Source organism: Callospermophilus lateralis, chromosome 13, assembly GCF_048772815.1.
Source record: "Callospermophilus lateralis isolate mCalLat2 chromosome 13, mCalLat2.hap1, whole genome shotgun sequence".
NCBI lineage: Eukaryota > Metazoa > Chordata > Mammalia > Rodentia > Sciuridae > Callospermophilus > Callospermophilus lateralis.
The window spans coordinates 81016863-81161041 of record NC_135317.1 but is presented as its reverse complement, the minus strand read 5'-3'; the positions used below and the strand labels follow the sequence as shown (position 1 = coordinate 81161041).

At 39.3% G+C, this 144179-nt stretch overlaps 1 protein-coding gene across 1 annotated transcript; it reads right to left on the bottom strand.

Annotated features, from left to right (window-relative positions):
• Positions 1-71731: 71731 nt before the first annotated feature.
• On the bottom strand, positions 71732-139996 carry Kif14 (kinesin family member 14). The gene is made up of 29 exons (XM_076831941.1): positions 138918-139996; positions 136480-136734; positions 134990-135077; positions 132681-132779; positions 131177-131229; positions 130100-130130; positions 129604-129711; positions 128473-128589; positions 127881-127996; positions 126303-126475; positions 124785-124932; positions 124379-124442; positions 120849-121033; positions 117113-117215; positions 116063-116223; positions 113649-113796; positions 113032-113184; positions 110257-110383; positions 106938-107031; positions 105596-105725; positions 103664-103764; positions 100364-100458; positions 99530-99754; positions 99170-99354; positions 94998-95156; positions 93724-93846; positions 73797-73871; positions 72701-72836; positions 71732-72096 (listed from the first exon to the last, which is right to left on the bottom strand). The coding sequence occupies exons 1-29, from the start codon at positions 139994-139996 to the stop codon at positions 71732-71734; spliced, it is 4896 nt and encodes a 1631-aa protein (XP_076688056.1).
• Positions 139997-144179: the final 4183 nt, after the last annotated feature.

The window sequence follows — 144179 nt, the reverse complement described above, 5'->3', positions numbered from 1 at the left end:
TTTTGTCCAATTTTCAGCAATTTCTTTAAAATAAGAAGATGTCAAAATGATAACAACTATTAAGGGAATTTCGGGATGTTTGATTTATCTACCAAGTTTTACTAAAACATTTCAGTTAAATCACCCAGGCTGAAACTCAAGTCTCACAATAATTGAAAATCGTGTTTTAAAAATTACCCAGATGAAACTTAAATGGTTCATGGAATTATTTGATGCAATAATGTACCACTTTGGCAAAATGTCTTTAAGACAGTCCTATTTCCATTAAGTCACTTCTGGGTACCACGCGTGGACTTTACGTTGACAGAGGTGGGATCCCATGCAGACAGAGACTGGAACTCAAGCTTGACAAAACCACTCAATGAGATCTGAGTGAGAGCAGTCTTGTGAGCCACAGCAATATGTCCCATACATTAGGAAACATTGTCCTTTCCATTAACACCATTCTGGTTTTCTGTAATGGGCTTTATGAGAGGAGAGAGACCATCTCCCTGGGTTGATCTTTCTCAAGGAAAAAAAAATCAATACTCTCAATGGTTTTTAAGTAGATCTAATGCAGAACAGCAATATGCCCATGAGAAAATAAACACATGGGAAGGATTTAGAAGTGCAAATTAACGTATGCCACCTTGAAACCAGGTCAGATCCCACGCTCACATGTTGTCACATGCTCCTAAAGTAAAGAAGGGCCACATGGCATTTCCTCTGGTAACTCTTCAATTTTTTAAATAATATATTTTTAGTTGTTGATAGACCTTCATTTTATTGATTGATTTTTATGTGGTGCTGAGAATTGAACCCAGTGCCTCACACACACTAGACAAGTGCTCTGCCACTGAGCCACATCTCCTACCTCTAACTCTTTGATCTTTATTGGCAGGTTTTAATCCACTACTTTTCTGGGGTCCCTGCATTCTGATTTGCTTCAGGATGTCTGATTATGTCATTCTGCAAAGGGGGAAAGAGTTGGAGCCTGGGTTCCGTGAGGGAGTTCACGGGAGGTATTTATGAGGAGGGCCATCTGAAGGAGTATGAACTTTTAAAATTCAACAACAGCAGCAAAAATAAATTAATCAGGAATCCATCACTAATTTATACATGAGTCACTTACCAGGAAGATAAAATGGTTCACTTAATTATAGATTTACAAATAAATTTGATTCTAGGGCCTTGGAAATAACTTTGATTAGAATATAGATCCATTTTTTTCCTCAAAACAGTTTTCACTCCAATTTCAGAGAGAAGGAACATAAACCAAAACCCCCTCTGTGGAAATCCAAGGGGCCCCTTCCCTGGTAATGAAAGGAGCTGGTGGGGGGGGGGGTTCCCAGGATTCATCTGCTCTCCACAAACTCGGAGTAGGACCGCCCATTCTTCTCCTAACTCATTCTCATGAATTCCAGATTGTCCACACCTAAGGTTAATGATACCTGTCTTTCTGCTGTCACAAACAGTTAGGGCAGTTCCGCCAGAGATGGATCATCCTCAGCAGAGGGTCGTGCTATTGTTCTCAGCAAACAAAGGACACAGCTTATTTCTATATAAATTTTAAACACTGTGATAAAAAATGGGCTTTTTCTTTTCTATGCAACGAAATTAGTAGTCTACAGCACATTTCTTTCTTGATTTTCAAACATCTATTCTTCAAAAGTTTGTGGAGAAATAATGGAGAGCTTCTACACATGACAGACCCCTCTAATCTCAAATTAGGCACTATTTTTAAGGAATGTGCAGTCGGAAAAATCAGGCATCCTTTTGTTTATTAGGTAAGTACTGACTTAAGAAAAAGATAACTAGTGTTTTGATCTGAAACACACTTCATTCAACTAAGGAGGATGCTCAACAGATGCACGGTGTCGAAATAGAGAGGAAAGTACAGAATAAGAACGTTATCAAAGAACAGCCAACATGCTCATTTTACAGTAACTACATATAAACAAACATTTATTGTGAACAAATATTCTATTAAAGAAAATAAAACTACTTTCTCCACCCATCCAAATCTTAAATAATTTGTTTCTTTTCTGAAAATATGTCTTACACAATTTAGCAAGCATGCTACTCATTTGAGAACAGGTCATTAACGCTGTAACATAAACATGGAATCAACTTTCTTTCTATCTTTTTTGAGTACTTGGAATTGAACCCAGGGGCACTAGGCTACATTCCCAACCTTTTTTATTTTATTTGGAGACAGAGTCTTGCTAAATTGCGTAGAGCTTCACTAAATTGCTGAGTCTGGCTTTGAACTTGGGATCCTCCTGACTCAGTCTCCTGAGTTGCTGGGATTACAGGGGTGCGCTACCTCATCCAGCAAGATGGAATATTTGTTCTTGTATGCTTTAATATATTAACACTAGGTACACATTAAATACAATATCTGTATAGTAAAGAGATTAAGTATTTCATTAGATTCATGTAAACTGATCCAAGACTAAGAGCTTAGCCACAACTTGACATATGTACTTAACATTTTTAGTTTAATGTATTCTTTCTTGCCAGACATTGTGACATTTTTTTTTTTTTTTCTGCCTACTAAGTCATCTGCTGGGGTGGCTGCCTGAGACTGTTTTGCTGGCTTCATGAGTTTTCATGTTTTAGGTAAATATGAATCAAAGGCTATTTGAGACAACCCCACTGACTCTTTTGCAGACAGGCGAGTAGAGGCCCTGTGTAGTGACCTAGGCCTAGTGGCGCAGCCAGTTGGTGGCAGGGCTGGATTGGAACCTAGGGCTTTGTGCCGGTTACCCCTGGTCTCGAGGAGTTTTTCTGCAAGAGAAAGTGGCAGATACAAAGTTATAATAGATTTTCTCCCTACAACCAGTGTATACTTAGTGGTGCAGTTTTACAAAGGAAGTTGGCAAATCCAGGGTGGGAGCATGTCTCAAGCAGCTGGAATCTTCTGAGTTTTATTTTTTTCTGCTCTAAGTTCTGGTTTTGCTATATAAAAAGAAAAACCAGTGACTATCGCATTATTTTCCCCAATGACTCTGTAGCAACATTCACTCATTCAGCCATCAGCAGAGCCAGGGACTGTGCTGCTGGAATAAGATACAGAACCAGTCCTGGACACCAGCTTAGCCAGAGAAGTAAACTGACCACCAACCAATCCATCTCCTATGGATGGAGCTCATAGCGGGGACACCCAACCCAGGTTGGGGGGCGCAGGGAGGCTCCTGGAAGGAGTACTACAACTAACAGAGATCAAGGGTGCATAGAACCAGCCACAGAATAGAAGTAATAGTATCATTCTTTCCTGTTTACCACCTCGTTCGGTTTCCATGATAATTCTTCTAAGAGGTGGGCGGAGCAGGCATTGATTTTACATTTCCCTTCTTTTTAAGCTTTGTTTTCTTTAAAATGGGATACACAAACAGTCATGCATCTCTTGGCAACTGGGACAAGTTCTGAGAACTGCTTCATTCTAAGAATTGCTTCTGTAGATGATTTCATCATTTTGCAAATATCAAAGAGTTTGCTCATGCAAACTAAGATGACTACAATGTCACTAGGCAATATAATCTGAGCAGACCATTTTTGTATATGTGGTCTATCAATGATAAAAAATGTCACCATGTGGTACATGACTGTACTGGGCTTCTGGCCAGCCGGTCTTCGAGCTGGACTGGAGCCTTGATATCCTATGGGGTCCCAGTAGTCTTTTCCAAGACCACACTCTCCTAAAGCACCTGGAAAGCAGGGACCACTTCTCAATCAATGTCATGGCCATGACCAGCTCATCCGAACCCCCAGCTTCCAGGAGTTCACTATCCCTTTGTCTTGTTCAATTTGGGTAGATAGGGTGCTAGCTGATGCAAAGAGACCAAGATAGTCTTGTCATCTCACAGAGAAGGCCACTTTGCACTTGAGGGTTCCCAAACCAAATCCAGGAGCCTCATGAAGCAGCCATGAGAGCTGCCTGCAACCTGCAATGTCCCACCAGCCGCGCCTCCAGCACCAGGCTGCAGCCTGCACTGCTGTCCTGTCCCTGCTCTTCTCCCCTTGGCCTTCTGCACTCTGGATGCCTGTGCAAGTGTGTCCACACTCCTTCCTGTCCCCTCTGCCCCAGCTCCCGGCCTGCACTTCTTCCCACTTCTTGTGGTGGATTCTGATTTGCACCATGGGTTTCCCAGTCCAGAGTTATCCCAGCATTTCCAGAAACAAGTAAATCTAGCCAATGCCACAAGGCTGCAAACATTGCTCATTTCAGGCTCCAGGGAAGAGGTTTTTGTTTTTTAATATTCTTTAGTTGTCAATGGATTTTTATTTCATTTATAGGAGGTGCTGAGTATCGAACCCAGTTCCTCACACATGGTAGGCAAGTGCTTCCCACTGTACAATCCCAGCCCATCATCCAGGGAACTTTATTTTTTTGGTACTGGGGATTGAACTTGGGTACTTGACCCACATCCCCAGCCCTATTTTGTATTTTATTTAGAGACAGAATCTCGCTGAGTTGCTTAGCACCTCACAGTTGCTGAGGCTGGATCTGAACTCACGATCCTCCTGTCTCAGCCTCTGGAGCCTCTGGGATTACAGGCTAACACTGCACCACCGCACCCAGCCCAGGGGACATGTTTATATTGTTTTTTTTTTTTTTTTTTTTAAACTTGGGAGTTGTTAAGCAGTAAGCCTGAGGCTTTTGATTTTTATGTGTGTCATAGTGAAACAGTGATTATCAAAAAGTCATTCTACGTTATGAGCTATTTTTCTTTCTGTTTCTTGACACTTTTCTACATTTCCTAAAACTTCTACAATGAAGAGGTATCACTTTTATACTCATGAAAAAAAAAGTGTTAAAGTATTTCCACCTAGAGCAATAGAAATTATTATCACGACTTTTCTCTAGTGGCAGAACCATAGCTGACTATTTCTTCCTTAGTCTATGTTTCCAAATTATCTAGAATGAACATATATTGCTTTTAGAGTTTCCTTATTTTTAAAGGAAAAGCACACTGAAGGCAATCAACAATTACTATTACTATCAACAATTACTCCTGTGTTGAAGAACACCGACTCTAAGGTTGTAGGGTGATTGCTTTTCAGAAAATAAAGCAAAGAGAGAGGAAATAGAGTGAACTGGTGGCTACTTTCCCACTGGTCTCCACTTTCTGTACACCCACAGTATCACCTGCACTATTTTACAAATGCAAAGCCTCCTATTATGTAAATGGAGAAGAAATATACAAAACAAAGGCTGCATTATGTCAAAATCTATCTGTCTTTACTCCTGTGGCTTTACTTCATGCCCTGTGGACCTGCCACTAAGCATTTTCCATAGCTGAGGGAGCCAGAGACCGAGAGAGAAAGAAATGATGGCCAAATCATGCCACCATACCACTAATGCACAGGAGATGGGGGCTGCCAGCGTATGATGACTGCTTTTCATATGATTTTCACTTTTCATCTTCTTGTAAAAAATACTGTGAATTTACTGCCGAGCCTGTGTACTGCTCCTCTCCTAAAGAGAAAATTACTTCTTTTAGAGGATCTGCTTGCACAAGCGTAAAATCTTTGCAGCTCTCTGAGCAGCCAGAGAACCACATCAGACTTGATATGCTGATTTGGCTGTTTTGAGTTACCTGTTCCAGGGAACTTGGGGCAGGGATTTTTCCAGCATGTCATGTTCTTTATATTTTTGTCCATTTGAACCATCAAGCATCTCACTGAGTGGCTCCTAAATGCAATTGTCCTTGCTAGTTGTTTCAAGGGACACAGAGATTACTGGTGTGTGGTATCTGCTTTAGAGAGGTTCATAATCTCAAAGGGGATAGGGCAGAGAAAAGCACCATCTGAATCTAGGGGAAGCACATTTGGGGAGAACCAGTGCAAAGGCCCTGAGGAAGAAATGAGCAAGAAGATTGATAAGGCTGGAAAGAATAGAGTAGTTGAGTAGAGAATGGCCGGGCAGTAGGGACAAGGTCTTGCAAGGCTTTAGGATCTCGAATTGTATTCTGAGTCATCTTTGAGCAAAGAAATGGAGGCATTGTTTTTTGTTTTTTTTTTCTTCATTGTTTTTGTTCTCAGATCAGAGGTGCATGGAGACCGGAAGTCACAGGGCCCAGAGACCTTGTCTCCCAGCCCCACCATAGTACCCCACCTGATCGATACACACTGTACAGGTGGATTCAGAGCACTTATCCCTAGGATCACTCCCATGTTGGAGACCAGGAACTCGTCCTAGGCTCAAGGGTCTCTGAGAGGCCATATTTGTTTTAGACTTACCTGGTTTATTCAGCTGCACCAGATATGCTTCCCCTCCATCTAGAGCTTTCCATGGGTCCCAACAGATGACCTCCATGATCCAAGACACAGTGAGCTCTGGCTAGGAAAGCACACCAAGGGGCAAAGTAAGACCCAAGTCGATCCCTCATCACTGGCCCTCTATAGAAGCAGCCACTATCTTGACTCAAGTGCTTCTGAAAAAATACTGTGATGTACCCAAAGACCGTCACAATAGTTGTCTTTAGAACGTTTGTAAAGTGCTGGGTGTGGCAGCGCACAGCTGAAATCCCAGAGGTTTGGGAGGCTGAGGCGGGAGGATCACAAGTCCCACCCAGCCTCAGCAACCTAGCAAGACATTCAGCAACTCAGCAAGACCCTGTATCTAAATAAAATATAAAAAAGGGGCTGGGAAGGTACCCAAAAATAAATAAATAAAAAGAATGTTTGTTAGAATATAAAAACCACATGTCTATATAAGTGGTTTTTAACCCTGGCTATGTATTGAAAGTTTCCCTAAAGACACTTTAAAATTTAGCAGCCCTTATGCCCTACAGCAGAACAATTTGATCAGACTCTCTGGCCGGAGGCCTGACATAGATGGTTTTGAAAAGCTCCCAGGTGGTTAGGGATGTAGCTCAGTGATGGAGGGCTTGCCTGGCATGCAGAAGGCCCTGGGTTCCATCTGCAGAACCTCACACACACACACACACACACACACACACACATACACACAGTAAAACTCCCAGGTGATGCTCATGTGCATCAGTGTGGAGAAGCTCTGCTGCATGTGTGTGAAATGAGTTGTAAAAACACTCTGCAGGGGTGGGAGGTGGGGAGAAGGCAGGGAGTTAGCAATGATGGTGGAATGTGAAGGACATCATTATCCAAAGTACATGTACGAAGACATGAATTGTTGAATATACTTTATATATAACCAGAGATATTAAAAATGTGTTCTATATGTGTAATAAGAATTGTGATTCATTCCACTGTCATGTATTTAAAAAATAAAAGCAATTAAAAAACAAAACAGACTGCAGATGATGACACATGTTCCACCCTGAATCCCTCTACATGGGATCAGACACCACACCCCTTGCCTTTTTTTTTTTTTTTTCAGTACCAAAGATTAAACCCAAGGGTGCTTAACCACCGAGTCACATCCTCAGCCCTTTTTATGTTTAATTTTTTAAACAATATTTTATTTATTTATTTCTATGTGGTGCTGAGGAGTGAACCCAGGGCCTCACACATGTTAGGCAAGTGCTCTGCTGCTGAGCCCCAGCCCCAGCCCCTCATGTTTAATTTTGAGACCAGGTCTTGCTAAGTTGCCTAGGGCCTTGCTACGTTGCTAAGACTGGCCTTGAACTTGTGTTCCTCCTGCCTCAGCCTCCTGAGCCACTGATATTACAGGCATGTACCACTGTGCCTGACCCACCCCCTTGCCTTTTAAGCATTTGAGAGAAGCACTCAGAAAACTTGTACAACAAACATATTAATAAAAGGCCTAGAAATGGGCAGCCCGGAAGGCAGCTGAGCCCTCTAGTCTCCCTAGTATAGTGGCCCATTTCCACTTTCTTTCTCTCTCTCCGTTGCTTCTCTTCTCCCTACCCAGGTTGTCCCCTTCACTCTCTTCCCTCAGGCCTTGTGACACCTACCCTAGGTGCATAGGCAGGCTGTCCACCCTGGAGGCTCTGGGCTGCAGAGATCCTCTCTTAGGAGAAGTCTGGATAAAAAGTGGAACTTGTCAAAAGGCCATAGCATTTCTGCTTTTAAATTTCTGTAAAAACCTGTGTTTCATTGCTGTGGTAAACAGAAGGCAGTTCCCAAAAGGTGAGACATAGGGCCATCAGTAGCGTCTCTGATACATACTCACCTAAGAGAAGTTATACACACACACACACACACACACACACACGTGCACACAAAAGAACACTAAAATGCACAGTAGCATTATTTATAATACCAAAAAGTAGAAATGATCCAAATGTCCATCAACCGATGAACGGATAAACAAAATGTGGTATATCTATACAATGGAGTATTACTCATCCATGAAAAGAAATGAAGTGCTGCTACATGTTACAACTTGGAGGAATATTATCAATTTTATGCCCCATGAAAGGAATCAGTCATGAAAGCTGACATATTGTATGATTCCATTTATAAAAAATGTCCAGAATAGGCAAATCTATAGAAACAGAAAGGAGATTAATGGTTGCCAGGGACTGTGGTGAGGAAGGACAAATAGAGTGACTTCAAAGGGGTACAATTCTTTGGGGGCAAAAAAAAAAAGTCTTTTTTAAATTGTGGTATTGGGTACACAATTGAAATACATTAGAAACTACTGAATTGCCCTTTGGTGAATTTTACAGTATGTGCACTGCGTCTCAATAAAGCTGTTAAAAATAAAATGTGTATTTCAATAGCAGAAGACTTCGGCTGCTGAAATGATGGTATTAAAAAGAGTCATGCAGACGTTAATACCATGTGCTGGCTGGAATGTGACAGTGACAGCAGTCAGCAGGTAACACAAACAGCAATGACCTATCATCTCCAAAAGTGTGCAATTCATTAGGAAGTGTGCAATGACCCCTGTGTGCACTGTTTGGGGATCTTCTAAACTCTTTTCCATCTTCCTCCTTCTCCCATTTAATAATGACTCTTCTCAATAACTCATCGTTGTCCATACTTGTCTCTCTAATAGTTACAGCCCACCCTCCCAGCATCTGTGGAACTTTTAGTCCCTCTTATAGAGATCAGGGTTTTGTATTTTAAAGACCCTGCTCTGAGATAGAGGCCAACACCAGTCCAGGGATTGAACCCAGGGGCACTTAATCACTGAGCCACATCTTCAGTGCTTTTTTGTATTTAGAGACAGGGTTTTGCTGAATTGCTTAGCCTCACTAGGTTGCTGAGGTTGACCTTGAACTCACGATCCTCCTGCTTCAGCCTCCTGAGCTGCTGGGATTACAGGCATGTGCCACTGTGCCCAGCCCTAAATGACATCCTAACTCAAAGATCCAGCCCTATGTACCTGTCCCCACACCAGGGCTGCAGGGGACTCTGTGGAACCTCCCCAAAACCCCCACCCCAACTTCCCTGCTTTCAAATCAATTTCCAAAGCTTTTCAGGATCTCTCCTTCTAAAAACCCCACTGTCACCCTACCCTCTGGGGACCTCTCTTCCAGGTCAGCTCCCCAGAGTCAAGTTTTCTCAACTGTTCCAGAAGCTCCATGATCAGTTGCTGCTCCTAGACTAACCCCTGGAACTGAGAGTTTGGGGGGAAGCCCTCAGTTTCTTCACAAGTTTCTCCTTTGTCAGACTCTCTGCTGGCCTCCCCCAACCCCCTCTGAGAGGTTTCGGGGGGCCAGCATCTCTTCTGAGGGCCTCCTATATGATGACGTCAGAGAAGCTTCGCCATAGCCCTTCCAGGCCCCGCGTGTTACCATGTCTTCACTTTATGGAGTGAGAACACCTGGAGATTAGGTAATTTCCCAAGGTCACTCACCTGGGAAAGACGGAGCAGGGACTCCAGTGGGCCGAGCACGCACATGCTAACCGCACCTCCTGCACGGTCTTGCCAGAGGACCTGGCTCTGGGCACCATTCTTAGTCCTTTACAGGTATTTACTCACAATTGCTCACTCAGATGTTTCCAGCAGAGACAGCAAGCTTCAAATGATGGACTTTTTTATACAAAAAAAAAAAAAACCCCAACCTTATTGTGCTTGGTCACAGAGACTCATAAGTATTTTGAAGAAATACTCATATATTCAAAATACATGTCACATAGACAAAATGTTCTCCACATTGCTTTAGGGACTGGGGATACATCGGTCAATAAAACAAAAACCCTTGCCCTCGTCGACCTTACCTCCTCGTGAGGTGAGAGAGACAGTAAATAAGCAGAAGAGAACGCTAGAAAGTCCAAAGCACTGTTTAAAAAGTGGGGAGGTGGCTGAGGCCAGGGCTTGCAGCAGGTGGGGTCCCTTAGAGCAGGTGACATTTGACAAAGAGTCAAAGGAGACGACCTGGGAGGCTCTAGACACAAGGAATGGCCACTGTAAAGGTCGGGGGCCTGAGAGATGGGCTGAGGGGCAGGAACTAAGGGAGCAAGAGGGCAAATCAGGCAACTGGGTCTCCTCTTGCACTTTGGGTGCCAGGAAACTGCTGGAAGGTTTTGGGGTGACGGAATGATAGTCCACAAAGATCCTTCTGGCTCCTGTGCTGAAGGTAAGCTGCAAAACTAAAGCCAACAGATCATCCAGCCCTGGGAGGGAGGCAGTTGCTGAGGAAGGAGTCGCCTTCATCTTTTCTTTCTATCCCCTAACACCCCCTGGTGGAGGTACAGGACCTCAAGCAGGAAGCAGGAAAGGGACTTGCATAATGCCCAGCCTGGAAAGGCCAGGCCAGGACACTGCAATGTGGCAAATTCTGCAGCTTTCCTCCTCTGTCTTTTCCTAGATCCTCTTTGACCATTGTATCAGTTTCGTCAAATTCCCCCGCAGAGCTGGGCACACTGCAGTTTCTCCATAAATGTCTGTTGGATGAATGAATGAAAAACGCAAGGTGGCATCCGAGACACCAGGGGAGAGAAGGGTACCTGTCTGTGATGGTCACCGAAGGGCACCATGCGTAAGGCTTCTTTATAGTTCAGGACACTTTTGTGGAGTGTTCTTTACTTTGGCTGTGGTTTCCTGCCCAGATGAGTCTGGTGCAATCTAGAAAGTTCTGATACCACAGTGAGTGTGTATAATATGTGTAGAGCAACACAGCAAATGTGGTCTCAAATTTATATCTCTAATAAGCAGTGGCAGTTAAAATTCATGTGAATAGATACTTGGCAGAAATTCAGGGAAGAGTGTTCTTTATTTTAAAAATACATATTCACACTGGTGCATAAATATGCTATTTATTAAACTTTGTCAATATCATTCTCTGGAATTGTATACTTTATTTATATTTAATGGTATCAAATGTAGGCTAGGGATGTAGCTCAGTGGATGAGTACTTGCCTAGCATGTGAGAGGTCTTGGGTTCCATCCCCAGCACTATTTTTTTTTTTTAATTTGGTATCAGGGATTGAACCCAGGGGTACTTAACCACCGAGCTACATCCCCAGCCCTTTTTGTTTTTTATTTTGAGACAGGGTCTCACTAGTTGCTTAGGGTCTTGCTCATTCGCTGAGGCTAGTTCTGAATTTTCGATTCTCCTGCCTCAGCCTCCCAAGTTGCTGGGATTACAGGAGCACACCACCATGTCCAGCTCCCAGCATTGCTTTTTTTTTTTTTTAAAAAAAAAGATCAAATGCAGCCAGATTCAGAGGCACACACCTGTAATTCCAGCAACTTGGGAGGATGAGGCAAGATTTGAGGCCAGCCTCAGCAATTTAGCCAGGCCCTCAGAAACTCATGAGAACTTGTCTCAAAGTAAAATACAAAAAGAACTAGGAATATAGCTCAGGGTGAAAGGTCCCTGGGTTCAATCCCCAACCCCTGCACACCCCGCCACCCCCCCCCCAAAAAAAAAGATCAAATGAAAACCATGGGGAAATTACATATTCAGAAAATTACAGAAACACCTTTCAAATACAATGTGTATATCTACATATACATCCATCTTCAAGCACACATGTGCCTGTAGGAAATAGAAGTGCATTTTTCTCGCAAATTACTGGTACATTTAAAGTTCAGAGCTGATTGACACATGCTTTCACTTAATGAAGGTAATTACAAAGAATAACAACTCCAAACAGACCTGTTCAGTGTAACAATCTCGTCCTGCCACGTAGATTACATCGAGAGCTGTCAGATACACAGTTTTGCCACCAATCATGTGTAAGTACCTTCTGTAAGACAAGAAACAGATTAATAAGCATCAACACTTTCCTCCCCACACTTGTTGAAAAGAATAAAAATCTACTGGCACTGAAGGAAATGATCCCACAGTTGAAGCTTTCCCTATCTAGACTCCAAAAAAATAACCCTGCAGGACTCTCAGAAAGGACAAAAGTGCATATCGGAGCTCTTAGGATGGCCACCCTCTGCCAAGAAGACAAAGTTAGATGGGTCTCTTCTAGTGCTACTTTGCCTGATATATTGGGCATATGTCATTTCTCTGACTAAAAACCATAAGAACCCTTTAGATAACAAACCAAAGAGAAGGTTGGTTTCTCCTCCAGGGAGTTAGTGCTTGTCGATAACCTGTATCTGATAAAGACTAGTCCAGCTCAAAAAGTCATGTGGTATTGGGGTGACTAACCATGTGTTTAGATTTAGGTTGTTTCCCGGACCACATTTGGGAAACATGAATCCATATGGAAAAGATCTGTGATTACAATTACATTGCAGGTGGGTTTAGTCCTAACTTCAAACACCAGGATTATAAGGGAGGTTTCCTCCATATTGAGTTTTATCCTGCTGAACATGTTGGGTAAATGGAGATTATGACTCAAGTACCCAGGAGTGGATTTTCCGTTTGGCTTTTTACGATCACGTATAAACAGCAGGTAAGATGGAAATGGATGGGCGAAGAGCATTGAAACAATCAAATTGTATATAACATGAACTTTGTTACCATATCATAATTGTGGGGCCTTTTATTCCAAAGCTGGTTAGGATTTAGGGTCATGTTTTTTATAGCAAGGGGGCATTGAATTATAGCCAGTCAGATATATGATCTCAGCTCAGTCATTAATGTAACATGACTGTGTTTGCTTTTGTGTGACACAAGGCATTACAAGACACTGCTGACATGTCAGATAATGGCAAAATAAATAAATAGCAGGGGTTTAAGACAAAAGCTCTTCGGTCACGTGGCTTTCAGTGCAAGGCAGTTTATGTTTTAAAAAATGAAGAAAAAAATTACGGCTTGTTCAGAAGTAGGGAAAAAATGTAAATTTAAAAATTAACGTTCTCCCACGGAACATACTCTTCTATAATCTTGTTTTCATGAAGGAGTTGGTTTACGGGTCCCCCAGGGTCACTCAGAAAAAATACCTGTTGGTTTCCTACGGAGGAGCCTCAGGAGTGAGGGAAGCTTGTCCCATTTACTAACATGCACCTGAACTGAACAAGAGTTTCTTTTAAAATGTTCGGATTTTAAACTTTGTTCATCTCTCTGAAACTGTTACAGTCTCTGAAACATACTTTAAAGTTACTCAAATGTCTTTTGCACTATTCCCATTACTAACTTGGATAATACTTATTAAGACCTATTTAGATGCAGTGGAAAATAATGCTGACTAGTCAGATGTGGTAGTGCTCACCTGTGACCCCTGCCACCTGGGAGACCACAGCAAGAAGATCACAAGTTTCAGGCCAGCTTCGGCAATCTAGAGATACTCTGCTTCAAAGTAAAATAAAAAGGACTGAGGACACAAATAACCCAATCAATAAATGGGCTAAGGAACTGAACAGGCACTTCACAGAAGAAGAAATATGTAAAACAAATTTATGACAAAATGTTCAACATCTCTAGCAATTAGAAAAGCAAATCAAAACTACACTGAGATTTCATCTCACTCCAGTCAAAATGGCAATTATCAAGAACACAAGCAACAATAAATGTTGGCGAGGCTGTGGGTGAAAGGCACACTTACACATTGCTGATTGTGCAACGACTATGGAAAGCAGTAAAGCGATTCCCCAGAAAACTTGGACTGGAACCACCATTTGACCCAGCTATCCCACTCCTTGGTTTATACCCAAAGGACTTAAAATCAGCATACTACAGAATGCAGCCATATCCATGTTTATAGCAGCTCAATTCACAATAACTATACTATGGAAACAACATAGGTGCCCTTCAACAGATGAATGAATAAGGAAAACGTGAGATATATATATATATATATATATATATATACACACACACACACACACACACACACACACACACAAATGGAATATTACTCAGCCAAAAAGAAGAATGAAATTATGGCATCTACAGGTAAATGGATAGAACTGGAGAATATCATGCTAAGCGAAATAAGCCAATCCCAAAGAACAAAGGCCAGATGCTTTCTCTGATATGTGGATGCTAATCACAATAAGATGGGGGCAAATTGGGTAGAGGTACTTTGAATTAGACAGAGAGGAATGAAAGGAAAGGAAGGGGTAGTAGGGAAGAAAGGACAGTAGAATGAATGAGACTGTATTACCCTATGTGCATATATGATTACACGACTGGTGTGATTCTACATCACTTACAAGCAGAAGAATGAAAAATTATACTCCATTTAGGTCTGATGTGTCAAAATGCGTTCTACTGTCATGAATAACTAATTTGAACAAAAATAAGTAAATAAAAGAACTGGGGATATAGCTCAGTGGTAGAGCATCCCTGGGCTCAATCCCCAGTACCAAAGTAACAAACAACAACAATGATAATAAATCTCATTCTGCTTCTGACTTCAGACATATGACTTACTTCTCAGAATAAAACTTTTCAGGATACGGCCTTTGAAATTATGCTAACCGAAATGTCAGCTGATCTGAAAGGCCAGTGTTTATATTTCAGGATTATAGATTCATAGAGCACAAGAGCTAGAGGAGACCTTACAGGTTATGAGCTGTCACCTGTCCCCTCCATAGAAAAAAAAAAAAAAAAAAAGAACAGTGTGTTGACCTGATGCCATAGGGAGATCTCAGCATGAGGACTCAAAAGAGTTGGGCCCAAGTTTTGTTTCTTGCTTGTCATTTATCAACGTCTGTGAGTGTCAGTTTGCTCACATAGAAAATGGTAACAGCCCTGTTTGCTCAGCCAACATGATAGACATACCATGAATTGCTGGTGTCTTCAGTGACGCTGAAACCCCACCCACACATGACATCTTGGGATTTTTGAACCTCCCCGCGGGGACTTGCCTCAGATGTCCCCTCTGTCAGTCAAGGTCATTATTCACAAGGGAATGGAAGATCCTTCTGAAACTACTGGAAAAGGACATGAGCCACTGAAGGCCTGTGCTTGCCTGTGCTGAAGGTGATCTGGGTGCATACCGTGGTGTAATAGGTCACCTTGTCTCGTGTGGTAATGATGCAACATTGCTGCAATGGATGAGTCAATTCAAAGTCACACTTGCTCCCACGCTCTATGTGGGAGCCTCCAAAATGCATGCATGGCTCATCTGTCAATCACCTTATAAAGCATTTTATAAAAAGAAACAAGGAGCCGGGCAGGGTGGCACACACCTGTAATCCCAGCATCTCAGGAGGCTGAAGCAGGAGGATCACAAGTTCAAAGCCAGCCTCAGCAACTTAGTGAGGCCCTAAGCAACTTAGGGAGATCCTGTCTCAAAACGTAAAAGGGCTGGGGATGTGGCTCAGTGGTTAACTGCCCTTGGGTTCCTATCCCTGGTACCATAAAAAAAAAAGAAAGAAAAGAAAGAAATGAAACAAGGAATGAGATTCCCTACTGAGGATGCACTTGGCTTTGCAACGTGGCTAGCTTGCTCACTCTCCACAGTCACAGCACAAGTGCCCCTCCCTCTTCACTCCCAGCGAAGGCAGGCTGGAGGACTGCTGAAGTGACCCTTAGAACCACAACACATATGTGCATCTGACCGGATCCTCTGAGCCAGTTGCTTCTATGGCATCTCAGCATCTGAGCAGATAATTCATAGAAATTCCACAAGAAAGGAGGTGCTTCAAAGGCTGTCTGGGAGCATGATGGGGCTCCCAGAGTGAAAAGGCACAGCTGTGACAGCTGGGAGCAGGAGCTGCCACTGATCTGCTTCCCTGCTTATCACAACACCATTCATCAGCCCCAATCCCAGAAGGGCCCAACCAACCTCACTCCACTTCTCAGAACCTGCCTGTCAGCCGGGACGCTCCTTAAAACCCTGTCCCAAGAAGGACATTTCCTCGGTGTATTAAAGAATTTGTTTTATTAAAGACATTAATGAATATTTTATTAATATAGAGATAATAATTACATTTACTATTGATTTGAGGAAAGAAGAATACCAGATGAGCAGACCGTCCCTAAATCTCCTTCACAATAAAATCTGAATGAGGACTTGGCACTTGAAACTTCCTGTTACTCAGTGAGACTTACTACTAGTTGCCCCTTATTTTTGGCAAGTTGACCTTGACCACAGTGAGGAAATACGTATATTTTCCAGGTGAAAAAAGTACTCAGCCAGGCACAGTGGTGCATGCCTGGAACTCCAGCAACTCAGGAGGCCACGGCAGGAGGATTGCAATTTCCAGGCCAGCCTGGGCAACTTAGCAAGACCCCACTTCAAAATAAAATTTAAAAAGGGCTGGGAAGGTATTTCAATGGTAGAGTGCTTGCCTAGCATGTATGAGGCCATGGGTTTAATCCCTAGTACTAAAAAAAAAAAAAGAGAGAGAATTTCAATAGCTAAAATCTGTAGCTATTGAAGTTCATTGCCTACAACAACATCACACCACAGTTATTCAGCTGGGGAAGGAAATGTGCTGATAGAAGATCCACTAAGCTATAGCCCATGCAGTATTAGTGATAATAGTTACCATTTATGGAGTGTGAACTGTATCCCAGACATTAAAAAAAAAGAAAGAAAGAAAAAGAAATCAGCTTATTTGATCCTTGCAATCACCCAAAGAAGTATTATTATTATGACTATTATTATTTCTATAAAAGATGACATTTTGTAGCATATTTGTTATAAAATGTAAATTCAAGTTCCTGAAATTATACTTTTTTTTTGGGGGGGGGATACCAGGGATTGAACTCAGGGGCACTTGACCACTGAGCCACATCCCCAGCCCTAGTTTGTATTTTATTTAGAGACAGGGTCTCACTGAGTTGCTTAGCACCTCGATGTTCTGAGGCTGCCTTTGAATTCACGATCCTCCTGTCTCAGCCTCCTGAGCCACTGGGATTACACGCGTGCACCACTGTGCCCATCTTGAAATTACACAATTTGACTGAAGGCTTGAGCTCACAAATGCATAAGTATCTGAGGGTAGAAACAAAAGTGATTTTATCTGACTTTCATTTATGTGTAAGTGAATTAATCCGTCCTTTTTTCCCAGCAGGGAAACAGGAAAGGGAGACAGTGCTGACTAGAAGGAAAGGAAAAGTGTGCTACAAGGGCAGCATTTCATCCCACAGCCCTTAGCGCTCCCGTTCACAAGCCTGGGCTGAGGCAAGGTGACAGTGACTCACACGTGGATTCATCTCCAGAGGAAGGACACCTTCCCAAATTTTAGAATGTTGCAAACCATTTAATGTTTTGCTCAGATACCTCCAAAGCTAATGTTAACCATGAAATAATTGCCACAAATAAGTGAGCACATTGTCTAAAGAAAAAAAATCAATAGCTATTTTGACAAAATCCACATCTTCTCTAAAGGAAGAAGTGACTTATTTGCATTTTGTATGTCATGGAGCTTCTTCTGGGGCAATAGGTGAAAAATCAGGCATTATACAAACCTGCACTATTTTGAGGAGTTACAAGAAGAAAAAGAAATTTCTAGAAAAAAAAGTCTTAGTCTATGCTGCCTCTGCCAGGGCTGGGACTCAGTGGTAGAACACTTACCTAGCATGCGTGAGGCACTGGGTTTGATTCTCAGTACCACATAAAAATAAAAAATAAAGGTGATTGTGTCTACCTATGCTGTCTCCATATTTTACAGAGACAATGAGAACCATCGTTTTTTTTTTTTTTTTTAAACACAGGATCAAAAATCACCTTAATGGACAGAGCGGCAGAGCCACCCCCCGAGCCTGCAAGGTAGGCAGACTTGAGACCCACCGGCAGGTCAGGCTCAACAACCTGCGGAGGGGCACAGCTGCCCCACGAGCCTGCTAGGTAGGCAGAACCGTGACCACCGACAGAACAGGCCCAGCATCCGGCCAGACACATCGCCCCGCCCCGGTTGGCGGAGGGGCAGAGCTGCCGGGCGCCTGCAAGGTAGGCAGACCTGCGACTCACCAGCAGATCAGGCCCAGCGACCCGCGGAGCGGCAGAGCCACCCCCGCGCCTGCAAGGTAGGTGTACTTGCCACCCACCGGCAGGTCAGGCCCAGCAACTCTCAGAGGGACACAGCTGCTCCACGCGCGTGCAAGGTAGGCGGAACCGTGACCACCGACAGAACAGGCCCAGCATCCGGCCAGACACATCACCCCGCCCTGGTTGGGGGAGGGGCAGAGCCGCCGGGCGCCTGCAAGGTAGGCGGACCCGCGACCCACCAGCAGAACAGGCACAGCAATCCACAGAGCGGCAGAGCCACCCCCCGAGCCTGCAAGGTAGGCAGACCTGCGACCCACCGGCAGGTCAGGCCCAACAAACTGCGGAGGGACACAGTTGCCCCACGAGCCTGCTAGGTAGGCAGAACCGTGACCACCAACAGAACAGGCCCAGCGGCCGGCCAGACACATCGCCCCGCCCCAGTTGGGGTAGGGGCAGAGCCGCCGGGCGCCTGCAAGGTAGGCAGACATGGGACTCACCAGCAGATCAGGCCCAGCGACCCGCGGAGTGGCAGAGCCACCCCCTCGCCTGCAAGGTAGGAGCAATTGCCACCCACCGGCAGGTCAGGCCCAGAAACTCTCGGAGGGACACAGCTGCTCCACGCGCGTGCAAGGTAGGCGGAACCGTGACCACCGACAAAACAGGCCCAGTGGCCCGCCAGACACATTGCCCCGGTTGGGGGAGGGGCAGAGCCGCCGGGCGCCTGCAAGGTAGGTGGACCTGCGACCCACCAGCAGAACAGGCACAGCAATCCACAGAGCGGCAGAGCCACCCCCCGAGCCTGCAAGGTAAGCAGACCTGCGACACACCGGCAGGTCAGGCCCAGCAACCTGCGGAGGGGCACAGCTGCCCCACGCGCCTGCAAGGTAGGCGGAACTGTGACCACTGACAAAACAGGCCCAGTGGCCTGCCAGACACATCGCCCCGGTTGGGGGAGGGGCAGAGCCGCCACCAGCGCCTGTTAGGTAGACAGACCTGCAACCAACAGATAGAACAGGCCTAGCGGCCAGTGGAGGGGTAGAGCCGCTGCTCACGCCTGCAAGGTAGGCGGACCTGCGACCACCAAAAGTACAGGCACAGCGGCCTGCCGGCGTGGTAGGCACATTGCCCCAATTGGAGGAGGGGCAGAACCACCACCAAAGCCTGCGAGGGAGACTTTGCAACTATACAAGAGCAATATAAACATATAGGGGGAAAAATCAATAACACAACAGTTTCACCAAGCAGAAAGAAACGCGAACAGTATGAAAAGACAAGGAAAGAAAGGACCACAAGTAATGCAGGTCAACTCAACTTTAGAAGAGGTAATATCTGCAGCAGATGGAATGTCAGATAAAGAATTCAGGATATACATGCTTCAGATGATCTGGAGTCTCAAGGAAGACATTAGACAGCAAAATCAGACAATGAAAGACCACTTTGACCACTTCGACAATGAATTACATAAACAAATCCAAGAAGCAAAAGATCAATTATACAGGGAGATAGAGGTTATAAAAAACAAACAAACAGAAATCCTGGAAATGCAGGAAACAATAAACCAACTTAAAAACTCAATTGAGAATACTACCAGCAGAGTAGAACACTTAGAAGATAGAACATCAGACAATGAAGACAAAGTATTTCAACTGGAGAAGAACATAGACAGCTCAGCAAAGCTGTTAAGAAACCATGAGCAGAACATTCAAGAAATATGGGATAACATAAAGAGACCAAACTTAAGAGTCATGGGGATACAGGAAGGTATAGAGGTCCAAACCAAAGGAATGAGCAATCTATTCAACGAAATAATACAAGAAAACTTCCCAGACTTGAAGAATGAGACAGAATCCCAAATCCTAGAAGCTTACAGGACGCCGAATGTGCAAAATCATAAGAGATCCACACCTAGACACATTATAATGAAGATGCCCAACATACAGAATAAGGAGAGAATTTTAAAAGCTACAAGAGAAAGGAAGCAGATTACATTTAGGGATAAACCAATCAGGATAACAGCTGATCTTTCAACACAGACTCTGAAAGCTAGAAGATCCTGGAATAACATATTTCAAATACTGAAAGAAAATGGGTTCCAACCAAGAATTGTGTATCCAGCAAAATTAAGCTTCAGGATGGAAGATGAAATTAAAACCTTCCATGATAAACAAAAGTTAAAAGAATTTGCAGCTAGAAAACCATCTCTTCAAAACATCCTCGGCAAAATATTACAGGAAGAGGAAATGGAAAATATCAATGAAAACCAACAGCGGGAGGTAGTACAGTAAAGGGGGGGGAATAATCAAAGAGGGAAACAAACTATGTTTAGTAACATAAATAAACAAATATGGCTGGAAGAACAACCCATATCTCAATAATAACCCTAAATGTTAATGGCTTAAACTCACCAATTAAGAGACACAGGCTAGTAGAATGGATCACAAAACAAGACCCAACAATATGCTGCCTTCAGGAGACGCATTTGATAGGAAAAGACATACATAGACTGAAGGTGAAAGGTTGGGAAAAATCATATCACTCAGATGGACTTCGGAAACAAGCAGGAGTGTCCATACTCATATCAAATAAAATAGATTTCAAGCCAAAGTTAATCAAAAGGGATGAAGAGGGACACTACATACTGCTCAAGGGAACCATACACCAACAAGACATAACAATCATAAATATATATGCCCCAAACAATGGTGCAGCTATGTTCATCAAACAAACTCTTCTCAAGTTCAAGAGTCTAATAGACCACCATACAATAATCATGGGAGACTTCAACACACCTCTCTCACCACTGGACAGATCTTCCAAACAAAAGTTGAATAAGGAAACTATAGAACTAAATAACATAATTAATAACCTAGACTTAATTGACATATATAGAATATACCACCCAAGATCAAGCAGTTACACTTTTTTCTCAGCAGCACATGGATCCTTCTCAAAAATAGATCATATATTATGTCACAGGGCAACTCTTAGACAATATAAAGGAGTAGAGATAATACCATGCATCTTATCTGATCATAATGGAATGAAACTGAAAATCAACGATAAAAGAAATAAGGAAAAATCATGCATCACTTGGAGAATGAACAATAGGTTACTGAATGATCAATGGGTTATAGAAGACATCAAGGAGGAAATTAAAAAATTCTTAGAGATAAATGAAAACACAGACACAACATATCGGAATCTATGGGACACATTGAAAGCAGTTCTAAGAGGAAAATTCATTGCTTGGAGTTCATTCCTTAAAAAAAGAAAAAACCAACAAATAAATGATCTAATACTTCAACTCAAAATCCTAGAAAAAGAAGAGCAAAACAACAGCAAAAGAAGTAGAAGACAAGAAATAATTAAAATCAGAGCTGAAATTAATGAAATCGAAACAAAAGAAACAATTGAAAAAATTGACAAAACTAAAAGTTGGTTCTTTGAAAAAATAAATAAAATCGACAGACCCTTAGCCACGCTAACGAAGAGAAGAAGAGAGAGAACTCAAATTACTAGCATACGGGATGAAAAAGGCAATATCACAACAGACACTTCAGAAATACAGAAGATAATCAGAAATTATTTTGAATCCTTATACTCCAATAAAATAGAAGATAGTGAAGGCATCGATAAATTTCTTAAGTCATATGATCTGCCCAGATTGAGTCAGGAGGATATTGACAACCTAAACAGACCAATATCAATTGAGGAAATAGAAGAAACCATCAAAAGACTACCAACTAAGAAAAGCCCAGGACCGGATGGGTAAACAGCAGAGTTTTACAAAACCTTTAAAGAGGAACTAATACCAATACTTTTCAAGCCATTTCAGGAAATAGAAAAAGAGGGAGAACTTCCAAATTCATTCTACAAGGCCAACATCACCCTGATTCCTAAACCAGACAAAGACACTTCAAAGAAAGAAAACTACAGACCAATATCTCTAATGAACCTAGATGCAAAAATCCTCAATAAAATTCTGGCGAATCGGATACAAAAACATATCAAAAAAATTGTGCACCATGATCAGGTAGGATTTATCCCTGGGATGCAAGGCTGGTTCAATATACAGAAATCAATAAATGTTATTCACCACATCAATAGGCTTAAAAATAAAAACCATATGATCATCTCGATAGATGCAGAAAAAGCATTCGACAAAGTACACCATCCCTTTATGTTCAAAACTCTAGAAAAACTAGGGATAACAGGAACATACCTCAATATTGTAAAAGCAATCTATGCTAAGCCTCAGGCTAGCATCATTCTGAATGGAGAAAAACTGAAGGCATTCCCTCTAAAATCTGGAACAAGACAGGGATGCCCTCTCTCACCACTTCTGTTCAACATAGTTCTCGAATCACTGGCCAGAGCAATTAGACGAAAGAAATTAAAGGCATAAAAATAGGAAACGAAGAACTCAAATTATCACTGTTTGCAGATGACATGATTCTATACCTAGCAGACCCAAAAGGGTCTACAAAGAAACTATTAGAGCTAATAAATGAATTCAGCAAAGTGGCAGGATATAAAATCAACACACATAAATCAAAGGCATTCCTGTATATCAGCGACAAATCCTCTGAAATGGAAATGAGGACAACCACAACATTCACAATATCCTCAAAAAAAATAAAATACTTGGGAATCAACCTAACAAAAGAGGTGAAAGACTTATACAATGAAAACTACAGAACCCTAAAGAGAGAAATAGAAGAAGATCTTAGAAGATGGAAAAATATACCCTGTTCATGGATAGGTAGAACTAACATCATCAAAATGGCGATATTACCAAAAGTTCTCTATAGGTTTAATGCAATGCCAATCAAAATCCCAACGGCATTTCTTGTAGAAATAGAGAAAGCAATCATGAAATTCATATGGAAAAATAAAAGACCCAGAATAGCAAAAACAATGCTAAGCAGGAAGTGTGAATCAGGTGGTATAGCTATACCAGACTTCAAACTATACTACAGAGCAATAGTAACAAAAACAGCATGGTACTGGTACCAAAACAGGCGGGTGGACCAATGGTACAGAATAGAGGACACAGAAACCAATCCACAAAACTACAACTATCTTATATTCGATAAAGGGGCTAAAAGCATGCAATGGAAGAAGGATAGCATCTTCAACAAATGGTGTTGGGAAAACTGGAAATCCATATGCAACAAAATGAAACTGAATTCCTTTCTCTCACCATGCACAAAAGTTAACTCAAAGTGGATCAAGGAACTTGATATCAAATCAGAGACATGGCATCTGATAGATGAAAAAGTTGGCTATGATCTACATACTGTGGGGTCGGGCTCCAAATTCCTCAATAGGACACCCATAGCACAACAGTTAATAACTAGAATCAACAAATGGGACTTACTCAAACTAAAAAGTTTTTTCTCAGCAAAAGAAACCATAAGAGAGGTAAATAGGGAGCCTACGTCCTGGGAACAAATCTTTACTCCTCACACTTCAGACAGAGCCCTAATATTCAGAATATACAAAGAACTAAAAAAATTAGACAATGAGATAACAAATCACCCAATCAACAAATGGGCCAAGGACCTGAACAGACATTTCTCAGAGGAGGACATACAATCAATCAACAAGTATATGAAAAAATGCTCACCATCTCTAGCAGTCAGAGAAATGCAAATCAAAACCAACCTAAGATACCATCTCACTCCAGTAAGATTGGCAGCCATTAGGAAGTCAAACAACAACAAGTGCTGGCGAGGATGTGGAGAAAAGGGTACTCTTGTACATTGCTGGTGGGACTGCAAAGTGGTGGGACCAATTTGGAAAGCAGTATGGAGATTTCTTGGAAATCTCGGAATGGAACCTCCATTTGATCCAGCTATTCCCCTACTCGGTCTATTCCCTAAAGACCTAAAAAGAGCACACTATAGGGACACTGCTACATCCATGTTCATAGCAGCACAATTCACAATAGCAAGACTGTGGAACCAACCTAGATGCCCTTCAATAGACGAATGGATAAAAAAAATGTGGCATTTATACACAACGGAGTATTACTCTGCATTAAGAAATGACAAAATCATCGAATTTGCAGGGAAATGGATGGCATTAGAGCAGATTATGCTAAGTGAAGCTAGCCAATCCCTTAAAAACAAATGCCAAATGTCTGCTTTGATATAAGGAGAGTAAATAAGAACAGAGTAGGGACGAAAAGCATGAGAAGAAGATTAACATTAAACAGGATTGAGAGGTGGGAGGGAAAGGGAGAGAGAAGGGAAATTGCATGGAAATGGAAGGAGACCCTCAGGGGTATACAAAATTACATACAAGAGGAAGTGAGGGGAAAGGAGGAAAAATATAATGGGGAGAAATGAATTACAGTAGAGGGGGTAGAGAGAGAAGAGGGGAGGGGAGGGGGGAGGGGGGATAGTAGAGGATAGGAAAGGCAGCAGAATACAACAGACACCAGAAAGGCAATATGTAAATCAATGGTTGTGCAACTGATGTGATTCTGCAACTGTATACGGGGTAAAAATGGGAGTTCATATCCCACTTGAATCAAAGTGTGAAATATAATATATCAAGAACTATGTAATGTTTTGAATAACCTACAATAAAAATTAATTAAAAAAAATCACCATAATGAACTAAAAAAGTCCCTAACCTCGTCTTGCACCTTGGGGTAGCTTTTAGTGCCATCCTGATGGTCCTGAAGAGAGAGATTAGCTAGTAATTTTTAATTAAAACCTCACAAAATAACATAGTTCAAGAAGCCTAAAATGCTAAAGTAAGACACCTCATAATTTTGTTTATCACTTAGAGCAAAACCTGACCCTTCCACTGGATCGTAGCCTCATTCAATTGATCCATTCTGACTCCCAGGTATGTAAAAATGTAAAAACACACACATCTGAGAACCAATAAAATACAGTCTGTAAACTTATAACTCAAAGAATGATGAGTCTTCTGTCTTAATTTGAAATTTGAAATTCTGAAATGCAAAAGCCTCACTTGCCTGACCATTTTCTTTCAGACCCGGCCATCCTTGATTCTGGAATGGGTCTGTCTTCTGCCTTTCTAGTCCTTGGATGACAGACCCATGTGACTTCTCACTTGTCAACAACTTTCTAGTTGTCTCCACGTCCCCTCCCCACCCCCCAACCCCCCAACCCGGGGTTTACTTCCTCTGCATATAACCCAGCCATGCGAGCACACTATGCTGACCTTTTAAAAGAAACTCTGTTGGGCGGGATTGTGTCTCAGCGGTAGAACCCTGGCCTAGCGAGGGCGGGACCCAGGATCCATCCTCAGCAACACATAAAATAAAGGCATTGTGTTATGTCCATCTACACCTTAAAAAAAAAAAAAAAATCTCTGCTGCAGCCCAGCCTCTCTTTGTCTACAACTATCCTCGTCCAACCATGGGAAGAGGCCACCAGGAGTGTGTGGGGACGTCCGCAAAACCACAGGATGAATACAGCACGTTTTCCTGAGGCATTAGTTTTGTGCAATGGTAAGCAATTTGTAACATCTGTTGTTTTTACTAAAACAAACATTACAAAACAAAATGATAAATTGCATAATTTTTATGATAAAACCATTCAAAGAAATAGCATAGTTCTAGTTTTCACTCCATCTCCCGTGCAATAGTTCCAGAATGTGCTGGCCTTCAGGATTTTTCACCTGTTATCTAAAAGGCCCCACCGAGTTTTCTATTTTGCTTCTTTCTCTATTCCCGAATGCAAATTCTTTTCCTGCTAAGATGTCTTCTCGCCATTTTCCCCAACTACCCAGCTTTGCTCTGTTGCTTATGATGGCCATCTGACTTCAACATCTGCTTTTCCTTCTTTCTGCTTTCCAAACCTGATCACACCCTCAAGGCCAGTTCAAGTCCTACCTAAGTGCTCTACCTGACCACGGGAGCCCAGCTGTTTTTGAGTTCTCTGAATGGACTTGGTGAAATGCCACTGGCAGAGAATGGAACAGGACACTGCCTCCTGCCTGCTGGTGGCTCCCCAAGTGGAATAGCTACCTCCAAGACCAAGTGGCCTGCAAAACCTAACTTATTCTATCTGGCTCTTTACAGAAAAAGCTGGCCAATACCAGGTCTAGCACTAATTTCTAGCACTAAGATTCTATTATCCTTTTTTATGTGGCCTTGTTAATTATATATACATATATATATTTTCTCAAACGAGAACACAAGCTTTTCTTAGGCAGGGACTTTCCTATTTATCCAGTCTCCTTCAGAACAACTAGGACAATTCTATCCTTGACCATGTGCTCCAATGCTTCAGCTGGTACATTACAAAATGGCACATCACCCAGGTACGACTTTAATGAAATATTAAATAAACATGATTTTCTAATGATTCTGTGCCAATCCGTCAATGGTAAGATGCTTACTTCCTATCTATCCTGCACTGGATCCCAGACAATGAGAGAAAAAGCACGTAAGAGGAAACCTGAGCTCTCTCTGCTCTCATGGACTTGGCCATGAGACTGAGATGTGAAAGAGAAGCCAACAGAAAATATACAGGGGTGAGCCAGTGTTGTGAGGCCTAATGCTCCAGAGAAAGGAGAAGCTGGTGCAGACTAAGGGCTGAGAGGGAGCCTGTGCTACGAATTCATGAAAGGAAGACTAAAGCAATACCATCTGATGAGTGGCCTCTGAGAATTCTATGACGCGGTTTCTACACTGCCAGAGCCCTGTGATTGCCATGATTGGAGCACTGAGCTAAATTCTTGGGCATGTGGGCTGGGGTGGTGGCTCAGTGGGAGAGTGCTTGCCTGGGATGTGTGAGGCCCTGGGTTCGATCCTCAGCACCACATATAAATAATATCACATATAAAGGTATTATGTCCAATCACTAAAAAAATAAATGAATGAGTATTAAGAAAAAATTCTTGGATGTGTACTCCACTGGTGAATGGGGGAAATGCTCCCTAGTTCACAATTACATTTTATATTCATATTAATTCAAATATCTATAACATATGTCTCTGTAGAAGCAAAAAGAATTTGAAGCAGCCTAAAACAAACGTATGCATTAACCATCAAACAAATACTTATGCTGTAGTGAACCCCCAAGTTCATGGGCTGAAATACACAGGTGATGGTACCGAGAAATGGGAACATCAGGAGGTCACTAGGTCATGGGGGTGCAACTCTCACAAATGGGATTCATATCCTTATGAAAGAGAACCCAGAGAGCTAGCTCGCCCCTTTTACCATGTAAAACCACATCAGGAAGGTATCATCTTTGAAAGAAGAAACAGGTCTTCACCAGACACCAAATCTGCCAGCTCCTTAATCTTGCATTCCCCACACTGCAGAGCTATGAGAAATAGATGCTTGTTGTCCAAGCCACTTAGTCTATGCTATTCTGTTACAGCAGCCCCAATAGACTGAGACCTCCTACCTCATGCCTTGTCCAGGCCCCTGGTAACATAAGAGGTAAGACTGACCAAGTCCTGGACTCTTGCAATGAGGAGAAACAATCAGGAAGTAAACATGTTCAATACAGGCAGCCAACAAGTGCTCTGAAGGAGGAGTTGGGGATATAGCTCAGTTGGTAGAGTGTTGCCTTGCAGGCACAAGGCCCTGGGTTCAATCCCTAGCACTGCAAAAATGTTAAAAAGGAAATAAACATGGCAACCCTGGTGAGGGTAGTGCTGGGTGGGAAGAGGTCAGGGAAAGCCTCTGAGAATTTCTGCCTAGGCTGAGGGGGGCAGGGAAGCCAAGCAAAACCTGAAAGGAAAGTCCAGGAGCAGGTGCCCTGCAGAGGCCTGAAGCAGTCCTCGACTGGGGAGGGTTTGTCCCATGCTGGTCACTGAATGGAGTGAATAATGAGACATGAAGCTAGTGGTCACAGGCCAGACCATGGAAATCCCTGCAGGACACTGTGAGAGCTTCATCTGTGATTCTATGCACAAAAGACGTGGCAGTGACACTGAAGCAAATTTAGACAATCTGGGGAGAGAATATCCAGAGTTGACAGATCTGCTACCTCTAAGGGCCAACGGACATAATCATCGAGTTTGGGGTTTGCTCTGGGACTTCCTAACCAAGGGAGTCACAAAGGGTTATATAGGTTACGAGGGTCTGGATATTTGAAAGGACAGTGCAGCAGTTACCTGGGGCAACCAACTTTGTCCTGGTGCTTGATTCCACAAGAAATGTTACCTGTGGGACCTTGAGAAGTATGACAGTCCATCTTCTAGAAGGAAGTTTTTCCGAAATCAGGATTGATTGTACATGAAAACAAGCACAGGAACGTTTTCCCATTTCAGTGGCTCAGTGGCTGAATGTAACTGGGTAAATGCTGGCCTCTTTCATTAGCGTGTGTACCTGGGCAGAGATTTCTACAGCCTTATCTTCATTTTTAATTGCACATAAATTGGTTGTTGGAAAACTGTAAAAAAGATGACATTTTCCCCTATGTCTCTGCCTCCAACAGTGTTCCTGAGTGATTGAGAGTGCCCCAATGGAACCTTCAGGTCCTCATTTCTGCCTGGTGGTCAAAGTGCTAAGAACTTGACCTCCTCTGTGGCCACTGGTCAGCAACCAGAGAGCTCCAATAGTCTTTGAAACCAGACAGGTTTGTGACATGCAGCTGTGTGACTTGTTCTAGAAACTTCCATTTCCCCATCGAGCAAGACACATGTCATGTGCCTGGCACTGGGAAGACGCTTCCCCTTTCTTCTAGTTAGGAAGTGACTGCTAAGGTGGAAGGCAGTGCTCCAACAGTTAAAATGCTGTATTTCAAAAAGGCCTCTTAAAAAATGCAGTCAATCCTTTTAATTTTTAAAACTTACCTAAGTAGTATGTCACAATTGAAAACATTTCTATCAGTGTTGAAACATGAAATTAAAAGCAAGATGGGTGTGGTGGCACACACCTGGTAATCCCAGCAGCTTGGGAGGCTGAGGCAGGAGGATCGCAAGTTCAAAGCCAGCCTCAGTAAAAGTGAGGTGCTAAGCAACTCAGTGAGACCCTGTCTCTAAATAAAATACAAAATAGGGCTGGGGATGTGACTCAGTGGTCAAGTACCCCTGACTTCAATCACTAATACCCCCAAAACCCCAATAAAATAAAATGAAAAGCAAAACTCTTCCCTCACTTTATTCTTGGTCTTTCATTCTGCAATGTACAAAAAAAAAAAAAAACCTATAATGAAATTTCTTTGCTGTTAAAACAGTAAGACTCATGCAGGCTAATTAGCAGCTTTCCAAACCTTTCCTATACATGTGAGTATACTTTATGCTGTCTATATTAATAGTGTTCTCTCATGCTCTTTCTGATTGGCTAACAGTCATGGTTTCTTCTTTGTGCATACAGACCCACCTCATTTATAATTGCCTGCATGTATTCATTTACCCATGCATTCTTTTGACAAATGTTTTTCAAGTGCCTGTGCACTTGATTCTCTATATCCCCTTTTAATTATTTTAATAATAAGTAACTAATACATGCATGTTCCTTCATAATTGGGTGTGATTATTCCTAGAGAAGGGATTCCTAAAAATGGAATTTGTGGGTTTAAATTTTCTTGCAGTTTATATTTTGATGGATACTGACAAACTGCCCTCCAAAAAGCAGAGATCAGTTCATCCTCAGTACCAGTTCATGACAGTGCCAGGTGCCCAGTCCAGAAGGTAGAAAACGTTGTCTATTCTAATTTGTCTTTCTCTGGTCACAAGTAGAGGTGAGCTTTTTCTATATGCTCATAAGCCAATTCTGTGAATTCTATGACTTCTTTGGTCCTTGAACTATTCTCTATAGGGAGCTTTAAAGGGTCCCTAATCAAATTTATTGCACATTGGTTCGGAGGTATTTAGCATCTCTACAGGACACAGGTAGGAAACTGCCTATATTTAAGGCACCTGGCCTAAGGTATACCATTGAGTGTCCAAAAATGCAGGGAGTCATTTCTCGTGATTCTCTTGGGTCATGGGTCATCTGAAAATATTTCAAAGTTCCACCCTTCAAATTAGTGGCTCTATAATTTTGGAGTAAAAAGAGGGAAACAGATGGATTCAGTCATTGCCTGTTCTAGCATCTTCCTGGGAATCCTATCATGCACCATCTATATTCTAAAGACGACTCCTTGTTCTGGGTCTTCTCAGTCTTCTCTGACCTCTCTATTTGAAACAATGCCCCCAGCCTCACTCTCCCAGGCACTCTGGATCCCTGCACTGCTTTCTTTTTCTTTATGACACTTTCCACCATGAGCAGCCATTCATTTTACTTCTTTCCTTGTTTATTTGTGTCTTCCACTAACCCCAATGAAAATGTGTCATTTCAAAGAATAGAACTCTACAGTCATAAGACAGCGTCAATGTTTGTCAACTCATTCGGTCTTTCCAAAAACCTTGTGATGTCAATATTATTTCTACACAAGTGACAAATGAGTCTAAAAGGGTCTTCTCAGGGTGGTTAGCTATGGAGGGGATGAGGCTCTATGCTGGGATGGTGATACTTCTGAAGGTAACACCGAAGGCTCCTTCTGACCCAGCTTCAAGTTAATAGAAATGCAGCCATTTCCAAAATAGCCGTGAGATGGATCTAAAGCTAGTGCTGTGTTTATTAATGTTGTGGGGCTCCACGTACCAACATACCTAATTGTGCACATTTAACTAGTTCCCTGCAAATGAGGACTAAGATTCTAGTCTGGACAGGAAAAGTTGGGGACATTCAATCCATTTGTTTTCTTGATCTGCCTTGCTAAATTAGAGGCTAGAGAGCTGTTTCTTTTTGAGATTTGGTTTCCACAGCAATTTGTATTTTGTAGGCATTCAACAAATATGTGTACAAATAATTGAATTTCCAGTGGAACAGACTGCTGAAATTAAAAATCTTAATTTCTAAACAGCAGAGGAGCCCCCTGCATAAGCTGAAATTTCACAGCAGTAGTCAACCTTGACCACACATTGGAATCACCCGAGGAACTTGAGAGACTATTGATTCCTGGACCACACCCCAGAAATTCTGACTTAATGGGTGTGGGGTGAGGCCTGGACTTGGGGAGTTTTAAAATCTCCCCTGGATAAAGTACAACTTGGAGTGAGAAACATTGGCTTAGTTTCCTCATAAGAGTTGAAATAACAGGTACCCCCTAAAAAAAGGCTTCCTGAATAGCATCCTTTAAAGGGACAAGCACCTGGCTGAAGAACCCCTTGGAATAAAATGAGATAGGACCTCACCAGAGGGAACCATTAGGAATGGCAGTCCCCGAAAATGAAAGAATTGCATATCTGGGGACTTGAATTCCGAGTAGTCATTTCTTAACAAAGAGACACCATTTGGGGGGTTTTGGAATAAGATCTACAAGCTTTCTCCATGAAGCTCCAGGTGGTAAGGATTTCAGGTTGGCAAGCTCTGTGTTCCCCAGGGCCACCACTCAGCTCTGCAATTGTGGCATAAAAGCAGTCATAGACACCATGTAAGTGAATAAGGGTAGCTGTGTTCCAATAAAACTTTATTTGTGGACATTAACATTTGAATGTCACATCATGACATATTGTTCTGACAATGTTTTTCAGCCATTTAAAAATGTAAAAACAAAAACATTCTTAGCTTTTGATCCATGCAAAATAAACAGTGGGCCAGATTTGTTCTGCAGGCCATTGTTCACTACCGCCTGATACAGAAGAATATATTAAGAAACAATTATAGGAACCAAGAGCTATTAATAAATACACTGATAGAGCAAAAGGCAAATTTGAGTAGAAGAGATTTAATTCATCCCACTCTGGATACTTCCCACTTTTGCTCTCACAGGAAGCTCAAAACGAAATAACTTCCCAAACCACCACTTTACTTATGATTCCAGGCTGTTCCCAGGTGAAGCTGGCTTGTCTTTTAGCTCCTTTCCTACTAGAGAAATTACAAGCTACAGGAGATGGGCAGTAGGTCAGGCCTGGGATGGATCTAACAAGAACTTAATAACTCAATCACAAAACTTGTGGCTTCCCTATGTGGAGGCTGCTTTTACTGTCCCCTGAGTCATAAAAAATACCAGCTCCCTGTTCTCAAGTGAGCGGTTTATAGGCATTGATTTACACAAACACAGGTCTATTAAATATGAGTCCAAAAGATTTGGGGAATTCAGAGACATGAAAACTGGAGGTGGGAGGTAAAGTGGATCTCCCTGTGAGAGGCAGGAGGGCCTCTTGTCTGGGCAAATGAAGCTGCCCAGGTCTTTGACAATCAAGGGGCTCTTTTTCCTAAAAAGCAGGAATGTGAAAGAGGGGCAAGATGCTGATATAAATTGAAATGCTTCCCTGCTTCCTAAGCATATCTTTCCTAGTTATCGAGTGTATCAGTGCATGTCACCATGCTTATATATCATGCACAATATTCCACAATAAGAAAAACACTAAAATGCAAAATAAAATTCAGCTCAGTTCTCCCCCAAATTGCTGACAGTCATGGACAAGAGAGATTTGGTTTAGGTGGACAAAAAAGAGAAAGAGCAAGTACACTCGACTATGGTTATTTCTCATCTTTGGAGAAGAGAAGATAAATGAGAGCAGGACGGATAAATGAGAAAGAGATGCAGAAGGAGAAAGGCTTGCAAATTGGCCTTTGGACAGAAGGAGATCTCTTTAACAACACCAATAGCCCTTTGGGAACCTGCAGCGGTAGCCCTCAGATATAGCACAAAACTACTTCTGTTCCCAGATCCCTCAAGCAGCAGCAAGGTCTGCCACCGTAGGTGTCGTAAATGTGTTTTATGGGTCATGCTACTTGCTGCAGCCTCATCGTGCCCAGGCCGTTACCCTCTCCTAATAGTACAGAACAAAGACCAATGTCCGACCAGCGCGACGGGTGAAATTACCCACCTGACCCTCACCTCTCTGATGGGCTTCGCTTTCAAAAGCTTGCCCGATCCTATAGGTTGGACTGAGAGCCCATCTCCGTAGCGACATTAATGCTTTTCCCCAGTCTCACAGGGGAATTTTCCAATTCCACACACAAAAATAAAACCCACAAACCTGACAACCGTCCGGGGAGGCTCCAGAACTATTGCTGAAACACCGAAAGCTGCTTCTCATTAAAGCTGAGATTTAGTGGCAAAAGTTGGAATTGGGAAACTTGCAAGAGAAGGCAGTGTTGAAAACTCTAGAGCTTATTTGTACCTGAGACAAAGCAGAAGATCGGCCCTCTGGGGGCGGGAGGGCCAGGGGAGGCCAGGCACCCTCCTTGCTGACTTAGCAAACAGCACCCATTCGTCACCACCCACATGCATCTGTCCTCCTGCCTCGACCCAAGTCGGTCTTGACATTCACCCCCAAGGCCCACTCTCAGAGCTCTTAGAGCAGGTTTTTGGTGTCATGTTACTTGCTGTGGCTTCAGAGTGCCCAGGTCATTAACCTCTCCTGATAGCACAGAACACAGCCCAATGTCCTTGTGTCACCGTGTACTGACTGTCCAGGGAACAGCGGCTTTGTCAGGGTAGTAGCCCTGTCTTGCCTATAGTCCTGATTTCAATCATTTAAATGTTCTTAATAGTGTTGATTTCTTTCATTTTCTTTTTCTTTCCTTTTCTTGTGGTATGGGGGACGGAACACAGGGTTTTACCACACATGCTAGGTAAGGGTTCTACCGCTGAGCCACATCCCCTGCTCTTTTTATTTTTATTTATTTATTTATTTATTTATTTATTTATTTATTTATTTATTTTGAGACAGGGCCTTGCAAAGTTTCTTAGGGCCTCAGTAAGTTGTTGAGGCTGGCCTCAAACTTGGGGTCCTTCTGTCTCCGCCTGCCCACTTGCTGGGATTACAGACCTGTGCCACCAAGCCCCCAATGATTAAGTGTCTTTCTCAAGTAAGCATTTTACTTTTACATGATTTTATATAAATAAGTGAATAAATCAGGAAAACATCCCTGTCTAGATCATGTGATCTGGATCATTCTTCGTCTGACATCATTCTCTAGTGCCCACTGAGTATCAGACACTTCTGGAAGTGATGAATAAAAAAGACACCACCGTCACTGCCCTAATGAAGGTTACAGTCTGGGCAGGGAGACAACCAACCAGCAACGCAAATACATCACTACAAACCCCACCACTTTTCACATAGGTCAGAAGGGCACAGAGTATTTCAGAATCTGAGAGGGTAAAGGAGGACAGTGGCTGGCCCAGAGGGAGACAGAGAAGAGAAGGGGACACCACATCACTGAAGCAACCTGTCCCTGCCCTTGTTAAGTCTCAGTTTCTTAGGAGCAACGGGAGGCCATGGATAGACGCTAAGCTTGAACACTGTCATTGGGAGAGTTTGATCACAGGCCCCGGGAGCTGTCTGCCACACAGTCCCTGGGAAAAGCAAGTACCCTGCCACCCAACAGTGGAAAGTCTTCAATTCCATCAATCTTCTCTGCCTTTAGTCTGTGGGTCAAGGTTTTTAAAGATTCTTTGGTGAATATGGAAATTAATTGTACTTGGGGGAGGACTGGGATAGTATTAAATAAGAACTTAATGAAGATTGTCCCCTAAAAGTAAGTACCTGTTAAGGAAAACATGATTATATGGACAAATCTTACAATTTAAAAGAAAAATACCATATAACATATTTTTTAAAAGATATTTTTAAAAATTGGATTTGGGGTTGGATAAAATTAACTTCAAATCCTAAAGGTACTATTTACTAGCTGTATGACCTGGGATAGTTACGTAGCCTCTCTGCCTCTGTGCCCTCACCTGTAAAGTTACAATGATAACAATATCTTTTATACCTGGCTGGAGGGAGGACTAGATGAAATGATACATGGAAAGCCCTTAGGACAGCACCCAATGCATAGTGATGCCTTCTGCAATCATCATCATTATTATTAATGAAGTTGTTTTTAAGGCATTGTCATAATCCTTGTCTATTGAATTGATACTCAATATTTGGTTCTCTGAAAAAAAAAAAATATAGATACAAGTTCAATCTAAACAACCAGTCAGGTATGGTGGTGCACCCCTGTTTTCCCAGTGACTCTAGAGGCTGAGGCAAGAGGATTGTGAGTTCAAACCAGCCTCAGCAACTTTGTGAAACCCTGCCTCAAAATAAAAAGTAAAAAGAGTTTGGGATGTGCCTCAGTGGTTAAGCTCCACAGAGTTCAATCCCTGTACAATTAAAAAAAAAAAAAAAAAAAAAAAAGAACAAAACAACCAACTTAACATTGTCTGGCGTGGGTTCTAGAATGGACAGTTTCATGACCAGGTCAGGATAAAAACTGCCTGAAATGTGCCATTAGTTTTCAGTGTCTCTGAATGACTGTCTCATTGCCTCATTTCTTTTTCAACTAGGAAAAAATGAGAATTCATATCAGCAGCCTCCACCAAGTCCAGCCCCCAAATGCGATGGAAAACCAGGAATAGAAACCAAGCTCAAAGGACACTTGGAAAATGACTCAGAAAACTCTACTAATGTGTACAGTGTTCATAAAATATAATAACTGCATTATTTCTCTTGGCCTCTAGTTATAAGAAATGGATATAAAATGTCACAGGAGAACATTTTGAGAGTGTTTAGAGATATTTCTTTTTGCAGTATTAAGAACAACAAAAAAATGATATTTTTATACTGCTCTTTCCATCTCTCTTTAGTTCTGTAGCTAGGACCTGAAGTTGAAGAACAAATAGACCCATTAAGGGACAGAGTGCGTCACCATATCCCTGTGAGGCACTGCCATCTAGTGGCCAACATGAGCATTATAATGATGACTATATTTCCCTTTGTCCTTCAAATTTTGAGTTCATTTAGCAAACCTATGAGCTTCCTTTCATCAATACTGACAATAGTTTGTAGGCCCACAAATGAGTGTTTTTGTTTTTACAGTATGAAAAATACAAATAGGCCAAAATGGAGACCATAAACCTGTTGGAGTATTTTTAATATTTAGATAAGTGATATTTAGGTAGAAAATCTAGTCATTTATTTTGTAAACAATGGTGGTAGAAGCACAAATTCATTATTTTTATATTTGAGGGGGAAACACATATTGTGTGAATTCTATGTCTCAACAGTAACGGCAGTCAACAATGAAGACGTGAGAGGGGACCCACACATAATTAACCATCTACTACATGTTTATAAAGCACCATGGGGCTTCACACATTGTCCAACACAGTCGTCACACGGCACTGAAAGCTATACTCATCTCAGCTAATGCAGCTGAGACACACATGCATCAGTGAAGATTCTAAACCAAGACTACATCCTCCTGCAGGAAGACATCCCTGCTGCCTTCTTAGCTATGGCTAGTGTCCGGCACTTAATAGCTCTCCAATAAGTATTCATGAATGAATAAACACATGGATAGATGAATGGATAGATGATTAGATGAATAAGCAAAGCTGCTAACACTAACCAGTACCTGTGTTCCTCTCTTCTTAGGCATACTCCTTGCAAGGATGCATTTTGCAGTTTCCTTTGCAGTTAGGTGTGGCCATGGGACTGAATTCTAGCTTTTAGAAGCATTGTGTCTTTGTCTGGCCTAGTATAAGTCCTTCATGTGATCCTCCTTTCTTTTTCCTATTTTCCAGCTGGAAGGAGAAGACTCCAACAACCCTCTAAAGGAGGGTAGAGCCATAGGTTGAAGGAGTTTGGATCCCTGAATGACTGCATGGAGCAGAGTTGTCCTGCCCCACTGTCCTGTGTTAGACTGTGATACAAGTGAGAGATAAATTTTAATTGTGCTAAGCCTCTCATTGTGGGTATTATTTATTATAGCAGCCAGTCCATTCTTACTAATAAAACTCTATGACATTCCTTTTGACATTATAAATATTGCCTTTTTGTACAGGAAAGACATCTTGTGTTACTACCACCTTAACTTAAAGCCCTGAAGAAGTGAATCAAGAGCTTTAGATTTACAATAAGTTCACACCATCATTGCACAGTTTTTTATTTTAACAAAATAGAACTTTAAAGGGAGTTTATTCTCTCCTTCCCCTCCTTCACTGAAACTGAGTTAGCATGAAGAAGAAAGAAGCAGCCAAAGTTTCCATCAGTGTATAGTTTTGCCTTAAGATATCACGTTTCATAAAATCACGTTTAATCTACTTTCCAACACATCTATTTTTAAGATCCCCAGCATCTGATCCTGACTCAGCTAAGTGAATCAGGTTTGACTTCATTGGCAACAGTGACACACCGACCCACAGACTGGAGGGCATAGAGCACAATGGCAGCCAAGTCTTTACTGATGTGAGCTTTCCACTGCCCCACGCAGAGAACACACCAGGTACTAAGCATTTATATTTAATTATAAATATATTGCATATACCTAAGAGGATTGGCAATCCTCTTAGGTATATGCAATCCTTGGCAATCCTCTTAGGTATATGCAATATATTTATAAGTAAAGCCACTTTGACTCCTTTTAACATACATGTGCACGTAACTTCTACTTCTGAAATTGCCCACTTAACTCACCAGTAGGTTTTAAGGCATCTTCTGATTTTCCTTGTTCTGACAAGGAAATACGTAATACTCAGTGCTGGTCACCCAAGAGAGCTATTGTCTGTTTCTAATTTTTTTCTCTGTCATCTGGCAAGAACTTTCAGGGACCTTTTCATGTTGGATCAGAATTAGCAATACACCTGAGAAAAGGGGCAGGACAATTCATGGAAGACTACTTCACCTCCATTCACATATAGGCTTATGAAATTCCAATGTCATACCCTTTTTAAAAATTCAACATTATTTTAACACTTATCTGAAATAATAGAGAGTGGAGAATAGTTTTAAAATGTTGACAAAGAAGAATAGAGGAGGATTTGCCATACTAGATTATTAAAACCAATCTACAGACACATCAATTAAAATAATGTGGCAATGATACGAGAATAAATAAGTGGATCAGTGAAATATAAAAGATGTTTCTAAAACAGACACTAAAATATTTTTAAAAATTAAGAAATTATATTTGCTTTTAAAATCCCAAGTCAATGAAAGAAGAGATGAAATGTGAAACAAATTTTATTATTTTTTATGTTTTGAAACTGGTTCTTGCTATGTTACCTAGGTTGACCTCAAATTCATGATCTTTCTGCCTCAGCTTCCTGAGTAGCTGGGATTACAGGCATCTGCCCTGATGTCTAGCTCATAGACAAATACTATTTTTAAAGATGGTTAACTATTTGGGGAAAACTCCTCCTTTCTTCAATCATACATCAAAATAAGTCCCAAATGCATAAAAGAATTTAAGGAAAAAAAGCACAAAAAATGTAGAAAATGCTCTGGGATTTAGCTCAGTGGAAGAACATTTTGTCTAGCTGGTTCAAGGCCCTAAGTTTGATCCCCAGCATCACACACACACACACACACACACACACACACACACACACACAGAGATTAATTTTGATCTCATAAATTTTTTAAGTAATGAATTTAATAAATCAATAAACAATTCTAGGCCATAGTAGCTCATGCCTGTAATCCCAGTGACTTGGGAGGCTGGGGCAGGAGGAACACAAGTTCAAAGTCAACCTCAGCAACTTAATAAGACCCTGTCTCAAAATAAAAACAAAAAGGGCTGCAGATGTAGCTCATTGGTAAAGCACCTCTGAGTTCAATCCTTAGTACTGAAAATAAAAAATAAAAATAAATGACATTAAAAGGCAAGTTAGAAAATGAAAAAAAATATGTCACAAATGATAATGTTACAAGTTTAATATCCTTATGAATATATAAAAACAAACTAAAAGCAAACAAAAGTGCAATAACACCTTAAAAGAAAAACGTGCAAGAAACATAAACAATTTCTTTACAAAATAAAAATATAAATGGTAAACTAACACATGGAAAATATATGATTTCACTTATAACTGAAATACTAAGTTAAGATAAAAGTTAGGTGTCAATTTTCATCTATCGAATGGCCTAAATTATTTTAAAATAACAGTCAATGTTAGTAAAGATGTGTTGAGATGAATGTTTTTATATTTTGCTGGTGCAGTATAAATTAGTTAATACATATCAGACTTCTTTACAAACCCCATATCCTTGGATATTGTAATCCCGCTTCTGAGTGTATCTTAAAAGAATAATCAGAGATGCAAATATTTATGTACTTTTTATGCAATGAGTTTTCTATTTGAGATGATTCTTTTTCAAAAATATCTAAATGGTATTTTCAGAAAACTCCTTTCCATTGTTGATGGTATGGTATCCACAACACACAAGGGGTAGTTTTTTTTTTAATATTTATTTTTCAGTTTTCAGTAGACACAACATCTTTATTTTATTTTTATGTGGTGCTAAGAATCGAACCCAGCACTCTGCACATGCCAGGTGAGCACATTACTGCTTGAGCTACATCCCCAGCCCCATAAAGGATAGTTTTGAAAGAGATGTTTTTTTAGGGCTGCGGTTGTAGCTCAGTGGTAGAGCACTTGTCTAACACGTGTGAGGCACTGGATTGGATCCTCAGCACCACATTAAATAAATAAATAAATAAACAAACAAATAAATAAATAAATGAAGGTGTTGTGTCCATCTACCACTAAAAAAATTTAAAGAGAGAGAGATTTCTTTTAGTGGCCAAACTCTATTAAGCCAAACGTTTTGAACACTGGAGGTAGGTAGCAATTTCAAAAATAAATTTCATCATTTTGGAAGAATTAGGCACAACAATTAAGAATCTGCCGACCTAATGGGACTTGATAAGGTAACTAGAAAGAAAGCCCGAGGGAAGTCTTGCCTCTTCTCCCTCCATCTCTAAGGAGCCTCTCACCACCAGCTCCTCGGGCTCTTGTGAGGATCAAACAGTGGGCAGAAATAAATGGCTTTCTCAGGGAGAAAATAAATGTTAAATAGTCATGATTTTATAAATACAAAAAGTGCTAACAGTTTAAGAAAACAAATCATTAGAGGAGATGCAAGATGGCAGCGAATGGAGTGCACCACTCCCGTGTACCACGTCACTGTGCGGGTGAATGATGAGTTAGAACAGCCAAAAGCTATCTTGATAGGAATTTCTAGCAAAATTGGGGTGCACCAAAACCTAGAGGAAGGATTTCCATCACCCAAGGATCAGTTACTGGGGCTCAACCGCGAGCAATTTGTCCCCACGGAGAGTCAAGCTGCTTATTCAGCGACTCGCCCCACTGCTAGAGACTGCGGCGCACGCCAGAAAGGGCGAGCTAGCAACGCAAAGATACGGCACTGCTGATTCTGCGGGCTCCTGCCAGCTGTTCCCTCACTGTGCTCAGTGCTGAATTCTGGGTTTGAGACAGGGGAAGGAAGCGGTCCAGTTTGGTTCTCCACACTGGTCAGATCACCAAGGAAGCCAGCGGCCACATTCTTGGAGAGCTGACATTACCGTCGCCAGTTTTCGACTGATCGCAGCTCATCCAGGGATAGAACAGGTCTGTGACATTAAGACCATCTTCCATACAGTGGGGAAATCACATAAAATCTCTCCCCGGCTTTCTGGGGGCGTGATTAACAGAGTGGGAGTGAATAGAGGCGTGGGGGAAAGGCAAAGACACCTGACCCCCAACTCCTCCCTCCCACCAGTGGCCAAAACGAAACCTGTTTCGCCAGCTCTAGGAGGAGGGGCTAGCAGAAGGAGTCAAAACAATAAGGTGCCGGTTCCCAAAAGCCGAGGCTCCACGTCCTGGAAACTGCAGGCATAGAGTGTAGTTTGAACTGCCAAGAGGTATCACACGGGGATAGACCTGGCTGACAGGAAAAGACAGGGGACTAGAAACCAGGAATTAACCTAAGCTAACAGGTTTTGAGAGACACCAGTGGGGGGTGGAGGGAGCAGCCTCACACGGCTGTTTCCTACAGCCGGAGGTCAAAATCTTGGCCCGGAAGGCTCAGCACCACCTACTGGAAGCGAAGAAAATAGAAGCCTAACAGTGTACATTTTTATTATTATTATTTTTTTTAATTTTAATTTTTTTCTTCTCTACAGTTATACTATTATTTTTTAAAATGTAATTTCTATTTTACTGCATTTTATTATTTTTTATTATCATTTCCTTTTCTTTTCTATTCTTTTCTCTTTCTTTCCTCTCTCCCTCTCTCTTTCTTGGTTTGCTTCCTTACCTTTCCCCATCTTTCCTCTTAAGCATGACCACCCAGATTACGTACAACTTACTAAATGCAAATAGATGAATACTATGAATCGGTCCATAGTCCGCCCAAGCCCTTAACTACCCCCAAGTACTCCTGTCTAGTCTCTTGTTAATATCTGCCTGTATTTGAGCAACCCCCCAAAGAAGCTAACATATACTAACCTCCATACCATCAAAGTGCCTGACCCCAACATAAAATCCTAAGTTCAAACCTCAATTCTACACATGCCATCAAATTCTGTAGGCCTCTAATGAAACTAATGAATTTACCTTAAATCACAATTAAATCCAACATCTCTAAGTCTCCCAACACAAAGGAGAGATATTGGAACTATAAAAACCAAAACAAATTTACAGAAGAAAACAGAAACACAACAGTCAAACAGAGCTGGAAAGCAATGTGAGCACCATGAAAAAACAAGGGAAAAAGGGATTACAAACAATGCAGGACAACTTAAATTCACAGGAGAACCTAGAGGCTTCAGAAAAATGGTCAGAGAAAGAACTTAAGGCATACCTAACTCAGATAGAACGGAATCTTAGAGAAGACTTTAGACAGCAAGTCCAAACAATGAAAGTATATTTTGAAAACAAATTAAATAGACAAATTCAAATGGCAAAGAATGAGCTATACCAGGATATAGAGATTTAAAAAAAAATCAAACAGTAATCCTAGAAATGCAGGAAACCATAAACCAAATTAAAAACTCAAATGAGAATATTACAAATAGACTAGATCAAATAGAAGTAAGAACATCAGATAATGAAGACAAAGTGTATCAACTTGAAAAGAATATAGTCAACACAGAAAGGATGCTAAAAAATCACCAGCAATCTATCCAAGAGATATGGGATGTTATAAAAAAAAACAAACTTGAGAGTCATCGGGATAGAAGAAGGCATAGAGGTTCAAACCAAAGGAATGAACAACCTATTGAATGAAATAATCCTAGAAAACTTCCCAGATATGAAAGATGGAATGGATTGCCAAATCCTGGAAGCCTACAGGACCCCAAACATACAAAACCGAAATAGACCAACTCCAAGACACATAATTATGAAGATAGCCAACATACAGAACAAGGAGAGAATATTAAAAGCTACAAGAGAAAGAAGGCAGATTACATTCAGGGGTAAACCAATTAGGTTAACGACTGATTTTTCATCACAGACTTTGAAAGCGAGAAGATCCTGGAACAATGTATTTTAAATGCTGAAAAATAATGGATTCCAACCAAGAATACTGTATCCAGAAAAATTAAGCTTCAGATTTGACAATGAAATTAAAATCTTTCACGATAAACAAAAGTTAAAAGAATTCGCAGCCAGAAAACCAGCACTGCAAGGCATTCTGAGCAAAACACTACAAGAAAAGGAACTGAAAACAGCACCCAAAACTAACAGTGGGAGGTAACTCAGTAAAGGGAAGAACAAAAAATATAACCAAAAAGGAAAAACGAGCCAAACTAAAATTAATAAATAAATAAACATGACTGGAAGTACAAACCATATTTCAATAGTAACCTTAAATGTTAATGGCTTAAATTCACCAATCAAGAGACATAGGCTAGTAACCTGGATTAAAAAAACAGATCCAACAATATGCTGCCTTCAGGAGACTCATATGATAGGAAAAGACATACACAGGTTGAAAGTGAAAGGCTGGGAAAAATCATACCACTCATATGGTCCTCAGAAGCAAGCAGGAGTGGCCATACTCATATCGAATAAAATCAACTTCAAACCTAAGTTAATCAAAAGGGATAAAGAAGGCCACTATATACTGTTAAAATGAACCATCCACCAACAAGACATAGCAATTATCAATATGTATGCACCAAACAATGGTGCTGCAACGTTCATAAAACAAACTCTCCTCAAGTTCAAGAGTCAAATAGACCACAACACAATAATTATCAGTGACTTCAACACACCGCTCTCTCCATTGGACAGATCCACCAGATAAAAGCTGAATAAAGAAACTATAGAACTCAATAACACAATTAATAACCTAGACTTAACCGACATATATAGAATATATCAACCATCATCAAGTGGATACATGTTCTTCTCAGCAGCACATGGATCCTTCTCAAAGATAGATCATATATTATGCCATAGGGCAACTCTTAGTAAATATAAAGGTGTGGAGATAATACCATGCATCTTATCTGATCATAATGGAATGAAACTGGAAATCAATGATAAAAGAAGAAAGGAAAAATCCTGCATCACCTGGAAAATGAACAATATGTTACTGAATGATCAATGGGTTACAGAAGACATAAAGTAGGAAATCAAAAAACTCTTAGAGATAAATGAAAATACAGACACAACATATCGGAATCTATGGGACACAATGAAAGCAGTTTTAAGAGGGAAATTCATTGCCTGGAGTTCATTCCTCAATAAAAGAAAAAACTAACAAATAAATGAACTCACACTTCATCTCAAAACCCTAGAAAAGGAAGAGCAAAACAACAGCAAATGTAGTAGAAGGCAAGAAATAATTAAAATCAGAGTGGAAATCAACGAAATTGAAACAAAAAAAACATTGAAAAAATTGATAAAACTAAAAGTTGGTTCTTTGAAAAAATAAATAAGATCAACAGACCCTTAGCCATGCTAACGAAGAGAAGAAGAGAGAGAACTCAAATTACCAACATACGGGATGAAAAAGACAGTATCACAACGGACACTACAGAAATACAGAAGATAATTAGAAATTATTTTGAAACCCTATATTCCAATAAAATAGAAGATAGTAAAAATATCGATAAATTTCTTAAGTCATATGATTTGCCCAGATTGAGTCAGGAAGATACACACAATTAAACAGACCAATAACAAAGGAGGAAATAGAAGAAGCCATCAAAAGACTACCAACCAAGAAAAGCCCTAGGCCAGATGGATATACAGCGAAGTTTTACAAAACCTTCAAAGAAGAATTAATACCAATACTTTTCAAGTTATTTCAAGAAATAGAAAAAGAAGGAGATCTTCCAAATTCATTCTATGAGGCCAACATCACCCTGATCCCAAAACCAGACAAAGACACTTCAAAAAAAGAAAACTACAGACCAATATCTCTAATGAACATAGATGCAAAAATCCTCAATAAAATCCTGGTGAATCAAATACAAAAGCATATCAAAAAAATAGTGCACCATGATCAAGTAGGATTCATCCCTGGGATGCAAGGCTGATTCAATATACAGAAATAAATAAATGTCATTCACCACATCAATAGACTTAAAGATAAGAACCACATGATCATCTCAATAGATGCAGAAAAAGCATTCGACAAAGTACAACATCCCTTTATGTTCAAAATACTAGAAAATCTAGGGATAACAGGATCTTCACTCAACATCGTAAAAGCTATATATGCTAAGCCTCAGGCTAGCATTATTCTGAATGGAGAAAAATTGAAGGCATTCCCTCTAAAATCTGGAACAAGACAGGGATGCCCTCTATCACCACTTCTATTCAATATAGTTCTCGAATCACTGGCCAGAGCAATTAGACAGACGAAAGAAATTAAAGGCATAAAAATAGGAAAAGAAGAACTCAAATTATCACTATTTGCAGATGATATGATATTATATCTAACAGACCCAAAAGGGTCTACAAAGAAACTACTAGAGTTAATACATGAATTCAGCAAAGTGGCAGGATATAAAATCAACACACATAAATCAAAGGCATTCCTGTATATCAGTGACAAATCTTCTGAAATGGAAATGAGGACAACCACCCCATTCACAATATCCTCAAAAAAAATAAAATACTTGGGAATCAACCTAACAAAAGAGGTAAAAGATTTATACAATGAAAACTACAGAACCCTAAAGAGAGAAATAGAAGAAGACCTTAGAAGATGGAAAAATATACCCTGTTCATGGATAGGAAGAACTAACATCATCAAAATGGCAATATTACCCAAAGTTCTCTACAGGTTTAATGCGATGCCAATCAAAATCCCAAGGGCATTTCTTGTAGAAATAGATAAATCAATCATGAAATTCATATGGAAAAACAAAAGACCCAGAATAGCAAAAGCAATTCTAAGCAGGACGTGTGAGTCAGGCAGTATAGCAATACCAGATTTCGAACTATACTACAGAGCAATAGTAACAAAAACAGCATGGTACTGGTACCAAAACAAGCCGGTACAGAATAGAGGAGACAGAGACCAATCCACAAAAATACAACTATCTTATATTTGATAAAGGGGCCAAAAGCATGCAATGGAGGAAGGATAGCATCTTCAACAAATGGTGCTGGGAAAACTGGAAATCCATATGCAACAAAATGAAACTGAATCCCTTTCTCTCGCCATGCACAAAAGTTAACTCAAAATGGATTAAAGAGCTTGATATCAAATCAGAGACTCTGTGCCTTATAGAAGAAAAAGTTGGCTCTGATCTACATATTGTGGGGTCGGGTTCCAAATTCCTTAATAGACACCCATAGCACAAGAATTAATAACTAGAATCAACAAATGGGACTTACTCAAACTAAAAAGTTTTTTCTCAGCAAGAGAAACAATAAGAGAGGTAAATAGGGATCCTACATCCTGGGAACAAATTTTTACTCCTCACACTTCAGATAGAGCCCTAATATCCAGAGTATACAAAGAACTCAAAAAATTAAACAATAAGAAAACAAATAACCCAATCAACAAATGGGCCAAAGACCTGAACAGACACTTCTCAGAGGAGGACATACAATCAATCAACAAGTACATCTCTAGCAGTCAGAGAAATGCAAATCAAAACTACCCTAAGATATCATCTCACTCCAGTAAGATTGGCAGCCATTATGAAGTCAAACAACAACAAGTGCTGGCGAGGATGTGGGGAAAAGGGTACTCTTATACATTGCTGGTGGGACTGCAAATTGGTGCGGCCAATTTGGAAAGCAGTATGGAGATTCCTGGGAAAGCTGGGAATGGAACCACCATTTGACCCAGCTGCTGGGAGCCATCAGCCAAGTAGGTATGACAATTTCCTTGCCAGCGTACCCCCATGTTTCTTTAGTGGAAGGACTCATGGAAATAGGACATTTTGCAGCGACATTGCATGTAAGGTGACCTTGCTCAAGGACCAGGGCGGATCAGTGTTTAGGGTGTTCCCGGTTTAGCATAATAGGAGATTAGGGCGTTCCCAGTTTAGAATAGGGCGTATCCTGCTGCCTGAGTTCCTCTTGAGTTCTTAGGGTCAGACAGTATATTTGGGAGACAGAAGCCCAGTGGTGTGGATTTGGGCAGAGAACGTGGATTTCCCCAGAACGTGTTTGTAGAAGGCCGGTGTGAGATCAGGAATAAAGAATTGCTGTTTGACTCTACAAAGCTGTGAGTGGCTCGTGATTTGTGCCCAGCCAGACTGCGGCACCCAGCTATTGTCCTTCTCGGACTATTCCCTGAAAACCTTAAAAGAGCATACTACAGGGATACTGCCATATCGATGTTCTAGCAGCACAATTCACAATAGCTAGACTGTGGAACCAACCCAGATGCCCTCAATAGATGAATGGATAAAAAAAAAATGTGGCATGTATACACAATGGAGTATTACTCAGCACTAAAAAATGACAAAATCATGGAATTTGCAGGGAAATGGATGGCATTAGAGCAGATTATGCTAAGTGAAGCTAGCCAATCCCTAAAAAACAAATGCCAAATGTCTTCTTTGATATAAAGAGAGCAACTAAGAACAGAGCAAGGAGGAAGAGCAGGAGGAAAAGACTAACATTAAACAGAGACATGAGGTGGGAGGGAAAGGGAGAGAAAATGGAAATTGCAAGGAAATGGAAGGAGACCCTCATTGTTACACAAAATTACATATAAGAGGCTGTGAGGGGAATGGAAAAAAAACAAGGAGAAAATGAATTACAGTAGATGGGGTAGAGAGAAGATGGGAGGGGAGGGGAGGGGGGATAGTAGAGGATAGGAAAGGTAGCAGAATACAACAGTTACTAATATGGCATTATGTAAAAATGTGGATGTGTAACCAATGTGATTCTGCAATCTGTAATTGGGGTAAAAATGGGAGTTCATAACCCACTTGAATCTAATGTATGAAATATGATATGTCAAGAGCTTTGTAATGTTTTGAACAACCAATAAAAAAAATCATTAGATGGGGTAGAGAGAGAAGATGAGAGGGGAGGGAAGGGGAGGGGGCATTGTAGAGGATAGGAAGGGCAGCAGAATACAACAGACACTAATATGGCAGTAGGTAAAAAAGTGGATGTGTAACCGATGTGATTCTGCAATCTGTATACGGGATAAAAAAGGGAATTCATAATTCGCTTGAATCAAATGTATGAAATATGATATGTCAATAGCTTTGTAATGTTTTGAACAACTAATAATAAAAAAAGAAAACAAATCATTACCTTTCTTCAGTGGGTGCTTTATAGCACGCAACCCTCTCTGCCGCCCAAGAGGAACCACTGGATCCACAAGAGCAGAGATTTGGAAATGGGCCTCGTACAGGGCCCAAAAAAAAGGATTGGATATTCAAAGGCATCTTTCTTTAGATTATTCTAATCTTCCTAGTCTGTTTATATACTTTCCTAAATAAACATCTGTCTATGCCTTTGGGGGAAAAGACTGGATATTTGGTAGTTAACAGAAGACAAAAGGAAGAAAGGATAGGGCAAGAAAGAAAGGATGGAAAGGGAAGAAATTAGCAGATCGCTGGAAACTTTGGTAACACTCCAAATTCCAGTGTTTAGAATGTTAGATACCCATTCTTTTGTTGTTGTTGTTGTTGTTGTTGTTACCAGAGATTGATTGAACCCAAGGGCACTTAACCACTGAGCCACATCCCCAGCCCTTTTTAAAATATTTTATTTAGAGACAGGGTCTCATTAAGTTACTAAGGTTGGCTTTCCTGCCTCAGCCTCCAGAGCCACTGGGATTACAGGTGTGCGCCACACACCTGGCAAATACTGATTCTTTTTTTTAAATTTTTTATTCTAATTTGTTATATATAACAGCAGAATGCATTACAATTCATATTACACATTTAGCGCACAATTTTTCATACCTCTGGTTGTACACAAAGAATATTCACACAATCCATGTATTCTTACATGTACTTAGGGTAATGATGTCCATCTCATTCCACCATCTTTTTTACCCCCTTTCTCCCTCCCTTCCCCTTCCTCCTCTTTACCCTACCTAGAGTTCATCTATATCTTCCATGATCCACTCCCTACTCCACTATGAATCAGCCTCCTTATATCAGAGAAAACATTCAGAATTTGGTTTTTGGGGATTGGCTTACTTCATTTAGTATTATCTTCTCTAACTCCATCCATTTTTCTGCAAATGCCGTGATTTTATTCTCTTTTATTGCTGAGTAAAATTCCATTGTGTATATATACCACATTTTCTTTATCCATTCATCTACTGAAGGATCTAGGTTGGTTCCACAGTTTAGCTATTGTGAATTGTGCTGCATAAACATTCATTGTGGCTGTGTCCCTGTAGTATGCTGTTTTTAAGTCCTTTGGGTATAGACCAAAGAGAGGGATAGCTGGATTAAATGGTGGTTCCATTCCCAGTCTTCCAAGGAATCTCCATACTGCTTTTCCATATTGGCAGCACCAATTTGCACTCCCACCAGCAATGTGTGTGCCTTTCCCCCACATCCTGGCCAACACTTATTGTTGTTTGTATTCTTAATAGCTGTCATTCTGACTGGAGTGAGATGAGATCTTAGAGTAGTTTTGATTTGCATTTCTCTAATTGCTAAAGATGTTGAACATTTTTTCATATATTTATTGATTGATTATATATCACCTTCTGAGAAGTATCTGTTCAGTTTTTTGGCCCATTTATTGATTGAGTTATTTGTTTCTTTGGTGTTTAGAGTTTTGAGTTCTTGCAAGTGGTAAAAATTTGCTCCCAAGCTGTATGCTCTTTATCTACCTCACTGATTATTTCTTTTGGTGAGAAGAAGTTTTTAGTTGAATCCGTCCCATTTATTAATTCTTGATTTTAATTCTTGCACTATAGGAGTTTTATTAAGGAAGTAGAGGCCTAATCCAATATGATGGAGATTAGGGCCTACTTTTTCTTCTATTAGATGCAGGGTCTCTGGTTTAATTCCTAGGTTCTGGATGCACTTTGAGTTGAGTTTTGTGCATACCTTAAACAATACTACAGAGCAATAGTAACAAAAACAGCAGGTTATTGGCACCAAAATAGACTTGTAGATCAATGGTACAGAATAGAGGACATAGAAACTAACCCACATAATTACAGTTATCTTATATTAGACAAAGGCACCAAAAACACACATTGGAGAAAAGATAGCCTCTTTAACAAACGGTGCTGGGAAAACTGGAAACCTATATGCAACAAAATGAAATTAAATCAATTCTTGATTCTTTAAAAATAAAAGAAAATGAGACCAAGTGAGGGAGAGGATAAAGACAAACTGTGGGAGAATGCAAGTCCTAAAGTCGCTAAAGGCTTTAGAGCCAACAGAGCTAAGGAAGCATTGTGATCCAGTAATTATCACCATATCACTTATCTTACTAGATACTTACATGGACAGATTAATTTTTTTTTTCAGTTTAAAAAAAACTAGCAAGTTGAACATGAACATGCTAGCTTCCTACTCACTCCAACATGAATTTGCCTGGATTCATCCCATCCCTTTCAAGTTTTCAGATCCATCTAGTAAAATGCAACATCAGGGGCGGGGGTCATGGCTCAGTGGTAGAGCGCTTGCCTAGAATGCATGAAGCACTGGGTTGGATCCCTGGCACCACATAAAAACAGATTTTTTTAAAAAAGGCAACAGCATATGGTATTCCTTCTCACATGTAAGACGGCATCACACCATTCTTCTTTGAAGCATTGTGTTAATAGTAAAAGACTGGAAAACCTAAATGACAATTAATAAGGGATAAACAATGGAATACTCTGCATTTTTAAGGGAGAATGGGGGAAGCTCACCCATGTGGTGGCACGTGCTTGTAATCCCAGTGGCTCAGGAGGCTGAGGCAGGAGGATGGTGTGTTCAAAGCCAGCCTCAGCAATGGCAAGGCACTCAGCAACTCAGTGAGACCCTGTCTCTAAATAAAATACAACATAGGGCTGGGGATGTGGCTCAGTAATTGAGTACCCCTGAGTTCAATCCCCAGTATCCCCCAAAAAATCGAGAGAGAGAGAGAGAGAGAGAGAGAGAGAGAATGGGGGAGCTCTTTGTGGATGGCTTTTAAAATGATTTCTAAGACATCATTATTGGAATAAGGCAAGGGAGAGAAGAGTGTACACATGCACTATTTGACCTAAAAAAATGAAAACAAAAAATGTCTTTGGTTATATACATAAATATCTATGCAAAAAACGTGTAAGAAACTGATAAAACCGAGTAACTGGGATGCAAGAATGACTTTTATTTATTTATACTTATATTTGTGGTCCTTGGGATTGAACCTAGGTCCTATGCATGCGAGGCAAGCACTCTACCACTGACCTATACCCCCCACGCCTTTTTTATCTTTTTATTTTTTATTTTGAGACAGGCTTTCACGAAATTGCCCATGCTGATTTCAAACTCGAGACCCTCCTGCCTTATCATGCCAGTTACTGGAACTACAGGTGCGCGCCACCACATCTGGCCAGGAAGAAGACACTCTATTGTTCCCCCTTTGGTGCCTTTTGGTCTTGAACTAGAATGAATGCTTTATCGTTTCAGGAAATAAATAATATTGTGACCTCTTATCAGGTGATATTTGCAAGTGGGTTTGGGGTAGGTGCTAAAGAAAGTGACTGGCACAGATGTGGCCCCTGCCCGTAAGAAGCTTGGGACAGAATCAAGACTTAGTGAGAGAAGATGCCCAACAAGAACCCCACTAAGAGGATCCAGTGATGGGCAATCACAAGACAGGGCCAGGGTGATGCTGGGCCTTGCCACCCAGAACCCTCAGCTCTGCTCTGCCTCTCCCTCTGAGTTCTTGGGTGTTCATGTGTTATGGAATTCAGTTTTATTTGCTTTCTCTTCTAACTTGACCTATGCCAACTTGTACTTCTGAAAGGAATGTAGAGTATGGATTTGTAAGCATGAAACTTGCAAGTCTCAGCAGGAATGAGGATAGAAGTAGCAAAGGGAACACTTAACTCAGAGTAGATCCCTTGCCTGATGGGACCATAGTGCAGAGACCTCTGGTCAAGGCACCAAAGCTGGAAGGTTTTGTGAAGGAATAATGGCCACCCAATAGAGCATTTTTGTGGGCTTGATGTCATTGCTTGCTTCTTGCATAGACACTTGTACTATCACAGACGCTTGTACTATCTTCCAGCCTCAAGAAAAATCGGAATTAACCAATATATTTTTTTTATTCTCTTCCAGTGACAGGGGATGAAGAACCCCATTAGTATGAAAAATGGTTCATTAAATGGTATATTAAAATACACTTAATTTTTAGTTTAAGTTCTGCTGACACTTCATTTTTAGCCAGGTCACTTACCCCTTTTACATGAACAGCGAAAATTAATATTCTGCAGGCTGACTCTAAAACATGGTGAGGCCCAAAGTACCAAAGAAAGACCTGTTTGCGTACTTCCACACTCAAGTCATGCAAAAAATAATAAAAAAATATATAAAATGAGAAAAGCAAGATGTAGCCTGATACCAAACAACTGTGTGTATTGGGTGGGTGGGGGAGTATGAAAAAGATTGGAAAGAAATTAGCTTAGTAAAGCAGTGATCATTTATGTTTAGTAAGGAATACTGGTGATATTTATCTTTTTCTTTAAAAATCCTATGTATTTTTTTACATTTTTACCAATGAGCTTTTTAATATTTTCATAATCACACCCGATATCTGATTTTTAGAAAGATTTATTTGCATCCAGTAAGGCATGAAGTTGAAGCAGTAAATTTCAGCAACATTTGCAGCAAAAATCCCAGAGGGTGGAAACAAAAAGAATCAATTTGCTAGACCGCTGTGCTCCCCTACTCACCTGTGAATTAGGGGTCCCTGTGCTTTGAATATTTGGGTGATGAACAGAATTCCACTGTGGATTTGACCAGCCCCTCAGGTCAGTGGCTTGCTGGAACACAACCTGCCATGTGGAAGGGCAGGCCTGGGTGCCAAGGTTCTCACCAGGAAAGGGGGTCCAGTGACATTTGTGCAACCGGATCCCTCTTGATTGATTCAGAACCATTGACCGTTAAAAGAATAAAGTTGATGAATAATAAATAGCATATTTACACAACTCCTGCTGTCCTCAAGGACCTTAAAGTGCCTCATAAACTAACAGGTAAATTACATACTGGGGGCACATCCTCCACCACTGCAGTGCAGCCTCTTGGGGACAGGGGATAAGTGACAGTTGTTATATAGTGCATACTCCAAATGCACAGGGAGATCAGGGCTTCCTCTTAAGTTAATCTTAGCTGAGGGATGAAAAACAACTCATTGCAGGACAAGTAAGGGGAAGGCACAGGCATCTAGCCCTGAGCAAACAGGAGTGGAAAAACACAGTGCCGTGCTCTTCCAGAAAAACCCAGAATCCAACCCCACCTGCTCTGCCATCTCTGCAGAGACTGTGGTCAAGGAAGGTGTCTTCAGGAATGGGGGTGTGACTCAGTGGCAGAGCACTTGCCTAGTATATTCTAGGCCCTGGGATCATCACAAGGTGATTTATTTATTTGTTTGTTTGTTTATTTATTGGTTTGTTTGTTTATTGGAGGGGCAGGTAGGTAGGTACTGGAGATTGAGCTTTACTACTGAGCTTCCTCATTCCTTTTTATTTTGAAACAGGTTCTCACTAAGTTGCTAAGGGTCTTGTTAAGTTACTGAGGCTGGCCTTGAACTTCAGATCCTCCTGCCTCAACCTCCCAAGTTGCTGGGATTACAGGTGTGTGCCACTGCACCTGGCCAAAGGTGTCTTTCTGGTCAGCTGACAGGGACTAACCCTGTTGGGAAAACCACCCAACTTCCCTCAGTTTCCTCTTCTTTAAAATGAGGATGATAAACAGGCTGTGAGGATTAATTAAAATAAAATTGGAACAGTGCCTGTCTGAGAAGGCTGGCCAAGGGACATGAGCTCCTTTTCATTGTGCCTATGAATGTATCATAGTTTTGGTATAAATATGTAATTTCCTTTTTTAAAAAAAAATCATTAAAAGTGAATAAGGAAAGCTGGGTACCGTGATGTACACCTGTAATCCCAGCAACTCCGGGGGGCGGGGGGGGCGCGGGGCTGAGGCAGGAGAATGACGAGTCCAAAGCCAGCCTCAGCAACTTAGCAGAGGCACTTGAAAACTCAGTGAGACCCTGTCTCTAAATAAAATATAAAAAAGGAGGACTGGGCATGTGGCTTAGTGGTTAAGCACCCCTGGGTTCAATCCCTGATACCCACCCCACCCACCACCCAAAAAAAAGGGAATACTTAGAGACTGCTTTCAGGATACTGGACTCTGCACATATTCACTATTTTTTGTCAGACAGCAAAAAGACACACCTTACAGAGCAATGTGGGCTGGATTATGGAAACTGGGAGAGAATGCTATAGAAAATTATAAATTATAAAATTATATTTTTAAATCTGCATAACAGGTTTCTAGATATTACACATATACATATATACATATATCTATGTATAAATATATAAAATTACTGGCAAAATGCATTGAACTCTTCAGTCTCCTCTGGATGTGGTCCTGGCTTTGTTTCAAGCTCTCAAGCCTTATAGAACACTAGATACCATACATCTTGACCTATTCAAGGAGCAGAAGTAATGGAAAGGGATAAAGGAAAAATCTTCTAGGAATATAACTTTGAAAGTCCTCATTCTCCAGAAAGAGTTCTCCAGGAAAAAGAGTTCAAGCCATAAATTTTCCTCAGGGCTACAAAATACACTATCAACCAGTGGTGGAGGTGGGAGGGTAATTGGAAACCAATTCCCTGATCTAAAGTAGGAGTGAAACTATTCTGAATATTGCTGCCAATAACAGCTACACCTCCTGAGCTCTTGCTGTATGCCTGCCTTACACCTTTGGTGTAACCTTGGCTTCTCACGTGTGACCACAGACCAGCAACATTGTCATCACCCCAGAGGTTGTTAGAAAAGCAGACTCGGGCCTGCCCAGAACCACAAATGCAAATCTGAATTTAATTTCTCTCCAGGTGACCCATGTGCACACTACAGTGTGAGAAGCGCCTACGGGTGGATCTTATGAAGTAGTCCCCTGGCACTTTTATAGCTTCATCTTGGGGGAGCCTTTTAAAGAATCTGGAATGTGGAGTCTCCAGTAGCCCAGAAGGTACTGTTTTAGTCCCACAGAAAGATACAGAGCTGGAAGCAGACTCAGATCACTGACTCTCTTTCTTCTACCAATTTTAGATTCAAGTCACCCTAACTTGCCTTCCCCTTTTTCCCAGCCATAGGCAGATACAGCATGGAGGGCAGAAAGGGGCGGGGTGGAGACCTCAGCATCCCCAGCAAGGGGTTTCACTCTCTGCAAGCTGGTCTTGTAAGAGGGAACCACTGCCTCCTGTTCTTCTCCCCTCCAGAAGAGGAGGCTCCTGACTCAGCTCTGAGTTCCTCTGCCTCCCCAGACCAGGGCATCAGAGCCTAGGAAACATCTGCCGATCCATTCTGCAGAACTTTCCAGGGTCTCCTCTACTAACTGATCCATGATGCTATCAATGAGTGAGATCCAGATTGTACAAAGGACAACAGACAGAGAGCTCCAAGGAAAAATTCTGAAAGCCACAGACTTTACTGGATGCTGGGCTTTGGGCTTTTTTGGAGAGGGGAGCATGGGGCGTTCCCTGAGAAACAACGGAGGCTGGGGAAGGGGAGGGTGGGGAAGGAATAGGACAACTCTAAAAAAAGCTTTGACTTTTTTCCAGACCTTGGCATCTGCTTAATTTTTCACAAAACTCTACAACTTAGAAAGATCTTTGGTCTCAAAAAAATTAAACTAAAACCCCAGCCTGGATGCATGAGTCTTTTTTCACTTCTTACCCACCTGGCCGTAACTTCTACAAGGGACCTAAATTTGACCCAAAGTCATGACCAGTGATGAAAATCCTAGCTTGAGAGGAGGCCACTTAGGGAGATATTTGGGGATCTGGGGGACCTTCTGATGGCCCGGTGGTCACACCACATGGGAAACAACCTCTCTTCATGAGCCAGCGTCCATCTGCTAGGGGACACACCAGCCAAGAAGCTGTCATTTTTGAACTTGGGAAGCCGGAGGTGAGGATTGTCGAAGAACACCTTCAGGAGCATTGAAGTAACTCCCGAGGGAGAAAAAAGCCCGCATTCTGGGCCTCACCAAGAACAGCGAGCAGCACCTCTCAACTGGGCCGCATTAGCCAGAGCCCTGCCTTTCCTCTTCACAAATCTATCCTGAAGTTCACTTTTTTTTTTTTTTACAGACAAAAAAGGAAAGGAAAACCCTTGGAGCGCTCCGGTCCCTTTTAAGCAAAGGCTTCTCTCCACCTTGCCAAAAATCCCTGCAAAGATGACTTCCCCAGATTTCTTCCCTGAATGCCTTTTTAATACTCCGTGATTAGTGCTCAAGGGACGTCCAGGAACCAAGTCTCTTTGCATAAATCACTAGGATCTTTAAAGGAGACCCATTCCTGCTCTGAGGATTTAGAAAATAACCTCCTGAGTCAAAAACCTATTACGTCACAATGTGTGTATTTTCCAACCATTATCACCAGGATTATGTTTGGGGGCTGCTAGATTAAAAAGTGTCTCCCTCAATAACTTTGGTTTCTTCTAAAGAATAAAGCAAAGGAACCAGTCACTGAGAAACCAGCATCCTAACTGCTGAGTCAACTGCCTCGATGTTATTGTGCTTGTTCTAAGTCCTTCTGTGACCCCAGGCAAAACAGGCACACAGAAACATGAACTCTAACTATTCTACAGGCCAGTGAACTTTCTGATAATTGCATGTCTACTTCAGAGGCAATGAGGATAAACTGGAAAATTCTAAGCACATGTAAAATAGGGCATGAACCTCTGCAAAGGTTCATGTTCTCATGACTATCTCAGTCACGTGACCAACCAGGTCCACATTTATCTAGGCGTTACTAGAAATGTGGTAACTTCACTTATGGTGTTTCTTGGAAATATCAACATGAACTTTAATTAAATTTGACATTTTGTATGTATTTTGCAGCAGTGTTTTCTGAGTATTGGGCCATGGGTATAAAGCCTAAAGTTCCAACAACTTTTCACTACCAAAGTAGCAATGCACTTGCGAGAGTCATCTGGCCAAGGTTGCAGGCCTGCATGAAATTAATTCCTATAAATATCAGAACATCCTTACAATAACCTAAAATAAATAAATGAAACAAATTCCTTTTGACAATATGTTATAGAATGCCTAGCCCTGGTAGAGGACAATGACAGAGGGCAAGGAATACACTCACACCTGTAGCAGGTGCCAAGGGATAAGATGAAGTTGTATTTTGCAACAGCAAGGGTGGTAGAAACAGTCCTCTGGTTCACCCAAGATCTTGACAAGTTGGGTAGTGCTTGTTCCAGTACCTGGCTGACTACCTGTCAGTGGCTGCCTTCCAGTAGCTGGTGGAACTGGTGCACTTATGAGTCAGCCCAGCAGCCTCAAGGGACATTGTACCCCATGGCTCTGACCCCACATTTCCACTCCAGTCTGAAAGCAAAACCTAGAGAAACCGAGACCTATAAGTTTCCCTAGGTTCCCCAAGGGACTGCAGAGCCACTGAAAGCCATGACGTCTTTACCTTTCCCCAACAGAGTACTCCCTAACCTAATGACTTCCTTAGTCAAGATGCCCGTTGTGCCCCTTTCTGACCCCACACTGTGCACCATGCTGTATCCAAGGCCAGCTGAAGACACTTGCTCCAGCCATGGCCCTCTCCTTCCTGAAGTGAGTGACAGGTAATAGGTGACAGAATTCAGAGAAGAGCTTCCCAGCCCACCAGGGCCCCATTATGGGGGTTTCTGGTCTAGCTGTGGGCAGTGGTCTAACCACACAGGTTCAGGACTGGGCAGACTCTGTTCTGTTACAGAACTGTTTGCCTCTTTGTCCACTCTGATGACCACTCATGTCAGTTAGGTTGAATGCCTTCAGCAACCTACCCAGCCCAGCCCCAATGTTTGTTAGAGCTCGTTTGGTTATTATTAATGGAAACTTAATTGCTTCATGTAACTGGAAAGTCCAGAAGAGCAAATCCTGTCTTCAGATTTAACTGGATCCAGGAACACAACTGAAATCCTCAGGTTTCTGGTTTTATTCCCTCTCTCTTCTTGGTCAGGCCCAGGTTGCATGACCATTCTTGTGGCCAGGGATGGAACACTGTATGGGCCATTCTAGCAGGACTGTGTGATTTAGAACAAGGAAGAAGCAATTCACCAACACATCAGGGATGCTGGACAGATAAAGAGAGAAAGAGAAGGAAGGAAGGAAAGATGAAAAGGAAGGAAAGAAGGAAGGAATGCGGGCTTAGTATAAACACTGTTTTTTAAAAAAAGGTTTAAAAAATGTCTGAGGTCAGGCACAGTGGTCCACACCTGTGATCCCAGTGGCTTAGGAGGCTAAAGCAGGAGGATTTTGAGTTCAAAGCCAGCCTCTGAAATTTAGTGAGGCCCTAAGCAACTTAGTGAGACCCAGTCTCAAAATAAAAAATTAAAAGGGCTGGGGATGTGGCTCAGTGGTTAAGCATCCCTGGGTTCAATTCCTGATTAAAAAAAAAAAAAAGTCTGAGACTGAGGATTCTACTCTCAGCTACCCAACAACCTATTATCCACCTGTAAGAGAACATGCAATGCACAGAATTGTACTCATTGTGGAGAGACTCTCACACCCTCCTTGGGCACTCCAAAGATGTGGCAGGCTGCTAGCCACATTTGAAGAGCTCACTCTCTTAAGAATCAATTGTTGGGGCTGGGGATATAGCTCAGTTGGTAGTTGGTAGAGTACTTTCCTCACATGCAAAAGGCCCTGGGTTTAATCCATAGCACCGCAAAAAAAAAAAAAAAAAATGGATTGCTTTGTACAATGTTTTTCTGTTGCTTCTCTGTAAGGCACTTCAGTGATTTGTCATGCTACTTCTTGGAGATACATCTGCACCAATCACACAAAAATGTGAGCAAGTCAGGCTGGACCTCCATCCAGCTGTGTGACTTTGGGGACACTAAAATAAAGAGGCAGAGCACATGGGGTCTCTGTGGTTCTGATTCATCAGTCCTATAGGTCATACGATCTTTGCCAACTAGCAGGATGCAGTCATGGAACTGCACTTAGTAACTGTTCAGATGGAATTTGGGCTTTACGGAGGGGAAGTTAACTCCACTAACTCCACGGGTACTTCCATGGTGTGGAATGTTAACTTAGCTTTTTGGTCCGCCTCTGCCACAGCTGGGGTTAAAAGAGGCCTCCCACTGCCTCAACCTAAACTGGATCTACTCAAATGAAAATTGCAGCCCAAATTGGCACCTGAATCACAAAGCTATGATTGGTTGTCCCAACCCAGAACTGTCCCCAACTTTGTCCTTGCCTATGAGAACTGAGAAGCACCATTCAAAGAAGAAAGACCAAGCCCAGCGTTGAGAGCTAGCAGTCTAGCTCTACTGTCCTCGCCTCAAGTTCAAAAGGGGGGAAAGTGCAAAGCTGCTTTAAAAAAAACAGTAAGAGTCAGCAGAAAACTCAGACTGGGCAAAAAAAAAAACAAAGCTTCATAAATTGAAACACCAAAAGTGACTCAGTGTGAAACTGCACCATTGGCATAAAGCCTCCCAGAGGCAGAACCACTTGACTCTAATTACGGCAATGAAGGGAAAGCAAGTCAAGTTTATGGTAGATTTTATGGTTTATTCTGAAAGATCAGAAAGGGGAGGTGGCCTGATTTCTTGTGTAATTATACAACTGAGAGGAAACTTACAGGTTATAAAACCTGCTCAAAGCTTCCTGTCTGACTTTATGTTAAGGGGCTGGATATGTAGCTCAGTGGTAGAGGATTGGCTTAGCATAAGCGAGGTCCTGGGTTCCATTCCCAGTACTGCAAGAAAAAGAAAGAGAGAGAGAAAGAAAGAAAAAAAAAAAAGAAAGAAATGTCAAGCCCAAAAATATTTCTAATTTTATTTGCATTAGATCACTTTCTAAGGTTGCTAAAGTTCTGATTAGTAGATAGGATTCATTCTGAGTAGAGAGTAGTTATCACTTTAATCAGTGATAAAAGCAGGCAGAAACTAAGAAATGACTAATAAGAATTGAAAGTAATTGGGAAGCACTTGTGTTTTACGGAAATGTAGTATTTCTTGCAAAACTTGCTGAGTGGCTATCTCTAGTACCTAAGCAGTTAGCACAGTGGTTGAGGGTGATCCCTCAGCAGAGAGCTCTGGGTTCAAATTTCAACCATGGCTTGTTATTTGTGTGACCTCGGGCAAGTCACTTAACTTCTTGGTTTATATAAAATGGTGATATTAATGGTGCTCTTATAATGATTAATGAAGTAACAGGCAGTATGTAATATATATTTTTTTTGAGTGGTGGGGATGGAACCCTGGTCTCCCAAAGGCTAGGTAACGGCTCTCTCTAGCACTGAGCCGAACCCCCAGCCCAGACTGATCATCTTATTCTGTGAGACATGCTTCAGCATATACAGGATTATTTCTTGGTCTGCCTTGGCTGGCTCTGTGCTCTATGTCACCTTTTTCTCCTTCCTAGACTCCAGGGACCTTTGGGGTTTGCAACAGGAATTTCAGGTTTTTTTGCTGATAGGATGGGGGGCAGAAAATTGAGGGCTGAAGGGACATCTGGGAAACCCAACTCCCATTAGCTGACTGCAAACCTTTCAAAAGCGAATTAACACGTCAGTGCTGGTCTTCATATGAAGTGAGATGTGTTCGCCTGTCAGCAAGCCATGTTTTATTTGGATAAAGACTTGAAACTGTGCAACTCTGCAGGCTGTGGCAGCCACCCCTACTCAGCCGGCTGAGCAGCGGGCCCTCTCCCCACACTGGAGTCCTTCCTCTGGGCCCTCAGTTCACTGTTTTCGGTTGGCTCACAGCATCTGAGCCACAGCTCCACCACATCCTCTGTGCTGCTCAGAGGTGAGGTGGAACCTAACCCACGCAAAGCCACAGGCTCAAAAGGAGCCAACTGTGCGCTTTGCAAGGCCTGCTGGGGCGGCTTCCTTACTGCTTCACGTGCCCTGCCCAGGAAATGCCCAGAGAGAGAACCAAAGTCCCACCTGCCTCACCCACATCAAGTCCCTGGAGTACGAGGAGTCTGTGCCCACAGGGCAGAAAAGTAGGACCTGTAAATACCACAGCACAGAAGCCCAGGGGACTGAGTGTGGGACACCAAGACCCCCATTCTACCCCTGCCTGGGGCCTGAACTGTACCATCATGGGTTTTGGGTGCCAGAGGATGGGGGCAGAAAGAAGACTCAGTGGGAGTGCACCCTACCTGTGTCCCTTCCCTAAGATGGACAGAAGGAAGCCAAGGGGAAGAGGGTTTCTCAGGGCCTTGTTCCCCTCCCCCCCCAGATAAGGTAAGACAGAAACTCACCCAAATAACCTTGGAACCTTGTTCCACCAGGAGCCCTGACCCAAGGTCTCTCGCAACTGCCTTCAATCAGAGGCCTGAAGATGGAATTCACAAATCTACAGGTAAAAACCCTTCACAGGTCTTGTGACTACTTTGTGACTACTCCATGTGCCGAGGAGTGACAAGGAATAATTCCAGAATTACACCTCTTGCAAAGATAAGGAAGAGAAGTTTGGAAGCTGGAGTCCCCCACCCCCACCCCACTTGACCCCCACAAACTATTTTTTAGATATACATGATAGTAGGGTGTATTTTGACATATTATACATATGTGGGGTGCAACCAATTACAATTTTGATCCCCAAACCAAAGGTTGAATGTTCTCTCTGATATGTGGATGCCAACCTCATAAGCTTTAGTGAGACATGGTATCATGTCTAGCTAGGGTGCGCCTGGAAGACTGCAGGGCCTTCCCAAAAAAGATCCATCTAGGACTTGTGGTGAGAGAAGGGTCCTGCAGCTAAAGTCAGGAAATTTGAAGTAGGATTTGCTGGTGTGGACGTGTGTGCATGTGCATGTGTGCGTGTGCGCATGGTGTGTGTAGACGGTAGACAGCAAGCCTAAGCTGCAAAATCAATCCTTATTTGGTGCTAGCTTTGTGCCTGGGCACAGCGCTAGGTCACATCCATATCTCCTACAACCAGATTAAGGGCCCATCTCCTTCCTTCTCTGAAGACTTTCCTTCCTCCAGAAATTAATAGAGGGCTTTTGGTAGCTCACAGCCTCCCTTACTCTGCCTGGGAGGACGTGGAGCCGCTTCCAGTCTCAAGAAGAAGGAGAAAGATGGGAGGGAAGAATGCTGGGAGGATCTCTCTTTTTGTTGCATTGGTTTTCTTTGATTATCCCTCAGGAACCACAAAAGTCAATCCTGTTAATGATTCCCTTCAAGTCTAGATTCAAGATCATGTCCGTCTAGTAACTTGACTTCGACTTTATCAAAGCCCCTTCTCCCTCTTGGGTTCCTCACAAAGCTTTATTCCATTAATTTGACCTGGGAGGGCACCATGTCTAATCCCTCTCTCCTAATTCTTGAGCTCCACTTCTGCTGGGGAATGGAGACCCAAGAGAGAAGAGGAGGGAAACCCCATGATGATATTTGCCTTGCTGGGTCTCCCACCCTGCTCAAGGCTGGTACTGCCCGACCACCTGCAATATCCAGGGGCTTCCTTGCCGCTGGTTACTTGTCGAGCTTAGCCAATGGGGAGCCCCAGAAAGAGCTGGAGAGAGACAGGAGAGTGAGGGCACGGCACTTATTTCTCCAACTCCCTCACTTTGGGATCCCCTCAGATCAACTAGGTCCCTAACTACAAGGTCTCCTACCAGGTAGTTTTCTCCACACGGTTTTATTGTCTTAGAAGCAAAACCAAAAAACATGTAAAAAGTATAATCAATTCTTCCTATATGGAATTGTTGGACTTAGGCTTTTTTTCATTAATAAGAAATTTATAATAATCTAGTCTTCAGAATCTGTCCAGTTCCTCCTGCTATGAATATTATGGTCATGTTGACATAAATGTGGATCACTTTTCCCTGTTTTATGGGACAAGGCCAATTTTCCCACTTTCTTTGGATCCTAATATTCCAAGGTTGTTTGACAAACTAGGACTGAACAGAGCTTCAAGGGACGATTTCCTGATCCCTCAGAGATGCATGTGAACCATTTCAAGTGCTGAAATTGCATCTGCACCAAAGTTTTCAATTTTATGAAGTCCATGGTTTGATCCCATCTTATACTGTTCATTCAATATTGCAAAAGGACAACACTTGATGACCACCATCATCTCTCCCTGGATAATTCCATTGGCCTTATAACTAGTCTTTTTATTTTTTTAACCTTTAATACTGTGTGTGTGTGTGTGTGTGTGTGTGTGTGTGTACTGCAAATTAAACCCAGCAATGCTATGCCACTGAGCTACATCCCTAGCTCTTTTTTTTTTTTTTCTTTTTTTCTTGGGTACCAGGGATTGAACTTAGGAGCACTTGGCCTTTGAGACATATCCCCAGTCCTATTTTGTATTTTATTTAGAGTCAGGGTCTCACTGAATTGCTTAGTGCCTCGCTTTTGCTGAGGCTGGCTTTGAATTCGTGATCCTCCTGCCTCAGCCTCCCAAACCATTGGGATTACAGGCGTGCATCACCATGCCTGGTCTAGAATGTTAAGAACAATTTCACATTTTTGCAAAATTACAAAACTTTTACTCAATAAATTTAATATCTGGCTGGAGTTGTAGCACAGTGATAGAGTACTTGTCTATTGTGTGTGAGGCACTGAGTTCAATCCTTAGCACCACATTAAAAAATACATATATAAAAACAACTAATATCAATGCAAAACTATTATCTAATATATAATCCATACTCGTATTTCCTTGATTGTCCTAATAATGGCCTTAATTTTTAGTTTTTTTTTTTGGGTGAAGGATCCTATCAAGGATCATGTATTATGCTTGTTTATCATCTCTTTTTATGTATATTTATTTAAAATTTTGATTTTCAATATACATGATAACTGTACATATTTAGGGGCAAATATGATAGTTCAATACATGTATATAATGTGCAATGATCGAATCAGGGTATCTAGCATTTTTATCTCCTCACACATTTATCGTTTCTTTGTTTTGGGAAACCTCATACCCCTCTCTTAGTTATTTTGAAATGTGTCACAAGTTGTTGTAAACTGTAGTCACCAGTTAGCCTATAGAACACTAGAACTTCTTCCTCTGACCAACTGTATTATGGTGCCCTTATCTCTCTATCCACATTACCCCTCCCTGCTTTCCAGCCTCTAGTGACCACTGCTCTATTCTCTATTTCTATAAAATCAGCTGTGTGCCACAAATGACAGAATTTCCTTCTTTTCTGAGGTTGAGTGGTGTCCATTGTGTAGTATCCATTGTGCACACCCAGTTTTCTTTACCCATTCACCCACTGATGAACAGCTGCGTTGATTCCACAATGCAGCAATGAACATGGGGGTGCAGATGTCTCTTTGACATATTGATTTCATTTCCTTTGGATGTAGACCCATTGGTGGATCCTAAGTGATCTTCTTTTACCCTTGTGTCCCAATAGTCCTTGCCCCATAGGAAGAGTAGACTTTTGCAAACTTAAACAGTTCATATAAAACCCTCCAATGGTTCTCTATTCAGAGTTCAATCCAAAGTCTTTACAAATGACCATGAGCTCTACACACCCTGTCCTTTCCTCTTACTAATTGAACTTTGATCTACTACCAATCCACTCTCAGCAAACTCAAGTACCACAGACTCCTTACTGCTTTGGGCTCTTGTTTTTGCTGTCTTCTCTTTCTCAAATGCTCTCCCCTGGGGTCTTCATGACCCACTTCACCATTTCTTGTAGGTCTCTGCTCATATTTCACCATATCAATGAGGTCTTCCTTGTCCTACTTCTTAATATGATGGTATGAGGAGATGGGGTCTTTGGAGGTAATTAGGAATCATGAGGTCATGAGGATAGAGCCCTCGTGAATGGGATGAGTATCCTTATAAGAATCCTAAGAGAAGGAATTTTTTTTCAAGGGAGATCTCATGAAAATAGAAGGGAAAATAATGGAGTAGAGAAAGAAGATCGAGGGGGAGGGTGGAGGATGTGTACTATGAGCATATATGAATATGTTGCAGTGAACTCTAATTATGTGTAACTATAATGCATCAGTTTTAAAGACAATAAATAGAAGAAAAAGTCCCAAAAGAACTGCTTCCTCTGCCACTTGAGGGTATGGTGAAAATCCTGCCATCTGTGAGCCAGCAAGTAGGCTTCCCCAGGCACTGAATCTGCTGAAAGATTTCAGACTTTCTAGCTTCCAGAACTGTGAGAAATAAATGGGTGCTCAAGCAACCCAGTTACTGTATTTTATTATAGCAGCCTGAGCCAATTAAGACACCTACCATACAATATAGCAACTTCCACTTACTACCTTACCACTTCCTATCCCCTTTAATCTACTTGATTTTCCCCATAACACTTATCATTATTAATATAACATACACCTGCTACTTACAATATGTAACAAAGAGATGTTATGAAATTAAAATTTCCATACACACACACAGAGAAAAAGAAAGATTTCATGGACACTTCAGATTTATTCAATTATATTTTTAAAAGTTTATCAGTTTCACTTTTCAAAATTATACATATGTATCTTATAGTCCTGTTCAACGGTTAGATGTTAATAGAGTCAAAAGCTTTGGGCTAAAATCAAGTGGTGCTCGGAAAGACCTATCCTCCATATTATCATTGAAATATATGGTTGGTTTTAGGCTATTTCATATGGTCATACTACATTAGAAACATTAAAACTGTATATTGTTCAAAAATTACGATATTAGGATGTTAATTTTTATCTGTGTTCTTGGAAGAATGACTGAGTTTCTTGACTTTTTATTCGTAAATGCCAAAGAGATGTGTGAATGAATTGGTTCTGTGCCATTTTCCATTTGGTCTGGTATAGATTTGAGCTCTCTGCCAGCAAACACTAGAACAAAGGCAGCATTAAGATTCCTGCTCAGCAATGGGTGGGTGCACCAGAGGGAGGGAAGCCTTCACACAAATGGCACACAGTTCCATTCAGCTGCCCAGAAGGACAGAGCACAAGCTGTGTTTGTCATGACTGGAATGACCTATAAAAGGCATCTCAGTTGAAATAAAATACTTGTTGTCTTTGAGATACGGAGAAATTTTCTTAAATCTTTCAAAAACTGACTGTTAGGTTTAAAAGTTAACACTTTCTACGTACAAAGGGCTCATGGGTTATCTTGGGCCCGTGTGGCAGCTGGCACACAGAGGCCTTAATGTGGGCAATGCATAGTAATGTCAAGCACTTCCACAAGAGCTTTTGCAGTTGTCTTGTTCACCTGAAGGTGTCGCCATTGAGCCAATGAGTGACCCACTGCTTAGGTGGCAACACCAGGATCCCAAATGTCCTGTTACTCTATTTCTAACTTAAAAGTGACTTCTGCCCTTTTTTGGTGCATTTGCAATAAAATGTTAAGTAAAAATAAGTACCATAATCAACATCTGTTAAGGCTTGCACAAAATATATCTGTGAAAGCTTTAAAGATACATTTATGGATTATCCCCAACCCAGACAGATCTCTGAGAGTCAGGGTTCAGGTAATGATATTTTAAAAGCCACACAAGTGATACTGATGTGCAGCCAGTTTGGGAACTCTACTCTTAACTAAGAATAGAATGTCTGGATCCAGATCACCTGGGTTCATCATTTACCAGCTGTGTGACATTGGGCACATCAACCTTTCTGTGCTTCACTTTTCTTTAAGACAATAATAGTACCCCCCTCAAGACTGCTGTGACAATTAAGTGAATTAACGGATATGTATTTAATAAATGATAGCTATCATGACTTTTATACTGAAGTCCATTTTATCCACATAGGATACAATCTAAGAACCCTAGTTGATGCCCAAAACTGTGAATAGTTTTGAATCCTACACAGACTATATTTTTTTCCTATATATGCCTGCCTATGCTAAAATTCAACTTATAAATTAAGCATAGTAAGAGACTAACAATACAACTAATAGAATAATGGTCACAATATACTGTAATAGAAGTTATATGCATGTGGTATTTCTTAAAAGAGTCAAAACAAATATTAATATATCAGAACACAGTTGGCTGCAGGTAACTGAAGCTATGGAAGGGAGGACTAGAGTACTTAATGAAATTATGCACCGCTCTTGAGAGTCACTGGAAAATGAGTTCTATGCCTAGTCAGAAGCTGTTGGGCATGTCTGCAGTTCCAACAGACATGCCCAACAGCTTCTGACTAGGGGACTCTTCTCTCCTGGGCAAAGGTAATCCTGTGTACCCTGACTTTGGCCCCTGTTGAACCAACTACTGGGGTCTGGTCATCACACTCTATATTCCTTTTTCCTTTGCCCAAATACTATAGTTCTTCACTCTCCAAAGTCTTGCAGAAACCATGAACAATTTATGCACTGCAGCTGCTGCTTTGTTACATAAACATTAGGTCAAGAGCAAGACCCTGAGAATGTAGCTCCAACCAACTGAAACAGATGGCAATAGAGCCTTCTAGAGGCCATGTTCCCCTCATATTTATTTACCTGGCAGGCAGCAGAATGAGCCTGTTTTGCTTTATGTGCAAAACTTTCTTCCCAGGCCAATTTTCTGGTGCCCCCAATGACATATCACAAAATGAAATAAAAGTATCAAGAACAGTAATTTATTCCTGAAATACATCTTCCAAGTGCTACAGATATCTGCCACGTCGACCTCTCAGTCTGAACCTGAGCTGTCACCCACATTAAATTACTTTCTAAATCACAGGTAAACTTTACATCATAAAATACCATTCATAGCCACATCAATCCAACCTGAAATCTGCATTACTCTCTTGACCCGAATTCCTAGATACCAACAATTCACAGATCGACCAGCTTGGCTCTATCAATATGCCTCACTCCAGTGGTGTATTACTCTAATAGATTACTGGAGTCGCAGCTCACTTTGTTGATGTATAAGAGCAATACGTTAGGAAAGCCCTGTCTCACTTGGATGATGTATGGTTGAAATGGGCGTCCAGGAGAAGCATGCTGGTGATGTATGGCCCTAACAAGGGCACCAACTGGGAAAGGACAAGTTCAAAGTGGGTTCTGCTTAGCTTGTAGAGGCAAAGAGAAATACAACTTAGGTCCCACCAGGCCACATTGCCCCTCACCTCCCAAGTTTCACGTTTGCAGGAGAGAAAGCAGCTGTACATGCCAGGAGTCAGCAAACACATTTGTCTTAGGAATGTTCATTTGCACTTACAGAGATCTCTCCCGAGGCTTGAATGGGATCAAAGGCACACAGATGCTGCTTTTAGATTGTGAATATATGATGCATTTGCATAAGGACATCATCCATTCTAGTAATTATAGTAATTTTTCTCTCTTCCCACCTTTTCATGTGTCCTCTCTGTTGAGACATTCAGCTTCTCACCTTCTCCTAGACCTACTTTTCCAATTCTGACCTTACATATCAAACTGGGGGTTTGGGTTCTTCCTCTGCCAAAGCATTGATTAAGTCATATTGTCACAGACTCTGACTTGCCTGTCTTTCCCCTAGAATACGAGCTCTGGGGAGGAAGTCCAGCTACACCCACAGGTATCCAATTGATATTGACTGAAAGGTTTCCATAAAGGAGGTAGAATTGCAAGAATGGGTAGGACTAAATGAGGTAGAGAAGAGATGATATTTCTTATGTCAATCAGAACTTGAAAGCCAGCATTTACAAGGTCCATGAGAGAGAAAAGTTATGGTTTGGAACGGGATAGTCGTAGGAGTCAAATGTCAAGCTCTGTACTGGAGTGTGATTCTACAGTATGATTCTATAAACTGAAGCAAAAGCTTATTTCCTTAAGCAGGAAATGAGGAAATATATTCAAAGATCTGAAACATGGTAGATTCAGAATTAGAATCTGTGATCCTCTGGGCTCAGGGCCATTCTGCAAAAGGAAATGTGCATAGTCTCCAGGAGCCATCTGCTTAATCAAAACAGTGTGCCCCTGAATTGACTTGAGTAAATCAGCCCAGCTCTGGTGTTTCCCCTGTGCTCAGTGAGTGTTTCTAGAGGTCTTCTGAATTAGAAAGTATAATATTGTAAACAAATGGGGATCCAACGAATTGGGTATCTCAGATGTCCAAGACATACGGCAATCTAATCTTTTTCAAGTTTCTGTGACTTAACACCAAAAATGTACCAAGCTTTAAATAATTGTTGAAATAAATAATTGTTGAAATGAGTGAATAAACCCAGCTACCAAACGATATTAAAATTAACCAAAGAGGTACACTCTACATCTAAGAATTCCATACATATTTGTCAAAGGAAGATGAAAAAACTCAGCATTGATTATATCGTGCAATGACCATAATTTGCAAGACCCAGAGCACAGACTTACCTGATGAATCATGCACAGAAAGATGGGCAAATTCGCTTTCTTTGAACTGAAGTGAATTATTGATACCCACACCTTTTCCCCGTCTCTGTGAAACGTGAACTCTTATTTTCCATAAGTAGGCAACAATTTGAAATGCTAATTGGAATATAGTCAGGTTTGGCAATTTCAAGTATTCCAGTCAGCTAACAGGACAAAATAATTTTTTTTTCTGGGGCTGGGATTGTGGCTCAGCTGTAGAGCACTCCCCTAGCATGTACGAGGCTCTGGGTTCAATGCTCAGCACCACATAAAAATAAATAAAGATATTATGGCCAACAACAACTAAGAAAAATAAATATTTTTTAAAAATTTTTTTTGCTAAAAAATTCAGACACACATCACACTATATCTTAAGAGCAGAAAAATATCATTCATTTATCTTTACATCAGTTTATTATCATGGTACAAAATGTTGGTAGATATATTTTCAAATACACCATGTTTAAAAGATTGCAATAAAACTTTGTACATTGGTACAAGTGTGGTCTGAAGTTAGTAATGGGCGAAAGGATGGATAGCCATACTAACCAGCAGTCAATTACCCTCCAGGAGTTATTCCTACGTTTTTCTCATTTAATGCTCACAAATAGTCCATGAGATGGGACTTATCTTCTTGCAGATGAGAAAAGGAGCATGAAGACAATAACTGTCTAAGGTTATGTAAATTACTTAGCAGCCTGAGATTCACACTCCAAATGTGTGAAAAATATGTCCAACTCCAACACTTTATGCTCTTTCTACTACAGCACATGGAAATAAATCTACAACCAACTAAAGAAAGGCACAACAGTGTTAAAGAAAAACTAAGTAGGGGGCTGGGTTGTAGCTCAGTTGTACAGCACATGCTTAGGATGTGGAAGGCCCTGGGGTCAACCTCCAAGACTATAAGAAAGGAAGGGAGGGAAGGAGGAAAGAAAAAACTAAGTAGTTGTCATATTTATTTAGTGCTTCCTTCCAATTCATTTGATAATAGCTATCTTTAGTATTGCAAATCAATGTAAAGCTATTATAGCACTTTTGAATCAGGAGTTAATGTAAAATTTTTAAAAAATAAAAAATCTTAGACCAAGAGACAATTATGAAGCTGACAAGATTTATTAAAGGCATTCTCTTTATAACATGTCTTTTCAGAGCATATGATTTTAATAGCCCATATGTTTTCAACATTCCCTCAAATATAGTATAACAAGTTATTTAGCATAAATATATATATATATATATATATATATATACACACACAATATTTTACAAAGACACTAAAATGCTTTTGGCCATGAAATCATGAGTTTTGAAAGCAGAAACTAAAGATTGATATCAAACTACAAGATGAAAACTACCATTCTGATACTTTGGGAAGTTTTGAAAGGAAGTACAAGCTTCAGGAAAAATCCTTATATGACATCTATACTCCATCAAACTTGATAGTAAAAGTGCTACTTGCCAGAGCACTGACAAAAATATAGAACTTCACAAAGAATATAAGCTCAAAAATAAAAAAAAAATGAAAACAAATTTAGTACACTGAACCATTTTAAAACACCTGAAAAGACCACACTTGCTTCATTAATACTGTTCTACCATGACCAGAATCCATCTGCAATCTCTCCAACATGGAAATCATCAGATCTGTTCAAGAAACTAAGTTTCAACTAGTTACACCCTTTGTGCAGGTGGTATCTTTGTCTGAAAAAATTATTCTCAGGAAAATGATAACGTCATTCAAGCAAAGTTACCAAGCATCTTTTCAAATCACACACATTTTGAGATAAAAAATGTCAGACTATTTCCATCATGTAAGATCCTACAAGTAGAATATTATCTTTATTACTTGATCATAGATAAATGACTTTTAAAGCTGTGAAATATAATAAGGATTGTGTGTGTGTGTGTGTGTGTACAGTGCTGGGGATTGAGCCCAGGGGTACTCACTAACCCACACCCCCAGACCTTTTTATTTTATTTTTCTAATTTTGAGACATGGTCTTGCTAAGTTGCTGAGGCTGGCCTGGAACTTGGGAGGCTGAGGCAGAAAGATCACAAGTGGCTGGGATTATAGGCCTGTGCCACCACACCCAGCTTATAATTAGGATCTTTAATCTCCATCAAATCATATACAAACCCTTTCATTACATCTTTAGCAAAGCAAGCACTGTCAAGAAAAGAACCAGCCTCTGATCTCCCAAGTGTGATTCTGAAAAATTTCATTAATTTTCAATTACACTAATACAGCCCCATTTTGAAACATAGGTAACATAGTAAATTATTATGCCAGTAAGTCATATTATTAATATATAATCATACTATTCTTAGGTAGTTATTTATAATTTGTAAAGAAACAAGAAATTATATTTTGAACATGTATACTATTCAAAATGGGAAACCAGTCAACCCTTCAGAAAAGTTTTAGATTTAAAAATGTAAATAAGCTGCCTAGTCCAAGTTGTATTGGCAATTTCACCATAAACCTCATCCTAGCTATTTGCAGAGAAGAGAATGCACAGGCCCAAAGGTATATTGATTATTCACATTTCCACCATTTATGAAAAAATAACCATCTACAAGCAGACTAACGAACCAACAAGAGATGGCATATTTAAAATTCAAGACAATTGAAAAACTAGAGACACAACCATTCACTTGGTCCTAAATTCTTAATTTCATTCTCCTGGCTAAATGTTCCAATATAGTAAACACTTGTTTAAAACAGTCAGCTGAGAAAATTCTGAGTTTACATTCTAGCATTTTGAAACCATTCCATAATACTTATCTTGTTTACACCCAGTGTAAGGCCATTGACAGGCTGGACTTCTTTGAAATAAATACGCTGATTTCTTTTTACATTCTCCTTCATAAGGAAAATTGCTTACCAAGTTTCTTTTTCATGGATGATCACCAAGTGCCTATGCACTAGCATTCACACCCACTGAATCCTACTGGGCATGCACCCTTCTGAGCTGACTGCTGGGGGCATATTGTCCTGCAGTTCATAAACACGCTTTGGTACACTTTTATTCCTACTGCAGCTTGATTGGGATTCTTCTTCTCTAGTGTCTTGATTACAAGATTCTTGGGATCTCAACAAATCAGGTCTTTTTTCAGATTCAAAACATAAGAGAAGTGACTTAGCTAGAGATTCTAGTTCGCTGTGATTAGCTTGTATTTTCTTCTCACAGCTGTCAACTGAAGTGGAGAGGTCCCTGAAGTCATTGTGAACATCACTGGCCAAGTTGCAAATAGTTTCAATACAATTCTTGAGAAGATGTACATCACTATGGCATTCTATGCAAAGGGAGAAGAAAAAGTTACTACCCTTTTCAGCTTTTGTCAAGTGTTTATTACTATTAGATGACTCCAGATACACCTTAAGGCAAAGTGACTCTTATCAAGACAATTACAAAGTATTCACTATGATTCCCACTAAAGTACTCATCTGTACCAATAGCAATTATGTAGGCAGAAGTGCCCACATGTATATTAGGTCCCCACTTGATTACAGACGTTCCTGTTCTGGTCACTAATATCAATGCAACAGCACTAGGTGGGCTTTAGTTATTGAGCTAGGCTGAGAAAGAAAAGGCAAGACATTTGAGAGTCCTTAAAATATATTATTACTCTAGTTGCGTGGTGTGCACCCCTGTAATCCCAGCAGCTCAGGAAGCTGAGTCAGGAGGATCACGAGTTCAAAGTCAGCCTCAGCAATGGCGAGGCGCTAAGCAACTCACTAAGACCCTGTCTCTAAATAAAATACAAAATAGGGCTGGGTATATGGCTCAGTGAGCAAGTGCCCCTGAGTTCAATTCCTGGTACAAAAATTAATTAAAATATATATTATATATAAATATATATATTATTCTGATTACAAATTCTACTTAAGAGTATTTACCTCTCAAGGCAGAAATGATAATTTGAATGGTTTTGTCTAAACAATGTTTTAACTTCAAGAATTCTGGGACAAAATTAGACATCTTCTTATAATCCTGGTATCCAGAATCTTCTTGTACTTGAGTTTTGAAAATTTTCTGTATAAATAGTTTTAAAAATATTTAACAGGTTAGATGGAGGTATTTTCAGAATATTATTTTTAAGAAAGACAATGTAATTTTCTTACCAATGCTTAACTCCATTTCTATAAGCAAAACCAAAACGCAGTATTACTATTTTTCAAAAGAAATAAGACTTTTCAATTAATTTTAAAGCAAAATCCCATCATCCAGTTATGCATGAATGGAACAAAATGCCAGTTCCATTCATGTGAAACTGGATGTGACTGAATTCATAACACGTTGTTATTGAATTCATAAAAAACAAACTAATTTAACTTTTAAGAATTCAACTTTACCCCACAGTCAGAAGGCTGAGGCAAGAGGATCATGAGTTCAAAGCCAGCCTCATCAAAAGCAAGGTGCTAAACAACTCAGTGACGCCCTGTGTCCAAATAAAATACAAAATAGGGCTAGGGATGTGGCTTAGTGGTTGAAAACTCTGGGTTCAATCCCTGGTAGATCAAAAAATAAATAAATAAATAAAAGGCTCAACTTTCGACTTTATATTCCATTTGTTTTATTGAAATAAAACATTTCATGGCATAAAAATTGTTCTCTTTTTTAATATACTGATTACATAGTTAGTTTCTATTTTTCTGTTTTATGACATGAGCATAAAATCTGTCTACTTCACGTGCATTTTTAAATCTTTGAGCACATTGACTTTTATTAAGCAATTTTTAGCCTGTAATGAATGACTATCCAAGCAAAAGCTGATAGTAGCTGTTAAGAAACAGATAAACTAATATTAATAAATATCTATGAAATCTACTTCTAAAACTAGCAAATTATTATATCCAAGAGAACTACATGTTTCAATTAAACATGTACAAAGAAGCTATCTTTGGCTAAGGAAATAAAAATATCTACAGTGGAGCAAAGAAAAATGATTAAGTATACTAAAATGAAATGAAGATAATTTAAAGCTTTTCTTACTCTTTTCCATTCAGAAAAGATATTTTCAAGAGAGCTGATCAATTCCATGGCACAAGCTTTCATCTGTTTAGTAACCTGGGGAGAATATTAAAATATTTTATTATATAAATAATTATAGAGAAATATAAAAACTGGAATTGTATGGTACCAGATGGTGGGGGAAGTTCTAGTCTAGAAGCCAGAAGATTAAAATTCTATCTCTGAGATTGTAAATAAATAGCTTGAGAATACTTAAATCATATAAAAGTAAAATTTTTTAAAAAATAAACTGCAAATTGATTTCTGTATTAAATATGGACACTCTGATAGTTTTAGAAGAATTTGCCTTTTATTTAAATATTTATAAAAATTAAATTTCTAAAACTTCCCTTGGAAGGAAGTGAGGTAATTAACAAATCAAGCAAATATTCTCTAAGAACTTTCCAAATATTTTCTTCTTTGATTCTCAATTATGACCTTATGCTTCATATGGTACTGCCCTTATTTTACAAATGAGGAAAACAATCCTGGGTCTTAACTCCAAAGACTCAGATCCAGGATGGGGGCTCCAACCCTAATTCTAAACCTTTGCTTTTACATTTCTCAATGCTGCCCCCTAAGGTGTAGCTTAATTTCTGCAGGGGATTTTGTTTAAGTATTTTACTAATAGAACTGTTCCCTAGGTCAAACACAGATTTTGTTCCATGTGGTTTAAATAATAATAATAATAATCAATCCAAATTCTTTTTTCCTCCTGACTGCAGCTTTAAAATGTGACTCTAGTGCCTTATATGTTTGTGCCCATTTCTTTGAATATTCTACTTTTTCTGTTGGAGGTTCTTTATAAATTTTAAGTATAAGAACATAAAACAAAATTTCACCACAAACAACAAAGTATAACTTTGGCAGAAGGTAGGAAAAAATGAGAAGTTGGATAGAATTCTGCATGAAAATGCAGATAATACAAATTATATATAAGATGGGCCTAATCCCTTTTCTATTTATTTCCTCAAAATAACAACTATACCTACCAATAAGCACATTCACATACATTATTTCCTCTTTACTCTCATTAACTTATTCTATATCCTTTTGTACTTATTGATGGAAAAATTCTACAAACAGAATTCCAGTGATGCAAAATACACAAAATGCAAGAGGAAGATAGAGAAAAAGAATGCATGCAAGCAGGATGAGTGACTTAAGATTTGCAAAATATTATATTTAGCATTCTTGAATACAGTGCTTCTTATTCTCATATAATCCTCAGAATAATTTTATGGAATAAATATGATCATCCCCACCTTTAAAACAGAACAATTGAGGCACAGATAAGTTATTCAAGGCTAAATGGGAAGTAGAAGAACAGTTTAATGTTCTGATATAAAATCATTGATGTGAATGCCCCTAAAAAAAACATTTAGTTCAAGATAATTGGATCAAAAAATGTTTGTTTCCCTTCACAGAAAAGGAAACAATTAAAAATATGAAGTGAGAACCTACAAAATGGGAAGAAAATCTCTGCTAGCTACTCTTCTAACAGAGGATTCGTATTTACACTGTTTAAAGATCTCAAAAACTTCACAAAAAAACCCCAAATAACCCAATTAATGAATGGAAAAATGAATTAAAAGAAATGACTCCAAAAAAAGGAATACAAATGGTCAAGAAATATATGAAAAAAATATTCATCATCATTAGCAATTGGGGAAATGCAAATCAAAACTACACTGAGATTTTCTTACACCAGTCAGAATGTCAGACATCAAGAATAGAAACAATAATAAATGCTGGAGAGGATGTGGAGAAAAAAGAATACTTTTACACTGTTGGTGGAATTATAAATTAGTAGAATCACTATGAAAATCAGGATGGAGGTTCCTCAATAAACTAGGCATGGAACCACCATATGACCCAGCTACACTCCTCCTCAGTATTTACCCTTAAGAATTAAAGTGATCATACTACAGTGATAATGTATACTCATGTTTATAACAGCAAAATACACAATAGCCAAACTATGGAACCAGCCTAGGCATCCATCAACAGATGCATGGATAAAGAAAATGTGTGGTATAAATACATAATTCATCCATAAAGAAAAATGAAATTATGTCATTCGCAAGAAAATGGATGGAACTAGAACCATTATGTTAAGTAAAATAAGCCAAACTCAGAAGGTCAAGGGTCATGTTTTCTCTCATATATGGAAAGTTGAGAGGAAAAAGGAAAAGAAAGGTGGGGGAGCAGGGATCTAATGAAAATCAAAGGAAGATCAGTACATAAAAGGGATGGGGGAGGATGCTGTGGAAGGAAGGGGAAAGAACAAGGGAGGATACTGGCCAAATTATATTGTTATATTGTATGCATGTATGAATATGTAACAACAAATCGCATCAGTATGTACAACTATAAACATGCACCAATAAAACAATGTGGAAAGGAAAAAAAAGAAAAAGAAATGCTAGCTTCCATTCTTAGGTAGAAGAGTATAGAACTAAGTAAAGAAGAAAAAGACAACCAGAGAATAAACACTAGGTGTCACTACCATACTCCACTCTGCTTGGGAGTTTGTCTTCAGACTGAACTCTCATTGCTAATAGCTGTGACAGAGCTAGCAAAAGATTAAGAGGCTGCAGCAACTCAAGAATAACTTGGGAAAAGATCATCAAGACATAATGATATTATCAGCCTCTTCAATAAAAAAATAATCCACACAAACTAAAATATAAGAATTTATAAAAATCAAATTCACTGCATTAAACTATTTTTTATTAGTTGTTCAAAACATTACATAGCTCTTGACATATCATATTTCATACATTTGATTCAAGTGGGTTATGAACTCCCATTTTCCCCCCGTATACAGATTACAGAATCACATCGGTTACACATCCACGTTTTTACATACTGCCATACTAGTGTCTGTTGTATTCTGCTGTCTTTCCTATCCTCTACTATCCCCCCTCCCCTCCCCTCCCCTCCCATCTTCTCTCTCTACCCCATCTACTGTACTTTATTTCTCTCCCTTGTTTTTTAACCCCCCTTTCCCTTCACCTCCTCTTATATGTAATTTTGTATAACTATGAGGGTCTCCTTCCATTTCCATGCAATTTCCCTTCTCTCTCCCTTTCCCTCCCACCTCTCGTCCCTGTTTAATGTTAATCATCTTCTTATGCTCTTCCTCCCTGCTCTGTTCTTAGTTGCTCTCCTTATATCAAAGATGACATTTGGCATTTGTTTTTTAGGGATTGGCTAGCTTCACTTAGCATAATCTGCTCTAGTGCCATCCATTTCCCTGCAAATGCCATGATTTTGTCATTTTTTAGTGCAGAGTAGTACTCCATTGTGTATAAATGCCACATTTTTTTTTATCCATTCATCTATTGAAGGGCATCTAGGATGGTTCCACAGTCTAGCTATTGTGAATTGTGCTTTTATGAACATCGATGTAGCAGTATCCCTACAGTTCGCTCTTTTAAGGTCTTTAGGGAATAGTCCAAGAAGAGGAATAGCTGGGTCAAATGGTGGTTCCATTCCCAGCTTTCCAAGCAATCTCCATACTGCTTTCCAAATTGGCCGCACCAATTTGCAATCCCACCAGCAATGTACAAATGTACACTTTTCCCCACATCCTCACCAGCACCTGTTGTTGTTTGACTTCCTAATGGCTGCCAATCTTACTGGAGTGAGATGGTATCTTACGGTGGTTTTGATTTGCATTTCTCTGACTGCTAGAGATGGTGAACATTTTTCATGTACTTGTTGATTGATTGTATGTCCTCCTCTGAGAAGTGTCTGTTCAGGTCCTTGGCCCATTTGTTGATTGGGTTATTTGTTATCCTATTGTTTAATTTTTTGAGTTCTTTGTATACTCTGGATATTAGGGCTCTATCTGAAGTGTGAGGAGTAAAAATTTGTTCCCAGGATGTAGGCTTCCTATTTACCTCTCTTATTGGTTCTCTTGCTGAGAAAAAACTTTTTAGTTTAAGTAAGTCCTGTTGGGAAAACATATAACGGCAGCCGCACCCCAGAGAAAAACCCCAACATGGCGCCTAACGACCCTCTTTCTCCCCTTTTTTCTTTCACTGGTGCGAAACGTTCCTGCCGGCGCCAATGTTCAAATCCTACAGGTGGGAAACCTTAACCCCAATAAGAATTAACTTATTGGGCTCCGGAACTGACATACGGAAGAGCTTGCCAATAAACGGGCGACCCGTTATCTACCTCAGCCCTGCTACCTCACCTTAGATCTATATAAACACACAGCCTTTTGTAATAAAGCGGAACCTCTCCGGTGATTTGTGTCGTGTGGTGTCTCCCATTCGTAGTGCGGTGCGGTGTCTTACAGTGGTGCCAGAAACCCGGGAGATGATGTGCTCGACAAACCGAGCCCCTTCTCCGCCACTGCCATCACCAACGACACATTTCGCCCTTGTCTGTTTTTTGGGCGCTGGCTCCCTGCACTCACCACTGATCAGGTTTAGGTAAGTTCCCGCTCCCTGGCTCGCCAACTCCCTTCGGGTTCCCTGTGGAGCGCCCCACCAGAGCTGTGTTCAGCCCAGAGCTGAACTTCCGGCCCAGAGATGCGTAGTGCTGGGGCTCTGTCCTTTCCTTCATTGACTCTCTCATTCTGGTGGAAAAATTATTCCTGACGTCAGGTGGCCTGCGGCCTCGACCCTACAGGGTCACACAGACTGCACTTCGTCAGTTACGACCGAGCTGTGCCCTCTGTGCCTACTTGCAGTGGACTGGTCACTTCGGGGACGCCCACGTGATCCTCCATCTGCTCTACACTTCCAGGAAGCCCCTACGGCCTGAGTTAATTCTTTTTCTCCCTTTGCTGTCCCTTCCTCCACTCTTTAACTATGGGTGCCTCCTCGTCTATACCCGAAAAATCACCACTCAAGTGTTTCCTTAAGAATTTGGCTACTCTCGGGCTGGGGATGTGGCTCAAGCGGTAGCGCACTCGCCTGGCATGCATGCGGCCCAGGTTCGATCCTCAGCACCACATACAAACAAAGATGTTGTATCCGCCGATAACTAAAAAATAAATATTAAAATTCTCTCTCTCTCTTTAAAAAAAAAAAAAAAAAAAAAAAGAATTTGGCTACTCTCTCTCTTTCCCCGGATCTCAAGCCCAAAATTCTTATCAGATTCTGTACCCAAGATTGGCTCGCATATCCATTAGATAATGACAATCATTGGCCTCCAGAAGGCTCGTTAGATCCAAACCTTCTTCGGGATCTTCTTAATTACTGCCTGCACCTAAAAAAATGGAGAGAGGTCCCATACGTTGAAGGTTTTAGCCTTCTTGCCCAACACATCGCCCTCTGCACTTCCTGCTCTCCCTCTCAGGTCCTCCTTGCTTGTAAACCCCTCCCTTCCCCTACTTCTTCCCCTGACTCTGCAGATTCCTCCTCATTTGACCCAGCAGATGAACTTCCACCTTATCACCCAGCCCCATCCGCCCCTCCTCTCCCGCTACACCCTCCGCTTCTTCCGCCTGATTCCACCGATCCACAGCCTTCCATTTTATCCCCCTCCCCCGCCCCCTCTCTCTTCCGCCAGTCCCACCTCCTCCTCCGCTGAGACATCCCCTTCCCTTCCCTCTCCTTCCTGTCCGCCACCGACTGCCTCTTCAGTCCTCCTGTCACCAGGTCTAAGGGATCCCCTCCTACCCCCATGACAATTGCAACCCTTTGTGAGGTAGCTGGTCCTGAGGGTGTTAGTAGAGTACATGTGCCTTTCTCCATGTCAGACATTACTCAGAGAGGAAGTTAGGCTCATTCACCACTGATCCCACCACTTACATTCGGGAGTTCCAATGGGTCCTACAGGTATACAGCCTTACCCATCACGACATCTACATGCTCCTGGCCAATACACTTCTCCCTGAGGAAAGGCGACGGGTCTGGGAACTAGCCCAAGCCCATGCTGATGAAAATCATGGGACCAATCCCAACCACCCCACGGGCCCTCATGCTGTCCCAGAGCAGGATCCCCTATAGGATTACAATACCCCTGGAGGCTTACAGTCTCGTGATCTTTTTGCTTCCTGCCTCTTGGCGGGCCTGAAAAAGGTCACCCAAAAGGCCATTAATTTTCAAAAGGTGCAGGAGGTCATTCAAAAGAAGGAAGAAACACCTTCAGAATTCCTGGATAGACTAACCAAGGCCCTCCAGTAGCACACAAACCTCGACCCAGAAAGCCCTGATGGCCTTCATGTCTTCATGACGTATTTCCTGATCCCAAATCTACCCTGACATTAAAGCCAAGCTTAAGAAGCTTGAACAGGAAGATAGGCGGACCTGCGACCCACCAGCAGAACAGGCCCAGCGGCCTGCAGAGGGTCAGAGCCGCCACCCGCGCCTGCAAGGTAGGCGGACCTGTGATCACTGAAAGATCAGGCCCAGCGGCCCACCATCGCCCGGCTTGGGGGAGGGGAAGAGCCACCACTAGCGCCTGCAAGGTAGACAGACCTGCAACCGACAGACAGAACAGACCCAGCGGCCCGCGGAGGGGCTGAGCCGCACCCCCCCACCCCAACCCCGCACCTGCAAGGTAGGCGGACCTGCAACCCACCGGCAGGTTAGGCCCAGAAACCTGCGGAGGGGCACAGCTGCCCCACGCGCCTGCAAGGTAGGCAGAACTGTGACCACAGACAGAAGAGGCCCAGCGGCCCGCCAGACACATCGCCCCAGTTGGGGGAGGGGCAGAGCTGCCAGGCGCCTGCAAGATAGGCGGACCTGCGACCCACCGGCAGAACAGGCCCAGAAGCCTGCAGAGGGTCAGAGCCGCCGCCCGCCCCTGCAAGGTAGGCGGACCTGCGACCACCGAAAGAACAGGCCCAGTGGCCCGCCATCGCCCCGGTTGGGGGAGGGGCAGAGCCGCCACTAGTGCCTGCAAGGTAGACAGACCTGCAAACGACAGAACAGCGGCCTTCGGAGGGGTTGAGCCACCACCCCCCCGCCCCCCGCCCCGCACCCCGCGCCTGCAAGGTAGGCGGATCTGCGACCCACGAGCAGGTCAGGCCCAGCAACCCGCGGAGGGGCACAGCTGCCCCATGCGCCTGCAAGGTAGGCGGAACCGTGACCACTGACAGAACAGGCCCAGCGGCCCGCCAGACACATCGCCCTGGTTGGGGGAGGGGCAGAGATGCCGCAAACCTGCAAGGTAGGCGGACCTGTGAAACACCAGCAGAACAGGCCTAGCAACCCGCGGAGCAGCAGAGCCGCCCCCCGCGCCTGCAAGGTAGGCGGACCTGCGACCACCGAAAGAACAGGCCCAGCGGCCTGCCGGCGTGGTAGGCACATTGCCCCAATTGGAGGAGGGGCGGAGCCACCGCCAGCGCCTGCGAGGGAGACTTTGCAACTATACAAAAGCAATATAAATATATAGGGGGAAAAATCAATAACACAACAGTTTCACCAAGCAGAAAGAAACACGAACAGTATGAAAAGACAAGGAAAGAAAGGACCACAAGCAATGCAGGTCAACTCAACTTTAGAAGAGGTAATATCTGCAGCAGATGGAATGTCAGATAAAGAATTCAGGATATACATGCTTCAGATGATCTGGAGTCTCAAGGAAGACATTAGACAGCAAAATCAGACAATGAAAGACCACTTCGACCACTTCGACAATGAATTACATAAACAAATCCAAGAAGCAAAAGATCAATTATACAGGGAGATAGAGGTTATAAAAAACAAAAAAACAGAAATCCTAGAAATGCAGGAAGCAATAAACCAACTTAAAAACTCAAGTGAGAATACTACCAGCAGAGTAGAACACTTAGAAGATAGAACATCAGACAATGAAGACAAAGTATTTCAACTTGAAAAGAACAGAGACAGCTCAGCAAGACTGTGAAGAAACCATGAGCAGAACATTCAAGAAATATGGGATAACATAAAGAGACCAAACTTAAGAGTCATTGGGATTCAGGAAGCTATAGAGGTCCAAACCAAAGGAATGAGCGATCTATTCAATAATACGAGAAAACTTCAAAGACTTGAAGAACGAGACAGAATCCCAAATCCTAGAAGCCTACAGGACGCCGAATGTGCAAAATCATAAGAGATCCACACCTAGACACATTATAATGAAGATGCCCAACATACAGAATAAGGAGAGAATTTTAAAAGCTACAAGAGAAAGGAAGCAGATTACATTTAGGGATAAACCAATCAGGATAACAGCTGATCTTTCAACACAGACTCTGAAAGCTAGAAGATCCTAGAATAACATATTTCAAACACTGAAAGAAAATGGGTTCCAACCAAGAATTGTGTATCCAGCGAAATTAAGCTTCAGGATAGAAGATGAAATTAAAACCTTCCACGATAAACAAAAGTTAAAAGAATTTGCAGCTAGAAAACCATCTCTTCAAAACATCCTCGGCAAAATATTACAGGAAGAGGAAATGGAAAATATCAATGAAAACCAACAGCGGGAGGTAGAACAGTAAAGGGGGGGGCGAATAATCAAAGAGGAATACAAACCAAGTTTAGTAACATAAATAAACAAATATGGCTGGAAGAACAACCCATTTCTCAATAATAACCCTAAATGTTAATGGCTTAAACTCACCAATTAAGAGACACAGGCTAGTAGAATGGATCACAAAACAAGACGCAACAATATGCTGCCTTCAGGAGACACATTTGATAGGAAAAGACATACACAGACTGAAGGTGAAAGGTTGGGAAAAATCATATCACTCATATGGACTTCGGAAACAAGCAGGAGTGTCCATACTCATATCAAATAAAATAGATTTCAAGCCAAAGTTAATCAAAAGGGATAAAGAGGGACACTACACACTGCTCAAGGGAACCATACACCAACAAGACATAACAATCATAAATACATACGCCCCAAACAATGGTGCAGCTATGTTCATCAAACAAACTCTTCTCAAGTTCAAGAGTCTAATAGATCACCATACAATAATCATGGGAGACTTCAACACACCTCTCTCACCACTGGACAGATCTTCCAAACAAAAGTTGAATAAGAAAACTATAGAACTCAATAACATAATTAATAACCTAGACTTAATTGACATATATAGAATATACCACCCAACATCAAGCAGTTACACTTTTTTCTCAGCAGCACATGGATCCTTCTCAAAAACAGATCATATATTATGTCACAGGGCAATTCTTAGACAATATAAAGGAGTAGAGATAATACCATGCATCTTATCTGATCATAATGGAATGAAACTGAAAATCAACAATAAAAGAAGTAAGGAAAAATCATGCATCACTTGGAGAATGAACAATAGGTTACTGAATGATCACTGGGTTATAGAAGACATCAAGGAGGAAATTCAAAAATTCTTAGAGATAAATGAAAACACAGACACAACATATCGGAATCTATGGGACACATTGAAAGCAGTTCTAAGAGGAAAATTCATTGCTTGGAGTTCATTCCTTAAAAAAAGAAAAAACCAACAAATAAATGATCTAATATTTCATCTCAAAATCCTACAAAAGAAGAGCAAACCAACAGCAAAAGAAGTAGAAGGCAAGAAATAATTAAAATCAGAGCTGAAATTAATGTAATTGAAACAAAAGAAACAATTGAAAAAATTGACAAAACTAAAAGTTGGTTCTTTGAAAAAATAAATAAAATCGACAGACCCTTAGCCACGCTAACGAAGAGAAGAAGAGAGAAAACTCAAATTACTAGCATACGGGATGAAAAAGGCAATATCACAACAGACACTTCAGAAATACAGAAGATAATCAGAAATTATTTTGAATCCTTATACTCCAATAAAATAGAAGATAGTGAAGGCATCGACAAATTTCTTAAGTCATATGATCTGCCCAGATTGAGTCAGGAGGATATTGACAACCTAAACAGACCAATATCAATTGAGGAAATAGAAGAAACCATCAAAAGACTACCAACTAAGAAAAGCCCAGGACCGGATGGGTATACAGCAGAGTTTTACAAAACCTTTAAAGAGGAACTAATACCAATACTTTTCAAGCTATTTCAGGAAATAGAAAAAGAGGGAGAACTTCCAAATTCATTCTACAAGGCCAACATCACCCTGATTCCTAAACCAGACAAAGACACTTCAAAGAAAGAAAACTACAGACCAATATCTCTAATGAACCTAGATGCAAAAATCCTCAATAAAATTCTGGCAAATCGGATACAAAAACATATCAAAAAAATTGTGCACCATGATCAGGTAGGATTTATCCCTGGGATGCAAGGCTGGTTTAAAATACGGAAATCAATAAATGTTATTCACCACATCAATAGGCTTAAAAATAAGAACCATATGATCATCTCGATAGATGCAGAAAAAGCATTCAACAAAGTACAGCATCCCTTTATGTTCAAAACTCTAGAAAAACTAGGGATAACAGGAACATACCTCAATATTGTAAAAGCAATCTATGCTAAGCCTCAGGCTAGCATCATTCTGAATGGAGAAAAATTGAAGGCATTCCCTCTAAAATCTGGAACAAGACAGGGATGCCCTCTCTCACCACTTCTGTTCAACATAGTTCTCGAATCACTGGCCAGAGCAATTAGACAGACGAAAGAAATTAAAGGCATAAAAATAGGAAAAGAAGAACTCAAATTATCACTATTTGCAGATGACATGATTCTATACCTAGCAGACCCAAAAGAGTCTACAAAGAAACTATTAGAGCTAATAAATGAATTCAGCAAAGTGGCAGGATATAAAATCAACACACATAAATCAAAGGCATTCCTGTATATCAGCGACAAATCCTCTGAAATGGAAATGAGGACAACCACTCCATTCACAATATCCTCAAAAAAAAATAAAATACTTGGGAATCAACCTAACAAAAGAGGTGAAAGACTTATACAATGAAAACTACAGAACCCTAAAGAGAGAAATAGAAGAAGATCTTAGAAGATGGAAAAATATACCCTGTTCATGGATAGGTAGAACTAACATCATCAAAATGGCAATATTACCCAAAGTTCTCTATAGGTTTAATGCAATGCCAATCAAAATCCCAACGGCATTTCTTGTAGAAATAGAGAAAGCAATCATGAAATTCATATGGAAAAATAAAAGACCCAGAATAGCAAACACAATGCTAAGCAGGAAGTGTGAATCAGGCGGTATAGCGATACCAGACTTCAAACTATACTACAGAGCAATAGTAACAAAAACAGTACGGTACTGGTACCAAAACAGGCAGGTGGACCAATGGTACAGAATAGAGGACACAGAAACCAATCCACAAAACTACAATATCTTATATTTGATAAAGGGGCTAAAAGCATGCAATGGAGGAAGGATAGCATCTTCAACAAATGGTGCTGGGAAAACTGGAAATCCATATGCAACAAAATGAAACTGAATCCCTTTCTCTCGCCATACACAAAAGTTAACTCAAAGTGGATCAAGGAACTTGATATCAAATCAGAGACACAGCGTCTGATAGAAGAAAAAGTTGGCTATGATCTACATACTGTGGGGTCGGGCTCCAAATTCCTCAATAGGACACCCATAGCACAAGAGTTAATAACTAGAATCAACAAATGGAACTTACTCAAACTAAAAAGTTTTTTCTCAGCAAAAGAAACAATAAGAGAGGTAAATAGGGAGCCTACATCCTAGGAACAAATCTTTACTCCTCACACTTCAGACAGAGCCCTAATATCCAGAGTATACAAAGAACTCAAAAAATTAGACAATAAGAAAGCAAATAACCCAATCAACAAATGGGCCAAGGACCTGAACAGACATTTCTCAGAGGAGGACATACAATCAATCAATAAGTACATGAAAAAATGCTCACCATCTCTAGCAGTCAGAGAAATGCAAATCAAAACCACCGTAAGATACCATCTCACTCCAGTAAGATTGGCAGCCATTAGGAAGTCAAACAACAACAAGTGCTGGCGAGGATGTGGAGAAAAGGGTTCACTTGTACATTGCTGGTGGGACTGCAAATTGGTGCGGCCAATTTGGAAAGCAGTATGGAGATTTCTTGGAAAGCTCGGAATGGAACCACCATTTGTCCCAGCTATTCCCCTTCTCGGTCTATTCCCTAAAGACCTAAAAAGAGCATACTACAGGGACACTGCTACATCCATGTTCACAGCAGCACAATTCACAATAGCTAGACTGTGGAACCAACCTAGATGCCCTTCAATACACGAATGGATAAAAAAAAAATGTGGCATTTATACACAATGGAGTATTACTCTGCATTAAAAAATGACAAAATCATAGAATTTGCAGGGAAATGGATGGCATTAGAGCAGATTATGCTAAGTGAAGCTAGCCAATCCCTTAAAAACAAATGCCAAATGTCTTCTTTGATATAAGGAGAGTAAATAAGAACAGAGTAGGGACGAAGAGCATGAGAAGAAGATTAACATTAAACAGGATTGAGAGGTGGGAGGGAAAGGGAGAGAGAAGGGAAATTGCATGGAAATGGAAGGAGACCCTCAGGGGTATACAAAATTACATACAAGAGGAAGTGAGGGGAAAGGGAAAAAAATATTAGGGGGAGAAATGAATTACAGTAGAGGGGGTAGAGAGAGAAGAGGGGAGGGGAGAGAGGGAAGGGGCATAGTAGAGAATAGGAAAGGCAGCAGAATACAACAGACACTAGTATGGCAATATGTAAATCAATGGATGTGTAACTGATGTGATTCTGCAATCTGTATACAGTGTAAAACTGGGAATTCATATCCCACTTGAATCAAAGTGTGAAATATGATATATCAAGAACTATGTAATGTTTTGAACAACCAACAATAAAAAAAAAAAAAGTAAAAAAAGAAAAAAAAAGTTGAAGCTAGAACAGGGCCCTACTACTCCTCAGACCGAAATCCTCGCGGTCGCTTTCAAGGTGTTCCATAGTAGAGAGGATGAAAGCAAACGTCGTAGGCAGAGGGCTGAAAACGCCAAATTCCAGATGTTGGCCCAGGTCATTCAGAGAAAGCCATCACCATGCCGTAGCAATAAGACACCCCCTGGAGCTTGCTTCAAATGTGGTAAGGAGGGACATTGGGCCAGGGATTATTCTTCGCCAAGGATACCCTCCACCCCCTGCCCAAAATGCCACCAAAGAGGACATTGGGGGGTAGACTGTCCAACAACCTGGAGGGGAGGTTGGTCAGCCACCCCACAACCCCAGCCTCTCCTGGGCTTGGCAGAGGAGGATTGACAGAGCCCTGGGCCTGCCCTCCCTCCCAACTATTACCATCAAGAAGCATAAGCCTAGGGTCACATTTCTAGTGGATGGATGCTTCATTACCTTCCTTTAGACACTGGTGCCACATTTTCGGTCTTGAGGGAGTATTGGGGTCCTGCCACACCCTCAAAAACTCCTATTGTCAGGGTAGGAGGTAAACAGCTTTTCCCTCGAAAAACATCCCCCTTTATCATGTTATATGCAGGGATCCCTTTTGTTCTTCACACACTCCTTTCTCGTTATGAGCCATTTCCCCATTCCTCTTCTGGGAAGGGACATACTGTCATTATTGAAGGTCACCATTCATATATCACCCCTCACTTCCCCCACCTCTCATTTCCTCATGATGATCCTAGGGACAGATACACCTCCATCATGCACTCTCCCACGACTATCTAAACCAGTTAATCCTGAGGTTTGGGACACAACTACACCCTCTATGGCTAAATGGAGTCTTATTCATATTGTCTTACAGGACACTTCAAGATCTATTAGTCAACCACAATATCCAATCACAACCACAGCCCTCCTCGGATTAGAACCCATCATCCAGGATTTATTACAGAAGGGGTATCTTAGGCCTACACACTCTCCTTTCAACACCCCCATTCTGGCAGTTAGGAAACCTAACGGGTCCTACAGGCTGGTTCAAGACCTTCGCCTCATCAACTCCTCTGTGGTCCCCATCCACCTGCTAGTGCCCAACCCCTACACCCTCTTCTCTCACCCACTTCTCGGTCCTAGATTTAAAAGATGCCTTCTTTTCTATTACCTTGTCCTCAGAATCTCAGGATATCTTTGCTTTTACGTGGACTGACTCTCACACCCACCATTCTCATCAGCTTACCTGGACCGTCCTCCCGCAGGGATTCAGGGACAGTCCCCATCTCTTTGGCCAGGTTCTTGCCCAGGACCTCACATCCTTTCACCCCACCTGCCCTGACTCTACTCTCCTTCAATGACCTTCTTCTATGTAGTCCCTCTTGGGAACACTCTCAATTCCACACCACCCAGCTTCTCAATTTCCTAGCGGATAAGGGATATATAGGGTGTCTCTCCACAAGGTCCAGGTTTCCCAGTCTTCTGTCACCTACCTTGGTTTTCGCCTTGCACCAGGAAAAAAGGAAATAACACTGGATAGGAGGCAACTCCTCTCTAATCTTCTGGTGCCTCATACAAAAGCCGAAATACTATCATTCCTAGGACTAGCAGGTTATTTTAGGGCCTGGATCCCAAATTACTTTCTTCTAGCTAAACCCCTGTATGACCTAGCAAAGGGACCCCCTGGTGAATCTCTTGCCTCCTCCCCCGCCCCGCTACCACTTTCGCAGACTTCGGCAACTCCTCTTAAAGGCACCCGCCCTTCACCTTCCCGATCTTTCAAGACCGTTCCATCTATATGTCCATGAAAAAGGGGGCAAGCACTTGGGGTCTTGGGTCAAAATTATGGGCCTACATTTGCACCTGTGGAATATTTGTAAAAACAATTAGACCCTACCATCTGTAGGTGGGCCCCTTGCTTAAGAGCTCTGGCTGCTGGACAAATTTTACACAAAGAAGCTTCTAAGCTGACTTTCGGGGTCCCTTTAACTATCCACTCCCCACATCACTTGAAGTATCTTTTAGCTTATAAGGATCTTCAAACCCTTCCTCCATCCAGAGTCCTGTCGCTCCTCACTTCCTTTCTGGAAAACCCTAATATTACGTTCCTCCCCTACTCTGCACTGAACCCTGCCTCACTGCTCCCATTGACCCCCACATCTGACACACCAGCTCATAATTGCTTGGAAACCTTGGATGATTTTCTCCCCTGTCATTCTTCCATTTCTGAGGGACCACTCACCAAGCCTGACCTTATCTGGTTCACTGACGGCAGTTCCTTTAGGCAGAACGGCACTCACTATGGATACGCCGTAGTTTTGGCCACTGAGATTATAGAGGCCAAAGCTCTGCCTTCAGGAACTACCAACCAGCAGGCCAAACTTGTAGCAGCCACTCGTGCCTGCCTCCTAGCACGAGGCAAATCCCTCACCCTTTACACTGACTCAAAATATGTCTTCCACATTCTATTATCCCATGCTGCAATATGGAAGGATCAAGGCCTACTTACCACTAAAGGTAATGCGATCATTAATTTGGCTCTTATAACCAATTTGATAGAGGCCTCCCACTTACCCACCCAGTTGGGAGTTGTCCATTGTAGGTCCCATCAGAAGGACAGCTCTCTTATCACTGAGGGCAACACCAAAGCTGACCAGGCGGCACGAATGGCTGCTATCACTTCCAATTATGACCCCCCTGGGGGACATATAATGGCTGCTTTAGACTGTCCATCTGAAGCCCTTATTTCTTCCAGTAAGAACAAGAATATTTTTGAGTTCCTCCATACTCTATTCCATTCCAATTCTCAGTCTTTGACCCTTTTTTTACAGAGCTTCTTCTCCCTCAACCCCTCTGACAAAGCCATGCTATAGAATATAGCCTCTAATTGTCAGATCTGTCAGTGGACCAACCTTCATACTCCTTTAAGTCCTAAACCATTTCCCTCCCACCAAGCCCGGGGACACATTTCTGCTGTTGACTTCACCAACATGCCTGCAGTACAGCACATTAAATACCTCCTTGTCTTTGCGGACACTTTCTTTGGTTGGGTTGAGGCATTTCCCACTTCCAATAAAAAGGCTTCCACTGTAGCTTCAATCTTACTGACAGACATCATCCCCAGGTTTGGTATGCCCACTTCCCTACAATCCGACAATGGCCCTGAGTTTATTTCTAGGATCACACAAAAGGTCTCTCAAACCCTCTCCTTCAAGTGGCATTTCCACTGTCCATATTGCCCCCAGGCTTCAGGGAAAGTGGAAAGGGTAAATCGGACTCTGAAGGAAGTCCTTACCAAATTAACAATGGAATTAAACTTAGACTGGGTCAAACTCCTTCCCTTGGCTTTGCTTCGGATCAGAGCTCTCCCTAAGAAAACATCTTTACTGTCTCCCTTTGAGATAATGTATGGAAGACCTCTTATACCCACTGGGTTGGTCATTTCACAAGGACCTCTCACACGAGATTTGTCTTTACCTCTCTTGTTTCATCTCCGCTTGGAACTCTGGAAATATCAAGACTGGTTTCTTCCGGACCCAAACTCCTTTCCAAACACTCCTCCCTTAACACCTAGGAGTTTAGCCTATTATAACACCCCAGAGGACAAAGGGCCTCTTGCCCCAAAATGGGAAGGCCCCTATCCTGTCATTCTCTGTACCCCCACCGCCGCCAAACTTTCCTTACCAGGCAACCGTCTCACCCCCTGGATTCACATTTCTAGGTTGAAGCCATATTACCAGGAGGCCCCATCTGCTGACGACAAGACTACCCCAGAGGAGTCTCAAGAGTCACCTCCTAGACCTCCCCTTTACTCCTGCTCTCCACATCCTAACTATCCTCTGAAGCTTCGCCTGTCTCGCTTAACCGCCCATACTCCACCATGACTCCCACTCTTCTAAGTGGTATTTTCGCTGTCATCACCCTTCTCCCGGGGACATCATCATCCTCCTCTTATACTTGGAGATTCAAAGTCAGAGAGACACATGTCCAAAGCAGCACTCGTTACACTCGCCTAGTTTCTTTGGTTGATTGTGCCCCTATGGGATGTAATGCATCTATCTTCCTTCCCCTCTCCTCCCAGAATTCTGAACTTTTAAAAATGGCCACTAGGCCTTATCTTTGCTTCTTATATGATCAGACAGAGGATTACTGCAAATGGTGGCCCGAAACCTATGGGGGGTGCCCCTACTGGTCAGGCAACGTTCATAACCCACGTGCATGCATCGCGGATTCCTGCGTTGGAAATTTCAGATTGATCTCGGGGGGCTATCAATTGGCTATCACTGACCCTAACCATCCACGCTGGACCTCGAGTGTAAATGCTTCCTTCTACTGTGACATATCCTCTCCCACCCCCTGTGGCTCCATCTCCATCTCCCAAGAGCTTCAACCCTCCCAGCCCTCAGTAGCTATAATCTCTACTGACATAAAGCATTCCGAACAGCAGTTGTTAGACTCCATACAGGATCCATATGAGCCTAATGTCGGGAGTTCACCACAGTATTAATGGCTACGACTACTTACTGAAACTGTAACCTTCTTAAATCTAACCCTCCCCGCCGTTACACCAACTGATTGCTACTTATGCACCTCTGACTCGACCTTTGCTTGCAGTGGTTCCCTTGAACTTCTCGGCTTCTGACCTCTCAAATTTTTCCACTCCATCTGCCCGCTGTTCTCTCCAAACCCTTTCACCCGACGCTCCATTATGGGAGCCCGAGGAGTCTAACCATACTGTGATTCCCCGGCACTGCCTCCTGGGCTTGGGTGTCTCCCAGTCAAAGTTTTGCCACTCTAACATCACCTTTAACTTCACCCTTTATGCACCACCTGGCTCATTCTTCTGGTGTAATGGTTCTCTCATCACTATCTTATTCACCAACAACTCTACCCCATGTATACTGGTGATGCTTGTCCCACAACTGACTCTCTATACCCCAGCTGAAGTGCAGGCCCTCTTGTCTCCCCCAGTGCGGAATAAGCGGGCTGCTTTCCTTCCAATACTGGTGGGTCTCTCACTGGCTGCATCTGCGGCGGGAGCAGGAATTTCTGGTGGAGCTCTAGGACACTCCTTATGGGCTGTACAGGACTTAAGTTCTAAACTTGAACAAGCACTCACTTCTACGGCAGAATCTCTAGCATCTTTACAAAGGCAGGTCATATCCTTGGCTCAAGTTACTCTTCAAAATCGACGAGCTATAGACTTACTCAGAGCCGAAAAAGGTGGAACCTCTCTCTTCTTGAAGGAAGAATGCCGTTACTACATCAATGAATCAGGCCTTGTGGAAACTAATGTAGTCAAGCTCACCAACTTGGCTACCTCTTTGAAAAATCCACCAAACCAAAACCCATTTGCCACCTTCTTTTTAGCCCACTTCCAATCATGGCTGTTGCCTCTTTTAGGGCCCATATGTCTCCTTTTCCTGATGTGTCTGTTCCTGCCCTGTCTGCTTCGCTTCCTACAGGGCCAATTACGGAAGATCTCTAACCAAACTTTCAACTAGCTTCTGCTTAGGTACTACCAGCCTCTGATGACCGATGAACCCCCAACATCTTCAAGAGAACAGCTCACTCATTGCTGAAGCTCACTACCAGGTGAGATGGAATGCAACGGACATCAGACAGTGAGAGACAACAAGCCCGGAGAACCTCTTAGTCTGCCATCCTGGATTCTTGAGCCTTTATGTCCTTTTAAGCCTCCTCATGGCCCTTGGCCTCTTCTCTGTCAGTCCCCCGACATGGAACTTCTGCCCAAAACTGACATTTGCTTTAATTTTTATCTTCATCCTGTTTTTGTTCACCCTGATCTTCTTCAAGTGCTGGTGACACCATGTCAAGGCAACGCTTACAGTATTTCCTAGAGTCTCTGCTACAGGATCAGTGGCTGATACCAACTATCTCCTCCATCCAGGACTGGTTTGATGCCATCGATGACTTGTGGTTTTAGGGAACTTTCATAGACTTCACCCCTACAGAAGTAGCTGTCTATAGCCACTGGGTTTTATTTCTGGTTGCCATGATATCCCCAGACCTGCCCCCCCAAAACATTCCTCCACTTCCCCTTCTAGGCCGTACGCCACCCCCGCACAGTCGGAAGCAGCCAGATCTGACCAACGATGCCCCAATTCCTAAGAAACAAAAAGGGAGGAATGTTGGGAAAACATATAATGGCAGCAGCACCCCAGAGAAAAACCCCAATATGGCGCCTAATTGCCAGGGACCAAAAGGGAGTTCTCCTTCAAAGAATAGCCTGACAGTTACAAGAAACAGCCCCTGGGAGACATCTTGCCTGTCACACCCTGCAGCCATCTATCTCCATGAGACATCCTATGGCCATTTGTCTTCCTGAAGCATCCTGCGTTATCTCACCTTGTGAAGACTTCTAGCAACTGCCGATAAGAGAGCTTTCCCCATCCCCAGCCATAAATACCCCTGTGTGAACAATAAAAGTTTGCAGCTTGATCAGAACTACTGTCTTGCTGTCTCCTTTCGTGTCTCTTGTCCCTTCATTCCTCCCCATCTAGGTTCACTGCCCACGTTGATGTGTCCTACCGGTTGGGACACCTAACGACCCTCTTTCTCCTCTTTTTTCTTTCACTGGCGTGAAACGTTCCCACCAGCACCAATGTTCAAATCCTGTGGGTGGGAAACCTTAGCCCCAATAAGAATTAACTTTTTGGGCTCCAGAACTGACATATGGAAGAGCGTGCCAATAAACGGGCGACCCGTTATCTACCTCAGCCCTGCTACCTCTCCTTAGATCTATATAAACACACAGCCTTTTGTAATAAAGCGGAACCTTTCTGGTGATTTGTGTCGTGTGGTGTCTCCCATTCGTAGTGCGGTGCGGCGTCTTACAAGTCCCATTTGTTGATTCTTGTTATTAACTCTTGTGCTATGGGTGTCCTATTAAGGAATTTGGAGCCCGACCCCACAATATGTAGATCGGAGCCAACTTTTTCTTCTATCAGACGCAGAGTCTCTGATTTGATAACAAGCTCCTTGATCCATTTTGAGTTAACTTTTGTGCATGGCAAGAGAAAGGGATTCAGTACATTAAACTATTTTTAATCAACTTTATAATTATCTGGTATAGAACATTCTTTTACTCATCTTACCTCATTTTGTACACACTGCCTTAAGAGGTCATGCTTAAGTTCTTTTGCTTTTTCCAGTCCAGAATCTAACAGAATCTTCATTCCCGAGCCTACACCATCACAAATAGCACCCATGAGTTCCTCCTAGGAAAAGTGTTTAAGCATTAACTGATAAATTCAATTTTAAAAAAAATATAATTATTATTAAGTTCAACTAAAGCTAGAATAAGAACTAAGAGTCCACTAAGAAATAAAATTGGCAGAACTATTATTTAGTATTCCACAAATAATATGTAAAGAATGTTTATCATTCTAGGCAGGACACTATTTTTCTGGAACACAGTAACATTCTCATATAACATTGTTTTCTTTTGTAACTAAAGCAAGCAAATATAAATCTTCTAGAATTACAGAGTTTTTCATGTGTTGACTGGATGAGAAAACCTTCCATGGTAGATAGCCATCACCCAACCGAGAACTCAAAAGGCAAAGTAAGGTTTGTAAAATCATCCAGTATATTTGATCAATTCGTGTAAGGGTAAAAGAAATTGAAGTTAAAGTGTAAAAGTTAAAGTGTAAAAGACAGGGCATTGTAAAGTTTCTAAGCTGCAAGGCCTGAGTTAAAAAGTAAAGGACCAGGTATTGTTAAGTTCCTCTGCTACCCCCAAAACCTGAAATTCCTGTAGCTGTTAGGACAATACCTGAACTGCCCAGTAAATATTCCCACTGACCCTCTGGTTGTTTAATAACCTAGGACCCTGTGTAGCCTGGCACGTAGGCATTCAGGGCCCAAAACCAATCAGTTTGAATGTGTACCCCACTTAGGAGTGACCAATCACCCCCGCCCAACCTGTTCCCGCCAATGAATGTACTAATCATGTCTAAGAATTGTTGTTTGATTTTCCCGTGGTGTATGATGATTTGTTAAAGGAGACTGTGATGTATGCAAAGCCCCCACCCTCCCCAAAAAGTGTACTTAAACACTTTTCAAGCCCTGCTCAGGGCTCTGGGCTGCTCTCCCTTCTTGAGTGAGCACGGAGCCCCAGCGCGCTGGATTGGATCCTCAATAAACCCCTTTTGCTATTGCATGAGTTGGTCACTTGGTGGTCTCTTCCTCCGACGTTCGCCGGACCCTTACATTCGGACTGAAACAATTTTAAATCTTATTGCCAAATAATTAAAATTACAAGTTATTTTGAAAAATAAAATGCATCTGTTATGTTTGTGAAACTAAAATAAAAAATCTCTAATGTTCCCTCTGATCAAGTCTTTCAAAACTCACATTGATAAATTACCTGGATATTGGCAGACTTATTGTTATCATTTTGCAGAAAATATAGCTTGTTTCCTTTGAGAACTGCTAACTGTCCCACATGCTTAACAGCTTGTTGTATAATTTGGATCACTTTATTTTGAGCCTCTTTTACCATTGATGAAATATCTGAACAGCATCCCTATGAGATAAAAACAGATAAGTGTATCAGACTCATAAGATTATAAAGAAAAGGTAAAGACTATATAGGAGGTAGGGGTGTGACTCAGTGGTAGAGTATATGCTTACCATGTGCTGGCTTAAATTGTCAACATAATAAAATGGTGACGAAAATAAAAAATAAAAAATCTTAAGAAAACAAATTGTTGAGAGCCACAGCCCAGTCAGAATGATGCCTGGCATTTGCCAGAGGGAATGGTTGTAAGGTGACGCCAGCGAACCATTGAGATGATGATTTGAGTTAAGCTATATATAATTGCTGTGATGCTGGATTGATTGTATTGTATATATGACCTTTACTGTCGGGCAATAGGGCAGCTCTTGCTGCCTCGGGCGCCCGCTACTTTAGAATTCCCGGGGTTCAGGGAGATTATACAGAGCCCTGAGGAGGGAGTGTGTTCCCGTGTGGTGTGTGCAGTGCCGTTGAGAATTGGGGAATAAAGAGTTGCTGTTTGAATCTATAAGGCTTTGTGGCGGCTCGGTTATTTGTGCCCAGCCAGACTGTGGCAATAAATTCTGCATTTCTTGACATAGCGACCACTCTTCAAAAACATGTGATAGAACCAGAAACATGCAGCCCTATGGCTACTGAAGGTGACAGTATGAATAAGAGACTCTCCTCTCCAAGACCTTACACACTAATAGGGGACATAGGGCAAGTGTGAAAAAATTAGATAAAAGATAGAACTGATAAGTGAATGACAAAAGAAAGGAACAAAGTGGTGGCTTTTTTACCTTTCAATTTTTCCTGTCCTTATAAGCATCTAATAGATAGTGTTTTCATTTCTCAGGGGAGAAGAAAAAGGAGAGGGAGAAGACGATAAAAATCCAAAACCTTCAAACAAAAGGATTCCCATAGCTAGAGAAAAATAAAGGAAAGAAGGCAGTGGTAGGGGGATCAGATATCATAAATACATAAGGAAGCTAAGTACAGCAGAAGGTAGAGAATGAAAGGAAAGGAAGGAGGTGGGAATGGGAGGAAACTTGCACAGAATTCAATAAAATCATGCTATATGCACATACAAAGATACCAAAGGGAATTTAACCTTTATATACACATAGAAAGTACCAATCAAAAATAAAGAAGTGAAAAGATGATCAGTAAACCAGAGGAAGGAGAATAGGGGGAGAGACAGGGGGAGAGACGAGGGGAGAAAAAGGGTGGGGACGGGTATTAAAATAAAATTCGTTGTATGTATGATTTTGTCAAAATGAACCCAACTACTATGTATAACTATAATGTTTTAAGAATTTTAAAAAGCTAAATAAACAAACAAACATGTCCTTTATATCTCAAAAAAGGGGGGGGGGCTTCCCATGTGCACTCAGCACATATCCAAAGGCATGGGGAAGCATCTTGCAAACCATTCTTTCTCTTTCCTGCCCACTGCTGTGGCTCTTAGAGTACTTCTCTTGGACTGCTTTCTGGAAGATGTTAACTATGTTGCTACAAGGTAAGAAGTCTCAAACTATACTTCACCAGAAAGTGCAGTCACTAACACCAGTTTTGCCAGCTTCACATAAGATTCTCAAGGGCTCAACCTAACTTCCTCTCTAAGCCACCTGGCTCTCCATCCTTGGTTCCTTATAAAATAGACTGAAATCCATGTTAGGTTCAAAGTGATTTTTCCAGCTTCTTCAACAGGCACTTTCTTATAATTTTATTTCATTTGATAATCACAGCAACCCTGTCAGGAAGGCATTGCTATTTTTATTTTTTAGGTGAGAAAATGGGAGACTCAAAAAATTAAGCAGTTTGCTCAAGGATACAAACAAATCTAGCAGGGGTTCAAACACTGGATTCAAATATCAACAGTGGGATTTTGGTCTCTGTGTGTATTTTGCCCCTATGATTCTTGTATTGCATCTGAGAGCCAACTAAGCATACCTCGATCTCCTATGTCTATCACACACCATCCTGCAGCCAGATTCCTTCTTTAGGCCCAAGTCTAAGCCAGACCTTCAGCTTTTGTTTGGCTCATTAGTTTTGCTCTCTGGCCATTCACACCTTGCATTTTCATGGTTCTGCACTCAGAGTTTTTTCTTCATTTACTACTTCACCACATCTATTTGCAATCCTACAATCATTCTATTTTCTCATTACCTATGTCCAAAGTGACTCTTCATCCAATGTAAATTTAAAATTAATTCAATAACAAGTACACAATTGAGCATCTATCATAACAATTAGGCTTTGAGAAGATGCCCACAATCCCTCTAACTTATCAGAGCTTGCAAATAGCATATTAAAGATATACGTGCTGGGTGCAGTGGCGCACGCCTGTAATCCCAGCAGCTCGGGAGGCTGAGACAGGAGAATTGCGAGTTCAAAGCCAGCCTCAGCAATGGCAAGGCACTGAGCAACTCAATGAGACTCTGTCTCTAAATAAAATACAAAATAGGGTTGGGGATGTGACTCAGTGGTTGAGTGCCCCCAAGTTCAATCCCCAGTATTAAAAAAAAAAAAAAAAGGATATATGTGAGTAAAGTACAGGGTTAACAGAGAAGCAAATAAGACAGGCGCCTAAGTCTTGGGAAGACTCAGAAAGACTTCCTTGAAGAGAACAATGGCTGTTAAAAATAAACATAATTTTACTTAGTTATATCAGTCAATTAAATACAATTTCCAAATCCCAGTCAGTAAATAACCCACTTAGGAAATACATGACCCACCAAAAAAACTGAGGTATAAAGTCTCTTGGTGGCACTATAACATAAGATTTAACCAAATAGTCTAGAGATTTTTGTCATGAAGTCTAATTATCCATTTTCTAAAATAAAACCTAACTTCTTGGTATTTTCTCAACATCTTCCTTTGTCTCTTCAAGAAATTCTTAGAGGAGATCACTGACTAAGGCAATGACTAGGTAACATATCAAGTGCTCACTTCTTCCATAGTGATCGAGCTCTTGATTTTTAGCTTGTTACAGAGGCATAGAATAAAAAATGAATTTCCTAATGATACTTGCAGCTAGATGTAGACAGGTAATGAAGGAAGTACAAGTATACTATGGTGATTTCCAGAAACTTCCATCAAAAGAAGGCACAAATGGTATAATCCCACTGATTTGGGAACAGGAGGCGCACAGGTTCAAGGCCAGCCTTAGCAACTCATTGAGGCCCTAAGCAACTTAATGAGACCCTGTCTCAACATAAAAAATAAAAAGGGCTGAGTGGCTCAGTGGTAAAGTGCCCCTGTGTTCAATCCTCAGTACAAAAAAAAAAAAGGAGGAAGAGGAGGCATACTTGGCCTTTTCTTCTTTTTTACTTCTTTCATTCTGCTGCACTGAACTAAGGTAGAGTTCCATCACAGTAGACCATGAAATCAAGGGCCATGTTTTAGGCACAGCAGAAGGGCTGGAAAGAGCCTGGTTCCTGCAACCTTAGTGGAGCAAAGCACCCAAGCTTACCTCCAGATTTTATGTGAGAAAAAATAAGCTTTTGTCTTGCTTCTTCCTCATAGCCAAACCTAATTTCACCTGATACAAGGTAAGCAGGAAACAAAATCACTTTCCTTGCTTCTATGTCAGCAGGCTTGTGACTAATTCAGTGAGCTAAAACTCAATCCACAGCCATAGCAAGTCTGCTTCTCTCCCCAATACCCTTTATTGAAGGTCAGCAGAGAATAATGGCAGAGTATGAACTGTGGACCCAAGACAGCCTGGGTTCAAATACAACTTTGTGTTCACATCTGGCCAGTTAAGTAACACCAGATAGGCTATATATCTTCCAAAAGCCTCCATTTCTTTGCCTATAAAACAGTGATAGGAGTAGTCACTTTGGAGGTTCTTATGAGGATTAAATGAGTTAATATCTGTAAATCACTTAAGATCACTCAGTACACAGAGAACCATGTAAGTCCCGGTTCAACAAATCAATTACAAACAGATCTAATTTGTGGAAGATGCAGGTAGTGGAGAATCAATAAATACTGAATAAATAAATGCATCAAATAATACTAAGGAATCAATTTACCTGTAAAAATAACTGTAAGTAGCCTCCCAGTTTTTTAACTTCTTGTCTTAATTCATCTTCAAGTGTTGCTAAATCAGTACAAGGTAGAAAATCATTCAGCCAGTGTTTGATTAAAACCACAAGCTGCTCAAAAGCACAAGCAATCTGGATAATAAGTAACTGGAGTGTTCGATCAGAAGAGAACACTTTGAAAGAAAAAGAAAAATTATTGTTAGAAATAATCTCCAAATAAAAGAAGCAGCATATGCTCACCATTAAAACACTTTAAAAGATGCCTGCCAGATGTGTCAAATAGTCATTCAAAACAAAGTATAATGTGCAGAAAATAATCATCATGTAAGTAAAAGTGGGATTGCTTACAATTATCTTGACTTTCTTCATCTTGTTCTTCATGAGCTTTGGAAATGGCAAACAGTCCATTATAAATTTTAAGAAAGTTATTTATCAGGCTATCTGCTATTGTTTTTTCTTCATCATAACTCTGTCCAAGAAAATCTACTGATGAACCAATCAATTCTTTGCAAATTCCGGGGAGATATGATTCTGCCGAATTTGAACAAATGGAGTTTGATTTCTCCATTAAGCCTACATCAACAGAAAATAGTCATCATTAGTTAAATTATATAGGTAGTTCCACATAGAAATTTATATAGTGTATCCTCTCTTCTATTTATAAATTAATGCTATAAGGAATATTGGCACAAAATAATTATTCAGAGAAATAATTTCTATAACTTTTATTTTGAGTTTGTTGTTGTTCGGTAGTGCTGGGGACTGAAAATCCAGGACTTCATACATGCTGGACAAGTGTTTTACCACTGAGCTACGCCCCTAAACATTTTTGTCAATTAGTGTGGGGGAGGGCTGGGGATGTGGCTCACCAGTAGAGCATTTGCCTAGCAGGCATGAGGCCTGGGTTTGATTCCCCACATCACAGAAACAGGAAATAACTTTTTATTCATTTATAAAGATATATGTGACTTTCACATTTGAATTGCCACTCTATTAAAAAGCTTTAAAATAAATCAGAGTATAGAATTTTAAAAGTGGAAGAGTTCGTCCAACTCACCCTCCTCATTTTACAGAGGAAACACAAGTTCTAGGAAATAAAATAATTTGCACAAAGACACAAAACAAGTGGTAGAACCTGGAATTGGTGCTTTTCTCACTGTACAGAAAACTTGAAAAAAATACCTGATGAATGTGAAGAATGCAAATTCTGAATTGGGTGGACTTGCATGTCATGTAAACAATCAGAAATTCTTCTATTCTTCATCATACTCCTGCTCCTAAAAAAAAAAAAAAAAAAAAAGACACAACCATAAGATCAGTAGCTATACACCACAAGGAACAATATTTCTAAGAATGTTTATTTTTGAATTATCAAAAGAAAATGAATATGTATGTGTATGTTTTCCATGAAGGGCCTAATTCACTTGGATCACTGAGCAAAGATTTTACTATTTATAGGCATTGTTCTAGGCATATAGTTAATTAAAGAGAATAAATTTATAGGCTCTGGATTATGGTGAAATATGGCAAACATGGCTTCTGGCCTCACTGAACTTAAAGTTCAAAGCAAAAAAGAAATTGGGCAAATAAGTACAATGAAGAGATGGTGTTATGAGGGCCTAGAGTGCTGTGGCAGGCCCTGGAGAAGAACTTCGCCTGGCCCAAGGGCTGGGAGGGTCCTCCCTGGAGCAGTGACCCTGAAGGATGAACAGAACTAGAGAACTGGGGGCAGGCTGGGGAAGCAGGGAACATTGTCTCAGACACAGGCACCAGGATATGGGAAGAGGTGTAATAAATTACACATGTAAAAAACCCAATGAGATCCAAAAGAACTGCAGTTTGTGGTGTGAGAGAGAAGCAAGGGAGGAGGCTGGGGCCATCCTGAGGTTGACCTTATATACTAATCAAGGAAGGTTGGATTTTATCCTAAGCATTTATTCAAGGAAGGACTGTAAATAGGGAAATGGTCTAGGTAAATAAACATCTAGGCAAATATCTACAATATGGTGGGCTACCTGTGAGGTGTGGCAGGAACACAATGGACGCAGTGATTCTATCCCCACCAGCTCTGTCTTTTCCCTCAGCCTTTAAAAACACAGAAATCTCTCCAGAGATTTTCTGGCTATCTAGCTGCTACTCTTAACTGTATCTCTAAAATAGAGCCTATTCTTTCTACTCCTAAAAAAAGCAGTCTCCTTTCCATGCTGTCATTCATGTATCAATTCTCTAACTCCAAGCCCAGCTCATTAGGACAATTTGAAAAGTGACCTAGATCTAAATATGAATCCTTTGATCTAAATGTGGCTCCTTTGTGTTATTTTCCTAACAAAAGTTTCTCCTACTATTGATCACTCAAAGAAAAATACTATTTGTTGAAAAGACTGTTAAACAACAGCATTCTATCATAGTAACCTAAATATAAATTCTGCCTCCCTGTGAATTCCTTCAAGAAAAACACAAAAATATGACTGAAAGGAGAAAGAAGAAATATCAATTCTCAAATATTACAGCATTTCTACTTAAGAGAAATGAAATGGTACATTATTATAGCAAGTCTTAACTGGGGAAACTGTTATTCTTGCAACACTATCATAGTTGAACAATGTTTAACCCCAAATAAAGAAAATGCTTGTCATGATCCTTTCAGAGAGTTTTTACTTAACCTAAAGGGAAAATTTACTTTTAAATGTCACCAGTACATATCAAAATTTATAGGCAGCCAAATCAGTCTATTTTATTGCAGAACAACTGTGGCATATCATTGCCGAGCAGCAGTTCTATAATTAAGAATCTGTCACTGTTTCCATTACCTGCAGGTATTCTCAGAGTTTGCAATTCTGTCATAAACATTCTTACAAGGCTGAAACTTCATACACAAGGTCTCAGACTAAGAGCAATTCATTTTTTTAAAAAATAGGATACTTTCAAATTACAGAAGTTCTCAAAAATATCTCTGCCAAAAGAAAACACCTAATTTCAAAGTCTTAGAAAATATTAAGAAGTGTTGATTTTTCAGTAACATTTTAAACTTCTGTTGGTTTCCTATTATTAACTTTAAAGTCAGCAGGAAATAAAATATAAACAGCCAACAGTCAATAGGCTCAAAGATTAGTGCTCATCAATTATTAATGCTCATATTGTGATCCACAATTCTAAATACATAACCTGTATACACTTGTTTATGATGAAAATAGTAAGATACCTGTAATCCTAAAGTCCAAAGGAATTTATAAATCACTCTTTAAAGAATTTGTTGGTCTGGGTTTACATTTTTGGGAGGTTTATATTATTCTAGGCCCTAGTCTTATCTACCCAATTCTACCTATGGTCTTGTTTTGCTCACTTTAGTGCCAAAGCCTATTCTATTTTGAGTCCTTAATACCTGTAGAGGGCTGGGGATGTGGCTCAAGTGGTAGCGCACCCGCCTGACATGTGCCAGGCACGAGGTTCGATCCTCAACACTACATAAAAAATAAAATAAAGATATTGTGTTCACCTAAAACTAAAAAAAATAAATATTAAAAAAAAAAGATCTGTAGAAATCACTGTTTACTTATATTGGACCAGAGATCATATCTTCTGTTTTCTAAGATATAATTTTATACATATTAAGCACTCAATAATAGTTCAAGCTAACAGTTATTGAACACCTACCTACTGCAGTAGGATCTTTACACACATTTTCTCTAATTCCCATAACAACTCTGCAATGTGGACACTGTCAATCTGTGTTACAGATCATAGTTGTCACAGAAGCAGCATGTGAGCTGAATCTTCATGATAAACTCCTGTAGAGTAGGTATATATTGCTGTCTCCATCTTATAGATGAGAAAACTGATGCCTAAAGATGTGTGACTATACCAAGCATAGATTAGAACACAGGATTCTCATTGGAGCCTGTGACCTTTTTTATTTTCCTACTTTGTAGGGGGTACAGATATGTTTTGTACACTGAAGGGATGTCCTCTGTGTAAAGGATATGCTTTGTATTTTATTTAGGATAATGCCTGTGATGTCTTAGCAATTTCTTACTGTAATTTAGCAGTCAGCAGATAGCAAATAAAGCAGAAAAGGGAAAGTTTGCTATAAAGTAGCTGTATGTCTTTGAGAAAAATAATAAATGAGTTTAAAATAAGCATGGTCAAAATTGCTAGGCAATATCTCATCCCAAAGACAAAGAGAGTTTTTTTTAATATTTATTTTTTGTTGTGGTTAGACATGATACCTTTATTTTATTTATTTTTATGTGGTGCCAAGGATCGAACCCAGGGTCTTGCACATGTTAAGCAAGCACTCTACCACTGAGCCACAACCCCAGCCCCAATAAAGAGTTTTTTAAAAATGAGAAAATTATGTATAATTACAAAATGTAGCATATATCGTTATAGATATGGTAAGTATAAATATATATACACATGATGTGTGTATGTGTGTATGTGTGTGTGTGTGTCCAGAGAAAACCAACAACAAGAAGCCTTTACCTCCTTCTAGAAAATGAAGAGACTGGTGCATCTGTAATGTCAGGTTCCCATTCGTCTTCAGGATCACAAAAGACATCTTCACCCCTGTTACTACAATTACTCTAAGAAAAATAAAATATATAGTTTCCATTGATTATAAGAAAAAATTGTTTAGCAACTAAGGAAAAAAAGCTTACATACTTTGTTACATTTAAAATATAAAATCAGCAAAATTACAGGTTATTTGATAAAAGTAAAAAGAAAATAATCCTGACAAAATTAAAAACAAATCATCTGATGCCAAGGTTATCTTGAAAGTGATATAGTACTAAAAGCAACCAATTAAATATCTCAGAATTAAATATCTCAGAAATAATAAACTTGGCATTAAGAAGACATTAAAAACAAAAACAATAAAATCCTTGAAAGAAAAATAAATAATCTGACAAAGTAAAAGGTGCAATGACTTCTTGGTTGAATATATTGATCATGATGATAATCTTCATTTTAATTTAAGTAAGGGAATACCAATTAAATTCTACCAAAATACTATGTAGCTCTTAATTGAGACAGATTACAAGTATGTGGAAAAATAAGTAAAGAACTACAATGAGTGGTTGAAATAGGAAGTAAAATAATAGTGAGGGTAACTCATCACTAGGGTTTAATGTATATAGTAAAGCAAGAACATTCAAAGGCTTTCAATGGATTTTTTAGTTGTATTAAGTACACAAGCAAATCACATTCACTGTAGAAAAACTGGAAATTATTAATACATATAAATACAAAGAAAAACTCAAAAACACAAACCTATCATTTAAGAGAAGCACATTTCAGTATGATATATTTCAGTCTATTTTGATGTTCTATTATGAGTATACCTTGCATTCCTGGAATAAACTCTACTTGGAGTAAGTATTAAATATCATTTTGAGTTTGATTTCCTAATATTACTAATATTTCACTCATGGTTTTTATAGCTGATTTCATATTAAGGTTGGTTTATCATTCTCTTCTGAGTCATATTTTCAGGTTTTCTGGGGGTATATATTTATTTAATAGGGTATCAGGGATTGAATTCAGGGGCACTCAATCTCTGAGACAGGGTCTCACTGAGTTGCTTAGTGCCTGGCTTCTGCTGAGGCTGGCTTTGAACTCGTGATCCTCCTTCCTCAGCCTCCTGAGCTGCTGGAGCCACTGGGATTACAGGTATATGCCAACATACATAGCTAGATTCACTAGTTTTTAAAATACAAATTGAAGCAAACTGCTAATTGGTAAGTGGCAACATTTCTGGAAAGCACTTTTGTCAATGAACATCAAAGTGAAATAAAAAATTAATATCTTGATACCATTTTGAAAAACAGAAGGCAAGGAATTGATGAAGAAATATTCTTAGTTGTGACCATTAAAAGCACAAGGGCTGTAGGTGTGGCTCAGTGGTAGAGCACTTGCCTGGCACATGTGAGGCACTAGGTTGGATCCTCAGCACCCTATACAAATGAATAGATGAAATAAAGGTATTGTGTCCATCTACAACTAAAAAAATATTTTTTAAAAACATAAAACAGAAAATAAGTGGAAACACCCAAATGCGACAACAGAAAAATGTAAATATGTAAAAATGCACATTATCAGGCATAGGAAAATAATTTCAAACAATGTAAGTTGTCTATCAAATCTCTTCCTCCAGTTTACATGCAAAATTTTAAAAATATACAATTACAACTCAATAAATTGGCACTAAAATTCTCTACCACTTATAACCATGCTAAAATAAACCAGCAAAATGCCACTTACATGCAAAAATAAAGTACAAAATTATTAGTGTTGGTTGGTTTGGGTAATTGATGGATTATCTTTTGTTTTATTTTTCAAATTCTTTGCCAAGAATATGTTACTTTTATACTTTTGTTTTGATATGTTTATAGAGATTTTAACAATATTCCATACCTCATAAAGTTCTTTCATTGCTGCAAGTTTAGATTCAAACTTTTCCAGACTCCAGAAAGTTGAGATCCCAAGTTGTAGGTTACGAACCCGAATAGAAGTTTCACAACTACCTTTATCTGATGCGTCATGTCTGAAAGAAAAATTTTTGAAATGCTATTCTAAAGCATACACTCCCATTCATATGAAGTTTCTGGAGCAGAAAAACCCATAAAATTCAGTCCATCAGTTAGACTCAGGAGTCTGAAGCAGGGGGATGGCAAGTTCCTGGAGAGCCTGGGAAACTTACCAAGACCCTGTCTCAAAATAAAATATAAAAAGGGCTGGGGATATAGATCAGTGGTAGAGGGTTCCTGGGTTCAATCCCTAGTAACAAAATTAAAAATAAATATTCAGCCAGGCACGGTGGTGCACCCCTATAATCCCAGCAGCTTGGGAGGCCACAGCCACTTAGCAAGGCACTAAGCAACTCGGTGAGACACTGTCTCTAAATAAAATACAAAGTAGGGCTGGGGATGTGGCTCAGTGGTTAAGTACCTCTGAGTTCAATCACCAGTACCAGTAAAATAAATAAATAATAAATAAAAATTCAATCTATTGACTAAATCATTCCTTAGCATTTTTATTGTAATATTAATCACTTTTTAAAATTTTTTTTTAGTTGTTGATAGACCTTTATTTTATTTATTTATATTGGTGCTGAGAACTGAACTCAGTGCCTCATGCATGTCAGGCAAGTACGCTATCACTGAGCCACAGCCACAGCTCATAATAATAATCACTTCTGAAATGTATCATAAGACCCTGCATTTGATCCCCAGCATGGGGGAGGGGTGGGGAATGCTGGTAAACAAATTTTCAATTCAAAAGAAAATCAGTAAATTCATAAATATTTAAATTATTCTGCTTATAAATACACTACTATACTAATTGCTAAAAACACTTTTACTCCCAAGTGAATCTCAAAGTGTCATGAAGGATTATAATACCAGCTCTTCCCTAGACATACACTGTACAATAAACTTTAGAGAAACTAAATTTAAAAAACAAGATTGTATGTAGATCAATTAGTTTAATAAAGAACTGTTTTAGCTAGGTCACAGTGGTGCATACCTGTAATCCCAGTGGCTTGTAGGCTGAGGCAGGAGGATCGTGAGTTCAAAGCTAACCTCAGTAAAAGCAAGGTGCTAAGCAACTCAGTGAGACCCCGTCTCTAAATAAAATACAAACTAGGGATGGGGATGTGGCTAAGTGGTTGAGTGCCCTGAGTTCAATCCCCAGTACCAAAAAAAAGAAAAAAACAAATAAAAAAATTGCTTTGTAATCAGAATAATTAACTACTTACCTGCCAAAAACATAATATTTTTTAAATTTGTTGCTGATGGCATTGGCTTCCTGAATCATCATTGAAAGCTTCATGGAGCTCCAATTTGGCTGAACTAATACAAAGCAAACAAAGAAGATTCAAAATACACTTATGATCACTAACACATATCACTAGGCAGAACAATTCCAGAAAACAAAAGATTGATTTTAAATAAATGATTTTAAATCTGTATTGCAGAAGGATAAGAATAAAATTTGAGTAATTTTCCTTTAAATCTCATTGTCAAAATCAAATATTCTTCTAGGACCTGGTGGTGCAAGCTTTTAATTCCAGCTACTAGAGGCTGAGGCAGGAGGATGGCAAACTTTAGGTCAGCCTCAGCAACTCAAGGAGATCCTATCTCAAAATAAAATAAAAGTGCTGGGACATAGCTTGAGAGTAGAGCATTTGTTTAATCTGTGTGAGGCCCTGGGTTCAAACCCCAGTACTGAAAAATAATTCTTCATATAAAATAAGGTCTCTCACCTGTGGAAGGACTGAAAACTGAAGTTGATATAGAGTGGAAAAGACCTAAATATAAATTAGGAAAATGGAATTGTAGGTAAATTATTTTCCTTTTTTATTTTTTTTAAATGTTATTCCTACAAATATAAATGTGTATGTGTGTATGTATTTTTGCAAAATAAAGGGATGTGGCTCTATAAAAGTAAGGCTGTGTTATACTGTACCTGATACTTTAAAAAAATTAGGAAAAAAATGAACAAAAAATTAAGGACACTTTACCACTGAGTTACATACATCCCAGCCCTCATTTTTTATTTTCAGACAGGGTCTCACTAAGTTGCTCAGGCTAGCTTCCAATTCACAATCCTCCTGCCTCAGCCTCCCAAGTTGCTAATATTACAGACATGTCCCACCATGCTAGGAAAAATAAAACCTTAAAAGATATCAGAAAAACTTTGTTTTTGGTGTTTCCTCTCTATACAAAATTCAACTGCATTTCTATACACTAACAATAAACTATCTGAAAATATTATGAAAAAGTTCCATTTATAATAGCATCAAAAACAATAAAATACTTAGGAATAATACTGTGGAAGAGAAAAGATCTATGCATAAAAATACTAAAATGCTGATGAAAGAAACTGAGTACACAAATGTTCTGATATGTGGATGCTAACATACAATGAGGTGGGGAGGGAAGAATAGAAGTTCACTGGATTAGACAAAGGGGAATGAAGGGAAGGGTGGGGGTTGGGAATAGGAAAGACAGTGGAATGAATCAGACATAACTTTCCTATGTTCATATATGAATATACAACCAATGTAACTTCATATCACATTTAACCACAAGAATGGGATCCTATTATACTCCATGTATGTATAATATGTCAAAATATACTCTACTGTCATGTATATCTAAAAAGAACAAACTGAAAAAAAGAAAGAAACGAAACTGAGTACAGGTATCAAATGCAGTGGCATATGCCTATACCCCAGCAGCTCAGTAGGCTGAGGCAGGAGGATCAAGAGTTCAAGGACAGCCTCAGCAATTTAGTGAGGCTCTAAGCAACTCGGCAAGACATTGTCTCTAAATAATATATAAAAAAGGGCTGTGGATGTGGCTTAGTGGTTAAGCATCCCTGGGTTTAATCCCAGGTACCAAAAAAAAGCAAGGAGTTAGGGGTTGGGGAACAAAAGCACAAAATGGAGGAATTACATGTGGTTCTTCTTCAGGACAGTATTGCATAATGGGGTAATTACAGATGAAAACAAACTATGATATATTTCAAAATGACTAGAAGAGTACAAAGTTCCCAACACATAGCAATAATTAATATTTAAAGAGATGGAAATGTTTTTTATCCTGATGTGATTAGTACACATTGCATATATGTATATTTAATTACTATAATATACCCTACATATTATGTCTCAATAAAAAAAAGAAAAAGAAAAAGTGGTATAATTGTAGAATATTATTCAGCCAATAAAAAAAGGAAAGAAATTCTGGATAACATTACACTAAGGGAAATAAGCCAGACACAGACAATTAGTGCATGATCTCACTTGTATATGGACTCTAAGTTGAACTCTAAGTTGAACTCAAAGAAGCAGAGAGAAGAAGAGTGGTTGCCAGGAGCTACAAGGTGGGGGCAATGGGAAGATGTTGATCATCAAGTGCAAAGCTTTGGGTAAGTATATTGAACAAGTTCTAGAGATCTAATGTAACACCTGTGATATTGTATACTTGAAATCTGCCCAGAGGGTAAATCTTAATAATTCTCACCATTCAAGAAGAACAATGACAATTATTTGAATACTATTAATTATGCTAATTAGTTTAATTATGCTAATCATTTTATAATATATATAAACATTGTATACCTTAAATATATGTAATTTTTTAAAATTATACCTCAGTAAAGCTAGAAAAAAAAATCTCTAAGTAAACAAAATGCCCAGGATTAGTACAACTAGATATAAAATAAAGATTTAGGTTATAATAATATGTTTTAAAAATTATGTTGTACATTAAATAATACTTGGAATTTTGTTTACCATTTACTTATTATTTTATTTGATCTGCTTTAACAAATTATCATAGCCTGAGTGGCATATAAACCACAGAAATTTATTTCTCACAGTTTTGGAAGCTGGAAGTCCAAGATCAAAGTGCTAGCATGGCTGGGTTCTGGTAAGAGCCTTCCTTTGAGTTGAAGACTGCCATCATGTTCTTGTCACATTTCTTTTATAAGGGCATCAATTTAATTCATAAGGACAGGCATCAATTTCATTCATAAGGACGGGGCCCTCATGACACCTACCAAGGCTGTATCTCCCAATACCACCATATTGGGAGTTAGAATTTCAAAATATATTTTTTTTGTGGAGGGGGGAACCACATTCCATATATTGAACTCGTATAATTAAGTAATCTAAAAATTGAATATTCTAAAAAAAACATTCATACAAATTTATTGAAGCTTGGAAGAGTGGCAACATCTAGAATAAAACACTTTTACTATATAAAGGCAACCAACAGCTGGGTGTGGTTATGCACATCAGTAATACTAGTGACTCGAGAGGCCAAGGCAGGAAGATCACAAACCTAAGGCCAGCCTCAGCAACTTAACAAGACCCTGTCTCAAAATTAAAAAAATTAAAAAAAAAAAAAAATGAGCTAAGGAATTAGCTTAAGTGGTAGAGCACCCCTGGGTTCAATCTATATTACCATAAAAAAAAAAAAAGAAAAAAAAAGAGGCAACCTACATTTAGTCATTATAATAACATACATAACTTTAGAAAATGTCTGCTAAAATCAACACATACTCACTTGTAAAAGTTTTATCCTTATTACTCCGATTCTGCTGTAGAATTTGTACTTCTTTAGCAATTTTTTCCTTTTCCTTTTCCAAAGCTTCCAGAATTCTTGCATGGCGAATGCTGTGGTCTTCTAAAGCCTAATTGATATTCATTCATACAGACCCACACATGAAGATAGGCAGAGAAATTATAAAATCAGATTGAAATGATAAATATGTTAATTAGCTTCTCTACAGTAACCATTTTATCATTTAGCTGTATCCTATAACATCATGTTAAATACCTTATGTATACAATAAAATCTATTTTAAAAAAATAGATGAATAATGGTAGCTCAATAAAATTAAACCTCATGATAGTATTCATTTCATGGTTAGTATGTCTTACTAAAACACAAAAGGTTTTTTTTTAATGATTTATAAAATTTCTTAATAATATGATTTTTTCATCACAAAATCATTAGAAATTTTTAGTGGCACAAATTAATCTTTTTCTTTCCACTTATAGGAAGTAAATAACCTTTAGAGAAAAAAATAGTGCTGAAAAAAAAGGCACATTCAAGAAAATTTGTTGAATGAATAAAAATTTTTTTTAAAAAATTCACAAATAGCCTCCAAATAATTGTTTTTCAAGATTTAAGCAGTGGTACCCCTTACACATCAGATAGAGCACTAATCTCTAGGGTATATTAAGAACTCAAAAAGCTAAGCACCAAAAAACCAAATCACCCAATTAATAAATGGGCCAAGGACCTGAACAGACACTTCTAAGAAGATGATATACAATCAATCAACAAATTTATGAAAAAATGTTCATCATCGATAGCAATTAGAGAAATGCAAATCAAAACTACTCTACTTCATCTCACTCCAGTCAGAATGGCAGCTATTAAGAATACAAACAACAATAAGTGTTAGCAAGGATGTGGGGGAAAAAGTACACTCATACACTGCTGGTGGGGCTGCAAATTGGTGCAGCCAATATGGAAAGCAGTATGGAGATTTCTTGGAAAATTGGGAATGAAACCACCATTTGATCTAGCTATCCCTTCTCCTTGGTCTATACCCAAAGGACTTAAAAAGAGCATACTACAGGGACACAGCCACATTAATGTTTATAGCAGCACAATTCACAACAGCTAAAATGTGGAACCAACCTAGATGACCTTCAGTAGATGAATGAATAAAGAAAATGTGCCATATATACACAATGGAATATTACTCAGCACTAAAAGAGAATAAAATCATGGCATTTGCAGGTAAATGGATGGAGTTAGAGAAGATAATGCTAAGTAAAGTTAGCCAATCCCAAAAAAACCAAATGCCGGATGTTTTCTCTGATGTAAGGAGGCTGATTCATAGTCAGGTAGGGAGAGGGAGCATGGGAGGAATAGGCAAACTCCAGATAGGGCAGAAGGGTGGGAGGGGAAAGGAGAGGATATAGGGTTAGAAATGATGGTGAAATGTGATGGACATTGTTATCCAAAGTACATGTATAAAGACACAAACTGATGTGAATATACTTTGTATACAATCAGAGATATGAAAAATTGTGCTCTATTTGTATAATAAGAATTGTAATGCATTCCACTGTCATATATAAATAAAAGAAATTAATTAAAAAAAAAAGACTTAAGCATTGGTATGTTTTTCTCCAAACTCTCCAATGTGGCTCACTAGCTACTAGTATCCTGGAGCTGTCGAGTAGTGTTATCTCTGTACTAACATTTCTTTGGAATTACTAGGAGTATTTTCTTCCAACCCTATTCCCATCTCCATTCCACAAACATGGAAGAAAGAGAAATAAAATTGCCATTTCAGAATAAAACCTTAAGATATAAGGAACCAAAGTAAAGATTAAAACAGTTGGTCTCAAATTTCAATATTCATCAGAATCTCCTGCAGATCTTGCTAAAACAGATTCCGGGCTCTGACCCCTGTGTTTCTGACTCGTGGTTCTGGAGTGGGACCTAAAACTTTACATTTCTCACGGATCTCCAGATGATGCTGATAATGGAACTGCACTTTTAAAACCACTAATATAAAAACTGGCAAAAAATATTGTCAGTAAGTTGACAAAAGACATTAACAGTAATATTTTTATTTTATCCTTCAGTTGTGTAAGCTTGGTTAATGTGAGTAAGTCCTAGAAAAGTTTCTTATGTCCTTGATGATATGATAGAAGTAAATGCCTAAGCTGGCAAGTCTGGTGTATGGAATGCCTTATGGTGAGTTCTTATTAGGAAATTCCAGCTTGCTGCTCTTTCCATGGGCAGACAATGTTTCATTCTGACATTCCTTCTATCCACTGAGCCCAACTATGATTGTACTTTACATTATCTGGCATGATTGATGACAGGACAGATGTAGATGTATACAGAGAAAACTGGGATGGAACTAGCTGGAAATAAGAATGCTCTCCGCCAAACACCTGTGTGATAATGTGTGAGCATGAGGCAAGAGAAGCCGTTTCTCAATTAGGGACGCGGACTTGTCTCTGGCCTATTAAGATATCAAACACTTTTTTTTTTTTAATTTGTTCTGTTTAGAAATACATGACAGTAGAATATATTTTGACATATTGTGCATACATGGAGTATAAACTTAGGACCCCATTCTTGTAGTTTCAAATCAAGTGTTTCAAATCAAACACTCTTTAAAAAAAAAAAAAAAAGAAAGAGAAAGAGAGAAAGAGAAAGGAAGGAAGGAAGGAAGGAAGGAAGGAAGGAAGGAAGGAAGGAAATTCAGCTTCCCTTCAGAATACAGCAAACTTAAAATTAAATTACCTGCTTTGTAGCCAAAGTCTCCATTTCTAATCGCTTTTTGTTGACATATACTTCCTGTTCAAGATGTTGCTTTGCCTTTTCTAATTCTTCAATTTTGTGATTAGCCTTTTGGTTATTTATTTCCTGCATTTTCTTCCTTTGAGACTCCTCTCTCTTTAAAGAACATTAATAAAAAATAACTGAGGCAAAAGTGCAGAGCATTTTTCAAAAACATTTTACCTCCCAAAAGTACAAAAGTCCTTCCCTTTATCAATGCAAAAGAAATTACTATTAGGAAAGTCCTGTACTTTGTTTCATTCAGATTAATTCATCTAACTAAAAAGAAATGTCATTAGTCAAACTTTTTAGAGTACTCTCCTCTAAAATGTGTTTCTGGGAATGCGAAATTATCAGTAAGCCATGGAGAGAAGAGACATCTCAAGTGGAGAGGACAAAAGCCTCTTCATTTTCTTCTTCCCCTAGTAGTCATTATTTTCTACCAACTTACTTCCTAAAGAGGGGCTGGCCTCACTGTGGCTCTCTCTCTAATCTCTGATACTCCCCCAATTCCTTTAGAAGGACAATCAATTATACAATCAACACATCACTTTGGGTGCACTCCCAATTCTGCATATTACCAGTTCTGTTTCCAGGGCTTGTATTTTGCTTTCATATGCAGCTTTTTGAGAAGAAAGCTCTTGCTGAGCCATTTCTTTTGCAATTTGAATTCCCTGCATCATTTCTTCCTTTGCCTTCAACTGTGCCTCTTTTATTTCAGCTTCAAGTCTACAAAGGAGCAAAATATTTACAGAATACACTGTCAAGAATTCTGTATATATCAGAGCAGTCCTTGATCATATTAAAATGTTTTCCATTGAACAAACATTAAACTGCAAAAATTTCTGACATTCAACAGTGTTCTTAAATTTTCATTGGCTCTAGAATTATTTACACACAAGAAAATGTAGAATGAAAATTTGCTTATTTTTAACTTAGTTTCTACTGCAAATGCCTGATATGTGAATGAATATATTTTTCTAAAGCTTAAGGAAAATAAATTATATGAAATGTTATAGTAAACATTACAGTAAATATTATATAAGTTAGCATTATAATAAACAGAAAATAAGGGTATTTTATGTTAGACTAAACAATGGATACAGCAAAGTAAGACTTCATATTTCTATAACTTCTTTTTGTGTTTGGGTCATAGATTAAGAAAACACTGAAATGACTGCAAGTACATGATACCAGAGCTGATAAAGCAGAAACTGTATCATATATTTTCAATCATTTGTAATAATCTGACGTTTTGATAAGTCAAAACATTAAATCAGCTATATCACTTCTCAATATACAAGAGAAAAAAAATTAATGATTACAGAATAAGATAGCTTCTTTCTTCCCATAAAATCAATATTTTAACACTGTAGTGCATAGAAAAAGAGTAAGAATGTCACTAAGAAATAAGGCTAGTGGTTACCATGGGTAGAGAGAAAGGAGAGTGAAACGCCACTGCTTAATAAATACAGCTCCAGTTTGGGCTGATGAAAAGGATGGTGGTAATGGCTGCACAATGTGAAGGCACTAAATGCCACTGGACTGCATACTTGAAATGGCTACAATGCTAAGTTTTAAGCTACATATATGACACCACCAAGGGGAAAAAAAAAAACTAAAGTGGATAAAAAGTAGGCTTGGGCTTTTTAAAAGACTACCACTCAGCATTCGCCCACTCCTACTAGTCACCTTGATTCCTCCTCCTGCTGGCCTTTAGTCAACAAGACTTGTTGATTTTACCTCCTTTGTATGTTTCTCCTATCCAACCACACTTTTCTTACCTTTCTTCAATAATCTCTCAACTGCTCTGGAGGCCTGGAATCTTGCTCTACCTTTAGTCCACCCTTCAGATGTGGATTAGAGTGATCTCTAAAACTGACTCTAATCATGAGTGTCTCATATCAACTTAACATTCTTTTTTTTTAAGGTGATATTATTTATTTTATTTTTTATTTTATTTTTATTTGTTTTAATTAGTTACACATGACAGTATAATTATCTTGACATAGCATACATTTGAATCAGATGGGATATAATTTCTCATTTTTCTGAGTATACAGTCACATATATACCCCAGTAATAATAATGTCTATTTTATTCTGCTGTCCTTCTATTCCCCCCATCCCCTCCCCTCCCCTCCCATCTCTTCTTTCTACCCAATCTATTGTGATCCACTTCTCTTTTTTTCCCCCTCACATCTTCATACCTGTATTCTGTATAACGAAGGATTATGCTAAGTTAGCCAATCCCAAAAAAACAAATGCCGAATGTCTTCTCTGATATAAAGGAGGTGACTCAAAATGGGGTAGGGAGGAAGAGCATGAGAAGAAAATTACCTCTAGATAGGGAAGAGAGGTGGGAGGGAAAGGGAGGGAGAAGGGGAATTGCATGGAAGCTTAACATTCTTTAACAATTCTCCTCCTTTTAAGATAAAGTCCACTCTTCCACAGTTCATTATGTATACCTTACCGTTCAGCTAACAAGGACACAGCTTAAGCCAGAAATAGTACAATAATGCATGAATTAAAACTGGGGCAAAAGATAAGAAAAATAAATGTCCACTCTCCCAGTCTTCTTAGGGGCTAACTTCTAATAGTCTCTTGGGACTCTGCTCCAGGGACATCTTCTCATCCCCTACAAACCTTCACTGACTCTTGGTAGAAACTAGATGTCACCCCCTAAACTTCCACATCACACTGTGCAAGACTCTGGCACCACTATCCATAAGTCCTATGAGATGATGAACTCCTGCAGAACAGGAGATAAGTTTCAACTACTCTTCTTTGTATCTCAGCACTATGGTACAGTGACAAACACATAATAGATTCTTAATAAATGCTCGTTGAATGAATGAATGTACCAAGAGAAAAAAATGTACATCACTAAAAATTAGCAATCGAAGTCTTAACTCCTGGAAACTACCATGATGTGATTAACTCCACTGTAGACCTTTCTCACATACTTAATATTTCACAACAACAATAATACTTACCGTGATCTCTGTCCCAAAAGTAACTCATTTTTGGCAAATTCAAAGTCTTTTAGACCCTCGCTTATAAAAGTATCTCTACTGGATGGTCTTTTCCCTTTCTGGACTTCAACAGGATGATTAAATCTAAAATAATGATCTCCACCAAGAATCACCCGATCACCCTAAAACACACCAAAAAAATTTGTTACTTGAAGTACGTCTGAACCAAAAAATTACATGAGAAAAATCCTTAGTCAACAATTCAAAATAATCTAGTACTACTAATGATAATGTAATCATTAGTATTACTAATGATAACATAATCATAGCAACTCATTTGTTAAATACTTTCTATATGCCAAAAACTGTGTCAAGCACTTCATAGACACACATCCATTGAAACAAGACAGACAGAGAGTATAAAATTTCATTTATGTATCACAGCAACTCAATAAGATACATGCTATCCCAATTTTGGGAAAGAGGAAACTAAGAAGTTTCCTTAATAACAGACCTTAAATAATAACAACACATACTCACTGAGAGCTTACTCTTTGCAGGCAATGTTTTTAAAACTATAACAAATTGTTTTATTTAATCTTCCACTATCCCTGAAAAATAGGATATATAGAGAGTGAACATACATCTGGATTTGCCTGCAATAGACTTGTTTATGCAAGTTCTCCCGATGTAATTATTAATAATGCTCTAAAAAATATCTTTGTGTGAGATCATTCAATCATCTTGCTAAGTAGCCAAAGGTCACACAGCAAATGGCAGAGTCAAGATTTTAACCCTGTCTGGCCTGCTTCCAAAGCCTGGGTCTTCAGAAGACACATAATAATTTGTCCATGTTCAGTTCTCCAGTTACTGCTTTGAAGTAATATAAGTTTTGTCTTGGTACCAAAGAAGGCAACTAAAAACTAGGTAGTTTTTGAAATGAAAAAATTCTTAATCCAGTTCAATTCCCTTGTACTAGAGAAAACTACAACTCAAAGAAATTAAACAGCATGCCCAAACAGCATGCCCAAGGTCAAACAGTTTCTTATGTTGTAGCACCCATCAACTTACATGATGTAATACTGTAGGTTCCAAAATATCTTTTCCATTTACATATGTTTTGGCTTCCCCAATTGGGATAAGACTCACTGTCCCTCCAAAGTTTTTGATAGTACTGTTAAAATAAGAAGCACACATATTACAATTACAGGATACTCTGAAAAGTTAAGAAAAGGCCAGATGGGATAATCCTGCTTGGGTTATTCTCTCATGTTAAAAGTTCACATCAGTTTGTAGTAAAAATAACTTAAAATTATTTTATTTTCCTTCAAATTTCAAACCTTCAGCCAGATTTTGAAGCTTAGTGAAAAAAGTCTACCCTCTCCATCAATTCTATCCACCAGTTATGGGAAGAATTTTCATTGTATGCATTTTAACTTATTTTTAAAAAGAAAAAAAATGTAAAAGCCTTCCCCAAAAATAAAAAAAATACATTAAAAAATTAAAGAAAAAGAAATTAAAATATTAACAATGTTTACCTATGAATGGAATGGTTTTAAGTGTTCTTATTTTTTTCTAAGTTTCTGGCTTTATAAATAAACTTTAATAATGGGACAAACAACATTTTTCCCTTATGAAGTGAGATATTATATTAAAAGGAAAGACAGGGAGATAAAAGCATATTCTTTAGTCATCTAATTTAATGGATCCTGACTATAAGATGAAAATGGAAAATTAGCTAGAAAGGCCACATATTCCTTGGAGTATTTTTATTTGAACAATAGGAAAGAAATTCCAAAGAGCTAACTGGACAGAAAGAGAAAATGGTGGCCAAAGCTAAGTCCTAGCCAAAGGACTAGCTACAGATTAGGCTCCAAGATCTGTAATAAGCATTAAAGAATAGTTCATTCAAGCAACACATCTAGAAAAAATTATCTGGGAAAAACAGTTCACGTCTATGCAGCATAGAGTACTAACTATAAGTTTAGTGCCTTAGCCAGATAAAGTTTTAAACAATGCTCACCTATTCGAACTCTTTCCTTTCCCACTATCTACTCTATCATCCAAATTCCATGGCCTAGCATTCTGGACCCCACACAACCCGGCTGTAGTCACCAGTTTCTCATCTGCCATCATTTCCCCATAAAAACTCATCTCACAATCAACCGTACCAAGACCCTGACTTTGCCATAATAAAGGCTTTCCTCCTTTTTTTAGTCATTCTTTCAACATAGAATGTTCTCTCCTTTGTCTCCATCATCCTTCAAGATAATTTACATACTAGAGTCCTCTAAGAAGCTTTTCTTTGGGCTAGAAGTGAATTTTTCCCTCTCACTAAGTATGTAATACTCATCTACACTTGAGTACTGATACTGATGTCTTTTATTCATGGGAACCCCATGAGCCAGATGTGTGTCAGCAGTGAAGATAAATATGAAACCAGCTATCACAGAGTTCAGTCTAGTGAGTAAAAAAAACAATGACAAATGCACTAAAAGAGGAAGTAGGGAGTTCCAAGGCAAGTCAGCCCCAGCCCCTAGGCAAGAGTCTCCTAGCCCCTCAGTGGACTTCTTCCCCGACAACTCTGGTACTAGGGATAGAACTCAGGGGCACTCTACCACTCATCCCCAGTCCTTTTTGTTTTTTTATTTTGATACAGGGTCTACCTAAGTTGCTTACGCTGGTCTTGAACTGTGATCCTCTACCACAGCCTCCCAAGTTGCTGGGGTTACAGGTATGTGCCGCCACACCCAGCTCTCTACCACATTATTAGTTCTTCGGGGGTATGCTCTGTATCTTTGCCACTGATGTAAATAATACTATATTTATTAATAGAAGAACAGAGGAACTTAAAGCATATGGCAACTGTCCTATCAGATATAAAGACTCATTATAAAGAAAAAGCAATTAAGAATATGGGGTGTGAGAAGAAACACATCTCATAATTATAGAGGTTTTTTTTTTACTTTCTTATTTTTATTTTTTAGAGTTTTTTCGTAAAAGCACTACAGAACACAAAAGAAGCCATATACTATGTAATATAAGGTACAAGAATTGGTTATTCCTATGAAAAATAAATTTAGATCTCTACTTCACAACAAATAAAGTTTCAGACTACTTAAGGCTGTAAATAAGAAACAAAACTTCAAAACATCAAGAAGAAAAATTAAGGAAACATTTTTATGACTTCAATGTAGAAATATCCTTTTTTAAAGAAAACACAAAGCTAACAACCGTAGGGCTGGGCGTGGTGGTGCAGGCCTATAATCCCAGTGACTGGAGGCCTCAGCAAAAGTGAGGCACTAAGCAACTCAGTGAGACCCTGTCTCTAAATAAAATACAAAATAGGGCTAGGGATGTGGCTCAGCGATCGAGTGCCTGTGAGTTCAATCCCCAATACCAAAAAAAAAAAAAAAAACTAACAACCATAAAGGAAAATATTCATTCAAATATTCATAAAATTAAGAACTTGATCAAGGGCTGTGGTTGTGGCTCAGTGGTAGAGCACTTGCCTAGCACATGTGAGGTACTGGGATTAATCCTCAGCACAACATAAAAATGAATAAATAAAATAAAGGTATAAAAAAATACAAATTTTTAAAAAAGAACTTGAATCAATCAAAAGGCATAAGAGTATGGAAGATGAGCCTCAAGATAAAAAAAAAATGATACTTCCAACATATAAAACCAAGATTGGCAACCAGATTATACAAAGAACTCTTACAAATCATTAAGAACAAAATCAATCTAATTTAAAAGCACAAAGGACAAGGCAAGTCAAAAAGAGGCTCAGCCTCATTACTAGTCAAGGAAATGCAAAGTGAATCCTTGGTGAGATAACTGTTTGACATCCACCAGATTGGCATTAAAAAGTCTGACAGTTCTAACTGTTGGTGATGAGGAGAAGTAAGAGGAACATTCAGTGCAATGGGAGTAGAAACTGATAATCATTTTGGAATACAATTTGCAAATCTCTAGTAAACTTGAATAGGCACATATCCTACAACCTAATATCTCCAATACACACTTTCTAAACTTTAAAAATCATTATAGCACACTTTAAAAATCATCAAGCAGCTTGGGGAAAATAGACTGCTCTCTGGTCTTATGGGTCAGGCCTCCCAAGTTCTTACAAGCTTCCCTGAGAACTCTTAGGGTCAATATATCACCTTACCATCTGGGAAACTTCTCTAAAGAAACTCTTTATATTTGTATCAGGAGATATGTACAAGAATACTCAGCAATATTGTGGTAGCAAAAACTTAAAAACAACCCAAATATCTATGAACAAAATAGACTAGATTATAATAACAGATAATTCATATAAATGTAATACTTTAAGGGAAGCATGAACATGGAAGAATCTCAAAAACACAACATAAACCAAAGAAGTTTATAAACACTATCATCCCAATATATACAAGAATCATTCCACTCATGTAAACAAAATTAATATAAAACGAAATTTTTAAATAGGTCAATCTAACTATTCTACCACATTAGATAGATGCAAATTTACTTTTATGCCCATCATAAGTCTAAGAAAATAAATTATCCTTCAACCAACAGATCAAGTACACCAAAACAAAAATACAGGGAACATTACATTATATCTTATATTGAGAGTAACTCACCTGCTATCCTTACACAACACTGTGTTTTTTCTGGCTAAAAAAGATAGATTTGAAGAAGTACTGCAAAGAATCAGTATAAATGAATGCCTCATATAAGGAAACTCCATATCAATAAGAAATGGAAGTCTACTGAAAAACAAGTAGGGGACTTTGGGTTTAGAAAATTAACATACCAATGATCATCAGCAATCAGCACCCCAGATAACTGAATATCATGGCTTGAGTTTGATTTATACTTTCCAACTGTAGTTACTCCTTCTTTTATCATATACAGCAGCATCTCTGATAGTTGTGGATCTTCATTGAGATTAACAAGGTTTGGCAAGTGGTTGGCCATTTGAAATGTAATTCCAGCTTTCTGGTAGAAGTCAGAAAAAAAATAATCTTAACCACAGCATGAAATTATTAAATTCACCTAAAATGAATATCAAGTTAACCATCAGAACCATTCTCTGTGAAGTCTCAATAAAGTAAAGGTTTCTTGGGGCTGGAGGCATAACTCAGTGGTAGAGTATGCTTAGCATGAGCAAGGTCTTGGGTTCAATTCCCAGCACCAAAAAAAAAAAAAAAAAAGAGTAAATATGTGTTAGAATTTCTCCTTTGTGACTTGTCTGTGACTGTACCATCATACTCAAAGTTTTTGAGTTCTTTTGACATTTCTTTGCCCTTCACAAATCTCAGTCCACTTATATATCAACCCAGCATCACCTGTGTCTATGCTTACTGCCCGATTGTCTTTAGAATGAACCAGTTCTTTTTGTTGCATTATCAAGGGCCATTGGCATAATTTAAGCCCTTATAAACTCACACCAGAACCACTGCAGCAGTAGTTCTGAACTACTGGATCACCCTGACAACAATTTCTTCTGTTTTCAGCAATCTTCCATCCTATACCATATTAATTATCCTAAAAGAAAATGTCAGTTCCTTGGACACAAACTTTTTTTTTGGGTGGGGGGGATTACCAGGGATTGAACTCAGGGCCACATGCTCACTGAGCCACATCCCCAGCCCTATTTTGTATTTTATTTAAAAGACAGGGTCTCACTGAGTTGCTTAGCACCTTGCTATTGCCGAGTCTGGCTTTGAACTCATGATTCTCCTGCCTCAGCCTCCCGAGCCACCAGGATTACAGGAATGCGTCACTGCACCTGGCTGGACACACACTTTTTGATGCCCTTTTAATTCTTTTGGATAAAACTTAAAGTCCTTAATAAACTAACCATAACATCTCTTTCTAATTTTATGGCCTCATATGAGCTGCTTGTTCCAATAAAATGATCCACACAGTCTCTTCTGAGGGCATATTAAACTTTCCCTCCTTTACTCTTACATATTTCCCTTCCTACAATGTTTTCCTCTTTTTTTCTGCTTATCAAATTTTGACTTAAGCTTCAAAGCCAACCTCGTATTGCACCACTTCTATAAGGTTGGACTGGCCATTCCCAAGGAATTTTCCCTCATTCTCCTGAATTCTTAAAATACTCCCCTACTACTTATTTGAAATAGCTTTGCTGCCACTACCTTTGCTCTTGACTCATCTTCTCCAGTCTCTTTTAGAATTTCACTCCACTAAAGAGTTCTGATTTCAATAAAAATGTTCAAGTACTTTCCCACCCTTTAAAGAAATTAAAAAAAAAAAAATCAAACTTTACTCAACCTTACAGCCCTTCTCCCTGTAATTTTCTCATTTTCAAAGAGTTCCTATGTGGGGTTCTATTTCCTGTCTGTCATTCTTCAACCCACGGTCATCTGGCTTCTTCCTTTATCACTAGAATAACCTCATAATTTCACAATGCAATGCACATATTTCTGAAAGCTGGGAGTCTTTTTGGGGACGGGGGGAATACCAGGATTAAACTCAGGGGCATTCAACCACTGAGCTACGTGCCCAGCTCTATTTTGTAATTTATTTAGAGACAGAGTTCCACTGAGCTGCTAAATGCCTTGCTTTTGCTGAGGCTGGCTTTGAACTTGCCCTACGGTCTTAGCCTCTCAAGTTGCTGGGATTATAGGCATGCACTACTATACCCAGCTCGGGAGTCATTCTTTTTTTTTTTTTTTATTAGTTGTTCTTGATTTTCCTTTTTTTTTTTTTTTTTCTTTTTTCAGCAGGGAGGCATCGGCACGGGAATACTAGGGATTGAACCCAAGGGCACTTTACCACTGAGCTACACACCCCACCCTTTTTATTTGGGGACAGGGTCTTGCTAAGTTGCTTAGAGCCTCACTAAATTGCTCCGATTGGCCTCAAACTTGCAATCATCCTGCCTCAACCTCCCGAGTCACTGGGATTACACATGTGCACCACCAGGTCTGGATTGACTTTTCCATTTCTATCAATACACACATCTAAAATAACTCCTGATCCTATCAATTTTACCTCCTTTAATTTCCTGAATCCAACTCCTCCACTATTTCTATTGACACTGCCTTATGCCAAGCTGTCTTCTTCTCTTAACCACAGCAACAGCTTCCTAAACAAGTAGCAGTGCCTGTCACCATCAGTCTCTTCCTCCTCAAATCTACCTTTTACTCTAACAGAAGAATCTATTGAAAACATCATCATCTGCCCATGTTGCTCCCCTTCCACTTAAAACCCATCAGTGTCTTCCAACCCCCTAAATACAAGTTCCTCAACACATCATGATCTGAATCTTGCATCTTTCTAAAGTCTAAACTTTGTACCAACTTCAATTTCCAACTACATGAAACTTCTTAATTCTCTGACATCCAAGCTATCTGTATCATGGTATTACTTAGAAATTTTACTTTGTTAGTCTAGCAAATTCTTATTCACTGTTCAAAACTCTGCTTACTTGCTCTTTCTCTTTGAAGTCATCCTTGATAACTACCTCCTCAAAGTTAATTATTCCCTTTTCTCTCCTGCTTCTCTATTTTTGACATTCTTTTCATTGCCAGTGATGAACCTTTTTTTTAACCTATAAACGTGGCATTTTCATGTGGTTCCACGTAACCAAATCACACCACAGTCTTTTAATTACAAGCTGAGAGCTGATTGTACTTATTCACCTTGGCCTTCCCTGTCCCTGTATTTTTTGTGAAACCAAAGTAAATTTAATAAGATAATTTGTTTATGTTTTAATTTTCCAACCAACATACATGGGCTCTAGGAAATCACAATTTTGTGGGGGAGTGGGAACTGGGGGTCCAACCCAGGGCTTTGAAAATGTGCAAATGTTGGGCAGACACTTTGCCACTGAGCTACATCCCAGCATGGAAATCACAATCTTGATCTTAACTTTTTTTCTGGGTGGGGGAGGGTGTTACTGAATGCTCTAGTGCTGAGTTATATTCCAGTCCTTTTTGTTTTTTGAGACAGGGTCTCATTAAGTTGCTCAGGCTGGCCAGAAACTTGCAATCCCTCCTGCCTCAATTTTCTCAGTCACTGGGATTACAGGTATGCACCACCATACCCAGCAACAATTCTTTATATTTATTCTCTATATGATATTGCTTTGTACACAATCAGTATACAATAAATATTTGAAAAATTAAATTTGTTTGTGTGTGTGTGTGTTCTTTATTATTATTTATTTGTTTTTATGTGGTGCTGGGATTGAACCCAGTACCTCACCTATGCTAGGCAAGTGCTCTACCACCGAGTGACAATCCCAGCCCTTTATATCTTTATTGGCATTTTTCTTTCATTTTTAAATTAGTTTAGAAAGTTGAATGTTACCTGTAACTCCTTTGTTTCTTCAAGTTTTCTTTTTTCAGCTTGTTTAAACTTTTCTTTCCATACTCTTTTCAAAACAAACAAAATAATAATTAAAACAACAAGATATGTAAGACTGAGAATGAAAAGACAATCAATGAAGATTAAGGAACTATTTAATATTTAAAATGATAGTCTCAAAGTGGGCTGCTCTAATTCGTTTGGAAAGTGGGGAGAAAGGGCTGGGGCTCAAAGGTAGAGCACCTGGTGTGAGGCACTGGATTCAATCCTCAGCACCACATAAAAATAAATACATAAAATAAAGATACATTAAAAAAAGAAAAAGTAAGTGGGGAGAAAGATACACTGAATATCCTCTTAAGGTTCCTCTGAATCCTACAATCTTGCAGCAACGCATTTACTATGTCACCTTTGCATTTCTGCCATGTCTCTCTCCTGTTGATGCAGTTTCATTCTTAAGGATGTTATTTCTTGCCGACAGAGCCTGTATCGTTCAGGATCAATGTTCCGACTGTTTCTCTGAGCAGCTTTTAGCTTTTCAATTTCTGCTTTCAATTCTAAAGATTTGTAAAATGTATGATTAACAGCATTTTACATATAAAATATAAAAATTTCCACATTAGGCATAATCTTCTATTTTATTTGAAATTTTAAATATTACTAAATGAAATAGAATATTTGGACAAATCAGCTTAACTTTACTTATATGATCTATAAATTTCTACTTATCCTTGCCAGGCATGGTGGCATACACTTGTAATCCCAACAACTTGGGAGGCTTAGGCAGGAAGATCATAAGTTCAAAGCCAGCATCAGGAGATAACCAAGGTACTTAGCAACTCAGTGAGACCCTGTCTCTAAGTAAAATATAAAAAGAGCTGGGGATGTGGTTCAGTGGTTAAGCACCCCTGGGTTCAATCCTTGGTACCAAAAAAAAAAAAAAAAAAAAAAAAGTTCTACCTATCCTTAACCTAAAACAGTGCACCCTTGGAGAGGGGAAAACGGCACTATCAATTACAACAGGATATAAACTGAGACTGTCCTAAGCAAACCCTACTCATAAGAGAATTTTGACATCAAACACATTATTTTTCAAGCTGGAATTCAGAATACTTTTTTTCGTGGTGCTAGGAATTGAACCCAGGGCCTTGTGCATACAAGGCAAGCACTCTACCAACTGAGCTATATTCCCAACTCCAGAATACTTATTTTTAATGAAAACAGTTCCATTTATAAAACAGAAGGGATATAAATAAGAAGGATGAACTAAGAGAAAACTGATTCTGCTCTGGTTAACACCTCTGAAACATATATTACCTTCTTGCTGCTAAAAAGTGCCAGAGGACAAAGGCATACAAAATGATGGTAGCTCTAATTAAGTTAAAATTAAGTATGAATCAAATGAAAATTAAGTACAATGCAAAGTACAAATCAAGATTCCTTGCAGGTGTTCAAGTCTGTCATAAGTGGATGATTACCAACAGATAAGTAGAGAGCAATCTTTAGTGTACATGAGATTAGGCCTATGCTAGAAATTCAAGCTCAAGTAGAGTTTGGAGGAATGAACTAAGCAGAACTAATAAATGGAATGATAATGAAGAAAAGCTTATAAGAGAAAAATAATAAATAGCTACATTGTTATTTTGTGCACACAGCTATGACTCCGTCTATAAAATTACTTTTTTATTATTGCTATTACCCTTTACCCACACTCTATTTCCTATGGCATTTTCTGTGTTCCCCCTTATCATTCATTCTCTTTCTCAGTGCCCTTCTACCTATCTTTCTTCATCATAGATTCTGATGGCTAGAATCTATTATAAATATATAAGGAAAAATATTTGATTTTCTTTAAATTGCATATTTTGAGACAAATTAATGTTACTCTATGGCAAAATAATTTTTAAATTTTGAAAAATTTATTCACCTCTAATTAACTTAGCATTCATATCTTCATTTACTTTGGCAATGTTGACTATCATCCGGGCTTGGTTAGCATATCTAAGTGTGCTTAACGTTTCTTCTATGTTACTGGCAGCAGGACTGATTGTAGCAATCATTGCAGTTTTTGAATTTCCACCTAGACTTTCTTTTAATAGCCTTCAAGGAAAAAAAACTGCAATTAGACTTTGCTTCTACAACAGCATACTATTATTATCAGTTATAATCTAAAAAGCACAAAATAAACTAGCATGGCATATAATACAGATTTATACTCGTCACTCAAATACCACTTAAAACTTTTTGGTATTTGTAGTTAATTTTAGATCTCAAATACTTTTTTTCTCTGACATTTTGTATGTTGTTTCATAAATCAATAATCTGTGCAGAGATTTTAAACTATGTTTAACCATCAAATTTTTAGTAAGGCACCTTTCCCCATACTAGACTGTGAGCTACTTTAGGAAAGGGATCATGTCTTGGTCATCTTTGTATTTCTGATGTTATCACAACCATTTGAAGCAGATGCTCAATAAATGTTAAGAATAATGAATGAATAAAGAAAACCTCAGTACTGTGTTGTATGCAGAATTTATAGAAAAAAGAGACCATAAGACTTAAAATATATCTTTTATTAAGGCAGAATGAATTTCACTATTTCTGATTTTCCAAAGGCATGAAAAACATCAGAATTTCTTTTATAGGTATCAAAGTGGCAACCACGTTAAAATTAACCAATTATAAAGATACAGTGTTGTTAAATAGTGAAACAGTTCTGTTCATAATTGTATACAAATGCTCCTTGACTTAGCTGGGGTTACATCCTGATAAACCCATTGTTAATGCCACACAGCCCAGTATCATGAGTACATTATTGATTATCCCTTTAAATTTCCAAGTCCAGCTTCTACTGAACACATGTCACTTTCACATGATAAACATCATGAGTCTAACCATTGTAAGTTGGGGACCATCTATCTATATTAATGTTTATCAAAAGTGAATATTAAATGAATACAGATGCCATCTCAATGGATATTCACTAATGAACACTTATTAAGTATCTATGTGATAGCCATTGTATAGTACGCAAACAAAATTATTTAGTTTCACTTTAAATGCATAGCAATGTTTGATAATATCATAATTGTTAGACACTAATACCAATTAAATATAAGAGTAGTTGTTACTGACCACTTCTTTTCTATCCCAAAGTTGTATGAATCAAGTCTATCATTCTCTTCCCCACAGTACCCACTGTATTTCATGTAATTCTTTGTACTTCAAAAGATACTTGCCAGCTGGGTGCAGTGGTGCATGTCTGTAATCCCAGAGGCTTGGAAGGCTGAGGCAGGAGGATCACAAGTTCAAAGCCAGCCTCAGCAAATTAGCAAGGCCCTAAGCTATTATTAGTGAGACCCTGTCTCGAAATTAAAAAAAAAAAAAAAATTTTTTTTTAAAGGGCTAGGATGTGGCTCATGGTTAAGTGTCCTTGGATTCAATCCCTGATACCAAAAAATATGTATATAAAGAAATACATTAAAAATTTTAAAAAGATACTTGCCATGTAAGTACAGACTCACGATAAGGAATAAAAACCCTCTTTCCATTTGCTTGTTCAGAGAGTGCAGATATAACCTTTCCCAAAGTTAGCAAGGATTTGTTAATGCTCACACCTTCCTGTATATAAGGTTAAAAAAATATATATTTTTTTTAACTTCTCAGCAACAAATTTATTTCACAAAATATATTTTCCCCCTGAAGCTCAATACTAAGTAAATAGTTTCTGATATTTAAACTCCAACTTTTGTATGACTTAAAATTTATTAATTTTCTTTGTAAAGGAATCACAATCAAAAAGCATGTATCTCTAAACCATCACAAGGTAGTCCATAAAGTACAGGTAAAGAGACCTTTTGGTTACGCACATTCAATTTGTACTCTCCTAAAAATAATGCCCTCAGGAATAAATTTCATCAAAATGAGAAGAGCAAGGTGGGCAGTTGTGTGTGTGAGTAATCCTAGCTACTCAGTAGGCTGAGGCAGAAGGACCACAAGTTCAACAGTTTAAGGCCAGCATGGACAACACAGCAAGACATCATCACAAAACAAAACAAAACAAACAAAAAACCACAAAACATGAGATCATCATTCACCTTCAGTCGATCTCCACTAGTGTGGGCTACAGAGCAGCGCTCACTGCCGGCCAGATCTATCAAGTTTATGCGGCTCGTTATTCTGTGGTCATGTTCTTCCCCTTCCACAAATTCTGTCTATGGTGAAATGATATTAAAATAATTTAAGTTCTTCTATGACTTGCTATCAGTAGAAATTTTTAAAGGGAAAGTTATTCAAGATTATAAATCACTAATTTATGTTAAAAGCTATCCCTTTTTTTTAACCATCCATTTTTTAATCTGCAATAATTTAAAAGTCTGCAGAAAAGAATATATTGAGCAGTAGATGGATTATGCCAAAGTAAGAAAAATTACTTTAAAGGGATTAAAATCCATCACTATTCAGTTATATTGAGCAAACAACTACAAAGAAAAAGACTTAATACAAAAAGATGTATTATAATAAAAACAATTTAAAATCAATACAAATGCCTAATAGTAAAGAAAAACCTAAGGAATTGCAGTAACCAATGGGATATTATCATACAGCTTTTAAAAATTGTCAAGGCTGGAGTTATGGCTCAGTGGTAGAGCACTTGCCTAGCATGCATGAAGCACTGGGTTTGATCTTTAGTACCACATAAAAATAAATAAATAAAATAAAGGCATCGTGTCCATCTATAACTGAAAAAATATTTTTAAAAATTTCTTTAAAAATTGCCTCTGCAAAAATTTTAATGCCAAAAAGTTATTAGAGATTTTGTGAATTTAGTTTGTGTGATTGTAAAATAACTGAAAGATTATAAATAAAAATGTTACAAGGGTTTGAGTAGTGAAATCAATAGCTGCATTTTAAAAAATCTTTTATTCTGACATTTTTACAAAACTCTATAATTACCATATATTACTGATAACATAGTATTATATTAATATGATCATATCATTGAAATAAATAAGTATTGGTTTTATAAACAATGAGAAATAATATCCTACTATATATACCAAAAGTCAAAGTTATTATATTTATTCTTAAAAGTTACTTATCTTTATGTAGCTATATGACTTTACTTTCACCTTTTGATTTACAGGAGAAAGTAAAAATAACAAAAGAAATATATTTACTCTCTCACCTATGAAAATAATCAACAATGACACACACACAAAAAATACCTTGGTCTGGGTCATCACCAGGGTAAAAACTGAATGAGAACGGGAGCTTTTATCATTCATGCCAGTGGCAGCGGTTGCTCTTTGTTTATTTCCTAATTCTAGCCAACTCTAATAAGAAAGAAGGAAGTTCAGATGGTCAGATTATAATTTATTGGGGAAAAAAATTAAGGAACAACAAAGTTAAGAAAGCACATTTGTTTCTTATATACTTTTGTAGCACCCATTTAAAATTTATAAAATGGAATTACATATATGCGTTAGTAATTTAATAAAATTCAAATAATGTATTTCTCTTTTAATCATTTTATTCCCATTGCCTATTTTTTTCTGTACAGAAACTCAAATCAGGAAATAATAAACTTTTTAAATTAATACTTAGCAAACAAAATCAGGGTAACCTTGTATTTATGTAGATAGCAATAAAGAAGCAATATTTTCATAAATATTCATAATTATTCTATCTAAAAAAAAGAACATAAAATATAATCAATCTTACCTGGATATCAGAGTAAGAACTGACAACATTCCTTTTTTTTTAAGAAGTAGAAAACAAAAGAAATTTTACTGATTGTTCACATAAAAATAGTCTTTCAATTACAGAATTACTCTCTGAAGATCACAATAGTCTAATTCACAACATTATACTGCTCCCAGAATCTTTCATTTTCCCTATTATTAAAGGGCAGAAAATAAAATAATCTTTTAATTTTACTAAAAAGTATGATTTTTCTAAACAAAGTACCTTAGTATCTTATCATTATAATATTCAAGTCTAAGTCATGACACAAAACTATATATTTTAACACATATGTATATGCATAGGGATATGTCTGTATGGAAATGTATAGGTCCAAAAAGAATCTCAAACTTATTACATAGAGCTGAACTTATACTGAATCACTTTTCCTTTATTTTAAGAAAAGCATTTGGAATGTTGAAGATAAGTAAATGACCCTTGGCATATATAAAACACAAATTAGCACCTTCTTCCCTTTTCAATTTAAAGTAATGGTATAAAAAGCAGGTTGAGCTGGGCATAGTGGCACATGCCAGAAATCCCAGCCACCTAGGAAGCAAGATAGGAGGACTGCAAGTTCAAAGTCAGCCTCAGCAACTTATCAAGGCCCTAAGCAACTTAGTGAGACCCTGTCTCTAAATAAAATACAAAAAAAGTACTGGGGATGTAGCTCAGTTTTTAAGCACCCAGGGTTCAAACCTTAGTACCCAAAAAATAAAAAAGGAGACTGAGAGGAAGATTTTATCTTAATTTTATCTTAATAAGGAAAGAAGAGGGTAAAGGGAGAGAAATCTATTTATTTCACACTCAATTTAATCAATACTCTATGCCAGGCACTTTATAGGTGCTGTGAAAGATACAAATATAAAAATTAAAAAACTAACACTCTATATGGAAAGAGGGAAAATTTAGTTGGACCACATTAAGGGTAGAAGGCTAAACCATTATCCAAGGTTCAGAGATGGGGAGGCTAATGAGAACAACAGTAAGGATCCAGGAGAGCAACAGTCACTCTATCTGTTCCTCCTCCCAGGTCTTTTGGAGCCCAACACTTACATCGACAGTGCTTCAACATATGGTCCGGAAACAGGATGCTCCCTTACTCTCAGCTAGTAGAAGCAAATTAAGAGTATGACCATATCACATAAAATATGATTATAAATCTTTTTTTTTTAATACTTTGAGTTCAAGGTAGAGATTTTCTTTATCCAGAACTAACTACTCTCAAAAAACAAATCTGTCAGGCACTAAAACTGCTTTAATACCAAAACTAATTATAGTCATACAATATGCAACAATATCCTCTACATCAAATGTCTTACTAGTTTTTTATTCTTAAGTCCTATAATAACAATTATTTATGCTTTCCTTTAAAACAAACACTAAATTTCAAACATTTAAATTTTTCTTCATTTTCATATTTACATTTTAAACTTTGTGACCGAAAAATTTAAAATGCAAGGAAGTTATAGAAGAAAACAGCATTTTTGTTTAAGTTTCTTAATGTTGCCAATAATAAACTACATAACCTGAGCAAGGAAACTAACAAGATTTTTATTTCTAGTCAGGAACAGTGGCACATGCATATAATTCCAGCTAATCTGGAGGTTGAGGCAGAAGGATGTGGAAGGCGGACTTCACGTTTGAGGCCAGCATAGGCAATTGAGGAGACCCTGCCTAAAAAAAAAAAAATTTAAAAGGACTAGGGATACAGGTCAGTGATAGAGCACCCCTTGGTTCAATCCTAGTACTCAAAAAAAAATTTTTTTTAATTCATTTATTGTGCTGTAAGCTTCTCTGCAAAATTAAAAGTTTCTGAAATTCTAATAACAGGGCAGGGTTATAGGTCAGTGGTAAAGTGCTTGCCTGGCATGTGTGAGGCACTGGGTTCAATCTTTAGCATCACATAAAAATAAAATAAAAGTATGCTGTTCATCTACAACTACAAAAAGATTTTTAAAAATTCTAATAGCAATGATTCAAAAAGTTTAAATAATTATTTCACAGATTATCTATAAAATATAAATTTGCTAAATAACCCAATGAAATACATATTCCACTATAAAAATATGATTTTTAAAAACTTGGAGCTGGGACTATACGTAGCTCAGTGGCAGAGTGCTTGCCTAGTATGTGCTTGCCTAGGCACGTGGTTGGATCCTTAACACCACATAAAAATAAATAAAATAAAGGCATGCCATCCATCTATGACTACAAAAAAAAATTTTTTTTCTAATTATATTGCTTTTGGATTTACAGACTATTAGATATTTTGTGTTTTACTCACACCAACTAAACGTTAGAATACCTTTTAACTTTTACACAACTTGATTAACATAAAAAGTGGCTAAATCTTAACTAATTTAATTTCTACCAGTGATAATATTCAGCTTATTTTCTAAATAACAACATAGTTACACTGTAGTCCCAGGCATTTACTATCATAGAAAATCATTTTAATAAAACTTTAAGCCATATTATCCAAATAATTCACATAATTGTATGCATTTGTAAAAATCAGAAATTTTAAAATAACAATAATAAATTGTTTTAATCTTACTGGTTGCTTCCTCTGCCCATTTTCACCTTTACAAACCAGAAGGTCATGAATTTTTTCATTGTATACTTCAAAGAAGCTCATTTCAAGGTGATAGCTGATCTAGTAGAAACAGAAACACAGCAATCAATTATTTTTTAAATTCTTTGCATGTTTTGCACATCAGTTGTACAGTCATTCCATGTAAAATTTAAACCTCCCAGTTCTGCAAAATCATTCTAAAGACCGCTGCCTTCACTTCATTTATCTCTCCCTGATTTATACTACCTTCAAATTGTTCTCCCTCCAAAATCTGAACAGTCAACAGAAGACCCTCTGCTCCACAAGCCCATGGCTTCCTCACTCTTCTATTCCATCTAAACTTGGCCTCGAATCACATTCCATCTTAAAGCCTTCAGACAATTGTGTTTCAATTTATCCCAATTCCTCTTTTATTCTCCATTTAATTTCTGGGGGTAGAGGAAAAAGAAGGTAATGAAGGTGCGATGTATCCAACAGGAAGAAAGAACTCATCAAATATTTGTTTTTCCTCTCGTGTTCTCAGTAAATGCCCTCAGTATCACTCTGGTTCCTCTCACCCTCACCCCCCTCACCCAACAGGCACCAAGTCGTATCAGTCCTACTTACTAAGATCTCAGTGTTTGCTCCCTTGTCATCCCCTACTGTCACTACCTAGTTCAGCTCCTTGTTTTGTCTTATCCAGATCAAGTCCCACAGTTGGTCTTTCTCCATCCAATCTACTTCTCTTCAATCCATTCTCCCATTTTGGCCAGAGCTATCTTTCTTTAAAAAGAGTAAATATGCTTATATTATTTCCCTGCTTAAAAAACTTCTAGATTTCTAGCCTTCTAGATTTCCAGAAGCTTGGTTTGTTAAATACTTCTTGAGCCAAGTTCTGCCTGCCTCCCTAGTTTCCTCTCATCACCCTCCACCTCAAATTTCATGCTTAAAACAAAGAAAACAATTTATAGATTTCTTTCAAATCTCTGCACAGCTACTCCCTCTGATTGAAATGTCCTTCCCCTCTTTTTTCTCAACCTTATAATTGCTAAACTGCCATGTCCTTCAAAAACAAACTAAGTTGCCCTATCTTCTAAAAAACAACAACAACAAAAGAAAAAACATGTCTCCCCCAACCTTACATGTTCTCAAATTCCTATTCCTGCTTGCTCTGGTTTGAATGTGTTCCCCAAAAACCCATACATTGTAATGTTTATGTTATTTAGAGGTGGTGGTGAGGCCTTTGGAAGATAATTAGGGTTAGATGAGGTCTTGAGGACTTAGGGTAGGTCTTTGCAAAATAGAATTAATGGCTCTATAAGAAGAGACCTGAATTAGCACACTCCTGTCTCTCATAGGGTGATACCCTATGCCATGTTATGAGGCAACAGGTAGGTCCACATCTGATACTTGATATTGAACTCCCCAGTTTCCAGTACTGTAAGAAATTTTTTTTTCTGTACAAATTACCATCTTTTGTATTTTGTTATAGCAACAGAGAAAGGAGTAAGACAATGTCATCATAGTGTTTACTCAAATTCACTAGCATTCAATTGATTGTACCTGGATGTTTACTGACCCAGTTTTCCTATTATAGTCCCTTGACTACAGGGGCTAGGTCTTCTAACTCAATATCCCCGAATATAGCACAATACTTTCTCAATTTCCCTTATAAAAGTATAAATTACAAATTACAAATTCCCAGTCTATACTCTAGACTAACTAGAATCTTCAGAAAAGATTTTTAGGATCACGTGTGCATCACATGCATGCACAGACATGCACACATACCGCTGACCCTGCCACATCCCTTATGATTCCCATGATCAAGCACATTTGAGAAAAACTGGTCTAAGAGATCGCCTAGCAACAGGAGCTTCTCAGTAAACACTTGCTGAACATAAGAATGAGTAAGTGAAAGGAGAAGCCAGCATGGAACTGCTCAGCTACAGTAGAGCTGAAAAAGCACAGCTTATAAAGTTGGATGTGGGTTCCAACTCCAGCTTCACTACTCTCAGCTTCACATTGTCCAAGAGTCTGCCTGCTGTCCTTTTTTAAGTGTGTGCACCTGCTTGACTACAGAGACAAATGTAAGAGTTATAAGTATCACACTGTGAGCCACTAGGCATACACACAAGGAATTAAGCAAAGAAAGAGAAGACAAAAGAGAAAACACCTCCATTAATGTCTACCTATAAGAATTGCTTCTGAATTTAGAATCCCCATCCCACCCTTTCTACACCTCTGTTCCAGGAAAGAGTGTATTAAGCATTTCCTTAGAGGCTGTGACACTGATTTGAATTTGAACATACCTCTTGGGTTTGTTTTTTGGCTACTTGAGCAAAAAGGTCTTCACAAAATCTTGGAATTATTCCTGGTTCATCACTAAATCCCATCATCCTGAAAAATACATTATAAGGGAGAAATAACACTAATTAGTTTGGGGATTTTTAAAAATTCTTTTTGGGGAAAGGAAGCTGCAAACAAACTAATTAAAGTTCATAGTATCTAAGAATCAGGGCTCCAAAGCCAAATTTACCTTAATCTAAATCTTTATTTTACTAATTATTAGATGTGACCTTGGACAAAATACTTAACCTCACAAAACCTCAAATTCCTCTTCTGTAAAATAGGAATAACAGGGTATCTAATTCAAAGGTTTGTGAGAATACAAAAGGTATAAGTACAGTGCCTGGAATTTAGAAAGAACTCAATGCTAATTGCTCTTAAAATTCTGAATATTTCTTTCTAGGACATGTATTATTTTATTTGTTTCTATGCAGTACTGAGAATCAAACCCAGTGCCTCACACATACTAGGCAAGCACTGTACCACTGAGCCACAATCCTAACCCTACCTTTGTTTTAATATTTTTTTTAACTGACACAGTAATTACACATATTTATGTGGTACAGTGGTATGTTTCAACACATGTATATAATGTGTAATGGTCAGATCAGGATAACTGGGACATTCGTCCCTTCAGACATTTATTATTTCTCCATTTAAAATCTTCTATAATAGTTATTTTGAAATATACAAATAATTGTTGTCAACCTTGGTTATTATATCATGCTATGTCTTACCTTTAATTGACTTAAAAATATTTCATTGGAATTTTTTAAAAATAAAACCAGGTACTTTGTATAAGACATAAATAAAAGGGAAAGCTATCTATTACTTGATATATAAAAGTGTCCAAAAATTTCTAGCCATGTTTTTGCCCAATGACAATGGCTCATACAGGTTAATACAGGATGGATATAAGTTCCTAAGATCTGCCCAACACTAGACAGAGACTAAGATTCCCTACTATTAATTCTCATAATATAAAATAACCTCTCTGGGCTTCAGCTTATACAAGAAATATAAATTGTAGTAAAAAAGCCAGTAATATTTAAAAGGTAAATCATCTCCTGCATATACTAAAGCCCAGAAGTAACTAACTCACCAAAGTTTGAAAAACTGGTACATAATAATGGATGAGACCAGAGACCAGATCTGTGTGGTTTCAAAACTATATTCTGGTATTTTTCTCTAGAAATGGGATTGAACCCGAGGGCTTTTTACTCCCGAGCTACATCCCCAGTCCTTTGGGGTTTGTTTTGGCTTTTTTTTTGAGACAAGGTCTCATAAGTTGCCCAGGCTGGCCTTAAACTTGTGATCCTACTGCCTCAGCTTCCTAAGTTGTTGGGATTACAGGCATGCACCACAGTGCCCAGCAAAAACTATATTCTATTGTTACTTCTCACAAAAGAAAATTTAAACATTTCTAAATAAATACATGTGCAATACAACTTACGTGTATGATTTTCCAGAGCCAGTCTGACCGTAAGCAAAGAGACAGGTATTGTATCCTTCAAAGGCTCTTTCTAGGAGTGGTGCCGCCAGTGTCTCATAGACTGTCTTCTGGTTGGCATAACGAGGATGACATTCATCAAAAGACCAGAATGAAACATCATAAATAAAAGTATAAACTTGTTTCATGTCCAGATGTTCCACAGATATTTCTTCCCCATTCATGAAGACCACTTGGGATGCTTTTTCAATCTTCTCTCTTTAAAAAAAAAAAGAAAGAAAAAGAAAAAAGACAAGTTACTGTAATTATTGTGAGTACTATTCCCACAAAATATAACAAGACACTAAAAACTAATTAAATTTAACATTGCTCCAAGGTAAGGTAATTCTTTAGTTTTATGTAAAAAACTAGGAAACCCAGTTCAAATGGGTTTCAGATTTCTTTTCTAGATAACCTAACTGGCTTTTACAACATCTTTCCTCTTTTTCTCTTGAACTCTACATTATAATCTATCTACATATTTTAGTTGAAATCTGGAAATATCTTTATTATAGTGAGGTTTTGAGGTACAAACATATATAAAACTGGCATAAAATACATTTCAAGTTTAAATCATAAGTCTCTTGGCAACTAGTTGTTGTCACTGTTGATCTAAAGGTCTCTCCTTCCGCTAGATTTTTTCTGTTAAATCACAAATCTTCATGTCTATCCTTCTTCCATCTCAAACCTAAATGCAATTCTTTCACTTCTCTAGATCTACAAAAAATGGTATCACTCCTTGTCTGGCCCTAGATGTTAGCCCCTTCAATAATCTCCTACCCATTTCTCTTAGAATCTGCTTTAATTTAAATCAAATTTATTCTGAAACCATCTGCCTCATCAGTTTGACAAGTGCCCCACCTCTGCTTTTAGGGCTTGTCCGAGTCTAGAATCAGGCACTTGGACTCTTATTCGGTTCTCTTTAGTGTGGTCATCTACTAGTTCCATTCTTCCTGTTGCCTCTCTTCCTTTCATGGCTCTTAAGGCTTTTTCTGTTAGGTTTCCTCACTTTCTCAAAACAACTCACCCTATTCTCTCCCTTTATCACTAACCCATTTTTACTAAAAAGGCCGTTAGCACAATAAAGTCCTTTATAAAATAAGCTGCCTTTACCTATGACATTTTAGGTCCAAACTGGAGGCTGCTTCCTCAAAGCAGCAGTCACCACATCCACTTCCAACTTGCTTAGATACACAGCATCAAGTTAAAAACTACTGAATCTGAAGTTTTTACTGTACTTCCTTGAAAGATCTTAAAATAAAGATTCCACATTCACATTTTATCATATTCATTGTTTTTTGTTTTTGTTTTTTTTTTAGGTGTAGATGGACACAACACAATGCCTTTATGCTGAGGATCGAACCCGGGTCCCACCCATGCTAGGGGAGCACTCTACCGCTGAGCCACAATCCCAGCCCGATATTCATTGTTTTTAACACTATCTTTAATCTATGACTATCCACCCACAGTTACCTTTGAAGAATAATTTTTTTGCCATCAAAATAAATTACTGTATTTATCACCACATATATCAATCACGGATGATGATGCTATTGATCACCACTCTAAAAAGCATTCTGGAAAGACCTCTTTGGGAAATGAATGACCTGTTATCGCTCTTTTTTAGGGGAAAGGTGGAAATTTCAGTCATGGAATTGAAAGCATACTCCATTACAGAATTAAGTCATTCATTCAGACTTCTTAAGAGCAATATATCTAGAGAAACTTCCATATACAGAATACAATTACAATTTTTATAGTCCATCATAAAAAATAACACACTACAACTAAACCTAAAAGTTTTCTCTAAAACTTAAATAACTCTGTCAATGACTGGGGTTGTGACTCAGTGGTAAAGTGCTTGCATAGCACATGTGAGGCACTGGGTTTGATTCTCAGCACCACATAAAAATAAATAAATAAATAAAGGTACTGTGTCCATTTACAACTAAAAAAAAAAAAAGAGGGGCTAGGTATATAGCTCAGTTGATAGAATACTTGCCTCGAATGCACAAAGCCCTAGGTTCAATCCACCGCACCACAGAAAAAAAAAAAGAAAAGAAAAGAAAAACTCTGCCAAGCCAGGCACAGTGGCATACTGCTGTAATCCCAGTGGCTGGGGATGCAGAGACTGGAAGATTCCAAGTTCAAAGCCAGCCTCAGCAATAGCGAGGTGCTAAGCAATTCAGTGAGACCCTGTCACTAATTAAAATACAAAATAGGGCCAGAGATGTGGCTCAGTGTTTGAGTACCCCTAAATTCAATCCCTGATACCGTCCCCACAAAAAAAAAAAAAAATCTTCCAACAATTTTGAAAATGCAAGATTTTCTAAAAGCAGAGAGGAATTAAAGACACTTTACATGGTGCTGGCTTGGCCTTAGATTTAGAGTGCATAACATACCTTTTGCTGAAAGGCCTCACACGTACTGCAACTGTCACTTGACTATTCTCCACTTTCAAAGCATCTATTTCTTTAGTGGTGTTCAGAACTATAGTTTCTTCTTCAGGAGGGAGTGTATTTTCTTGTGACCTTTCCCTTTTATTTCCAAAAAGAGATATTTTGGGACTTGGCTTAACTTGCAGGTTCTGCACCCTATTTTTCAGTATTGATGTAGCTGGGCTCTTAAACTGAGGTGTGCTATGCTTTGGTGTCAATTTGTGTTCTGTTATACATTTCACAGGGGTTCTTTTTTCGAGGCTTCCAAATTTATTTGAATCTTTTGCTGCATCCTTCCCCATATTTCTATGATATAAGTTCCCTGTTCCTGACACTTTGATATCAGACTTGTTCTGAACAGTTTTCACTGCCAAGTATCCTGATCTAACAACTTCAGTTGAACCCTGGGAGCCACTGGGTGCTCTATTCCTTAAGTGATTAAGTATAACATGTTCATTTGCCACACTAGGGACAGAAAATGTTTCTTTATGTTTCCCATCAACCATAGCTTCAATGTCTTTTGGGTCTTCAGCTAAATGTGCAGAGGATGCAACAAAACAGTTTTTGTCACTATTTATAATCTTCACATTTGTCCTAATTTCCAGTGAAGCATATCTTTTTTCTGTTTCATCTCCCATATTCTGTGTTGTTTTCCCTTTTTCCACAGAATCTGCTTTAGCACGTCGCTGTAATGTAAGATTTTCTGTTTTTTCAGTTGTGTCTCCCAACTCACAGCCAAGTAAAGATGACTCTTTGTTCCTTGTGGCTCTTCTCTGAAGTGTCAATTTACCCACAGGATTAGGGGTAAGAGGCATATCTCCTGTTTTTTTACAGGCAGAAATAACATAAGTTCTATTTATGTCTCTGATTTGACCTGCAGATCTCAACAATGGATCATCATTTTCACATTCTGACATATCTAATTTCAAATGCAGCTTAAGTTGGCTACTATCGGTGAGTGCATTTGGTGATGACCTCTTGGAGGAAGAAGGAACTCCAAGGACTTCACTATTATTTCTATTATGAGCAGTGTGTACTGACATTTTGGAAGCAAGTTATTTTAAAAAGAAAATTATTAAGAATCTAAGCTCTTCTTTGTATGCTCATTTGACTTCCAGCCATTTTCATAGTATTGTTTTCAAAAAAATATCTGCTAAAAAAAAAAAAAAAAAAGATTTAGGTTGCATAAACAACAAACAAGCTTTAAAATAGAGGGATTCTGCAATTTTCAAAGTAAATTCCCAGAGGTAAACATTAGAATAAATCACAGCTTCCAGCTGACCTATTGCTTTCAAGTCACTTCTGATAAATGTGTCCTCAAAGAGCTTTCAGTCATTATTGACAAATTTTTACTGAGTGTTCCATTATATGCCAGGGTCTCTGGCAGATACTGTAAATTTCAAAGACAAGACCCTCATTCTCACCTTCTCAGAATAGAAGGAATACACAGATAGCCCTTACATCAAGTCAAATGGGTCAAACGTCTTGAGACACATCAGAATAGATTTTTTTTTTAAGTACCCACAGCATTTTTTTTTTAAAGTGGGACAAAGTACTAAAGGAAATCCTAGCACATAAATCAGTTTGGAGCAAAGCATCTTTATATACACCTATTGGATATATGCTAAATACAGTAATGCCTAAGAGGGAATTGACTGATATCACAAGGTAGATAATTGCCAAATAAGTACCACAGACATAAGTACTAAAACATATTGCTTATGTTGAAAAACAACTATGCAAGATGAGATGCAGGTCACCTGCCCTTTATCAGACAACAAACTACACAGGTGTGCACGTAAATATATGCCAACACTATCTATCATGCATTAAAATAAAGAAAAAAGTAGTTACAGCTAAGCACCCTGGCTTCTGGTCAACTCTGCATCAAACTCCTTAGATGGATATAAAAACAAGTCTTTAAGTTTGCATGTCTGATTCTAACTTGTAAAATGACCGTGGCTGAAACCATTCGCAGATGATTACTATTAAGGAATAAAATAATAGAAGTTCGCTTTTAAGTGTTTTTATGTTTTACATAAAAAACAACAGGTCATCGCTACAAAAAAATCATCATCATCATCATCATCATCATCGCCAGGTTATAAGCATCTTCCGTCAAGTTTTCAAACTTTTCAAAATATAGACTCTTACTATTATGAAATAAATTAGAAGGCAAGAATAGATTCTGGAAACCCCACTGCAACTAAAATTTTTACCCAATCAATACTATTTTTGTTTGAGGAGTTTCGCCACCACATTTTAAAGAGGACTAGAAAGAACATTTTAAGAAAATAAGTCACAATCCAAACTAAAACATCCCGGTGATTCTTGGGTTGTTTCTCGCCTAGTCGCTGTGGCAATGTACCTCTTAGAGCCGACCGACTCGGGGACCCTCTACCGGTGAGGGCCAGGCGGAGCAGCCCTAAATCCAGCTCCCGGTCGCGGCAGAGGCACTGCGACGAGCCCTTCCTTCCGGGACCCCTCTTTCCGCCAACCCAGAGTTCTGATGACAGAACAGCCCCCCGGCCTAAGCACACCGGCCCGCGTCGCAGAGGCCGTCAGGAGGGGAAGCACCTGTTCGTCTTCCCCAACACCTATGTCGCCCCTCTGCAATGCCCGCAACCTCGGGGACCCGGTCCAAGTGGTCCCCAAACAACTCACTTCCAACAGCGCCGGCTCCCGCGGTGACCGCAATTTGAATGGGCGCCGCGCCGTCTGATTGGCTGCTGGACGTCGCGTCGTGCGCCGCGCCTTCACTTCCTCCCGCCCCCCGGAAGCGCCGGCGCCTGGGTTCGGGCCTCTGAGTCTAAAAGGACCCACCCCGCCCTCATCTCCCAGGCAACAGTGTGGAGCCTACCCGGACCCCAGCTGGAGCCGCTGGAAATCCCAGCAGAAGCTGGGCAGGGATCTAGGCTGCTACCGGCACCCAGCTAAAATGAGTTTTAAAGGAAAAACGTGACAAGTGACACTCGTGTCGGTCTTTAATATAAATCAAAGCGTAGTCTGTCCTGTTTACATCGAAGAGACTTCACGTTGTAAATGACTGTATACCCCTAGTTTTATCTTAATAATTAATGCTTTTCTAGTATTTCTTATGCAAGCCGTTGAGGTAGAAAATGTACTCGATGTCTTACATGATTTATTTAATCTTGAATATCTTCTGAAATAAGGATTAATATTATCCTCACTTTACAGATGAGTAACTGAGGTTTAGAGTTTACAAACTTGTTAAAGATCAGACAACTTGCAAGTGGCCTGACTACAGTCCAAAGCTGATGTCATAAGATTTAATTCAGTTTCAAAATGTTCCAATAATAATATATTCCAAAAAATTACCAGCTTAATGGTAAAGACTCTAGCCAAACATATATTCTAAAGCAACAGTATTTTTTTAATGGGCACATGATGGAAATGTACTCAACAGGATAGAAGGGAAAACAGAAGCAGCTTCAACTATCAAGAAAAGTCGGATGATAAAGTTGTCATTCTAAAACTCACTCTAAAGAATCTCTCCAAAATTTAGTTATAGGGAAACTGTCAGAAAATAGAATATATTTGTCAAAATCTATTGGGAAAATGTTCATTCAGTTGATAATCAAGAGAATATGACAACTGAACATGAGAATTTTAAATTCTCATGAGAATTTTAAATTTATATAGCTTAAAATAATAGAAGTAAAATGTAAGATAACCAAAAATATAGTAAATGTTACAGAGGTAGGCTGGGGATATAACTCAGTTGGTAGAGTGCTTGCCTCGCAAGCACAAGGCCCTGGGTTCAGTCCGCAGCATCACCAAAAGAAAAGAAAAGAAAAAAGGAAAGTGACAGAGGTGTAAAGATGTTTTTAGTTTTATAGAAAATAAATAGATGATAAAATTTTACACAAAATAGTCCACATGCATACAAAAATAATACATGTAAAAATATAATGCAAACACTCAAATATTAAAAGCAAGTTTTTAAAAAGGAATAAAATAATTCTTTTTCATTTTGGTGCTAATGATTTTGCACCAAAATAAAAAAAAATTAACATACCTACTAATATAAATTGGAATGCTTCTTGAAGACAGAATCAGAGTGCATTCCTAGTGTTTAGTATAGGCCTGATATATATTTTAAATGCTCAATAAATATTTGCTGAGTGAATAACAAACCATTCTAAAAAGTAGTATAATGTATTGGAAGAATCACAAAGGTATTCATACCTTTTGACATAGAAACTGCATAACAGAAGTTTATTCTAAGAAAATATTTTAGTAAACCAGGAAAGTCACAGGAATATTCTCTATCCATACCAGGTCCAATCCACTTTGAATGTTTAAAAACGAGGGAAAATTAATAGTGTTGCAATTATTGTGTCCATTTAAGTTATACAGTTGTTATAAATTAAATAGAATCAGACTATGCTGGGCTATAGTCTAAGTCATAATCTGTCCATGAGACTATGAGCTCAAGGTAAAGTGGGACCTTGTCTGTCTCACCCTTGTCTCCCTGTGACTGGAAGGGAATCTTCACAAGACTTCACAGAACGTAGCCAAACTCCCCTCTTCTTATTTTTTCTCTGTTAGAAACCCCTGATTTAATTTCAACTACAGGATTAAGAGCCCACAAAAACAAGAGCCACCTGTTACTTATCTCCAGGTTACACAAGAGGGATTTTCACCTCCTGGTTATTAAACTAAGATGGCACTTTTCTCTGCAAATCCTGTCCAAAGCTGACTAGCAGAGAAAAGTCACTTAACCTCTAAGTGACTCGGGTTCCTCAACTGGAAATTGCAGATGATAATGTTACCTATCCTGAAGAGTCATAATAAGGATTAAATTAAATAACGTATGCAGTGCTCAACATCAAATTTGATTCAGGATTAATGCTTAATAAACTTTAGTTTCTAAATGACATAGCCTAATGTAATTCTTCAAAGCATTGAAAGGCCCCTATTCAAGGCTAGTGCTGAGGAACTAGGATTCTACATTTTGGGGCTGTCTGTTATAATGATAGTGACACATTTTATGAAGGATGAGGATTATTATTTAATCCCTAGAAATAACCAACATGATGAAATAGTGAGTTGTTTTGTAAAGGGCTCACTGTGCTCTATTAAAAACTAGGAGAGGACAATGAAATATTGTCTCTAAGAGGGAGCAGTACTAATCTCTGTTTTGCTCCAATTTGATTAAATTTTTAAAAAAATAAAGACTGTGTGCTTTTTTTTTTTTTTTTT

Coding starts and splice junctions, on each gene's coding strand:
- Kif14 (XM_076831941.1), bottom strand. CDS start 139,996: ATGTCAGTACACACTGCTCATAATAGAAATAATAGTGAAGTCCTTGGA. Junction 95,157..99,169: donor ACTTACAGTTATTTTTACAG/GTAAATTGATTC, acceptor TTTATCTCATAG/GGATGCTGTTCAGATATTTC. Junction 73,872..93,723: donor GGCAGTGTGTACAAAATGAG/GTAAGATGAGTA, acceptor TATTCTCCCCAG/GTTACTAAACAGATGAAAGC.